General features: G+C 34.8%; 1 protein-coding gene across 1 annotated transcript; it reads left to right on the top strand.

Annotated features, from left to right (window-relative positions):
* Window positions 1-36873: 36873 nt before the first annotated feature.
* ST8SIA4 (ST8 alpha-N-acetyl-neuraminide alpha-2,8-sialyltransferase 4) lies at window positions 36874-134934 on the top strand. The gene is given in 6 exon segments (XM_031011766.3): window positions 36874-37013; window positions 37015-37298; window positions 44351-44482; window positions 53555-53812; window positions 83904-84197; window positions 129982-134934. Coding segments are annotated over 6 exon segments (1365 nt in total). The 5' UTR covers window positions 36874-36899; the 3' UTR covers window positions 130265-134934.
* Window positions 134935-135739: the final 805 nt, after the last annotated feature.

Raw genomic sequence — 135739 nt, 5'->3', positions numbered from 1 at the left:
TGCTGACAGGATGGAGACTCTGGAAAGCTGATGGTACAGGTGAAGTTGAAAGGCAGTCTGCTAGAAAATTTCTTCATGCTCACAGAGGCTGGAAATTTTGTTCCATTCAGGTATTCAACAATTTGGATGAGGCTCACCAACATTGTGGATAATAATCTGCTTTACCTAAAATTAACCAATTTAAACATTAATCTCATCCAAAAATACCCTACAGGTTGACACTTAAAATTAACCATCACAATAGCATTTACGCTCTTTCCTTAGGCCTTATTAAAATGCCAACAGGAAGAGAGACAATTTGCAATTGATATAACCATAAACTAACAAAGAAATGCCAATTTTATAGGACATAATGTAGAGGTAGTATCATGAGGAGGGGAAAGAGGAGATTAAAGAAAATGCATTAGAATGGGGAACACTCAGGAAATTGAGATAATGGCAAACAGTAGTATATTTTCTGTAATCTATTATTAAATTTCTAGAGTGTCTACTGTTACCCCAAAGGCCTTACATAAAGAGAGCTGTTAAGACTCATGAGCACTAATGACTTCAGATACTTCAAAGAATAATACGTGAAAGCCGTACAATTAATGTGATAATTAGTTAGCAGTTTTAGTAACACAAGAAATAAATTTTTTCAACCATACCCTTTGGTGTGAATATTCTCAAAGAGAAAGAAATATTATACACAGTAATAATTAAATAATTAAACTTTATTAAAGGGAGTTCTTTTTTTACCTACCAACATACAGAAATCAGATTTATTTATGTATTTATATATATATATTTTTTTATATGTGGCTTTTTTTCTGCAGCTCTTTTATCAGTCTTAAAGTAAGAGTCAAAAAATGAGCGTGTTCCTTTTCTTAAGTGGGTTCCTTTTTTCCTTGTTTATTTGCTATTGAATTGCATAAATTTCTTACATATTTTGCATACTAACCTCTTATCAGATATATGGTTCACAAATATTTCCTCTCATTCTGTGGATTCTCTTTTCACATGATTGATTATTTGCTGTGCAGAAGCTTTGCAGTTTAATGAAGTTCTACTATTTTTTCTAAATTTGTCTATTTTTGCTTTTGTTGTTGTGTGTTTAGTATCATATCCAAAAAAAACTTATTGCCCAAACCAATATCAAGGAGCTTTTTCCTGTAGTTTCTTCAAGTAGTCTTATGGTTTCAGGCCTTATGTCTAAGACTTGAATAGATTTTCAGTTGATTTTTGTATATGGTGCAAGGGTTCAAAATCATTCTTCTATGTGTAGATAACTAGTTTTCCCAGTACAATTTATTGAAGATACCATCCTTTCTCCATCATATGTTCTTGGCACCCTGTCAAAGATCAGTTGACCATACGTGCATAAATTTCTGGGCCCTCTATTTTGTTCCTTTGGTTTATATATCTGTTTTTATGCTAGTACCATGCTGTTTTGGCTACTATAGTTTTGTAATGTTTTGAAGTCAAGATAGGACAAAGAACCTGAATAGACATTTTTCAAAAGAAGTCATACAAAGAACCCAAAGCTGTAGGAAAAGGTGTTCAATATCACTAATGATTGGAAAAATCCAAGTAAAAATCACAATTAGATATCACCTCACCCCAGTTAAAATGGCAATTATCAAAAAGACAAAAGGCAACACATACTGACAAGAATCTAGTGGAAAGGTAACACTTGTACCCTGCTGGTGGGAATGTAAATTGATACACTCATTATAGAAAACAGTCTAGAATTTCATCAAAAAGTTAAAGATACAGCTATCATATAATATCCAGCAATCCCGTTTCTGGTGTATATCTGAAGATAATGATATAACTATGTCAAACAAGTATTTGCACTCTCATGTTTATATTGCAGCATTATTCACCATTGCCATGATATAGAAACAATCTAAATGTCCACTGATAGATGAATGGACAAGAAAACCCAAGATATATAGATAGGTAGGTAGGTTGGTAGGTAGGTAAACACAGTGGAATATTATTCAGCTTTAAAAAATAAGATAGTCCTGATATTTATGAAAAGATGATTGAACTGGAGGACATTACACTAAATAAAGTAAGCCAGACACAAAAGGACAAATACTGTGTGATCTGACTTATATATGGAATCTAAAATAGTCAAACTCAGAAGCAGAGAGTTAGAATGGTGGTTGTCAGAGCTGAGCGAGAAAAAAATGGAGAGATGTTAAGGCTTACAAAGTTTTAGTTATGCAAAATAATATGTTCTGAAGATCTCCTGTACATCCATTAACAATAATGACTTACATACTTAAACTTTGCTAAGATGATAGATCTTAAGTATTTTCATCAAAAATAAAAATAAATTTAAATGTGTGAGGTGACACGTATGTTAATTAGCTTGATTGTGGTGATTATTTTATAATATAACACATGTATCAAAACATCAAGTTATACTCCTTAAATACATACAACTTCGGCTTGTCAATTGTACCTGAATAAAGCTGAAAGAAATGAATTAGCATGTTCTTGAGTGATTTGTAAGGAATTCTTCCCAGCCACCTTGTTTTATTTTTATCTCTTCCCTCAGGATACTTAAAACGTGTAAAATTCCTATGCTTCCTTGATTCTAACCCACCACCCTCAAAGCTAAATGCTTTATTCAGTGATTATGAATATTTTGGTTTAGCTATGCAACCACACTGAGTAAAACTGGGGGAACAAAGAAGTAGAATCCTGCTCTTTTGTGTCAAACATGGCACATAACCAGCACACTCCAGGTACTGAAAGGTAATTAAGCCACATCCATTTTCACAAGCTTCTAAAACACCTCTTTGGAAAATGTCTCTCATTATATTTCTTTAAACTATGAAAAATACTAAAATGACTTCTAATTCATTTGTATTATTTCTTAATTCTTTTGGGATAACTAGTAAAATATTTCTAAAGCTCTCATATTGCATTTTGTTATTTTATTTGAAAACAATACCAAGAACTATATAAACATTAGAGAGAGTAGATGAGGCTAGAACAATATTAAGTAGATCTATTTTCATCAATCATACATTCAAATGTGTGCTTTCAGGCTTTGTATATGAATGTATCTCAGCAATATGAAAACATTCAGGTAAGTGTTGCTGAACATTAAGTGCAACCGTGTGATTATTCATGAACAGTTGTATAAATTTTTCATTGCCCATCCAAATACATGCCACATTGAGTATTCAATATGTTTGAATGTGAAATCTCTCACAAAAATACTCTTTCTTCAAACCATAATGTTATATATTAACTTACTACAGGGCTTTTAAATATTATGTTAGAGTATAATTCTCTGCGTATCTTATTTGGGATTCTGTGCTATGAGCCATGTGATGCTCTTACACAGTCGTTCCTGGATCAGTGGACCTAAGCTTTATTATCCCACTGCAAAGAGATAGTAGAGCAGAGGTGTTTGCCACTTACATGACTGTTTCTTATTTTGATTGTTTCATTTAGATAGTAAATCTCAGTGGCATTAAAAGTGATCCAAAAGTAAATATTGTAAAAGATTTCCAAAATTAACAATGGCTGCTTCAAACAGCAAGATGAACAAAATTTACTTAAAACTGAAGGTGGCATTTATTGTTTTCTTTACTTCTTTTTATTTTCCTTTAGGCCTCCTAGAATTTCTTAAACAGCTCTATTTTACTAGTCTACAGAGATATTGGGGACATTCTTGCCTTTATTAGGAAGGAATGGACATCTTCCTTTTGCTGAAGTTAGCTTTTGGAAAATGTGTCAGGAATGAGCTGTCTTTTTGCTATAAAATCCTGGGTTTCATGAAAAAAAAGTATTCTAATTTGCAAATATATATTAAATAGCAAAACTATAACAAGTATCACTTAAAATAGCCATCATATGTGTCAACATTAACAGTAGAAAATAAACATAAGGAGGGGAAGTTCCAAGATGGCCAAATAGGAACAGCTACAGTTTACAGCTCCCAGCATGAGTGAGGCAGAAGACTGGTGATTTCTGCATTTCCAACTGAGGTACCAGGTTCATCTCACTGGGGCTTGTCAGACAGTGGGTGCAGGACAGTGGGTGCAGCCCACAGACCATAAGCAAAGCAGGGCGAGGCAACACCTCACCCAGGAAGTGCAAGGGGTCAGGGAATTCCCTTTCCTAGCCAAAGGAAGCCATGACAGATGACACCTGGAAAATCGGGTCACTCCCACCCTAATACTGCACTTTTCCAACAGTCTTAGCAAACAGCACACCAGGAGATTATATCCTGCGCATGGCTCAGAGGGTCCCATGGCCATGGAGCCTTCCTCACTGCTAGCACAGCAGTCTGAGATCGAACTGCAAGGCTGCAGCGAGGCTGGGGGAGGGGCACCCAACATTGCTGAGGCTTGAGTAGGTAAACAAAGCAGCCAGGAAGCTTGAACTGGGTGGAGCCCACCACTGCTCAAGGAGGCCTGCCTGCCTCTGTAGACTCCACCTCTGGGGGCAGGGCATAGCTGAACAAAAGGCAGCAGAAACTTCTGCAGACTTAAACGTCCCCGTCTGACAGCTTTGAATAAAGTAGTGGTTCTCCCAGCATGGAGTTTGAGATCTGAGAAAGGACAGACCGCCTCCTCACGTGGGTCCCTGATCCCCGAGTAGCCTAACTGGGAGGCACCTCCCAGTAGGGGCCAACTGACACCTCATACAGCCATGTGCCCCTCTGAGACTAAGCTTCCAAAGGAACGATAAGGCAGCAACATTTGCCGTTCTGCAATATTTGCAGTTCTACAGCCTCCACTGGGAATACCCAGGCAAACAGGGTCTGGAGTGAACCTCCAGCAAACTCCAACAGACCTATAGCTGAGGGACCTGACAGTTAGAAGGAAAACTAACAAACAGAAAGGACATCCACACAGAAACCCCATCTGTATGTCACCATCATCAAAGACCAAAGGTAGATAAAACCACAAAGATTGGGAGAAACCGGAGCAGAAAAGCTGAAAATTCTAAAAATCAGAGCGCCTCTTCTCCTCCAAAGGAACACGGCTCCTCGCCAGCAACGGAACAAAGCTGGACAGAGAATGACTTTGATGAGTTGACAGAAGAAGTCTTCAGAAGATCAGTAATAACAAATTTCTCTGAGCTAAAGGAGGATGTTTGAACCCATGGCAAAGAAGCTAAAAACCTTGAAAAAAGATTGGACAAATGGCTAACTAGAATAAGCAGCATAGAGAAGACCTTAAATGACCTGAAGGAGCTGAAAACTATGGCACAAGAACTATGTGACGCATGCACAAGCTTCGGTAGCCAATTCTGGAAGAAAGGGTATCAGTGATTGAAGATCAAACCAATGAAATGAAGGGAGAAGAGAAGTTCAGAGAAGAAAGAGTAAAAAGAAATGAACAAAGCCTCCAAGAAATATAAGACTATGTGAAAAGACCAAATTTACATCTGATTGGTGTACCTGAAAGTTATGGGGAGAATGTAACCAAGTTGGAAAACACTCTTCAGGATATTATCCAGGAGAACTTCCCCAATCTAGCAAGGCAGACCAACATTCAAATTCAGGAAACACAGAGAACGCCACAAAGATACTCCTCGAGAAGAGCAACTCTAAGACACATAATTGTCAGATTCACCAAAGTTGAAATGAAGGAAAAAATGTTAAGGGCAGCCAGAGATAAAGGTCAGGTTACCCACAAAGGGAAATCCATCAGACTACCAGCTAATCTCTCAGCAGAAACTCTACAAACCAGAAGAGAGTGGGGGCCAATATTCAACATTCTTAAAGAAAAGAATTTTGAACCTAGAATTTCATATCCAGCCAAACTAAGCTTCATAAGTGAAGGAGAAATAAAATCCTTTACAGACAAGCAGATGCTGAGAGATTTTGTTACCATCAGGCCTGCCTCAGTAGAGCTCCTGAAGGAAGCACTAAACATGGAAAGGAACAACCGGTACCAGCCACTGCAAAAACATGCCAAATTGTAAAGACCATCAAGGCTAGGAAGAAACTGCATCAACTAACAAGCAAAATAACCAGCTAACATCATAATGACAGGATCAAATTCACACATAACAATATTAACCTTAAATGTAAATGGGCTAAATGCTCCAATGAAAAGACACAGACTGGCAAATTGGATAAAGAGTCAAGACCCATCAGTGTGCTGTATTCAGGAGACCCATCTCATGTGCAGAGACACACATAGGCTCAAAATAAAGGGATGGAGGAAGATCTACCAAGCAAATGGAAAACAAAAAAAAGCAGGGGTTGCAATCTTAGTCTCTGATAAAACAGACTTTAAACCAACAAAGATCAAAAGAGACAAGGCCATTACATAATGGTAAATGGACCAATTCAACAAGAAGAGCTAAGTATCCTAAATATATATGCACCCAATACAGGAGCACCCAGATTCATAAAGCAAGTCCTTAGAGACCTACAAAGAGGCTTAGACTCCCACACAATAATAATGGGAGACTTTAACACCCAACTGTCAACATTAGACAGATCAACGAGACAGAAAGTTAACAAGGATATCCAGGAATTGAACTCACCTCTGCACCAACCAGACCTAATAGACATCTACAGAACTCTCCACCCCAAATCAACAGAATATACATTCTTCTCAGCACCACATCACACTTATTCCAAAATTGACCATATAGTTGAAAGGAAAGTACTCCTCAGCAAATGTAAAAGAACAGAAATTATAAGAAACTCTCTCTCAGACCACAGTGCAATCAAACTAGAACTCAGGATTAAGAAACTCACTCAAAACCGCTCAACTACATGGAAACTGAACGACCTGCTCCTGAATGACTACTGGGTACATAAAGAAATGAAGTCAGAGATTCAGATGTTCTTTGAAACCAATGAGAACAAAAAAAGACACAACATACCAGAATTTCTGGGACACATTTAAAGCAGTGTGTAGAGGGAAATTTATAGCACTAAATGCCCACAAGAGAAAGCAGGAAAAATCTAAAATTGACACCCTAACATCACAGTTAAAAGAACTAGAGAAGCAAGAGCAAACACATTCAAAACCTAGCAGAAGGCAAGAAATAACTAAGATCAGAGCAGAACTGAAGGAGATACAAACACAAAAAACCCTTCAACAAATCAATGAATCTGGGAGCAGGTTTTTTGAAAAGATCAACAGAATTGATAGACCACTAGGAAGACTAATAAAGATGAAAAGAGAGGAATCAAATAGACACAATAAAAAATGATAAAGGGGATATCACCACTATTCCCATAGATATACAAACTACCGTCAGAGAATACTATAAACACATCTATACAAATAAACTAGAAAATCTAGAAGAAATGGATAAATTCCTGGACACATGCACCCTCCCAAGACTAAGCCAGAAAGAAGTTGAATCCCTGAATAGACCAATAACAGGCTCTAAAATTGAGGCAATAATTAATAGCCTACCAACCAAAAAAAGTCCAGGACCAGATGGATTCACAGCCAAATTCTATCACAGGTACAAAGAGGAGCTGGTACCATTTCTTCTGTAATTATTCCAATTAATAGAAAAAGAGGGAATCCTCCCTAACTCATTTTATGAGGCCAGCATCATCCTGATACCAAAGCCTGGCAGAGACACAACAAAAAAGGAGAAATTTAGACCAATATCCCTGATGAACATCGATGCAAATATCCTCAATAAAATATTGGCAAACCAAATCCAGCAGCATATCAAAAAGCTTATCCACCATGATGAAGGGGGCTTCATCCCTGGGATGCAAGGCTGGTTCAACATATGCAAATCAATAAACTAATCCATCATATAAACAGAACAAAAGACAAAAACCACATGATTATCTCAATAGATGCAGAAAAGGCCTTCGACAAATTTCAACAGCCCTTCGTGCTAAAAACTCTCAATAAATTAGGTATTGATGCGACGTATCTGAAAATAATAAGAGCTATTTATGACAAACCCACAGCCAATATCATACTGAATGGGCAAAAACTGGAAGCATTCCTTTTGAAAACTGGCACAAGACAGAGATGCCCTCTCTAACCACTCCTGTTGAACATATTGTTGGGAGTTCTGGCCAAGGCAATCAGGCAGGAGAAAGAAATAAAGGGTATTCAATTAGGAAAAGAGGAAGTCAAACTGTCCCTGTTTGCAGATGACATGATTGTATATTTAGAAAACCCCATTGTCTCAGCCCAAAATCTCCTTAAGCTGATAAGCAGCTTCAGCAAAGTATCGGGATACAAAATCAATGTACAAAAATCACAAGCATTCCTATACACCAATAACAGACACACAGAGAGCCAAATCATGCATGAACTCCCATTCACAATTGCTTCAAAGAGAATAAAATACCTAGGAATACAACTTACAAAGGTTGTGAAGGACCTCTTCAATGAGAATTACAAACCACTGCTCAACGAAATAAAAGAGGACACAAAAAAATGGAAGAACATTCCATGCTCATGGATAGGAAGAATCAATATCATGAAAATGGCCACACTGCCCAAGGTAATTTGTAGATTCAATACCATCCCCATCAAGCTACCAATGACTTTCTCCACAGAATTGGAAAAAACTACTTTAAAGTTCATATGGAACCAAAAAAGAGCCCACACTGCCAAGTCAATCCTAAGCCAAAAGAACAAAGCTGGAGGCATCACACTACCTGACTTCAAACTATACTGCAAGGCTACAGTAACCAAAACAGCATGGTACTGGTACCAAAACAGAGATATAGACCAATGGAACAGAACAGAGGCCTCAGAAATAATACCACACATCTACAACCATCTGATCTTTGACAAACTTGACAAAAACAAGCAATGGGGAAAGATTCCCTATTTAATAAATGGTGCTGGGAAAACTGGCTAGCCATATGTAGAAAACTGAAACTGGATCCCTTCCTTACACCTTATACAAAAATTAATTCAAGATGGATTAAAGTCTTAAGTGTCAGACCTAAAACCATAAAAACCCTAGAAGAAAACCTAGGCAATACCATTCAGGACATAGGCATGGGCAAGAACTTCATGTCTAAAACAACAAAAGCCACGGCAACCAAAGCCAAAATTGAGAAATGGGATCTAATTGAAACTAAAGAGAGTCTGCACAGCAAAAGAAACTACTGTCAGAGTGAACAGGCAACCTACAGAATGGGAGAAAATTTTTGCAATCTACCCATCTGACAAAGGGCTAATATCCAGAATCTATAAAGAACTTAAACAAATTTACAAGAAAAAGTCAAACAACCCCATCAAAATGGGTGAAGGATATGAACAGACACTTCTCAAAAGAAGACATTTATGCAGCCAAAAAACACATAAAAAAATGCTCATCATCACTGGCCATCAGGGAAATGCAAATCAAAACCACAATGAGATACCATCTCACATCAGTTAGAATGGTGATCATTAAAAAGTCAGGAAACAACAGGTGCTGGAGAGGATGTGGAGAAATAGGAACACTTTTACACTGTTGGTGGGACTGTAAACTAGTTCAACCATTGTGGAAGACAGTGTGGTGATTCCTGAAGGATCTAGAACTAGAAATACCATTTGACCCAGCCATCCCATTACTGGGTATATACCCAAAGGATTATAAATCATGCTGCTATAGAGACACATGCACACGTATGTTTACTGTGGCACTATTCACAATAGCAAAGACTTGGAACCAACCCAAATGTCCATCAATGATAGACTGGATTAAGAAAATATCGCACATATACACCATGGAATACTATGCAACCATAAAAAAGGATGAGTTCATGTCCTTTGCAGGGACATGGATGAAGCTGGAAACCATCATTCTCAGCAAACTATCGCAAGGACAGAAAACCAAACACCGCAGGTTCTCACTCATAGGTGGGAGTTGAACAATGAGAACACATGGACACTGGATGGGGAACATCACACACCGGGGCCTGACGTGGGTTGAGGGGACCGGGGAGGGATAGCATTAGGAGATATACCTAATGTAAATGATGAGTTAATGGGTGCAGCACACCAACATGGCACATGTATACATATATAACAAACCTGCATGTTGTGCACATGTAACCTAGACCTTAAGGTATAATAAAAAAACAAAAAAAGAAAATAAACATAAGGAAACCTGAATCAATATCCTTACTACTCCCAGAAATTACAGTAGAAGCAGGGAGGGAAAAAGCGCCTAAAGTACTTACGAACATGAAATCAAGAAGAAGTGAGTAACACAATGTAATTTGCAATCACTTTCTGTAATGGATAATATGACGTGCCACCCAGACTCCTCCTGCAGGACTGAGAAACTCATTCCCCCACCTTCTGAAAATGTGAGCAGCTAAGTCTCTCTTTAGAACTTTCTTTTAGCTGGAAACGTGTGCTCGTGTCAGGACCCCTCCCAACATTTAAACCTATTCATTGTCAGTATAAAAGTGTAAAGTCATGGCTCCTTTGTCTCAAGGCAAGATGACTCTGAAGGGTCTTTTCGGCTCAAGCGCTTCTCCTGAAATTATTTGAGGCCATCGTTGTAACTGCATTGAAGCTTAACTTCTTCCTTTGCCAAATTCTAGTGACTTTACATGTTTAAAATGTTGATTTTGAGGATACTGCCCAACACAGTCCCCACATGCAAAATCCATCTTCATTTCTTTTCAGGGAATCCTGACTTAAGACATTGGCATCATCAAGTCTAAGTAAACATATTTTAATAGGAGATATTGAAGCCTGTTCCTCTATCAGCCAGCTGGTAAGGGTGGCATCATTATTGGGAGGAGATGGAGTACTGTAATTATAGCAGTGCAATTGTTAAAACTCCAGCCTTTGATAAATTGGGATGGTATGCTGGTATAAGTTAATGCACTCAAAATTTCAGTGTCTTGGCTTTTGAGTGGCTAAGGGAAGTGTTAGAAGGAAATTGAATTAGATGTTTTAGTTGAGTGACATTGATACATCAGAGAAGACCAATAAAATGTTGTGGGTGATTAATCACCCATGAAAGTCAATTGTAAAATTCAGAGGGCCTCCTTGGCAGGTTAAAAAGAGACTCTTATTTCCTAAAGATAGAGGGCAGGAAAAAAACCTGAGAATCAGGTCCAAGAATCAATTATAGTATTATAATTATAATAGCAGCAGAGAGCTTTCCAGAGGAGGTCGAATTCATAGCCAACAAAGGCTATGTTAATGCCAATGATAGATTCCTGGTTGGAAAAGCTTGGGACCCTGAGCCTTGAGTTGGAGACATTTTTGTTGATGGATTAAAAATCGTTAAACCCAAATCCCCTGAATACTCTGGGCTTGAAGAAGATGCACATTCCTTCCTAGTAAAGACTAGAATGCCCCCATTGTCTGAAAATGATGCAGTAATTTCCACCTCACCCAGTGTCTTGAACACTCCTCAGCATCTAAACTCAACTCCATTTTTAGCTTACACGCTGGGAAAGTGCTAGGCATGTTAAGAAAGATAAGCGACTATATCCCAAAAAGACCTGAGGACATCTCTCAACAAACTTCTAATGGGTTCAGCAAGACCTAGTCAATATACAATTAGTCCTTTGTATTCACAGGTTCCCCACCCACAGATTCAACTAACTGCAGATTGAAAATATGACAAAAATACAATAAAAATAATACTGTACAAATTTTTTAAAAAAGTATAACAACTACACAGCCTTTACATTGTGTTAGGTATTGTAAGTAATATAGAAATGATATAAAGTATACAGGATTATGTCCATAGATTATATGCCAATGCTATGCCATTTTACATAAGGGACTTGAGCATCTACAGATTTGGGTATCCAGGGGAGGTCCTGGAACCAATCCCCTGTGGATACCAGGGATGACTGTATACTGGAAGGAGTTAGGAGAATGTGATTTGGTCTGTATCCAGAGGCTCTTGTATCGAAGAAGGTAGAACATGAGAATGGATAATGGCTGGCCAGTTTATTGATAAAGGAAAACTATCCCAAAAGGATTTGACACTTTGATGAAAACCTCAGAAAACAGTGTTAACATACTGATTGAGTTCTTAGAAGTTTTGAGAAAGTGATAGTTTATAGTACGTAAAGTACAAATGCCAAAACTGCCAGACATGGCAAAGAAGAGTTTAAAATTTTACAAAAGTGGCCAACCTACTGAATATACTATGTAAGGCCAGAAAATTCGCCATTTAACCATATTCTGAAGAAGAGCCGCATTTGCCAAAGCAATATGTGATGTACTAGTGAGAGAAATACCATCCTGGAGAAACTCAATGTCACCTGCCCTCTACTGGGAGGACTTATGAGTAATAAATACTGTTACAGAACTGGGTTCCTCGATGACACAAAAGGTAATGAAATCTTGAAAAGGTGGAGGCCAAAAGCAGTATTTAATCATCAGAAACAGGATGGAACCAGTTGCCATAACTAGTGGCAAAATCACAATGGCCACCTGTAGGCCATGACTCTCAGAGAGTTATGGAGGTAGTTAATAGATAGCAGCATCCTCAGGTGGGGAGCTGATGAAAGTTTCCCCATATGCACAATCAAAAGAAATTAAGCATGGATGGTCAGTAGACTGAGGGCAGCATCTCCAATAAAATTCCATGGTTCTTGACAGTTTCTGAACTTGAGCCAGTTTTCATATATGGAGCCTATTGAGATAAGGAAAGAGAGAGGAGGGGGTGGTGGAAAAGAAAAAGAGAAGTAGCATCTCCCACACTTAAGAATATTGCCACAAGCTATTAACAAAGTGACTTGCATACCTGCCATCTTTGAGTAGGTCCAGACCAGGAAAGTATTCTGCAGTAGAGAAAAGCTAGAAAAAGTAAAAGCTGTACCAACCTGGCATATTCTTATACAGAGGTTTGGGTAATGGGTAATGATTCTTTGTTATTTATGGCATAGTGGAGAATTATGCAACATTAAAAAAAAAAACTCTGTTTCTAGCATGTTATTTGGCCCTGGTATAGAAGAAATACTTAACCATAAGAAATTAAGTGGCCATTTGCCCTGCAAATCATGAGCTGAGTTCTGTCAGACCCTTCATGTCATAAGCAAGGCAGGCCTAGTAGAAACACATTGTAACATAGAAATGATACATCTAAAATCAGGAATGTGCAGTGGTCCAGACCCTTGTAACACCCACCATTGGTGTACCAGTCCCTCTATATCTGCCTACATTTATAACAATATAGGAATTTATCTTGTCCAACTAATGGAAGTTGAGCTTAATCAGCTGCTGTACTACAACCCTAATCAGTAGTGGTCCTGAAAGGTAATAATGATAGAAAATCTACATGGTAATGCCTCAGTCTTAAGACCACTTGCAGAAGCAGGGATGATAATTTATCCCACTTCCCTTCTTTTTGTAAGTTTATCTTGAATTATAGACTAATAAGCGTCACATAAAATATGTGTGAAATTTATCATAGGGTGGAAGTGGACTAAGATAGCACAAGGGGTGAACCATAGTGGATGCTGTGGTGCACAATCCAGAGATCTCCTTCAGAACTGTCAACAGATAATGGTTCCCTGCTGAATCCCTCTCCATGAATTGCCTTAAGTCAAAGAGAGCTGCCTGCTCAGGGTAATATTTGTACCCTGAAGAAACCCAATCTATGAGTGATCAATAAAATGATATCAAGACCTGATCCCTGTGCTTCGAGGCTCTATAACACTGAAAGGCTTTCTCAGATTCAGAGTTCCTTGTGGATATGCTAAGGCTTTTGTTAAGACTGAATCACAGTTTACATTTTCTCTGCCCAAACTTCCTTCCTTCACCCCAACACAGATATTAATATCAAAGGCACTGGTAAATCAACTTTCTTCATTCAAGTCTTCATCTCACAGTCTGTTTCCTGTACCAAATATAAGGCATAATCCTTACAGAAAATCAGAGTATCTTTATCAGCTAACACATTAATATAATAATTAATTTTAGTTCATTCCAATGCCTAGGCCTTAATTGGTCAACAGGATGACTCAAACTTGTTTAAATCTAGAAAAACCTGAAGATTTTTGGTACAATATTAGTAATACAGAATTGAAGCTGGAGTTCTGATCGAGCGAAAAGCCATTGTCCCTGGCAATCTCTCCTGGATATCTGGAGTACTTCATTTATGACAGAGCATGGTGATCATAATTAAGCATAAAGGGAGATTTCTGGCACACTAAAATATTTGTTGGACACTTATATTTCTCCAGGATAATGCCATTTCCCCTCACAATATAGGATATTGTGACCTATTTCTAGTCTTTCCCCAACCCCAGCCATGCATTCATAGTTCTCTAAGAAGATGAAAATAATTTCCAGCTATCTTGATCTGTTTGTATTGCTATAGCAAAAGAACATGGATCATAGGTTGGGTAGCTTAAACAACAAACATTTATTTCTCCAGTTCTGGAGGCTGAGGATTTCAATATCAAGGCACCAGTAGATTCCATGTCTGGTGAAGGTCTACTTTCTGGTTCATATACAGCTATCTTCTTGCTGTGTTCTAACATGATAGAAAGAACTAGTGAGCTCTACGGGTCTCTTTTATAAGGGTGCTAATCCCATTCTTGTGGGCTCCACCCTTATGATCTTCCAAAGGCCCCACTTCCTAATATCATCATATTGGGGAATTAGGATTTTAGCATATGAGTTTGCGGGATGCACATGTTCAATTCATAACACCAGCTCAAAGAACTTGCCACTCTAGAATTCAGGAGGCTTTTTGTTTTGTGTAAAGTACATTGTTCATGGTGCCTATAACTTTTATACTGTTGTATTGGACTAATCTTGGTACTATTTTTGCATTATTTCATGTTGTCTAAAAGACATTAAGATTGGACACTACTACAGCTGATGCTCTCTTGAAAGCCCACCTCCTGGCAAGAGGCCAACTAGCACAAAAAATAGTGCACTAAACAACCAAAACTAAAGACCTTCACAGAGTCCATTTCACCTGCCTGTTACTTCCACCAGAGCAGATGCTGATATTCATGGCTAAGATACCTGCAGATCATTCACATCACAAGACACTGTGCAGATATCCCCCAGGACCAGACTGGGAACGGGTAGACCTGCTGGGTGGCTAGATCCAGAAGAGAGATAACAATCACTACAGCTTGGCTCTCTGGAAGCCACATCCCTAGGACAGGGGGAGCATACTACATCAAGGGAACACCTTGTGGGACAAAAGAAACTGAACAGTAGCCTTGAGCCCTAGACCTTCCTTCTGAAATAGCCTACCCAAATAAGAAGGAAACAGAAACACAATTCTGGTAATATGACAAAATAGGGTTATTTAACACCCCCAAAAAATCACACTAGCTCACCAGCAATGGATCCAAACCAAGAAGAAATCCCTGATTTACCTGAAAAAGAATTCAGGTTAGTTATTAAGCTAATCAAGGAGGTACCAGAGAAAGATGAAGTTCAATGTAAGGAAATCGAAAAAAAAAATGATAGAAGAAATGAGGGGAGAAATCTTCAGTGAAATAGATAGCATAAATAGAAAACAATCACAACTTCAGGAAATAAAGGACACACTTAGAGAAATGCAAAATGTTCTGGAAAGTCTCAGCATTAGAATTGAACAAGCAGGAGAAAGAACTTCAGAGCTTGAAGGCAAGGTTTTTGAAGTAACCCAATCCAAAGACAAAGAAAAAAGAATAAGAAAAAAATGAACAAAGCCTCCAGGAAGTTTGGGATTATGTTAAGTGACGAAACAATAATAACTGGTGTTGCTGAGGAAGAAGAGAAATCCAAATGTTTGGAAAACATATTTGGGGGAATAGCTGAGGAAAGCTTCCCCAGCCTTGCAAGAGACCTAGACATCCCAATACAAGAAGCTCAAAGAACACCTGGGAAATTTATCACAAAAAGATCATCAGCTAGGAACATTGTCATCAGGTTATCTAAAGTCAAGATGAAGGAAAGAATCTTAAGAGATGTGAGGCAAAAGCACCAGGTAACCTATAAAGGAAAACATATTAGATTAACAGTAGATTTATCAGCAGAAACCCTATGACCTAAAAGGGATTGGAGCTCCATCTGCAGTCTCCTCAAACAAAACAATTATCAGCCAAGAATTCTGTATCCAGCAAAACTAATCTTTATAAATGAAGGAAAGATACAGTCTCTTTTAGACAAACAAATGCTGAGAGAATATGCCACTACCAAGACAGCATTATAAGAACTGCTAAAAGCAGCTCTAAATCTTGAAACAAATCCTGAAAACATATCAAAACAGAATCTCTTTCAAGCCATAAATCTCACAGGACTTATAAAATAAAAATACAAAAAAAAAAAACCCACAAGGTATACAGGCAATAAATAGCACAATTAATGGAATAGTACCTCACATCTTAATAATAATGTTGAATGTAAATGGCCTAAATGCTCTGCTTAAAAAATACAGAACTGCAGAATGAAAATAATTCATAAATCAACTATCTGCTTCCTTCAAGAGACTCACCTAACACACAAGAACTCACATAAAATTAAGGTAAAGTGGTGGAAAAAGATATTCCATGCAAATGGACACCAAAAGCAAGCAGGACTACCTATTCTTATATCAAACAAAATAAACTTTAAAACAACAGCAGTTAAAAAAGACAAGAGGGACATTATATAATGATAAAAGGTCTTGTACAAAAGGAAGATTTCACAATCCTAAATACACATGCACCTAACACTGGAGCTCTCAAATTTATGAAACACTTACTACTAGACCTAAGAAATGAGATAGACAGCAACACAATAATAGTGGGGGGCTTCAATACTCCACCTACAGCACTAGACATGTCATCAAGAGAGAAAGTCAACAAAGAAACAATGAACTTCAAGTATACTCTGGAACAAATAGACTTAACAGATATTTATAGAACATTCTACCTAACAACCACAGAAAATAGATTCTTTTCATCGGTGCATGAAATTTTCTCCATGATAGACCATATGATAAGCCACAAAACAAGTCGAATAAGTTAAGAAAATTGAAGTTATATCAAGTACTCTCTCAGACCACAGTGAAATAAAACGGGAAATCAACTCCAAAAGAAACCCTCAAAACCATGCAAATACATGGACATTAAATAACCTGCTCCTGAATGATCATTGGGTCAACAATAAAATCAAGATGAAAATTAAAAAATTCTTCAAACTGAATGATAATAGTGACACAACCTATCAAAAACTCTGGGATACATCAAAAGCAGTGCTAAGAGAAAAGTTCATAGTCCTAAATGCCTATATCAGAAAGTCTGAAAGAGCACAAATAGACAATCTAAGGTCACGCCCCAAGGAAACAGAGAAACAAGAACAAACCAAACCGAAACCCAGCAGAAGAAAGGAAATAACTAACATCAGAGCAGAACTAAATGAAATTGAAACAAAGAAAAAATACAAAAGATAAATGAAACAAAAAGCTGGTTCTTTGAAAAGATAAATAAAAATGATGGACCATTAGCAAGATTAACCAAGAAAAAAGAGAGAAAATCCAAATAAGATCAATTAGAAATGAAACAGGAGATATTAAAACTAACACCATAGAAATACAAAAGATAATTCAAGGCTACTATGAACATATTTGCACACATAAACTAGAAAACCTACAAGAGATGAATAAATTCCTGGAAAGATACAACCCTCCTAACTTATATCAGGAAGAATTAGATACCCTGAACATACCAATAACAAGCAGTGAGATTGAAAAGTTAATAAAAAAAATTACCAAAAAAAAAATTTGGGGACCAGATGGATTCACAGCTGAATTCTACTGGGCATTCAAAGATGAATTGGTACCAATCCTATTGATACTATTCCACAAGATAGAGAAAGAGAGAATCCTCCCTAAATCATTCTATGAAGCTAGTATCACCCTAAGACCAAAACCAAGAAATGACGTAACCAAAAAACAAAACAAAACAAAACAAAAAAAACTACAGACCAGTATCCCTGATGAATATAGATGCAAAAGTTCTTAACAAAATACTAGCTAACCGACTCCAAAAACATATCAAAAAGATAATCCACTGAGATCAAGTGGGTTTCATACCAGGGATGGTTTAACATATGGAAGTCAATAAATGTGATACACCACATATACAGAATTAAAAATCACCTGATCATCTCAATAGATGCAGAAAAGCATTTGAAAAAATCAAGCATCCCTTTATGATTAAAATCCTCAGCAAAATTGCCATAGAAGGGACATACCTCAATCTAATAAAAGCCATCTATGACAAACCCACAGCCAACACAATACTGAATGAGAAAAATGTGAAAGCATTCCCTCTGAGAACTGGAATAAGACAGGGATGCCCACTCTCACCACTTCTTTTCAACATAGTACTAGAAGTCCCAGCCAGAGCAATCAGACAAGAGAAAGAAATAAAGAGCATCCAAATCGGTAAAGAAGAAATCAAATTCTCACTGTTGGCTAATGATATGATTTTATACCTAGAAAATCCTAAAGACTCATCCAAAAAGCTCCTAGAACTCATAAATTAATTCAGCAAAGTTTCAGGATACAAAATTAATGTACACAAATTTGTAGATCTTCTGTACACTGACAACGACCAAGCAGAGAATCAAATAAAAAATTCAACCTCTTTTACAATAGCTGCAAAAAAAAAAAAATACTTAGGAATATACTTATCCAAGAAGGTGAAAGATCCCTACAAGGAAAACTACAAAACACTGCTGAAAGAAATCGTAGACAACATAAACATAGAAACACATCCTATGCTCCTGGATAGGTAGAAACCCTATTGTGCAAATGACCTTACTGCCAAAAGCAATCTACAAATTTAATGCAATTCCCATCAAAATACCACCGTCATTCCTCATAGAAATAGAAAAAAAAATCCTAAAATTCATATGAAACCAAAAAAGAGCCTGCATAGCCAAAGTAAGACTAAGCAAAAAGAACAAATCTGAAGGCATCACATTACCTGATTTCAAACTATACCATAAGGCCATAGTCACCAAAACAGCATGATACTGGTATAAAAATAGGCATAGACAAATAGAACAGAATAGAGAACCGAGAAATAAACCCAAATACTTACAGCCAGTTGATCTTTGACAAAGCAAACCATAAAGCAATGCATAAAGTGGGAAAAGAACACCCTATTCAACACATGGTGCTGGGATCATTGGCGAGCAACGTGTAGGAGAGTGAAACTGGATCCTCATCTTTCACCTTATACAAAAATCAACTCAAAGTGGATGAAACACTTAAATCTAAGGCCTGGAACTGTAAAAATTCTAGAAGATAACATCAGAAAAACCCTTCTAGACATTGGCTTAGGCAAGGGTTTCATGACCAAGCACCCAAAAGCAAATGCAATAAAAACAAAGATAAGTAGCTAGCACTTTTAAGCAGAAGAGCTTTTGCATGGCAAAAGGAATAGTCAGCAGAGTAAATGGACAACCCCCAGAGTGGGAAAAAATCTTCACAGTCTATCCATCTGACCTGGGACTTAATTAAGCAAAAGAATTTTGCATGGCAAAAGGAATAGTCAGCAGAGTACTTAGACAACCTCAGAGTGGGAGAAAATCTTCACAATATATCCATCTGACAAAAGACTAATTAATATTCAGAATCTACAATGAACTCAAACAAATTAGGAAGAAGAAGAAACAAACAATCTCATCAAAACATGGGCTAAGGACATGCATAGACAATTCTCAAAAGAAGATATACAAATGGCCAAAAAACATGAAAAAATGCTCAATATCACTAATGATTAGGGAAATGCAAATCAAAACCACAGTGCTATACCACCTTACTCCTGTAAGAATGGCCATGATCAAAAAATAATAGATGTTGGCATAGATGCAGTGAACAGGGGACACTTCTACACTGCTAGTGGGAATGTAAACTAGTAAAACCACTATGGAAAACAGTGTGGAGATTCCCTAAAGAACTAAAAGTAGAACTTCCATTTGATCCAGCAATCCCACTACTGGGTATCTATCCAGAGGAAAAGAAATCATTATGTAAAAGAGATACTTGCACACAGATGTTTATAGCAACACAATTCACAATTGTAAAAATGTGGAACCAACCCAAATGCCCATCAATCAACGAGTGGATAAAGAAACTGTGGATAAAGAAACTAATAAATAATTTTAGATTTATTATTGAATGCAAGGTTAATGCCTTTTAAAAAGTTATATTTCTATTTAATAGCAAGAAAGAATTGAAAAATAACAGCTTAAAATTACCATTCAAAGTAGTATTTAAAAAATGTTTAGAAATAAATTTAACATAAAATGTGGAAGACATCTCCATTAAAAAGTTTAAAACATAGCTGAGAAAAATTAAAACCTAAATAAATGGAAAAATATGCCATGTTTATGGATTAGAAAACTTGATGTTGTCAAGATGTCTTTTCTCCACAAATGGATTTATATATTCATTGCAATCCCAATCAAAATAATAACAGGCTTTTTGTTTGTTTTTTAAAGAAATTGACGAACTGATTCTAAAATGTGTATGGAAATGCAAAGAACCTAGGAAAACAAAATTTTTGGAGAATAAAATAAATGGAGGATACATTCTACTGATTTTAAGACTTACTATTAAGCTACATTAATCAAAATAGTATTATGCTTGTATAACAATTAACAGATATATCAATAAAATAAAATACAAATTCTGGAAATAGTTTTACTCATGGCCAAGTGGGTTTTAATGAAAATGTCAAAACAATTAAAGGAGAATAGAATGTATTTTGCATAAATAGTGCTGAAACAACTCAATGTTTATATGGACAAAATATATCTTAACCAATAATATATAACATACAAACATTAATTTGAAAAGGATAACAGGCCTTGATATTGAACCTAAAATTCTGAAGTAGAATATGTGTGCATATATGTATATATGTATATATATATACACACACACACACACACACACACACAACTCTGTGGAGAGCAAAGGGGTTTTTAGACGACATAAAAAACACAAACCATAGAAGAAAAGCTGATAAATTGCACTTTACCAAATTTAAAACATCTGCTCATTCTTATGCTGCTCTAAGGAAATGAAAAGGGAAGCTTTAGATTAGGGAAAAATACTTAGAATAGGTATATGTGATGAAGTATTAAATTGGTGCAAGTTACTGCAGTTTTTGCCATTAGAAGTAATGTCATTAAAATCACATTGCTTTTACAATCTTATATTTTGTCCGGATTGTATAAAGAGCTCCTATAACTCAATAATAAAAAGAAAACAGACACAATAAAAATAGGTACATTTTTTTACAGAAATTTCAAAGATGAATATACACAAACGGCCAAGAACATAATGAGATAATACTTCACATTCAATAGAAGGTACAAAATTGGGAAAAAGACTGAAAATATCAAATGTTGGTGATAATGTGGAATAGCTAGAACTTTCATACAATGATAGGGGGAGTAAAACACACAAACACACACACGTATTAAATGACCAAACATTATCACCCTGGAAAATAAAAATATTTTCCAAGAGAAATGAATATCTTTTTTCCACAAAAGACTTGCAAAGTTCTAAGTTTATCTATAAAAGCCTCAAACTGAAAATAACCCCAACTATCCATCAGCAAGAAAATAAATGATCAAGCTGAGGTATATTTTTTCAATAGAATACCAAACAATATTTTTTTGGCAAATGAACTGCTAACAAACACAACATTGAGAACTCTCAAAACATGGATATCAAACAACAGATACTGCATACATCAATTTTTATGGAGCTCAAGAACAGGTAAACATTTATGGTGAGATAAATAATAGAGAATGATCGTTTATGATAGATGGGGTTTACTAGGGAGAGGGAAAAAGGGATATTCTGGGATGATGAAAATAGTCTACGCTTTGATCAAAGCATTAGTTATTGCTTACAGATTTTACCAAAATTATTACATTGAACACTTAAGAATGGTACACTTCACTGATTGCAAATTATTACCCAAAAGTAAAAATGATTCTGGCAATGGCAGAGACACAACAAAAAAAGATAATTTTAGACCAATATCCCTGATGATGTATCTCAAAATAATAAGAGCTATTTATGACAAACCCACAGCCAATATCATACTGAATGGGCAAAACTGGAAGCATTCCCTTGGAAAACTGGCACAAGACAGGGACTCCCTCTCTCACCACTCCTGTTCAACATAATGTTGGAAGTTCTGGCCAGGGCAATCAGGCAGGAGAAAGAAATAAAGGGTATTCAATTAGGAAAAGAGGAAGCCAAATTGTCCCTGTTTGCAGATGACATGATTGTATATTTAGAAAACCCCATCGTCTCAGCCCAAAATCTCCTTAAGCTGATAAGCAGCTTCAGCAAAGTCTCAGGATACAAAATCAATGTGCAAAAATCACGAGCATTGCTATACACCAATAACAGACAAACAGAGAGCCAAATCATGAGTGAACTCCCATTCACAATTGCTTCAAAGAGAATAAAATACCTAGGAATACAACTTACAAGGGAGGTGAATGACCTCTTCAAGGAGAACTACAAAACACTGCTCAATAAAATAAAAGAGGACAGAAGCAAATGGAAGAACATCCCATGCTCATGGATAGGAAGAATCAATGTCGTGAAAATGGCCATACTGCCCAAGGTAATTTATAGATTCAATGCCATCCCTATCAAGCTACCAATGACTTTCTCCACAGAATTGGAAAAGATTACTTTAAAGTTCATATGGAATGAAAAAGATCCTGCATTGCCAAGACAATCCTAAGCCAAAAGAACAAAGCTGGAGGCATCACGCTACCTGACTTCAAACTATACTACAAGGCTACAGTAACCAAAACAGTATGGTACTGGTACCAACACAGAGATATAGACCAATGGAACAGAACAGAGGCCTCAGAAATAATACCACACATTTACAACCATCTGATCTTTGACAAACCTGGCAAAAAGAAGAAATGGGGAAAGGATTCCCTATTTAATAAATGGTGCTGGGAAAAAATGGCTAGCCATATGTAGAAAGCTGAAACTGGATCCCTTCCTAACACCTTATACAAAAATTAAATCAGGATGGATTAATGTCTTAAATGTCAGACCTAAAACCATAAAAACCCTAGAAGAAAACATAGGCAATACCATTCAGGACATAGGCATGGGCAAGGACTTCATGTCTAAAACACCAAAAGCAATGGCAACAAAAGCCAAAATAGACAAATGGAATCTAATTAAACTAAAGAGCTTCTGCACAGCAAAAGAATCTACCATCAGAAACAGTCAACCTACAGAATGGGAGAAAATTTTTGTAATCTACCCATCTGACAAAGGGCTTATATCCAGAATTGACAAAGAACTTAAACAAATTTACAAGAAAAAAATCAAACAACCCCATCAAAAAGTGGGCGAAGGATATGAACAGACGCTTTTCAAAAGAAGGTATTTATGCAGCCAACACACACATGAAAAAATGCTCATCATTACTGGCTATCATAGAAATGCAAATCAAAACCACAATGAGATACCATCTCACACCAGTTAGAATGGCAATCATTAAAAAGTCAGGAAACAACAGGTGCTGAAGAGGATGTGGAGAAATAGGAACACTTTTACACTGTTGGTGGGATTGTAAACTAGTTCAACCATTGTGGAAGACAGTGTCGCAATTCCTCAGGGATCTAGAACTAGAAATACCATTTGACCCAGCCATCCCATTATTGGGTATATATCCAAAGGATTATAAATCATGCTACTATAAAGACACATGCACATGTATGTTTAATGCACGTATGTTTAATGCAGCACTATTCACAATAGCAAAGACTTGGAACCAACCCAAATGTCCATCAGTGATAGACTGGATTAAGAAAATATGGCACATATACACCATGGAATACCATGCAACCATAAAAAAGGATGAGTTCATGTCCTTTGCAGGGATGTGGATGAAGCTGTAAACCATCATTTTTAGCAAACTATCACAAGGACAGAAAACCAAACACCGCATGTTCTCACTCATAAGTGGGAGTTGAACATTGAGAACACTTGGACACAGGTTGGGGAACATCACACACCAGGGCCTGTTGTGGGGTGGGGGGAGCAGGGAGGGATAGCATTAGGAGATATACCTAATGCTAAATGACGAGTTAATAGGTGCAGCACACCAACATGGCACATGTATACATATGTAACAAACCTGCACGTTGTGCACATGTACCCTAGAACTTAAAGTGTAATTTTAAAAAAAGAGAAAAAAATGATTCTGGCTAAAGTCTAGAGTGGACAATGAGAAAGGATAACCAAACTCATTATCATACCTTTGTGAACACCTTTATGCTCATAGCTCATTGCTCTCTAAGTCTTTCTGCCTTGATCATTGAGACATTTTGGATTGTTAATGTGATATCCAAGATTTCTTGAAGTCTATCTCTCAAATATAAACATTATTAATTAATTGAGGTGTTATAACTAAGGGGAAGTTTTCTCTAAATTTAAGATTTGGGAATATGTAAATAAGATATCAGTTCTCTGGAAGGCGAACCCTCTAAATTTTAGGAAAGGAGTGGGAATATTGGTTGCTTTTTTTTTTTTTTTTTTTTTGATACGGAGTCTCACTCTGTCACCAGGCTGGAGTGCAGTGGCGCGATCTCAGCTCACTGCAGCCTCTGCCTCCCAGGTTCAAGTGATTCCCCTGCCTCAGCCTCCCAAGTAGCTGGGACTACAGGCATGTTCCACCACGCCTGGCTAATTCTTGTTTTGTTTTGTTTTTTTGTGTTTTTGTATTTTAGTAGAGATGGGGTTTTACCATATTGGTCAGGATGGCCTCGATCTTCTGACCTAGTGATCTGCCTGCCTCGGCCTCCCAAACTGCTGGGATTACAGGCTTGGGATTATAGGCATGAACCACACTGTGCCAGGCGATAATGGTTGCTTTTGGGGGGAGAAATTTTAAAATTAAAGATCAGAGATACAATGTTATATGAGACAGGATAGCTTCATGCTGTGAATACATAAATGTAACTTGATTATATGGATTAAGAAAGCTAAACAATAAATGGGTCAATCAGAAAGTATTAAGATTAAACCAGTAATCCTATAGAAAAGAAACTTGAAGATACAGGTTTTGGCAGCTGCTAGTTCACCACTTTTTTTGTGGAAAGAGAGCTTTGGCCATCAGCCTTCAAATACACTTAGACATCTGGCAGAACTATCTCCATCCTGAGATGAATAAAACATGCTCTTTGCTTCGTGGGTTTAATAATACCTGTCTGCCCTTTGATATATGGAACATTTGTGGAGTGATAATAGAATCATGTACCTTAGTCAGTAAATTTGGTGGCCAGACATCCGATCACGAAAATTTTACCATAAAAGAATTGTCACTTATGAGAATTTTAGAGATATTAATTAACTACCTTCTTTTTACAACAGTATTATTCTCGTTGTTTCATTTGTTTTTATTTTCTAGACTTTTTCAGAAAAAAAGTATTCCTGACATTTATTCTTTTCTTAAATCCTCTATCCTCTTGGACCCTGAAGACATCATCAGCATTTGCATTTTATTCATGACAGATACATGTCTCTTTAAAAAGTGTGGATTTATCTCCTGAATATTAGTCTCTCAATGATTTATCCACCACATTTTCATAACTTGTGTGAGAGATCGGTACCACCTTCCAGTGGTAGATCTTATTTTTGCCGCTCAATTTTTGTTCTGTTCTCTTTCTAGTAAGGGCTTTATCCTGAATCATTTATTGACATGCGGCATATAGAGACCTCCTTAAAGAGGTACTACATTATTGTCCCATTGATTTAGGGCCTGGCCATATTTCAAGCTTTAGCCAATGGAATGTGAGGGAATATAGCATATAGAAACATCTGAGAAGAAAAAGAAAAACTTCAGAAGGCATCAAGTGTTTCTGACAGGTCTGTCTTGCTAGATGTCCCAAATAAGGACCACTTCTTGAAGAGGCTGGAATCTGGTGTGAGAAGACAAGGGGAACAGAGCCACAGAAGTTGATCCACAGCCATGGATATCTGTCTGGAACAATAAATCAATGTCAGTTGTAGCCACTGTCATTTGGGGGGTTGTTTGTTATTAATAAAGCCAACTAATAAAATTCATAACTAGATTAGAAAACAATCAAGATGAAACATTTTAACAAAAAATTTGAATTGCAAATTTGAATGCATCTTAAATGACGTCGAGTAAAAAAGTTTGCCGCTTGAACAAAAATAAAAATTTTAAATTTATTAAAATTCACATTAATAAAAAATAAGAATACTCTGCAATCTCGAGTTACTAAAAAGTATGATTTGTTTGCCTTTTGGTTTTAATAATGTATGATTAAATAAACTAGTAGTCTCATCACTTAATATCACTGCTGAGCATTTGAGGAGACATCTCTCCTACTTCAGCATGACCTTACAAAGTGAAGGCTGCTTTTCTTTGACATGTCATCTAAGTCATGGCCAGGAATAGGAAAGGTATCTTTTTTGGTTCTCCATTGCATACACAAAACATCTCTTCATGTCCTTTGGAGATTATACCACCGGTTGTATTTTTCTCTGCTACTCCTCATGCTGTCATCTACAGATCACCTGTTATTCCCCAGAAATTAAAGTCATGCACAGCTCATGTAATCCATACTTATTATCGTTCTTACTGAGTTAAATAATTGTATTGATGAGCTCTTCAAAACCTTAGTCTCTCTCTCTCTTTTACTCCCTCATATCTAGCAAAATCTGGTTTCACCTTGATTTAGTCTTCTGTTCCCATGGAAACACTCTTGTACATCGGTGACTTATTTTCCCCCAGAAATCCAAGTTGTAACCATCTCACTTTCTCAGTATTACTAAATATCTTTCATCTTTTCAGCTCAACTTCTCTGGTAGTACCTCAAAATTGAGATTTCATCCCAAGGAGCTTTAGATTTTATCTTTATGCATGATTCCCTTTCTGTTTTCACTCTCCTTGTTACCCTCTTATATTTGGTGGTTCATATTTATTATCATGAGTTTTTAAGCACTTACAACTCTTGTTTTCTCTTCACTGCTTGAACTCAAGTACATACATTTTCTATGTCTAAACTCCGTACAACTGAACTCAACTGAAAACAGTCATATAACTGTATTGACAGGACTCTATTTAAATTCATCACTGCCTAAAAATAATATTACATGTCCTAAATCGGTTTGCTTTTTTAGAATTTGGTATAGTTATTTCAGAAATTTGCTTTCAATAAATCCATCCCTATATACTATTCTATCTTTCTTAATTTATTGTGCTCAGTATAATGGCTTCCATTGTATTCTTTATTTCCTGACATTTCTGCCTAGACAATTTCCACTTCCTGATCTTTGCACTTTCTATTCTTTCAGACTATAAGGCTCTTTCCCCATTCTGTTATTATTCTGCAGGTTTCAATTCAAATGTCACCTCCTCAGAAAGCCCTTGGATGGAAATCCTATTCAAAGAAAAGCTCCTTTATTACTCTCAGTTACATTGCCCTGTTGGTTCCTTCATAGCACTAATCACAATAATTACCTCCATTTTTTTCCTTTTATTATACCTTTCTACATCTAAAAATGATAGCCCTCAAGAGGAGGATGTTTTTCTGTTTTGTATTCTGCTATATCCTTAGTGTCTAGTTTAATGCCTGGCAAAGAGCATGTGCACAGGAAATATGTTTTGATTAATGAATGAATGAATACCACATGCAAATCACTTGCTAACACTAATTCAGTTTTTTCTATGTAAAGAGAGCAGGTAAACATACATCATTTCCAAAGTCTTCTTTGGGGTTTTAGTCTCATCTTTAACCCCTTGACTACATACAGATTGTGAATAACTATGCCAACTGATTAGGTGGGTAGTTGAATCAACTGTTAGTTTGAAGTGTCTATTTGGGTTGGTGCTACCGTTTGTCATAGAGATTTCCTGATATGAGGCTACTTTTGATGCTTCCTATAGGTGACTACATCTTCAAAGAGATCTCAGCATCCATAAACAAGAATCATCGGCCAGGCGCGGTGGCTCAAGCCTGTAATCTCAGCACTTTGGGAGGCCGAGGTGGGCAGATCACGAGGTCAGGAGATAGAGACCATCCTAGCTAATACGGCGAAACCCCGTCTCTATTAAAAATACAAAAAATTAGCCGGCCTTGGTGGCGGGTGCCTGTAGTCCTAGCTACTCAGGAGGCCGAGGCAGGAGAATGGCGTGAGCCTGGGAGGTGGAGCTTTCAGTGAGCCAAGATCACGCCACTGCACTCCAGCCTGGGCGACAGAGCAAGACTCCGTCTCAAAAATAAATAAATAAATAAATAAATAAAATAAAAATAAAAATAAAACAAGAATCATCAATTGTCCAAACCTCTCTGCTCACCTTAGTAGAGATATGGTAGCTGTCTGTAATATTAGCTACACACTTTCAAAATCTCTATAGGTTCTAGGTTAGTGTTCACAAGAATTTTACACTTTAAAAAAAGTTACAATAATCAATTCATTCCTGAAAACTCACTTTAAATTTATTCATCTGCCAAAAACATATGTGGAAAAATCCACTCTGCTACCTTCTTCATGTTCCCATGTAAGACATGTAGTCACAAAGCATATAACTTTACATGTAGGTCATACAAAAGTTATTAAAAATCCTGATAGTTTGGATCTTTTGGTAGAGTTTAATATGTATTTGTTTTTTTCTATTGATGGGATTACAATCAGGCAGCAACTAACATAAGCTGTCACAATTTGCATAAACTTTGATATTTGTAAGCATCATGTGCTTAACCACAATATCTATGCTATCCATAGGTATTGACATAAAGTTTTCTGGTGAAATGTAGGCAATTATAATTGTGGAAATACAGAGGAGAGATCAATTATTTATATTATGTTGGGTAGGCCCAGGTCAGATGTGAATAAGATTCATTATTTTTCTTGTATTCCCATAGGCTCCCTCCAATAAGTATCTATTGATTCATTCTCCCAGAGCAACTTTCTTCTGCTGACTGATTAGGCATCTCTAGAGTTGGCATCAAACTTTAGTTCATACGAGTTTTATTTGGTTATTTCCTCAACTATTCACTTTACAAATGCTAAGATTATTGAAATTTTAATCTATTAAGCAGGTCAGTTATGAAATTTGTATGTTGTAATAGAATTATTCACTTTAAGGATTGCAAACTCAAATTCATGCAGGGTCCAAGTAAATTAAGTCACTGAATAAAATTTTTGGAATAAACAAAAATTTAAGATAAAGTAAGATGACACAACTGTTACTCAACTCCATCTAACTGATACTCTTAGAGTAGGTAAGTCTGGCATTAACAAATCGCATGATATTTCTGAAAAGCAATTTGAAGTACTGGCACTGTGTGTGTGTGGGGGGGGTGTTTTATTTCAACCCAATTTACAAAGAAACAAAAGTCTTCTACAGGCTATGTCCATCACTTAGTCTGTCATTAATGATTTCAGTATTGTTATTTTTATAACATTCAAACAATAAATATTAAAAGAATATTTAAAATGTCATTTCCTTTACAAAATTCAATGTACATAGAACTGCTCCATGTAATAATATGTATTTTGATGCAATATTTTTCCGTGATACTCACTGTTTTTATTAGAACTCTAAAAGCAGTTATGTAGGTGTGTAGATCTCAAAAGACATGGACTTATACAAATAAATTTTTAGCCTTGCACAATATGTAACATTATTTCTCCTTTTGCTTTTAATATGAAGGGTTAAAAATAGAATAAAAGGAAGATGAGTTACTCAAATGAAGAAATTAAGTGGGTGATTGGATTGGACAGTATGAGAGACAAAAGATCCTATGACAGGTGAAATAAGTTGGCTAAACCACATACAAGTGAGAATGTTTAAAAAGCCCACAAATATGAAGAAATTACAACTCCAAACAATAAACTTCCTAGAGATAGTGACATAGAAAATTGCCTAGTAAATGATGACTTTTCAATAGGAGAGCAGGTTGGAGGGATATTTTGTTTACTGATTACTCTGTTCCTACTAGACAGTTCCTCTTATCACATTTGATCAGAAAAACAGCAAAAAGAAAACAAAGAAAAGGAAATATATTGCTAGGTATTAAAACAGGACATCTGTGATTTCCCAAAACATGTGTGCGATAGTCTATTTGTTTGTTTACAACATTTTAGGGGTCTATACAGTAGAAAATAAAACAATACTAACCTGGACTATATAACTAAAGGAGATAAATGTAGATAAACAATTAAAATGTGGACTGTGAGCAACTGAAGCACTTATTACAAATTGGATCTATTTGACCAAAAGTAGTTAAAAGATGTCTTTCAAAGGACATTCTAAATGGATATTACAAATTGAAGACTATTTGACTAATGTTACCTAAGAATTGCCTCTTGCAAGGACATTCATGTTTAAAGAGAGATCAGAGTACTAAATGCAAAGGATAATGCTATAAGTTACACAGGTCAAACATGAGGAAGAATTGATAAGGACAATGATGGAATTTTTCTGTTCTTTCAGAAATTATACTAGATTCATGATTGTGTCTTTTCCCTAATGTCAAGGTCATCTTTCTATCATAAGCTTATTATATCTGGTTATTATGGATGAAAAAATGTAACAGAAGAAGAAGGTATGTGAATACACATACAGAAAAATATTAATATTTCATAGGAATTCATGTGGGTAAAAATTAATTTAGAAAAAATACTTAAACTAGATGTCTTGTCCAGAAAGAAATGAAAGAGAAATAATTGCCCAGTGGTTAACAGCAGTTTTCTCATTTATATGCTTTTCCTCATTCATAGGTAAAAAGCTAAGCATGAATAATCCTCACTATATTGTATAACCACAAAAAAAATTTCAACTTTTTAATTTTCTGTGTCAACTTAGCTAGGCCATGGTACTCAGATATGTGGTCAAACACCAGGCCGGATGTTGCTGTGAAAGTATTCTTTAAATAAAATTAACTTTTAAATCAGTTAAAACTATCAGTAAAGTAGATTTACCGCCATAATGTGGGTGGGCCTAAATCAATCGGTTGATGGTCTTAGTTAAAAACAGATGGATGTTCCCTAAGTAAGAGGGAATTCTGCCTCTAGACTGTCTTCAGACATGGAAGATAGCTCTTCCCTAGGTCTCCAGCCTGTCAGCCTACTCTGCAGGTTTTGGAATTGCAAGCCCACGCATCATGAGGTCTACGCCTTAAAATAAATCTCATTTTCACTATCCATACAAATGTTATTGGTTCTTTTTCTCTGAAGAAAAAACTCTGAAGTATACACTATTTAACATTTCCATTATTAAAAAAAAAATGCCATGAGTTCCTGCAAAGGGCAATTGGAATTTGAAATGAAACACAGTGTCAGTTACATTAACTCCCCAAACAATAAAATATTCAGGTATAAAACTAATTAAATATGTATAAGATCCACATGAGGAAAGGTAAAAAAAAATGTAATGAAATAAATTAAAGAACAGCTAAATAAATGGAGAGATAGTCCATATTCATGGCTAGAAATATTCAAACTGTCCAGATGACATTCCTTCCCAACATGATACATAGATTCAGTGCAAGCTCAATCAAAATCCCAATAAGATTTTTTTGGATATCAAGAAACTCATTCCAAGCCATAAAAAATGATGAGTTCATGTCCTTTGTAGGGACATGGATGAAGCTGGAAACCATCATTCTCAGCAAACTATCGCAAGGACAAAAAAACAAACACCGCATGTTCTCACTCACTCATAGGTGGGTATTGAGCAATGAGAACACATGGACACAGGAAGGGGAACATCACACACCAGGGCCTGTTGTGGGGTGGGGGGAGGGGGGAGGGATAGCATTAGGAGATATACCTAATGTTAAATGAGGAGTTAATGGGTGCAGCACACCAACATGGCACATGTATGCATATGTAACAAACCTGCACGTTGTGCACATGTACCCTAAAACTTAAAGTATAATAAATAAATAAAGAAAAAAGAAACTCATTCCAAAGATTACACAGAGAGGCAAAAGACCCAGAATAGCTAACACAATATTAAAGGAAAAGAATAAAGTTGGAAGACTGATGCTACCCTATTTCAAGACTTACTATAAAGCTTCAGCAGTCAAGAGAGTGTGGTATTGGTGAAAGAATAGACAAATAGATCAATGGAAGACAATAGAAAGCACAGGATAGCCCACCCAAATATATTTAACCTTTTGTTTCTTTGACAAAGAAGCAAAGTCAATACAGTGGAGAGAAGACAGCTTTTTCAACAAATGGTGCTGAAACAATTAGACATCGACATGACAAAAAAATAATAATCCAGACACAAACTTTGCATGATTCACAAAACTTAACTCAAAATAGATTATAGACCTAAACAGAAAATAATAAAATGCCTAAAAGGTAACATATATTAAAAATCTAGTTTATCTTAGGTTTAGATTTTAAATACAACATCAAAGGAATCATCAATAAAATAAATAATTAATATGTTGGACTTCATTAAAATTAAAACCCTCTGCTCTGTGAAAGAAACTGTCAAGAGAATGAAAAGACAAGCCACAAACTGAGAGAAAATATTTTCAAAAAGAGATGTGATAAAGAACTGTTATCCACAATATAGAAAGAACTCTTAAAACTCAAGAGTAAGAAAATGAACCTGATTAAAAACCTGAGCAAAAGTTCTGAACAGACACATTACCATAGAAGATAAACATGTGTAAATTGCTCAACATCATATAATATCAGGGAATTGCAAATTAAAACAACAGTAAGATACAACTACTACACGTCTGATATAATGGTCAAAATCTAAACCAATACAACAGCAAATGTTGGCAAGGGTATGAAACAACAAGGACTCTCATTCATTGCTGATGGGAATGCAAAATGGTACAGCCACCTTGGAAGTCACTTTGGCAGTGTCTTTCAAAACTAGACATATTCTTACCATATAATCCAACAATCTTATTTCTTTCTATTTACCCAACTGGGATGAAAGCTTTACGTCTGCACAGAAAACTGTACACAGATGTTTACAGCAGCCTTGTTCATAATTGCCCAAACTTGAAAGCAATGGAGATGTCCTTCGGTAAGTGAGTGGATAAACTTTGATATATCCATATAATGAATTTTATTTAGTGCTAAAATAAAATGGACTTTCAAGCCATGAAAAAAAAATTGTTTTTCAAGCCATGAAAATAATGGAGCATATTATTAAGTCAAAGAATCCAATCAGAAAAAGCTACATACTCTATGATTCCAACTATATGACACTTGAAAAGGCAACACTGTGGAGACAGTAAAAACGTTAGGGAAGTCAGAGCCTGGGGTGACCGGGAGTGAGAAAGAAGCATGAATAATCAGATCACAGAGGATGTTTAGGGCAGTGACACTGATTTGTATTATACTATAATGGTGAATATATGTTCAGTATATATTTGGCAAAACCCGTAAAATGTGCAACACCAAGAATGAATCCTAATATGACCTATGTACTGTAGGTGATAATGATATGTACATGTAGTTTCATTGAATGTAAAAAAAGAAATGTACTGCTCTGATGAGGAATGTTGATAGGGAGACTGAGTATGGGGAGAAGGTAGAGTTATATGGGAACTCTCTATTTTCTGTTCAATTTTGCCATAAACCTAAATGTTTTCTAAAAAAAAAAATAGTCTATTAAAAATGTCATGGGTCGTTAAAAACTCCACCATGAGACTGCAAGTATCTATTCATTTCTTGCCAGCTAGATTTGAGAGTACAGCCAGCAATGAAAACATGAATTTACATTAAGTCAAAGGATAAAGTATCATTTTAAAACCAGCTGCCATTACTCACATTATTTATTTATAGGCTATTGTATAATTGTAGAATTGTGCTGAATAAAGACAAATATATTCTCTTTATTGAAGAACTTACAATCCAAAGATCAAATGAAAATTTAGAAACAATCTTATTTGCTCAGGAGCATCAAACTAAGCATTCTAATAGAAGAAGTTAATTCCAAAAGACTTCTTTATAGTCTTTTGGTGCTCAGGAACATCAAACTAAGCATTCTAATAGAAGTTAATTCCAAAAGACTTTTTATCCAATATTTATAGTTCTTGCACCTATTTACATATTGAGAAAAAACCATGCTGTCCTCACTTTTGTCTAAGTATTGGCCTGTATGGCTTCTTTTTAATTGGCAAATTATAATGGCTATATATTTAACGAATCTAACAATATTAACAAATGGCATTCAATTACACTCCAGACACTAAATTGCTTTAATTTGGGAAGAAGAATTCCTGGAGTCTCGCTGAACAGTTATCAGTCATTCAGAATTGCTCACCTTAATATAAAAAGTTCTGTACTTAAAAAATTCAGAAACAGCAGCATTATACAATTGGAGAGTTCACTTATTTTTCTTCTGGACATTTAAATTTGTCTTATGTGTTCCTATAACTAGTTCTTGGTTGCTTTCGTTTCGCTCTTGTTTTTTTTTTTCTTTTTTGTTTGTTTGTTTGTTTGTTTTTTCCTGTTTGGGCTAGGTAAGTAGTTTCCCCTAATGTAATTTAAAGCTTAATATAGATTATACTCACTTTCCTCTTGAAGATTTTCTTGTGGCTTTCTCATTACAGAAGACTGTTCCACACTCTGGAGCCATAGAATATTATGAGTACACCGAAACTTTTGGACCAGCAATCTCCCTTACCACTTTCCCTTCTAACAGTACTGAGCCACTTCAAAGTTGCCCCAAAGCACCAGCGTTTTATTACTCTCTGGAGTTGCGCATACTCCTTTTTCCACCTGCAATGTTCTATCCTCCCTCTGCTTGGCTTACTTCCTTGTCAGCTTTGAAAACAGGAGTCTGTGTGTCCCCTTCACCCGGAAACTCATCTTCCGGGCTTCAAAAGGCTTAAACACCCCATCTGCTTCAACCCAGGAGCTTACTCAGATACCATATATATTTTAAATGATGTTTCTGATTCATGTTGCCATACCGTAAATTATTATTTTTAAAAGATGCCCCCTTTGAGTGAGTAGGATTTGTGACTGACTAGATGCTAAGTTTTATTCATCTTTGTGTTCCCATCCCCGCACACATTGCCTGCCCCATAACCATTGCTTAAGAAATAATGAGTTTAATGAAATGATGCATTTACTCTATCCCTGACAGAGAGTGATGTTTTACCTATAATCTAAAATATAGTTGTCTACTGTTTAAAAATCAAAGTTTATCCTTGAGAATTTAGCATCCTAACCATGCATCCCTATCCCACCCGACCCCTGCCCTCAGCCCCGGATCCCTTTTAACTTAAATAAGAAGCTGTTTTATTCTGGCAGTTTTTGCCAGAAGAAAAGTGAGTCTAACAGAAGTCAATCTAACAGAAATGCATTAATGCAGGCTGGATTTGCCTAGACATCAATAAACTCGAAAGGCTCCCTGTGGGCCACTTGTAGTGTCAATAAACGTTCGTAATTACTTGCTCCTTGGAGCATTTTTATACCCGACCCCGTTCGCTGTGCTGCAAAGAGGAAATTCAAGATCTCGGAAGTTCTTAACTTCCTAAACTCTAGAGGAAGTATGGTAAACACTGGCGGGAACCTTGGGTTTTTAAGCAAAGATGCTGGCTGTTTTCGTTGCTATTTTAAGCTGTCAGGCGACAAGCAACTCAGAATTCCCCTTCTTACTTCCGGCGGGAGGGAAGATTGGAATTGGGCCTCATCATTTCTGAGCGTGAAAAACCGCTGAAGCTACTGTTCAACCTGAAGGAACACGGAATTCAACTGGAGAGAAACTCTGGCGACCAGGGAGCTGGGGACCGGCGCATATAGATGAGGGAAATCCTGGCTTCCAGACACTGTCTCATGCTAGAGGTGCCTCCCGACCTACCAGCCAACAGTAAAGACCGGAACCAAGGCGTGGTACTAGCAGAGTAGCAAGCATCTCTCCCAATGAGGGCAACGACCGGAAGATGGTAGAGAGGTACTCAGAGTGAACAATCGAACACAGAACTCTTGAAAAGTGTCCCTGCCACCCAATACAAGTACGAAAAATGGTGGGACGGAGGAGAGGTGACAATCAGAAGCTATATATATAATTGAGACTTTTAGAGAGGACTTTGCTCTTCCTTCCTCCCCTCCCTTTTCTTTCCTTTCTTTCTTTCCTTCCTTCCTTGGTATCCGAATGTGTGTGGGTGTACTTGCGTTTAAAAGAGAGGTCCATGGTAGCTGCTTTTTTTTCAGAACCCTGTTTCTCCGCAATGAAGTTTAAGTGGGATTGGAGTTTCCTTGACTTCTGCGTGAGGAGTTTCCAAATGGCAATGAAAGAGAGGCGCATAAATATCCATAAAGTTCCTAATGACACCTCTATCATCACTTGTTTCCTGCAGAATCCTGAGTCAGGGTCGTCGTCCACCACCCATGCAGAGTGGGCCGATCGGCTAACAGGTTCATGTGTGTATTTGCACTTTCCAGATTGAGTAATAAAAGTCTTCTTCCTTCCACCGCCGTCCCCACCCCCGCACCCCGTTTCACTCCACCTTGGAGGGCGTGTTTTTGCGTGTGAGGGTGTGTGTTTAGCAAAAGCGATTGAAAGAAGGTACTCCTCTTGCAATCCACCCCTAGCTCTACCTGAAGCATTCCTCCGGCGGGACGCTTTTGTAATCTGTCCCCAGGCGAGGTGCCCTCTCACCTAGATGCGGATAGACTATCTTGGAGCTCCCAGGTCCAGAGAGCTGATGCTTTGATGTCCCAGGAGAGTGTGTGTGATTCTGCGTGTACGTGTGTGTGCATATGTATGTATGTGTGTATGTATGTATATGTGTATGTGCGCGAGCTCGCAGGCGCGTAGCACTGTGAGCTTCCTCTCCCGGCACAGAGCAGGCAGAGCCGGGGACGTTACTCTCCAAGCAGCCTCCGCCCCCTCAGCCCGGTGATTGGCTTTGCGCAGCGTTTATCTCCTAGCAAGAGGGAAGGGCCAGTGACGCCCCCGAACCCAGCTGCAGAAGCTGCCGCCACCTCCAATGCACAAGGTATCTCATCTGAAAAGAAACCTGAGCCCCAGGGAGGCGGCGCGGAGCGACCCTGGCAGAGCTGGCGCAAACAGGGCGAGAGGTCGCTGGGCAGCGTTCGAGGACCAGAGGGAGCTCGGCCACAGAAGACCCCAGCGATCTGATCCCGGGATCCCGGCTCCAAGCTCTCCTCGCATTTTACAGATTTCACCCCCGCGACTATCTCCCCAAAACGGAGCCTTTATATCAAGAGAAGGTGCGGGAGCTGGGGCAACCAGGACTTTCCCGGGCACCCAAGATGCGCTCCATTAGGAAGAGGTGGACGATCTGCACAATAAGTCTGCTCCTGATCTTTTATAAGACAAAAGAAATAGCAAGAACTGAGGAGCACCAGGAGACGCAACTCATCGGGTAAATGCAAAGCTTCATTTCAGGATATGACAAAAAGTCAAGCCATAAATGAAATGTGAATATAGAGGGTAGAGTGATGGTTAGGATAGCATGTGTGTTTGTTTGAGCTTGCGCGTGGTTAGTGTCATGAATTAAATAACAAAGGCTGTTGTTGAGATGTGCGTGCTTCTCTAAGCTGTTCCCAGTATGAGTTCAACTTGCTCTGTGTGGTTGTGGTGACAGTTGTGTTGGCCCTGGGTGCTCTCTCGCCAAAGGAGAAGTCACTGCAGAAGTGTCAACAAAGAACGTGTGCCCTTGTCCTTTTAATCTGTGGGCAGAACTCAAGAGAAATGTCTTTATTCACCAAACGGTTGCCTGTTTTCAATGTCCTATCACCTAAGGAGATACTGGAGATAGATGGTTTCTCGAAGGGCTGAAGTTAAAGCTTAGAAAGCAGGAAATAGGTATACTCTGTTTCTCTATTTTTTTCTATTTGACGTTGGATAGATTAATGTATTATAATTTGAATTAGAAACTCCAGTACCACTAAGGATACTTCCTTATTTGTTCTTCTACGGCTAAAACGCATGGGCGTCATGGTTACAGTTTTAGAAAGAAACTGGGTACTGTAGCTTCACACAGACTATATTTCTGCTATTTTTTTTTTAGTTTGTCTAGATGAGTTCAGACTCTCCCCCGCCCCACTAAGTTCTCTAAATATCACACTTCCTTCCACCCGCTGGCCTCTGTGTCTTTGAAGTTTACCCAGGAGGTGGTGCAACTTTGTGTTGCTGACATAGCTTGGAAGGCTTTTTCTGAGGATGTGAACCTGATTGTCAACTCTATTCAAAGTCCTGTTTCGGAAATCCTCCCTGTTCCGGTTTGGAGGCGTCCTCTATCAGAAACTACACACCAGCAGAGATGCCTGCCCAGTTTATATTTTTCTCTGACATTGATTAAAACAAAGAAAACAGCCCTTGCGTGTGTATGTGTGTGTGTGTGAGAGAGAGATGGGACTGCTAACACACACACATGCTCTTAAACTTCCTGCACTCCATTTCTTAATATTCCTGCTCCCTAGGTAATAAGCATTTATTTAAGCGAGCAAGATGCAGGTTGATCCTTACAGAAGGACTTGCTATTCTGTAGAAAACCAGGATAACAGTAGCACAGTCAAAGGGGACTGGAAGAGAATGAAAAAGCTAGCAAGGAATGGGCTGGAATGGTCGTCATGCATCAACGAATCTATACATGGTCTATTCTGAGGGGGTAAAAAGACCGGTATGAGGTCGTTTACACAAGACTGGGTGGCTTGAAAATCCAATCTAGCTCAATTGTTAGAAAAGCAGGACTTTGGGCAGGGGCGTGGGCATCCCTTGCAGACCTGTGCTTGCCAGGCAGACAAAGGGGTCTTTAGAAAGGTGATGAATGGGCGCGTGGGGCTCCGATGAGAGGCAGAGGCTAGAGCGTGAGGGTCGAGGCTCTTTGTTCCCTCCCGGGCCGTGGGCTAGGAGGATAAGCCTGATCCCAGACAAAGCGGCCAAGGCTCACTAGGACTCCGAGGGTTCGGGCCCTTGGCTGGGACCCTGGAGAGCAGGAGTGGGCGGAGCGAGTGAGGAGAGGGTCGCCAGATACTGCCGAGGTGTCTATCTCCGAGCCTCCCTAAACCGTGGCCAGGAAAAAGAGCGCGCCTCGAGTCCCTGCGGGGGAAGTGGAGCCGGGACACTCCGCATTGCATGGTTGTCATTTCTCCTGTGGCCCTTTCCTGGACGTTGCCGGCTGGTGGGCGCAGCCCTAGGCGTTAAGGAAGAGGAGGCGGGCACGGGCGAGGCGGTCGAGCTAGTCGGGCTGGGCTTTTGCCCGCATCCTTTTCAAGCTGAAGCAGTTTCCTCCCAGCTTGACTGAGAAGGCGTTGGGGCAGGCGCTTGAGTAAACCAAACAGGAAGAGAGGCGCGCACCGGGGCTATCCCCTGCTCCCAGAGCGCCGGCGGCGAGGGGGAAAGAATGAGTGAGAAGATAGGGGGAAGCCTTTATTGCAGGACTCAGGCTCCTTTGGTCCCTCCCCTCCTTCCACCCCCCCCCCCCACCCCCCACCCAAAGTCACTTTCAAAGCTCAGTCGGCAACTGGCTCCTCCTTCTTAATCAAAACCCGCAATTACAGTGGGGCAAGGCAGAGGGCTGGCCGCGAACGTCGCGCTTACACCCGTGCCCTGTAGCGTCCTGACTGCCTTGGTCTCCTGAGAGACCAAGACTGTGCAAAGAGTTGGAGCTGCCAGGAACAATGCGAGGGCAGCTAGGCTCCCTGAGCACTTTCCTTTTTCTCCAGGATGAAAGGTTCGTGGAAAAGCTTGTGACCTGAGCTCGTTATTTCGTTTCAACTCCCAAATAGCGCTTCTGGTGGAGGAGTTGACTCATAAAACCATCTAATCATCTCATTGACTCTCTTTCTACCCAAGCCACGTGGAGAGGCCAGTTTTGAGTTTTGAGTAAACTGGAATGGAGGTTCGGCTCCAGATCCCGGTCCAGTATTCAAGTGAGGTAACCAAGGCAGTCTCTGGCCTTTGGGGGGCACTGCGAGCCTTGTGGCTTGGCAGCATTTTCAAAGAAGGGCCTTCCATAGTCCTTGAATCTTGCATCACTACCACAGATTCATATTTAGCTTTTCTGCTACCAATTTTGCAATACAAGGCAGTTCCTTTATCCCTTCGACCCTTCCCCCCCAAATGGAGGTCCCATCTATAGTTACTCTTACAGTATGCCACAATACTAAGCAGTCATACCAAGCAGATGGAAAAATAGAAAACCAGCACAACCTTCTCACCAACCATCCACATTCTCATATCTCCAAAGGAATACCTGCGACATGTTTTTTTAAATACATAAGGAATTGTTCCAGCATAGGTCAAGTAATGATTATTGAACATCTAAAATTCATATTTCCTTCCATAAAAGCCTATTAGTTAATAAAGTTTAAGTCGAAGAGCAGTGAAGGCATTAAGTGGTGTGTTCTTGACTAACTTTACTTTCTTAGTAGAGCTCACAGTTGGCTTATGACTTAATTAGCTCTTTGTGCACTTTTGGGTATAACTGGAAATGTGTTAATGTAAGGCTCCCACAAGTAAAATATGTAAGCATCCTCATTTAATGAGATAATATATTTGAAAGTGTAACATAAACTTTAATGTCATATAAATATTTGTTTTTTTAGTCCTTAAATCTTGCTACACACTATTTTTCTGGTTGACTACAAATGAGACTAACTTACTTTTCTTATTATCCAACGATCTCTCTTATAATTTGACTATGTACTTTAGGTTGTATTACTAAATAATCAACAATATTAGTTCTAAAACCTATGATAAAATTGAAAGTGGAAATAAATATTTTTACTTAGAGTATTACCATTGACAGCAAAGTTAGTCCCAGTTTGTTCTAGGATGAAACAAAACCTCGTGAGTGCAGAAATCTAGAATTTGCACTTTACTTCACATTTCACATTTCACAATTCTACTAAAACTCATAAGCAATAAATTAAGGTAGAAACTATCATCTTTATTTTTAGTTGTTTGACACTTAGGTAATGAAAATACAAAATGGCCTGCTGTGTGTATTCAGGCTTAGTTTCATGCAAGTTCTTTATTTAAATTTTTATATTAAAGAGGAAGTTTAACCTAGTTAAAAGGGAACAAATACATTCAAAAGCCAAGTCATGAAGAGTTTCAGTAGGGTGGAATACGGGGCTTTTGAGACCTAATACCATGAAGTGAAATTAATCATATGTCTTACGTACTGCAAAACTAATGAAGTAAATTGTGGTGAAGCCTGGAAATATTTGTAGACACTAGGTTACCTAAAAAATGATTAATTCCTGCCACTGGTGTCACATAGATGACCATCTTAGTGAATTTTTCTTTGATCCAAATAAGCAGGGATCCTTTGTATTATATTGATTTAGGTGGAGTGATTTCGTTGATGTGTTTCGCTATTTTCCTTTTAAAAGTACATATTGAATCTTCTTGTAGATGATCCTATGCAATAAATGTTTTCAGTGCAGCTGTTCAAAAGTCATGTCTGATCTGGAATGAGAGATAAGTAGGGGGGTGGCAACATCCTTCAAGCTTCGCATTCATGGGAAGGAAGAGCCTTTTCTGAGACAGAATGCTACCAAGGTCATGAGTGAAACATCCCATGGGACCCATTTAACTTTATACAGAGAAATTTACTCTAGAGCTTCAGATTGTACTAAGTTTGACCTTCTCCCACACTGACTATGAAAAGTGTGACTAGTTGTAGATATTTTCATTCAAAATTCTTCCCAGTGATAAAAGTCTGAAATTTGGCTTATCACCAGCTCAATGAAAGCAATTCAAACAGCGGAGTAAAATGGTAGCATTTTATTCATAGAACACTGATTTAAACTTTTTAAATCTTGGATATTCTGAAAAGGCTTGGCACAACTGAAAACATCATATCAAACATTCTGCCATGTAAAAATGTATCTGTATTTCCAGGTCAATGAAGCAATCATCTATAGATTATTTATGTAATTATTTAGTTTTTAGAGACAGGGACTTGTGATGTTACCCAGGCTGGTCTCTAACTCCTAGGATCAAGTAATCCCCCCACCTCAGCCTCCTGAGTAGGCACTGCCAACCATACCCAGCTCTTCCACACATTTTAAAGAGTGCAAGCCCATGCATATTTTTATTTCTCCTATTAAAGTTTATTGGTGGTGAAAATAATTATTATAATGATATCAATCTGTGGTTAGAAAAAGATGACACTGATACATCAATTAATAAGGTGATGATTAGAAATATACCTTATCCACAGAAATAGTGATAGTTTGCACCTGAAACCATGTAGTCATATCTCCCAAAGTGTGAACGTTAGCTTCTGTGTATAACCACATTTTTATTCATAAGTAGCTATTATCATTATAAATATAATATAAAAATTGACTTCTGGGCCGATGGTCAGTAAAGCACACCCCGTGTTTTCTGGCATCCTAAATGCTCCCTGTAAGGCAATCATTATTTGCCATGCATAGGCATGCAAACGTATCATTTTCATCAGTAGGATAGTTTAAGATATTAATTTTTATAGAATTCTGAATTTCACAGGGAGTAGCAGCCTATGATGCTTTGAGCTGCTTCAAATTTAAACTAACATGTTTAAAAAAGAATGCAAACCAAAATACCAAACTATAAGGCTTCAATTACAGAATTCATCCAATAGCTGTTACACAGGCAATGTTTCCATTGATACTAGGAGAGGATTGCCTGCATTAAAAAAACACAGATTTAGACTTTGTTATGGAGCAAATAGTCATATTATTTTTTAACTATATTTTTGACTTTCTAAGAAGTAAAAGGCAATGTAAAGAAATAAATACAAATATTCAAAGGCCTATGGTTACTATTCGTATACCATAAGAAGTAGCTTTTTGATTTTCTGAGTCTGGGTTTACATTTATAAAGTACAAGAAAATGGTCTATTGAATAATGAATATATTCAGCTATAAATGTTTTAATGGCATGCATGCTATTACAGATATCTGCCAGCATCATCACTCCCACCAGCACCTCAGCTAGTACCATGCCACATGATATACTAGCTTGACACTATTGGTGGCAGGGAGGTAGTTTTTTTAATGTAAGAGAAAATACTAATAATAATGACTACTTAATGAGTTTTCTCTCTACTATAATCTCTGTCTCTCCACCGACTGTCAGGGAAGTGACTCATTGTTGAGATGTTTTGAAATCAATGCAATTTTTGAAAAATTACTTTTACATGCAGAGACTTACTTGATCCTCACAAAGCCATTGTATATTACATAAAGTTATTGTAATTTTCAAGGTAAGGTAAGACTACTGTGGCTTAGAAAGAGAATAGAGTCTAGGAACTCAAGCAAGTCATAGAATCACAAACATGCCCAGATCACCTGATATTCCAAGTTATTCTTGCTTCAAAACAGAAGCCCCTTCTATTATGCATATATGCCTTCTGTAAAAAATGAAATTACAATCTTAGGAATCACAATTATACAGATGGAGGAGCACTGACAAAACATTCTGTCTCTGTTGTCTAAACAGTGCTAGTGAGGAAACAGAGCTTATTTGTTTTATCTTATTTTAGTTGCCAAACAATAATTGTATATATTTACGGGATACAATGTGAAGTTTCTACACAAGTATACACTTTGTAATGAGAAGATCAGGCTAATTACCATATCCATCACCTCAAAAGCATGTCACTTCTTTGTAGGGTGAACATTTAAAATCTCTTGGAGCTACTTAAAAATATACAATACAATATTATTAACTATAGTCACTGTGTTGTGCAACAGAACTTATTCCTCCCGTCTAAGTGTGAAATTTTGTACCTATTGACCAATTTCTCCCCATTCCCCATTCACTCCTTCTTCCCAATATTCTGTTCTCTACTTCTATGATTTCCACTGTTTTAGAATCAATATATAAGTGCGATTATAAGGTATTTATCTCTATGTTTTAGACTTATTCATTTACCTTAAGGTCCTCTAGGTTCATTCATGTTAGCACAAATGGCAGGATTTTGTTCTTTTGAAGGGCTGAATAGTACTCCATTGGTATATATACCACATTTTCGTTATTTATTCCTCTGTTAATGGACAGTTAAATTATTTCTATGTCTTGGCTATTGTGAATAATGGTGCAATGAACTTGGGACTGCAAGCATCTCTTTGACATACTGATTTCAATTCCTTTGGGTATATGCCCAGAGGAGAGATTGCTGAATTATGTAATTCTGTCTTTATATTTGGTGATTTTTTTCTTTAAGTACCATAGATATCTTTTTTTATTCAGAAATTGTTTAATTTCAAAAATATTACGTGTAGATTCTTGTCCTGATAGTCATATTCACTTAATCCTCATAACACCTTTCATCATGCTTGCATATTTCCTTCTAACTTGTAGGGGAAAAAGTATCTAAAATTCATCACCAGTAATTAATTCAAATTATGTACTGTGCTGTATACACAAAATGTTTCTTACTTTCACAAAGCTGGCAATTTTGTTTTGTTTCAGAGATGGTGAATTGTCTTTGAGTCGGTCACTTGTCAATAGCTCTGATAAAATCATTCGAAAGGCTGGCTCTTCAATCTTCCAGCACAATGTAGAAGGTTGGAAAATCAATTCCTCTTTGGTCCTAGAGATAAGGTGAGTTTCTTTACTAAGGCATAATAAATTTCACATCATGTTCTCAAATACGTTGGGCTTGGCAAACTTGTATTCAACAGCTGATTTATGATTTAAGTATGAATACTTAAATAAAAGAATGAACCAGCTCTATTTAATGTTGCTCACTGAAGAATATGAAACCATAAAACTGAAATCATTATATAGTCAGAGATTTAAGGATGAATATGTGAGTTTTGAATATAGTGTCTTTAAACTAATGGAATAAAATATTCAGCAGAATACTAATATTTAACATACTTCACTCAATTACTCAGGATGGACATATATTTTAAGAATTATCTTTAACTTCCCTATTGAGTCTTCATTCTGCTTTTGGGTTTTCTCAACTAGCTGAAAATTAGAGCCTGTTACACTCTATTGTGCTGACGATTATAAATAAATTAGTCTTATCCTGTGAATGAGTATTTCTGTGTGGGCTCATGTTTTAAAAATTGGATAAAAATCAGAAAATAAGCTTTCTAGATTACTGACTTCTTCTTTGTAAGACTAGTCATTTTAGCTGAAACCCATTCTTGAAATCATACTCCATGCCTACGTTTATCCAGTATGTCATTTTCTTCTGATATAAACCTGTTACTAATAAGAAAGCTAGGGTCATACCTTCTTAATTATGGAGGAAACAGGAAGATTGTTTTTTCTTTATAGTTACATTGCATTACTGTATTGGTTGGTATATTTGAATCACAGCATTTCAGTAAACAAGAACTCACTAAAAGTGTGAAAGAATACATTCGTTATATAATAAAGTAATCCAAAAGTCAATTAATAGTTAGCATTAACACACAGATTTTATAGGTGTAGCTTAGTGACTAAGATATAAGGGGCTAATTAATTTTCTTGGGTTTCTACCTAGTCACTTCTTGGATTATACCTACCTTTAATGTAGATTATAAGAAATTTGAAGGAAGAGTCTATTGGTCTATTACACTCATCTTTAGAATATGCACAGAAATTTCACACAATGTTTTGGAGCAAAGATAATTACAGCATGTTGAAATTTACTTGAACGAATGTCTGGAAATTTTAAAAATACGGGCATCAGGGCGATGTAGGAATAGTATTACTACTTTGGTTTAAAGGTTTGAAATTGACTGGAAAGGGAAACAGGAATCAAATCATGGCAATGTCAAGTGGTGTGTGTTTGTTTGCTTTTAGTTTGGTGGGAGCTTTCTATATTCATGTGCCTCCTACAAGAATGAATAGATGAGTAGAGTCTGATGACAGAGCTCATAAATCAATGACTTCTGGGTAGAATATGGCCAGCAAGCAAAATTTATTTCCACTGGATAAATAAAAAAGAAACCTTAAAGCCAATATTAAAAACCAGGAGGCTTTTAAATAAAAGTACAGATTTCCATAAACTCTTGAGAAATTGAATGATTTGACAACTCTGAATCTGTACTCTTCCTAAGATTTAGCTGGTTAAAGCTGACCCTAGTCATGGTCTCTCAAGTTTGACATTTTCATACTGGAGCTCACATCTTTCATGATACCTGTCAAGTGCATTCTTCTCTGTCGCATATCCCCATCCTTATATTTGAATTTAGAAACCCTGTGAGAGATGAGATAATTATGAGGAAAAAGTCACAAGATGTGAGATGATGTGGGGTTATAAACACAGATATACTTTGGTTTAGAATGGAGTAAAGATTCATATTTCTTGAAGGTATATTGGAAAGAGAGAGAGATAGGTGATTAAATAGCGAAAATTTGATCTGTAAGCAGAAAAATAACTTTCAAATTGGATGGCTTAGCAAGAAAGGAGCCAATTAAGGCTATAGAGATCTGGTAAAGAAACCTGATGGAAGAAAGTAAAATAAAATATTGTAATAGTTTAACTAGTATATCTAGCCATGCTAAATAATGTGTCAGATAGCAAAAAATCTAATAAGTAAATTAAATAAGTAATTGACACTAGTTCAAGTATTATATCTGGTCATGCCTTTCCTAATAGCTATATAAAAATCAAATACTATAAATATGCATGAGGCTATATACATTTTGCTATTAATAACATATTCAAGTGAAGGGTAGTAAACCTAAGTTGACCCAAAAGATTCATATTACAATTTCACAAATCAATGAGCATTATATTAATGTATTTGAGGGTGATCTATTTTCAATTATAATAGCTGATAGTATGAATGAAATGTTAGTACTATTTTTGTATGGTTCTCCTTAACAGATTAAAGAAATAAACAATAAAACAATGAACAAATGTTGAATAATACATACAAAGTTGTCACTTCCTTGAAAAGAAAGGATAATTTGTAAAACCATTATTTTACAATGTGCAAAGAGTTCATAAAAATTAGAATTGGCTATAGCAGAAATGACTAGTGAGTATTAATCAGTTGGATACCTGTAATAAAAAAATTTAGAATATGAAAATATCTGACTGTTGGCTTAGCTTTTGCAAATATTTTTGAAAAGACATATTGGAAACTAATTATGGATCATTTATTATTATTGTTATTATTTTCTTTCTTCCTCACTTTTCTGGCATTTAAGAATTTCCATATCATTTTGGGTCAGTGATTGGGTGTGGGTAAATTTTAAAAGTGTTTTCAAAATTCTAATTTTAAGTTTTTTGTTTATTTTTGTTTTTATTTATTTTTTATTTTACTTTAAGTTCCAGGATGTGTGCAGAGCATGCAGGTTTGTTACACAGGTACATATGTGCCATGGTGGTTTGCTGCACCTATCAACCCCTCATCTGGGTTTTAAGCCCTGCATGCATAAAGTATTTGTCCTAATGCTCTCCCTCCCCTTGTCCATCACCTCCCGACAGGCGCGGGTGTATGATGGTCCCCTCCCTGTGTCCATGTGTTCTCATTGTTCAACTCTCACTTGTGATTGAGAACATTAAGACATTATTTCCAACCATTTTTTTATCTTACTGATTCAACTATGATTATAAAATCTTTGAAATTTAAAAATCTTATTAAACGTATAATGTTCTTATTATATTCCTAATAATTGTCCACATAATAAAATGTGAAAACAGTTTCTGAGATAATTTTTTTTTACATTTGTGGATATTATTTTCAACCCTATTACTAATCCCTTCGTTCCCATATGCCTTATTTTATTTTCATAAGCACACCAAGAATCGGTTCATACGTATTCATCAAACAACTGTACTTCTATGCAGTTGTCTATGAGAGATGGTTCCGTTACTTCACTGTACTTTGAGGATTCACGATATATGGAGTTTATGCATTCTACAGCTAACTTTGCACTCAAAATAATTATCTTAGTTTTAAGCCTTGATATTGTTGATAAAAGTTTGTTCTTTATTATTATAAGCTAAAAAATAACACATTTAAGATGCATTAGATGTTGTGAATAAATCTGTGAACATCGTACGAGAGATTATGTAGTTATGTCCAATACTTGCAACTTGACTTTTTTTCCATATTTGGATTATTTATTTTCTTTTTTTGTTATTGTTTTTTACATGTTGACTAGAAACCCCGAAAAGTGCAAACATCAATTATAGATGTATAGAAATGTACAAATGTACACATCAGGATAGCTTTATCACATCATAATTAGAAAAAATATTTCAGCTCTTAGTGTCATGATATATCAATAATCTGAAATACATAAAACCTGCAGGTTAACTAAACATAATTGCAAAGTTATATATGCTTAACTGACAAGAAAAATTTCCTATTGCATACATAGATTTACTTTACAAAAACTTCTACATACAATGTTTATACTATCTTCTGCTTGCTTTGATCAATAAGTTACCGGTAGAGCTAATCTTGGGTCACAAAGCTTATTAGTGGCAGTGTCAAGACTCAAACCCAGACCTCCTGACTGAGGAACCAGGACCTTATAAAATAATTTTGTTAAGAATATATTTTAGTACCCAAATGTATATTATTAAAATTTATCATTATGGAATAAATGATTCTCTTTGCTCTAAAATAACAAAAGACATTTTTCATTCAACATTACCAAATTCTGGACCAAATATCAAATGGCACTCTAGGGTGTAAATTAAACTAAAAATGCTCTTCATCAAGTATTGTGGGACAATTTTGCCTTTTCATTTGTTGTGTTTAAGATTTTTTTTTGACACTAAGATGTCTTTCCCATAACTGCTAGGACTTAGAAATCCTAAACGAGGTACAGTTAAATGTTTTATTCTTCCAGAGCTTTAAGACAAGTTGCCTTGCAAAAATAATCTTTCAAAACAAACAAATAAAAAATGTGTGTTCTCTCTGTTTTTTTGTAGGGATAATGAAACACTGGGCATTTTTTAGTTTTACTTTTTATTTTCTTTTAGTGAACTGGGTCAGTACTAACTTAATTTACAGTAATTTTTTTGTAGTCAGTGTCTAAAGTTTGCAAAAACTGATTCCTAAGATGTGTATCATAGCCTAATTTGCTTCTCAACTTGTGATACATTCCACCTATAAGATTTGTCACACAGTATTTTCTGATGGAGTTAACAATGTCATTTAGATTAAATTTTAGTTGCAATTGTGTGCTTATTATTGCCAAGAAACCTACAGAGAAGAGTGGCACTTGGTGATAACTTAGTTATATTTAACATTTCACAAGTGAAAACTTGTTACTAAACAATGTGTAGTAAATTAATTTTCTGGGATTCTGCAGTTGCTATTTCAAGTGATAGGTGACGTTGAAAGGGAAGTTCTAGTTGAAAATTCAGTTAAAAGTTTCTGGGTAGAACTCTACTTGTTGTCAGTTCAACAGTCCAAACCAACCTTTCAGTTTAAGGCTGATATTGCCTAACAAAAAATAGTTTTTATGACTAAGATATTTAGTTTCACTGAAAATGAAACAGATTTTCAGATTCCTTCAGTTATCTTTAACGTTAAAATAGTTGCTCAATTTAGGTGTTTGCTTATCTAATGAGGATTCAAAAGTTGAATTATGATCACAAAATGACAGTTAAAGACCTGTGGAGGGTCTTTTTTTGTTTGTTTGTTCTTTTGAGTCATGCACAGAAAACACAACCCCTTGCTTTGAATATCGGGTAATAACTTGACCACGTACTAGGAAAACTTGTACTGGTAAAGCATGCATATTAAGCATTAGCTTTTGTTGATTCATGTGTCTCTAGGTAGAGAGCAGATATTAAAGCCAGTTTTCTTTCTACCTCTCTCATTTCTGAAATAATTTTGTTTGACCTGCTGTTAAACAAAAATTTCTATCAATTGTCTTCTTAGCAAAAGCGTGTATGTTCTCCTTGGTGACATGGTGTTGTTTCAGTTCAGTTTAAGTACAGGAGTTTTCTATGCTTCCAATGACATTTAGCTAATTATATTTGAATTTTTTTTCATATTTATAGTCTGAACAACAACTAGACTTAGCAAATTCACAAAGCTTTTAATTCACCATTACATCTACAATCTAAAAACTGTTTGCACTAGGGGATAAAAAACTAACCTTTTCTTACTGTTTCCAAAAATTATTAAGCACTTAAGTCATAATATTATTCACTCATAGTAATTACTTTCAGTCTTTCTTGGATCCTATAAATGGAATCTTAACTCAGATAGTTTTCCATACGTAGAAGACCTAAAACAGAAACTAAAAGTTTGGTTCAGGAATAAGAAAAAACAAACAAACAAACAAACAAACAAACCCAGAGTCACTCAAGTTTACCTCTTTTTCTTTTTACTTTGTAAAATATCGAATTCCAAGTTTTGCCTAAGTTTTTGTGTTTTTATATTTTGATTAGTCTATGTGAGTTGGTAGTCTTTTCTGTTTTGAAATCACTTTTACTATTTTCACTGCTTCAGTTGAAAAAATACTGCTGAGCCTATAACAACATTGGAAAAACACATAATTACAATCTGCATTTAGTAATTATTTATCTTATTAAGCATTAGTTTCTCCTAAGGGTTAGACAATATGATGTCTTTTAAAACTGTGCTTAACTCTTATAGTTCCCTTTTTAAATCATTTTTCCTTAAGAGTAAATAAAATAAAGAGGTTTAATTATAATCAGGAACTTAAAAGACATGTTTTACATTATTTTTGCAACTAACTGTCTATAACACAGCAAAGGTGCTGTTATTGGAAACTCCCTTTTGACGTTAGTTGACTAGCATGTGTTAACGTTTTTGACCAAATAAAATAGATTTTCCCTTTTGGATTTCCAAGCTACAGAGTCTTTTTTCAAATCAGGACCACTAATCTACTCACTGCAGCTTGCAAACATGCCACTTCTTGGGAGTGTACATCCTCAAACAGATCTACAGCAACCCATTTAAATTATATTCAAAGAAAAACGATAACACCATCTAGCTTGATGATTTAACCACATCCGTGTAGTCTCTATTTTAGAGCCAGCCTTGTCGTTTTCACAGGAAATGAGAAATTTCTGTTGAAGTACAGGTGTCAGATACTAATTATTCACCAGACAAATAAGTGGTACTCAATAAATATATACAAAAAAATTCTGTATATTGACACTTTTGGTGCTAGTTGTTAACTTTTGTGAAAAATCATTAAGTGCTTGACATAAACACTTTTCCAGTTTCTATAATGCATAAGCCCTAGGGTTGCTTATTTCAAATATAATTATCTTCTTATATAACCTGGACTTTGTTAAGATAAACTGTTATTGTGTGTCAGTGGTATTTCTATCAATTTTTGTGATTTCATTTGTAGAGCATTTGTATAGGATTTTCTGTACAGATTCTACTGTTTTTTGAACCTGATATTCAGAATATTTGGGGAAAAAGATCATAACATTATTTTTTCAACTAGCTGGTGGACATATTTCTTGTTTATAAAATTAGAGCAGAGTTTTTCAATCACTTGGTTTTCTAATTAGAACAAATATTAAACTGGAAAATATTTAGAGCAAATCAAAATAAAGACAACAAAAGAAAAGATATGAGTTACTTTCCTCCCTTCTTTGCTAATCATGCTTATGCCTTCTGAGTTAGAGAATTACTCTTTTCGTGGAGTCAAGGGATGAGGTTATATTCTGCTCTCACTAATAAAATTTAGCAATTGTGATGAACTTAAAAAATAAGAGCACTAGAGGAAAAATGTTTCCATCATATCTTAAATGTTATAATAATGACATTGTTTTTATTACTTTGAAAATACAAGCTTGCACTAAGAGCACTTTGGTAAATAATATCCAATTTCCAAACTAGGTTTAGCGTTTTCTCAAATTGCTTTTTGCTGGTATTATGTTGTATATCCCCTATTATGTTGGATACCCCTAGAATCAAACAATTCCAGACTTTTATAGGCCAGGTTCATAGTTTGAGTCAAACACAACCCCCTGCTTTGAATATCAGGTAATAACTTGACCACATACTAGGAAAACTTGTACTGGTAAAGCATGCATATTAAGCATTAGATTTTGTTGATTCATGTTTCTCTAGAGTTCAGATATTAAAGCCATATATACATATGTATTTTTTTTTCCTTAAAACCTACTAGGGTCCCGGACTCTTCCCTTCTTGTTAGTTCCAGGTGTAAATAACCTCATCCAGTGATTTCTTCTGCTCACTGTTCTTAACCCTTCAAACTCTCCTCTAATTACTCTGACCTATCCTTTCCTCCTCTCAATTTAATGGCAGCTACCCTTAAGTCATTTTAATCTATGGACTTATATGGGAAGGCAATATCCCTTTTGCTGCCTGGATGGCTCCAATTTATAGTGGTATCTCTTGCTGATTGGGGTTACAGGAACATTTAAAAGGTCCCAATCAATAGACTCTCACACAGTTTAGATTACAGGCACTGCCAGATATGTATTCCCTTTTATCTCAGCATGCAAGTTAGTTGGCTATTTTATGCCTGACTTCACCTCTTCTAGTGCCTTACTAAAAGGAGAAACTAACATAAACGAACATACAGACACATTTTAAACAATTATTCAAGAACAACATATTTATTAGATGCATGGCACCACTTCCAAATTATTGAAGACAGCAACTGTATCAGGTGCTTCTCTATATCATGCCAAGGATCATCAGTTTTCCAGCCAGCTATATATACATATTATAATCATTTTCCATCATCTACCTACTTAGCATATGCATATATTTACGTTCATGTAGCCTCTCAATCTGTTATCAATTTATATATTAGGTATGGGCTAGGCTAAGTATTGACCGAAAAAGTAACCTTAAAATTTAGTGGCCAAACAAGTAGGAAATTTCTTTATTTCTCACTTAAACTCACATGATCCACTCATATCCTATTTAATTAAGAAAACTAACTTGCATGACCCAACTGAGCTCTACTTGGGTTTCGAGACTTGCAAATATTCTAGCTGAGCATCCATGTGCCCAAGTAAAACTTAGAAGGTTCAAATATTAGAAGGAAGAAGAGAAGAAAGGAAACTAAGGAACAATTAGCTACCTCTGCCACACAGAGTCCAATGTTCTATCTATTCATTTTGTCTTTGGTGTATCCATCTTACTTCCAGGACTCTTGATCTTAGAGAAAAAGTTGCATATACATCTATTGCTATAGTTTTAATTCTTCTTTAGATAATTATAATATACATATCATATGTATAAATGTATATAAGTTTGAGAAGTTCATTCCTTTTAATAGCATTAACTATGATACAATCAAAAACAATCTCAAATTATTTCTCTCCACCTTAACTAGATGATATTAAACAACATTTATGACTATCAAAATAGGCTGAAGCTAGCAGAATAACTATTCAAAGTCAAGTCATGGCCACTGTGTTTTACTTAATAAACCAATTTTTCTATATATTTTGATAATTGGAGTGCTTTTTATAACTCCACAAATAGATGTTTATACTATATCTATGTATACAGTCATTAAGAATCTGTGCAAATGATTTTTAAAATTTTATTTCTTATAGAATCGACTTAATTCATTGGTTTAATCACCACCTAAGATTCATAGCTTACCAATTTGGTAATCTAAGATTAATAGTTTGCCAATTTGTATTTTGTCTTATGTTACTTTGTAAATGACACCATCAGTTATTGGATATGCTGATGGTAATGTAAAACTTTGCTTGTATTTCAAATACAGGAAGAACATACTTCGTTTCTTAGATGCAGAACGAGATGTGTCAGTGGTCAAGAGCAGTTTTAAGCCTGGTGATGTCATACACTATGTGCTTGACAGGCGCCGGACACTAAACATTTCTCATGATCTACATAGCCTCCTACCTGAAGTTTCACCAATGAAGAATCGCAGGTTTAAGACCTGTGCAGTTGTTGGAAATTCTGGCATTCTGTTAGACAGTGAATGTGGAAAGGAGATTGACAGTCACAATTTTGTAATAAGGTGAGCTTTCTTCTGTTTTTTGAGATTGTAAGTTTTTCAAAGATATTTTACTTGGGGATGGAAAACTGTTAGAAAATTTTAAAGTATTACTAAAACCTCAAACAAATATTTGTCTATGATATCCTTTTCTGTGCAACATTTAAATTACATTTACCCTGGAATAGAATATTATAATTATTGCGTAGTTGAAAGAAAAAGCGATCTTGTCATAGCAACAAGATTCACACAGCTTTTTTTGGTGAGGTGAGGGGGGAGGCAAATGGCAATTTTATTAAATTTAATATTCCGCACAAACTTTTTTCTTAGTGTCTCTTCTTCATACTCATTAGTTTTGTGTGATTTTATTTGTTGTATAAAGATTATGAATATTACTATGGAATGATGTAATAGATTTATGTTAATGTTACTTTTTATTAATAATTATCTAGGAGATAGTAAGAACATAGTTTAGCAAGTTTATATTTGATATCCTGAGCCATATTTCTTTAATTTCTCTTTATATGTGGTATTTGTGTATGTTAGTATATTCGAATTTTATGTTTTTTTAACATAATTAAGCATGCATGTTTGTTTTTCATTAACGGTTAAAAGATATTTGATGAATTATGTGTTTGATTAACCTATTAACTGAAAAAACTCAACAGTAGAAATGGAATTATAATCACATCATAAATATAAGCAGTTTTTTATGATCAATTTTTATATCTGTACAGTTTTTTTGGATTGTTTTAGTTCCTTAGAAAAATTAGCTAAATGACAGAAACATGGATATTGAAATATGAAATAGTACAATATAAAGATGGATAGAAAAGTATACTGAGTTGGCATGTTGAAAAACACAGTCTCTTGAAGATATGCTGGAATACATTATTTCTGAATATTTTGAATATTTTTTGAATATTTTTTAAATAAAGTCTTAAAAGCATAAATAGGTAACTACTTTTTAAAAAAAAGTCATGAGAAATCACACTCAAGCATTATCAAGTGAAGAAAATTCATAATAGCAAATAAAACTGCAAACATTTTACCTTATTATCTTTCCTTTTCTCTCTTGGGTGAAGGGTCAGAGATTAATGTGAAATCAATTTAGCTTTTTAAAACTTGAACTGTTAAACTAATTAGACTATAAGAGAAACCTTGTGAACAAGTGGATACAAACAAAGACAATTGTATAGAAAGAAGATGTAAAAAATTTGATGAGGGAATGGCAATGGAAGTGGAAATCAGGAGCTTCAAATGTTGAAGTCTATGCGAAGTATAGCTGTGAAAAAATGTAAGGCCTCTAGAATTTCTGATGTGACTAAATCATAAGGCAGGTAAAATAAAGAAGTAACGATGTCAAGGCATAATCAAAATTGTTGCAATGTAAGGATTTCAACAATCGCAACAGGGAATTTTAAAAGGTGATAATACTGGAGGAAAATAGAGTCTAAATGACTTCTTATTTCTGTGTCCCTCTAAACTTTGACACTGGGGGCCAAGTTGTTAGATTTAGCCCCACCTGTGACTCTGAAATGAAGACTGCTTTTACATGTGGGTAATGAGAGAGGCCTGATGGCTGTAGTCCTCAAAGTTTCTATCATTTCCTTATTGCTTCCTGATCTGGCTTTGTTACTCCAGTTTCTATTGACTGGGATTTTGCATTATTTCAATTCCTAAACTACTGAGTTCTTATCTCACATGGAATTGTGTGTCCAATAAGTAGGTTCCTACACTCTTTCTCTGTCTTAAGAGTGGCTGGTGGCCAACCTTGCTTCATACTACCACCTCTCACTTTCACTTTTCCTGCCTTCAATTTCTAGAGGTTATATAGCCTGCATATATCTCACTTCCCTGCAATTGGCTATGGCAAGCCTATAGGTTTCCAGATTTCTGGGATGTAGTCAACCTGTGAATAAAATTCTGATCCCAAAAAATCTTTCTGTCCACCTCTCTTATTCTAAAATTGAAGCCTATTTTCTCTTTCACTGGCCAGGCAGCAACTGGCCACTTGATAGTATTGCCTTCACAGCTCTACTATGGACTGCTGGGCATTTAGACCACTACTAACCTACTCTGGTGCTACTCCAGCAAAATGCCTAGAAGTTGATATTGTACATATACTTTCTCTTCCTTTTATGTTTTAGGCACCTAATTTCATGCCTACTTTTTAGATTTAAAACCCTATAATCTGCTGTATATTAATGCACTCCAATTTCAATTTGGAATATTCTTTGATCATTCCTATAGTAACCCAACTCCAGTGATGTTCAGTAAACTGGTTTAACTGTTTTTACTCCATATTTTGTGGCTCCTAGATTCTTTATCTACCTTATTGCTAACTATCAGATGGATTTGAATGTCTATTCTTAGTTTCTTGTCCACTATTGTCAATCAACAGATCTAATTTTTTAGCAGAATAGCCTTAGCACTTCGTTAAGTGGTGTATTAGTCCATTTTCATGCTGCTGATAAGGGCGTACCTGAGACTGGGAAGAAAAAGAGGTTTAATTGGACTTACAGTTCCACATGGCTGGGAGGTTACACAATTATGGTGGGAGGCGAAAAGCACTTCTTACATGGCAGCAGCTAGAGAAAATGAGGGAGATGCAAAAGCAGAAACCCCTGATAAAACCATCAGATCTCATAAGATTTATTCACTACCACGAGAACAGTATAGGGGAAACTGCTCCCATGATTCAAATTATCTCCCACTGGTCCCTCCCACAACACATGGGAATTATAAGAGTACAATTTGAGACGAGATTTAGGTGAGGACACAGCCAAACCATCTCATTCCACCCTGGCCCCTCCAAATATCATGTCCTCACATTTCAAAACCAGTCATGCCTTCCCAACAGTCCCCCAAAGTCTTGACTCATTTCAGAATTAACCCAAAAGTCCACAGTCCAAAGTTCCGTCTGAGACAAGGCAAGTCCCTTCCGCCTATGAGCCTGTAAAATCAAAAGCAAGCTAGTTACTGCTTAGATACAATGGGAGTACAGTTATTGGGTAAATACAGCCGTTCTAAATGGGAGAAATTGGCCAAAACAAAAAGGTTACAGGGCCTGTGCTAGTCTAAAATCCAGTGAGGCAGTCAAATTTTAAAGCTCCAAAGTGATCTCCTTTGATGCCAGGTCTCAAGTGTAGGTCACGCTGATGCAAGAGGTGGGTTCCCATGGTCTTGGGCAGCTCCGCCTCTGTGGCTTTGCAGGATACAGTCTTCCATCCAGTTGCTTTCACGCGCTAGCATTGAGTGCGGCTTTTCCAGGCAAACGGTGCAAGCTGTCTGTGCATCTACCATTCTGGGGTCTGAAGGATGGTGGCCCTCTTCTCACAGCTCTGCTAGGCGGTGCCCTAGTAGGGATTGTAGGGGGGTGGGGGGCTCCAATCTCACATTTCCCTTCCACACTGCCCTTGCAGAGGTTATCCGTGAGCACCCCGCCCCTGCAGCGAACTTCTGCCTAGGCATCCAGGCATTTCCATACATCTTCAGAAGTCTAGGCAGAGGTTCCCAAACCCCATTTCTTGAGTTCTGTGCACTCACAGGCTCAGTACCTTATGGGAGCTGCAAAGGCTTCGGGCTTACACCCTCTGAAGCCACAGCCTGAGTTCTACATTGGCCCCTTTCAGCCATGGCTGGAACAGCTGGGATGCAGTGCACCAAGTCCGTAGGCTGCACACAGGGATCTTGGGCCCAGCCCGTGAAACCATTTTCTCCTAGGTCTCCAGGTCTGTGATGGGAGGGGCTGCCATAAAGACCTCTGACATGCCTTGGAGACATTTTCCCCATTGTCTTAGGGATTAACATTCTGCTCCTTGTTACTTATGAAAAATTCTGCAGCCAGCTTGAATTTCTCCCCAGAAAATAGGTTTTTATTTTCTATCACATTGTCAGGCTGCAAATTTTCCAAACTTTTATTTTATTCAGTTTCTCTTCTAAAACTGAGTGCCTTTAACAGCCTTTAAATCTCAGAGGTGACTGAGTGCACCCAAGTCACCTCTTGAATGCTTTACTGCTTAGAAATTTCTTCTGCCAGATGCCCTAAATCATCTCTCTCAAGTTCAAAGTTCCACCAATCTCTAGGGCAGGGGCAAAATGCCACTAGTCTTTTTGCTAAAACATAAAAAGAGTCACCTTTGCTCCAGTTCCCAACAAGTTCCTCATCTCCATCTGAGACCACCTCAGCCTGAACCTTATTATCCATATTGCGATCAGGCTTTTGGTCAATGCCATTCAACAAGTCTCTAGGAAGTTCCAAACTTTCCCACATTTTCCTGTCTTGTTCTGAGCCCTCCAAACTGTTGCAACCTCTGCCTGTTACACGGTTCCAAAGTCGCTTTCACATTTTTGAGTATCTTTTCAGCAACACCCCACTCTACGGGTACTAATTTACTGTATTAGTTTGTATTCAGCTGCTGATAAAGACATGCCTGAGACTGGGAAGAAAAAGAGGTTTAATTGGACTTACAATTCCACATGGCTGGAGAGGCCTCAGAATTATGGTGGGAGGCGAAAGGCCCTTCTTACATGGCGGTGGCAAGAGAAACTGGGGAAGATGCAAAAGCGGAAACCCTAGATAAAACCATCAGATCTCATGAGACTTATTCACTACCGTGAGAACACTATGGGTGAAACCACCCCCATGATTCAAATTCTCTACCACCAGGGCCCTCCAACAATACGTGGGAATTATGGGAATACAATTCAAGATGAGATTTGGGTGGGGACCCAGCTAAACTATATCAAGTGAGAACCTCATTGAGTCTACAGTTGTATTTTGACCTTATACTTTTTCTGTGTGCAATGTGTGCTTTACTTTCTTTAAGATTTCATGAGTGTTCTATAATATATATATTTACATCCAAACTTTAAAAGATAAAATTCCTTGCCTAGATAACTAGTAATATTAAGTAGTGTGAAAAAAATACTTTTACAGCTTTGAGAATAATGTTGACATAGTTAACAAACTAGAATTTTCTCTCATTGGTATTTCCCAGGCGCTTTCTCTTCTCAGAGAACGGATGACCTCAGATGAACTAAAATGAGAGTTATTATATAAGAATATATGCCACACAAAATACTAACTTTCTCAATTCAAAATAGACTTATCTCTATACTTTGTAATACAAGAGTTCTTTGACAATTCAAACAGAGTTTATAAACTTAAAAACAAGATAGGCTTGCTGGAGTTTTAATTTATATTTTTGACTTTGGAACATCACCGTGGATTTTTCAAACACATTTCTGTAAATCTACAACCTACTTCAGTCTACCTCCCACTGTTGGTGAATTTCCTACATGAGTCTTACCTGCATACACAATCAGAAATTTTAGAGTGGAGAAAGAATCTGCATCTTTGAAAAGCACATATATGGGGAGTTGACACTTAATTCACTATAATGTAGAAATTTAGTGAATGTAGATATATGTGTTTTATGTATATCTAACTCAGATAACTATGTCTTAGAGTGTCAGATTCATATACACACCCACAGGCACATACAAATATCTTATTTAATTATTTTATGGTAAATATGAATGAGAAAAATTGAAATTGCCATAAAAGTGCCTTGACCCCTTTTTCTTCTTAGCATTATATCACCAATTAATCAGCAAATTCTATAGATATTACCTTCAAAAAATATCAGGAGTCAAATGATTTCTCATGACATCCACTGCTGTCACCCTGGTAAAAGCCAACATCATCTCTTGATTAGAACTCTACGATAGTTCCTTAACTGATGTGCCGGGTTGCATTCTTGCTCCCTGTTCCCAAAGCCAAAGTCTCTCTTCATCATAAAGCAGCTTCTTACCACACTCTATAAAATACTAATATCTTGCCAGTAACAATAAATGAGGTAATCTGAAGCTTCAGGGACAGACGATGTGCCTGCCAGTCATTTTCCCTGAAACCCTCTTACCCACATACCTATGGGTGGTTTTACCCCTTATTTGGGGGAAAGGATGAGGGTCTATGCTTGTAGAGAATATCCTCTGCAAGTCTTCTCTGACTGTAATATCAGAAACACCCCCTACCACTGTCACCATCTGTCACTATCTCTTTACCCTTCCATTTATGTATTTATTTTTGCATTGTATGTTTATTTCTTTATTGTTTATCTTTACAACTAGAATATGCAAGGCAAGCTTTGCCTGCATTTATCCCTTTTTTAATCTCAGACCCTAGTAAAGAGTCTGACATATTTATATATTCTATAAATATTTGCTAGAGGTAAGCAAGAAGGCATGTAGTAAGAAAGAAAAGAAGAAAGGGAGGGAAAGAGGAAGGAAGTAAAGGAGAGAGGGAGGGAGAGGAGGGAGAAAAGTGTTCTATCATGGTCTTCCGTCATCCATCCCACCTTGCATGAATGATAATCCCTTATACAAACTTCAATATTACCATAATAATGTACTTGGTTGTCTGGGTTGAGTGGCTGTCACATCATCTCCTCCAAAACTACAGCTCATCTAGTCATCATCTCCTCTAAAACCTTAGGTGACCAAGTTTCAGAGCAGGATGCAAATTCTTCCTATAGTAAATGCAGAAGCTATCTTACTCTGTCTTTCATGGAGAAACATATATTTGGCATCTGTTGTTTGCCTTTTAGCCCACCATCTCACCAAGCAAAACATGAGGATCTCTGCTTTGCGTGCCTCTTTGTTTTCTCGTATTAACATATTTTTAAACTTACAGTATATAGTCTATAATTCCAAATTTATAGAATGTATCTTATGAAATAATCTGCATGAAGTTGAATTTACATAAACTCAGTGTCTTACAACCTAGAGAAATGTTGTAAGGTAGAGGCTACTTTACACGTGCACATCTGAAATCTTTTGGTAACTAGATATTTTTTCTAAACTATCGTCATCTCTATTATATTATTCATTTAAAGACACAACATCTCTATTATTTCTTTAGAGGTAAAACATTCCTTTATATTATATTTAAAGATGATAAAATTAAAAGCAAATATATTGGGCTCTACAAATTCAAATTTTTATGAGCTTAACTTTCAAGAAAAATTTCTAAACCTTTCTCTATAAATTTGCAATGTAGAAATGAGTTGAATAGCCACAGAATTTACTGATTTGTGCTTGAAAATTTGTAAATGGCAGAGTACACTTAGGACTAGGAGTTTAGGAGTCTCTTGATATTTTAGCAGCTATGATTATTTAAAAAGATTACTTAATAAGAACTAAATAGTGACCAATTGAAGTTCATAATTGTATTCTGGACTTACCAAGAAGTATAGAAAGGTAAAGATAAGCATCTTAGTGAAGGCAAAAAAATTATCACCATGATCATTTTTGATTTGTTCTATATTTTTACTACTTTCCAAAAATAGAAGTTAGAATGTTGTAGATTAGATTATTTGCTAGGGCTCTACTGTCTTTCATGCGGTAAGGGATTATAGATTTGGCATCTGTTGTTTGCATTTTGTCTCACCCTCTCACCAAGCAAAACATGTGGTACTGCATACCACATAATATAATCTACAACATTCTACAACAAAATTTCTGATTTACCACAAAAAATCAGATTTTCTAATGAACACTTTAGAAAGTATCTACATTTTAGAAACAATATCTACACAAAAATCATCTTTTGTTACTTAATAGCTAGTTGAGAAATTCATTCCTTTGAGTTTAATTTTATCATTTTATTATGAAATTGTACGTGATCACTTACTGTATTATACAGTGTTTAATTGTGGAGATACTTGAAAACTTTTCTCAGTACCTATGAGCTGAAAAATATACTCTTTTATTGTAGGAAGCAATAAGCAAAACACTGATAGTTGGTTATTATTAAGTAGTTGGTGGTTGTATCAAGGTTCAGTTAGCACTTAAGAGTCATCATTACAAACAAAAAAATGAGCAAAAGTAATGCCTGGGAATAAAAACTTTGCAGCCCAGCACAGTGGCTCATGCTTATAATCCCAGCACTTTGATAGGCTGAGGCAGGTGGATCACCTGAGGTCGGGAGTTCGAGACCAGCCTGACCAACATGGAGAAACCCCATCTCTACTGAAAATACAAAATTAGCCAGGCGTGGTGGTGCATGCCTGTAATCCTAGCTACTCAGGAAGCTGAGGCAGGAGAATCTCTTGAACCTGGGAGGCCGAGGTTGCAGTGATCAGAGATCGCTCCATTGCACTCCAGCCTAGGCAACAAGAGCGAAACTCCATTAAAAAAAAATCTTTGTCACTTCTGAATAAAGACTGTCACTTCTTGTGAAGAGGCATGTGACCTCATTCTTCTCATTTGATTAATTAGGCCACTCCTAAGAATATATCCTTCAAACCATCAAGCCGAAAAATGAGGTGCTATGTCTGGCAATATTAATGATGAACCAAACTCTCACAGTGCCTAAACTCCCTATAAGTTAGATCCTTTTCAAAGGTTAATTAATAGCCATTTGAATTTCTGAAATCAAATCATTATTTGAGGGGTAGTAAAGACGGAGGAGTAAAACAGAATCCAATGCCAACCCATTTTCCCAAAGACAAAAGTTAATTTCAGCTCACAAATACCAATTTGTAATTGATAGGTGGAGAGTGTCACCATAAGTAATTTAAATATAGAGTATATGAAACAAAAATCAAAGACAATTTTGATAATAATTTTAATAATAGAAGCTCTCCATAATCACGTGTAAGTGTTCAACCAATAGACTTTGGATTATTTCTTCTGGTACTACATTTTCCCTTAGGATGATATCTATTTTCTATTTTGAGGGTCATATTGTGCTACCTCTTAACATTCTTAGATTTGTAACAACCCTTGAAAATACAAAATTCTAATCTGAATTATGAACATAAACAAACCAGTCACTTCACTGTGGACACGAGATCTTCAATGACCTATTGTCATACCAGACTTTCATTCTTCCTTACAACTCTTGTTCTTCTTGTTGCCTTCTGACTCATTATTTGTGTAACAAATACATTTCCTTCCTCAAGTGTATGTGTAGCCCTTTGTTATTGCAAATGTGTCTCCTCTACTTTAGAAGGTCCAGAGAATTTTTGCTTCAGATTTAATCAATCCTCATTATTCTTTCTTGAAATAGTTTCCTAGCCACATTGAACTGGTTAAAATTATTACAAAATTTCAGTAATAATTTTTAGAATCCCTAGAATTTTTTATTATCCTGGAGATGTGTATATATCTGCATAGCTGTAGATATGATTGATTTGTTGGATGGTTGGTTTTACAGTCTGTGTTTCCAGTTTTTTGTTTCTCACTTTTCATTTAACACAGTAAATTTGTTGAGAGAGAGAGGGAGAGATAAATTATACCTGGTTTACTTGCAGTGGGCACTAATTAGTACAGTAACTCCTTAAAGATAAGATTTACCCAGGTATTATACTCAAGTTGACCTCTAACTTTATAAACCAAGATACTCTCTTAGTGGCTGTTTGTATCATTCATTAATCAATTACGTTAAATAATGCTTTTAGTGGGGTATTTCAAAAAATGAGAGTCCTGGTCAATATCATTACATGATGGTTAAAGTTAAAAAAAGAAACAGAAAAAAATAGGAAAATAAATTAAAGCTCAATTTTCATTTCCTACCGAGTGACTCAATATCGAACTGATTTCTAAAATTTAGGTCTCATGTACATATATCCCTAAATAACAGAAAAATAATCATAAGAGTAAAATTCTTATTTCTTAACAAAAATGTCTAAAACTCTAATTTAAGTAAGAATTTTAGATACACTGTGATCAATGTTTTTATATGTGGAACTCTAAAAATACCTAGTATTTTTACGAGATTCCTTAAATAGCAAATGTCATGTTTCAAAGAAAGAAGACTGGCTAAGATAGAAAAACAAAGGAAGCCAGTCATTGACTAGGTTAAAGATATCTTACTTCTTGTCCTGCAGTACCCTCTGATAAGAAAGGTTTATAAAAAAAGATAATGTCCTTGTAATATTAAGATTTTGTCATATGATTACAGACAAGCAAAATTTTGACGAATTTGGTTAGGCATTGATGTGCCATTTATATACCATTTCTCACCTGCTTGAGGAAAAAAAGCAAATGGGAGCATAAAAGAAAATATTGTTTTGGTATTATTCCTTAGACGTATCTCTTCAAAGATTGATAGGAATTCTGAATACTCTCAATGCACTACCTTAAAACTGCAGAAAATGATGATTTTCCCCTATGAAATTCTGTATGAAGGAATGTTCAGTTACACATATAATTCGATCTCTCATATTCTCTTTTTCATCTCTGGGATAATTTCTTTTATCCTTCAGATAACATCTGTATTTCTGGTATTGTTAAATACAGAGGAGTATAGTTTTAGGCTTTACGTCTTTGTTTTATTAACTAATAAAAGAGAAATTCCAAATATTCAGTTGACTAATGCTACACTTCTAACATCAATAGTAATATTGTGTGCAGAAGAAGGTAAAATATATGTGATTTTAAAATTGTAAAACACTAAAACACTACTTGATACCACTACTTTTAACATTAGTAAATTTGGGAACCTCTAGAACTAGTTCCCTAAAATTTGTCTCAACAAGAGTCCACATTAATGAAAATTCTATCAACTGAAATACATTGGTTTTATATTTTTCTTGTAAACATTTAAAGAGAAAATTAGCTGTTAAAAGATAAACATCAAGTTTATTTTATCAAAAACACTAACACTTGTTACATTATTTTATTTATACAATAAACTTTCATGAGGACCAACCAAGAGCCAGTCATGAACAGTGCCCAATTACAGAAATGAACATCTACATTCATTCTTAAAGGACAACTGGTACTGTGTGGGGTGAGGAATAATCACTACAATTCAGAGTCTCCAAAGACACATAGCACATTTAAAATATTTGTCTACGGCCAGGTTTATTATTTCCAATAATGCAGAGGGACTAATAGAATGTTTGAAAGAGAAATTAAGGTATGCTTCCAATGCTGAATGAGGTGTTCCCACTAAGAACTTTATCTGAAGTCTTTGAGATATGTCAGGATAACTAATTAGGTTACTAATCTTTAGATATCACACACAATAAATTTTAAGAAGATATCATTGGTCACTTTAAAGTTTTATTTAAGTGCCATAATCTATCAACATTCTGCTCTACACCAACCAGAACACCGCCAACATCTACACACCTTATATAATTAACTATTAACAGATTCAGTCACCATCATAAAGGGCTGAAAAATATTCAACTGACTAAAACCCTGGCGGTCTCTACCATACCTGTATTGTAGAATACTTTGACCCACTTTTAGACTTTACATACAGTTCAGGCGATTGTCTAGTACCATATCTGAGCTGAATTTAACTTACATAACACTTCTTTAATGCCACATAAAATGGAATAATGATAAGAGTAGAATATTAAGTTAAATAAAAGCTAGTAAGCATTAGAAAAATTGTCCAATTAATATTATTTTTTAAATTTTGCACCTGGATTGTTTGATGTGCTAAATATCATGTAAACATAGAGATTGATAGATGATAATAAACAGAGATGACAGATAGAAGCTGAGCACAGTGGCTCATACCTGTTATCCCAGCACTTTGTCAGGCCTAGGTGGGAAGATTGCTTGATTCCAGGAGTTTGAGACCAGCCTGGGCAACATGATGAAACTCCTTCTCTACAAAAATTAAAAAATTAGCCAGGTTTAGTGATGTGTGCCTGTAGTCCCAGCTACTCAGGAGACTGAGGTGAGAGGATCACTTGACCCCGGGAGGTTGAGGCTGCAGTGAGCCATGATGGTATCACTAGACTCGAGCCTGCATAAAAGAGCAAGAACAAGAGCAAGACCCTGCCTCTAAAAAAGGAAGAAAAAAGAGATGACAGGCAGAGAAATATAGAGAGGGGAGAGGGGAAAAGGAGAGGGAGAGAGAGGAAAAGGCACAGAGAGAGGACATAAAAATATGAATCAAATTGATGCTGTGCTGCACTGAAAAGCATCACTTCAGATATAGTCCAAGAGTCCAATCAGAGTTTATTGTAGGTGATATTGGATGAAGTTTTTAGCTTTTCTCTATTTAGTTTTCTAATTTACAAACTGAGATTAATATATGTACTCTTTCTCTCTACCTGGAGTTTTACAACTTACCTATTATAGAGACCACAGAGTGATAGAATTGCTCCTACAAAATCCTTGCCTCAAGTTTACCCCCACCATGTATGCTTATTTGTCAAAAAGTGTGCTGTAAAATTTCAAGAATTGAGAGTTTGAAAGATTGCATATATCATTTATGTATCACCATAGGTAAAGGAAAACAGGTTTAGAAAGATTCCCTCATACAATCTGTATAAAGTGTCTTTCAAAACCTTTCTTAGGTTCTTTCTCTTTGAGTACTTTTGAAATTAATGTAATAGTGTATATATTACTTTAAGGAATTTAATTTGTTGGTTGTGAAAATTGTTTTGAATTTTGCAAAGCAATGCTTAAAGTGCTTTTAAATTTTTTCTGTAGTTATCTTTCGAGTTTTTACATAATCTACTCTCATAAGTATCTACATAAAAGCATATTCTAATATTTGTGCTAGCTATACTCAATAATTTCACAACAGTGGTTTCCAATAAAAAATATTCATATATTTCCTAATAGTGATTTTGAGTGATGGCAGAGAGCAAAGTCTCATTCCATCGCTCCTAGTCTCCTCTCCCCCCCCCCCCCTTTGTTGGAAAAGTGGTGGTAAATTCTTTCCTTTCTCTGGGCTGGCTGGAGATTGTAGAAACTCTCAAGCAGCACTTAAGTACTGGTTCCTCATAGAAAAGAAACCTTGTTTCCCCTTGGTAACAAGAAAATCTGGCCCTGCACTGTCTTTGGTGTTATATGGTGGACTCTGAGGGAGGCAATGATTAACAATTACAATTGGCACCTAATATTCTTTAACCATCAAATACCACTCCTTACTTTGTTTAAACAAAGCTACTAGAGATAGTGAGTCTTCTAGAGATAGTGAGTCAGAAATCAACTAAGAGCTACACAACACTTTCTTTTGTCACTTTTGGCTAACTAGTTGGAATTTCTAACTTAAGTTTGTTTATTTACTTATTTCTCTCTACTTACCTTTTCTCCATTCTATCTTCTCATCTTCCCTCTAGCTTAAATCACTATCTTCTATTTACTCCTTTTTAATTTCTTAACCAACATCTTCATTCCCTGCCCTGCAGCTTTTTCTCTTCTTGACTATTTTCCTCCTAATTTCCTCTTGGTGCATAGTTTTTTCCTTATAAATCAAAAACAGCAATAAGATATCAATTAAGAGGGCCACTTAAATGTGTACTTGTTTATGTAAGTAAATCCTTGCTACTCAAAGTGTGGTCTTAGATGACCAGCATTAACACCTGGAAGCTTGTTAGAACTACAGAATGTCAGAACTTGCACCTGGTCTGCTGAGTCAGAATGTTCATTTGATTACAGTGTCCAGGTGATTCTTATGTGCATTAAGGCTTGAGATGTGCTGGCCTAGACAATATGCCCTAGGCTCCCACGATGTTTGATTTTTTTTTTTTTTAGCCCATATCTTTAGGACCTAGCACCAGGATTGGTACACTGAGGTTGGTCAATAGGTACAAAATTACAGTTAGACAGTTTAGTCAATTCTCACATTGCTAATAAATAAATATCCAAGACTGGATAATTTATAAAGAAAAGAGGCTTGACTCACAATTCCATATGGCTGGGTAGGCCTCAGGAAACTTACAATAATGGTGGAAAGCACCTCTTCACAGGGTGGCAGGAAAGAGAATGAGTGCCCAGCAAAGGGGAAGCCCCTTATGAAACCATCAGCTCTCTTGAGAAGTCACTCACTATCACAAGAATAGGATGGAGGAAACTCCCTCCATGAATCAATTATCTCTATCTGGTCCCTCTCATGACACTTGAGGGTTATGAGAACTACAATTCAAGATGAGATTTGGGTTGGGACACAGCTAAATCCTATCAGACAAAAAGGATAAATTCTGGTGTCTATGACACAATAGGCTGACCATAGAAAGTTACAATGTATTGTATATTTCAAGATACGTACAAGAAAAAATTTTCAATGTTATCACCAGAAAGAAATGAAAAAAATGTTAAAGTGATGAATATGGTAATTACCTTGATTTGATCATTATATAATCTATACATGCTGTACCCCATAAATATATAGGATTATTATGTGTCAATTATAAACACAAAATAATAAAGAGTGAATAAGATTTTTTAAAAAGAATATAACTTCCAAGAAAAACCTGATACATTGAGGTATATATAATTTATTTATTGAATGGATAAATGAATGAGAAAATTAATGTAGGAGTTGAGAAAATTTTGGTTTGTATTCATGTATCTGCTGTCAGAATTTTTAAAACACTGAATTTCAAAATTAGTACATAAGAGAAGTCATATATAAAGAGAATTTAAACCTTTACAAGAAAATACAGAACTAAGAAGAGTGATACAGGGAAATGTTCTAAAGATTAGGGATCAGAAAATCTGGGTTCCTATTAATTACTATAAATGTAATATTAGACAACCATCACTATTTTCACTGTTCAGTGAGGTCAATAATAATAGGCCTATTAACAGCAGAATGATTTTCTCACTTATCAGATGAGAACATAGTAAAGAAAAGCACAAATTGTAAAACAAAACTCATAATGAGTGATGCTAAAGGACATCTTGTTTGAGTTCATTGTCATAGGTAAAACTTAAAATTGGCACTGCATTTTCTAACAGCCATGGCTAAAAGGAAAGCCTGTTGACTACAGACACAAATTATTATTGTCTGATATGAATAAGAAGATGAACTTTCCCCAAATTTATCAAACATATGTAAAGTTGACACTCAATAACTGGATAAAACTGACACTGAATAATATGTTAGACGATGTGATATAAAAAACAAAGCAATATCACTCAGATAGGAGTGTCTACAAAATCTGAGTATGTAAAATTAGATATAAATGTAGTGAAGATATATATGTCTTCAGAAAACTAAGGTAATATGGTAAAGATATATTATTTAATGATAATCTATATTCCTAAAAGTAGGGATGATATTTTTCCCAAAGAAAAAGGATGGAGGAATTGACTGGCTGGTACAATGCATTTTTATAACTCAATCAATTTTTTATTCTCCACTGGTAGATAATTTACAGCAAGCTTTAAATCACCTTCTTGACCTCTTTGAATGCTAACTCTTTTATGACAAAATAGACTTTTCTGGAACAGAAAAAAAAATCTTATTTTTCTACATGTTCACAATGAATGGCCTTAAGACTTTATCCTTCTACTCTCACAGAGGATATGTATTCCCTTAACTCAAACAGCAAATAGCAAACAACTAAGTTCATGATAGACAGCCAAGTCTAGGGCACTAGAATGATTTTTTTTAAATTACTACTAAAACGAATAACCACTTATAGTTTAGGAATAGTAACATTGCTTATCTAATATTTGCTACACACATTTTCTCCAGTAATTTTGCTTAATACCTTATTCATGATTTTGATCTATGAAATTTTATAATTTGTATAAAACTAATTAAATTATGATTTTTGTTTATTGATTTTAAATGCAAAATTTATGTTATATGTAGAAATATGATTTATATGTTGTACTAATTATGAGGTTTAAAATTTAACTTAAAACTACACATGAAATATGAAATATAAGTTGTGATGAGAGGTACAGCTCTTTATTTCTAATTATGTCACTCCTCACACAGAAATTATTTTATCTACAAGTAAAAATTTTAAAAAATGGAAATGATGACAATATCTAAAATTTTTAAATGTTTTAAATGTTTTCACCCATTTTCTGAAACAAAGATTGTAAACAATTTTTCATATATCAGTCTAACAAAGATTTTTAAAATGTTTACTAGTCAGTAAAAAGTTACATTGATGTTGGCACTCTCGTAAAATGCATTTGGAAATGTAAACTGATAACAGCTTTTCCAAAAATCAAGTTAATGATGTCTTCCAAAGCCTTACAAATTAAATTAAATCATTGTACATCTGAATGATTATTCAACATGTGAAGAAGAGGAATCTGAAGCAATGGGACCAGTAAGCACACAGACAAATACTTTCCATGATCTTAAGATAAGACTATTCACAATAGCAAAGACTTGGAACCAACCCAAATGTCCATCAATGATAGACTGGATTAAGAAAATGTGGCATATATACACCATGGAATACTATGCAGCCATAAAAAAGGATGAGTTCCTGTCCTTTGTAGGGATGTGGATGAAGCTGGAAACCATCATTCTGAGTAAACTATCGCAAGGACAGAAAACCAAACTCCGCATGTTCTCACTCATACGTGGGAATTGAACAATGAGATCACTTGGACACAGGGTGGGGAATATCACACACCAGGGCCTGTCGTGGGGTGGGGGAGGTGGGAGAGATAGCATTAGGAGATATACCTAATGTAAATGATGAGTTAATGGGTGCAGCACACCAACATGGCACATGTATACATATGTAACAAACCTGCACGTTGTGCACATGTACCCTAGAACTTAAAGTATAATAATAAAAAAAAGATAAGACAGAATTTGAGACCACCCTATTGCTAGGTTCGTAATAAAGAACATTCAAGGGGAAAAGCCAAGATATGCTGAATTTAAATGATGAAGGATCATGACATCATGTTAAGAATTTGCATGGAATCTTATAGTCCAAGAAGGACCCTTGGAGTTTGTTAGCATGTTGGTCTGCTTTTTTTTTGTTTGTTTGAGTTTTGTTGTTATTGTTATAAACAGAAGAGAAACATACTGAGAAGTACAGAAACATGAGCATATTCACACTTGGAAAGACCATAATAATAAACAGATAAATAAAATATATGAAAGAGAAGGCACCCTAAATGAGGAAGATATTAGAGGAGGAAAAAAGTGATGACATTCAGATCATAGCAGAAAGTAAGATGATAACACCTAGTGTCGATAGTATGATTCATATTAATGTGAAATGTTATCGTTGTTATCCATCTTTGACATGAAATGGACATTAGCAAATGGTCGGTAGATCTATCCTTCTATGGATTTCCAAAATATGGCTACAGTTTTTGATTTAAAGTACTTGTTATTTTTCAACTATCATACTTATCTGTAAATAAGACATAGGTTAAAAATGTACTCCAAAGGCAAACACAAATACACTTGTCAGTGCCTATTGTTTCAAGTTATATGTAATTATAACTTTCATCTTTCTTATAATTGTTCTTCACTTCTTCATTCAGTGCTTTATCAGAAAGTTCAGATACAAATATAAAGAGCAAGTTTTGACTTTTGAGGTGATCACACTCTAATGAAGGAAATAAATTGATACACTAATGGTGTCCAAATTGCTTTATTAAAGGTACTCACAGAACTAGGCACTGATAATGAGGCAAAAGGAGGACATAAGCTCTCATTATTATTATGTGTAGCTTTACTAACTTATTAAAGATGTCAATCCCTATACATAACAAAATATGCCAGAGTTTAATATATAGTAGAATACAGATAAGAGTAAGTACTTTTACACCAGAGCAGTGGAAACAATTTTGCCTGGGAAATTATGTAAAGCATTGAAATGGATATTAATCATTGATTTTTAAGAACAAATATGACTTTTTCAGGTTTAGGGCTAGGGTGTCTTAGGGAGAGAGGCAGTTTCAGGTAGAGACATCAGCATAAATAAAGGAATACAGATAAACAAAGACATAGGTAGTCTGATAATATTTGAATCTAAGATAGGCAATAGGATGTATAAAACAAAAATTCTGGGTAGGGGAGGGAATAGTTATGAAAGACCCAATTAGGAATCTTGACTGAAACTACTGAAGATGTTTGGTTAGGTTCATAACATGATTAAATGTACATTTTAAACAACAAAACACCATCTCTGAAACAGAGAATTGATAAAGTTGACAGTCCTTGTGGCAAGCAACTGGTTAGAGCAGTGTCTTTTAATATCTTTTCACAAAGATGATTAGTAATAGAATAGATTTTATATCATGATTTACTCCTTGTATTATTTCCCCGGCTACTACACATGCACACAAATATGGAAGTCTTCAACAAAGTTTCTTAAAATTATGTTCAAGGAACACTGTCATTTTCTGTTATAATCCGCTCTATCCTTTTTTATTCTTTCAAAATTGGTTATCAATGAGCACACAATTAATTCATGATCTACCAATGAGTCTAGTTAATTGTTTGAAAAATAATAAGGACATTATTACAATACTAGTTCAAAGAAACATGGTGGTACCTCAGCTGAGAATGTATCAATAAGAACATACAAGAGGAAATATATTCAGGGGAAATTCTGAGAGGAATTTTTAGGGCTTTGTAATGAATCAGATACAGAGGATAAGAACATTATGGGGATCAGGCATTACAGCTAGGTCAAAGTATGAATCTGTTAAAATAGAGCTTGAGAATGATCCCCTTAGAATAAGTATGGTGTAATAAATGTGAAATTGCCTTGGCCTACCTTATGATATCAGAAATTGAAACTCATTTTTATACACTCATGATATTTTTCCCAATGCTTGATTGGTATTAGAATGCCTACATCTTTTGAGCATCAAACCAACTGTCTTTCTGGGACTCAGTATTGAATAAATAATATATACTAAGTTAAAAATCATTTTCAACCTTGGGTTATACTTTCAAAAAGGTATTTCTAAGAATGACAAGTGAATATGGTATTAAGTTTTTTTGTTTATTTAAACAAGAAAGTTAAATGTCAAAGCGACATTTCTGTGGCAATTTGATGGTATAATCACTAAGAGTTAGATATTTTTCCTACAACCCCTCTAATGTACCCATTGTACATACCTTATTAACAGCATAAATTGCAAAGGGAACAATTATAGTTTTTCTACCTTAGTTTTCTATCATGAGTGATTACAGTATCAGCCATAATAAATGTTGTTTCGTTCTTTTTAGTGCACAACATAATTTTTAAGGACTTAAGTATGATGCTGAATCAGTTCTTTCTTCTGTTAAACAGTAGTAACTGCTCAGCAACCACAGACCAATGGAGTAGTCAGTTTCCCTGATGATTTTGGCAAGAGTGTGTCAGGATACATACATCTTGAGAATTCTCACTTGGTTCCCCAATCCCTAATTTTAAATATCCCAATTACAAACTTGTACTCAAAGTTTTATTTCGCAATACACAGGGAATTTTTCAACAACTCATATTTTTTCCCTGCATTCCTCAGGCAAATAAAAATTACACTTCTTTTTAACTACAAAGGCAGAATTTTGAGGGTATACCTAGTATCGATTCTATGTGCAATTTTAAGAAACATATTTATGATTCAAATATCTATTAGTCGACTACCATAAATATATCCACATTCACTTTTGTGAAAAAAGGAAAACAATCACATGCTAATTCTTAATGGTCTGTGATAAATGGTGAAATTAATATGTCATATTTAAATTATCTTGACAATTCATGTAGTGTAACAGCAAGTTCCTAACAATGCTCATGAAGTTTAATGACGTATTTTTCACATCTATGTGTATGTTTATTTAGCCCAGGTATTAAAAAAAAGTTTGAGTGTGGAATCAGATGTAGACTGCTTGATTTTGAACCCCAGCTCTAGCACTTACAAATCAATGACCTTGGGCTGGTCACCCATCCTCTGTGTTTGTGCTTCAGTTTACTAATCTGTAAAGTATATATAATTGTAGTACTACTTCATTGTGTTGTTATGAGGCTAAATGTTAAGTTTATGTATATGTGTGTGTAAACATATATATAATATGTATTTTGTGTGTGTGTGTGTGTGTGTGTGTGTGTGTGTGTGTGTGTGAAATTTAGAACAGGTCCTGGCATTCTTGAAGTCCTTTACAAGTGTTAAAATAAAGATGTCTTCGTAACATTTCATTGAAGTAAATTTTTCACATAGTCATTATTTTTACTTATACAAACATCTTTCAGTTTACTCTTTGAGAGAAAATATGTGTGTTACATGTGAAGGAAAAATGTGATCATTAAATTAAACAATTAATCAAGATATAGCACTTTTAACTTCAAATATTTCCATTCATTTTGGCAAATATTTTACATATCTTATTTCTCCTATATTTTGGGCTTTGACTGATAGGCCCTGGAAACATAAAGAGAAAATAGATATGTTTAAGGAATCCGTAGTCTGGTAGAAGAAACTAACATAACTATGTAATTAATCCACAGTGTGATAAATTCATTGAGAGACAGACACTATGTTAACATTGTGTCAATGAATACAAGACAGCACTTAGTAAAACCAGTGTTAAAATGACATAATCTAAGGTTTGGTTCTTAATTCTGAAGGCACTGAGAATTACTATTGGCCAGGCCCATGTGTCCTCAAGCTTAAGGGGCAAGCTTATGCTTTCTAAAGCAGACTGACATTCCAGAACACTACATTTTAAATTTCATTCACAGGAAGTCTTATCAAACAGAATTCTCATAATTAGTAAATGTGCATGGATGATTGGAGGAGTATGAGACTAAAGATTGTAAGACCATTTAAATTATAACAAAAATCTAAGCAAAGCGTAACTAAAATTGGACAGTGGCAAGAAGAGTAAATAGGAAGGGTCATATTTGGGTGGTAAAAAGAGTATATATGAGGCAGAATTTGATGACCAAGAAGATATGGGGAATACAATAGGGAGTGTAAGAAGTCTCTGAGATGCTTGTATTTTGGTGACACTAGAAGTAATAGTGACATAGTATTAGAAAATAAAGAAAAAAACAAGAAGTTTATGGAAGAGAAAAGGGAACACTACAGGTAATGGTTTTCAATTTGAACATGCTGATTTGAAATATCATTGGGATAGTCACTGAGGAGTTCAGTAACTGATTGAAACTCAGGTAGGAGTTAGAGTTGAAGATAAAGATTTCCTTAACCATGCTAACTGAAGAGTTAGAGTAGTTGATCTCCTGCAAGAGGTGAGGTGTGAATTGAGAGAGAATATGTCTAGTAACAAAAATCTAGAAAACGCCAACAAGGAAAAATTAATAATAAGGAGTGATCAATTGGACTATTTTTTTGCCTTTTTTAAAAACTATTCAGTATCTGACAATTTCTTGTTATTTAAGGCTAATCTTTAAAAATGTAGAAAGGGGCCCTGTTGTCCACTACAGAAGCAAAAATTGATCAATATTTTCATTTCTCTCTGCCTAGCAGCAAGGGGACAGAAATGTGGTCAAAACTAGTTTAACCACATTTTCCTAATTATGACTTTGGCTAGTGAAATATGGGGTAAGAAAACTGGGTAAACTGGAAGTTCAGAGTTCCCTGATAGTGAGAAATGCTGAGGTATCCCTGACAGGGACATAACCATTGTTTGGGGACTATGATTTTTTTAGTGATTTTTGTGGTCCAGCCAGCTTTCCAATAAATCACTTTTTCTAAGTTAAGCCAGAGTCGGTTCCTGGGAGTTAGGTATGGACAAGATAAGAACAGAAACAAAGGAAATAGACTTCACTGAAATTTAAGAAACACTATGCAAATGTCACAAGAAGTCAAATTAAATAATAAACATTATAATAATTGGTTGTTTTGTGGGATACAATTTTGAAAATATAGTATTCAGTTATGTGTATGTTACGTCTCACTGATATTGCTATGTGCTTTGTACTGAATTCAATAAATGAGAGAACTTTACAAAATGATTACCGAACACCTACTATGAGATACTTTGGCAGTGGGAATAAGTAATGAACGAGACAAGATAGCTCCCCGCATTAGTAGAACCTGAAGTTTGTTGCCATTTCAGAATTTGCTGTTGGCTTTTTTTTTTTTTTTTTTTTTTTTTTTTTTTTTTGAGCTGGAGTCTTGCTCTGTCACCCAGGCTGGAATCCAGTGGCGTAATCTCGGCTCACTGCAAGCTCCAACTCCCAGGTTCACGCCATTCTCCTGCCTCAGCCTCCCAAGTGGCTGGGACTACAGGCGCCCGCCACCACGCCCGGCTAATTTTTTTGTGTTTTTAGTAGAGGCGGGGTTTCACCATGTTAGCCAGGATAGTCTCGATCTCCTGACCTCGTGATCCAGCCACCTCGGCCTCCCAAAGTGCTGGGATTACAGGCGTGAGCCACCGCACCCGGCCCGCTTTTATAAATATATTGTGAAGTCCCAGATAAAGAACAGCAGTTAACGCTTTACCCTCCGTATTACTTATTACAAGCAACTATGCATTGATAACCAGATACTGTTAGAGTTTCTTTTTAATTGATAAAAGTATTTACAAATTGTTGTCTTTATGATGTCTTATCATTTTAATTTATTCATTTTTTGGTTCCTTTTACAATATGCTCTATTTTTTATCCTTTCTTGAAAAAACAAGTGCTAACTTGTAATTAGTCATACCATTCAAGTCTCCAAGGAGAAAGCTGATAAATGTGAAGTTTTAGTTTGATTTAAAATGTGGATTCACAAGTAAGCACTCTGACTAAAAGCACCTTTCCTGATTTTACAGATTCTTTTCTGTTGATATGCTGAAGTGAATAAAGACAGTGTAAGACAGAGCCGTCCTTACCACTTGTCCGTAGCTGAAGTCCTGGGATAACTCTCTAATTTTATGTCTTATTTTAATCCATTGCTTTATATCAGAAAAGATAATTGTATTTTAGATTACATTTAAATAAATTAAAGATATTAATAGCATTTTAGCAACCTCATAATATTTTGAGATAACGCTTTCAGTATCCTCTTGTTATTTATTTCAAGACTTGAGTTCCAATGCTAAAGAAGATTTTTTTATTTCAGCAATAACATTTGTTTATGTGTAGTTGTTCATACGGGGCACATTTCTTATATGATATAAATCTTTTGAAGAGAAAGAAGATAAAAATTTACACATTTCAATATATTTATTTTAAAATTAAACTCCATGAGTGGATTTTACTTCTCATTTTCACCTAGAACAACTTTTTATTTTAGGAAAGAGAATATAGGCCACTGGTTTTATTGTAAAGAGTCTTGATTTGAATTCATGTGTTCTGAATTTTAGTACTGTACTTTTAAATGGCATCTCAGAAGTGGGTCATTTTTCTTCTTTCTTCCTTGCTTCCTTCTTCCCTCCCTCCTTTAGTGTGTGTGCATCTACTATTAATTACCTAACCTTTTTCCCACACTTCCATCGTAGGAAATCTCAGAATCAACCTTTTATTTTCCTTCACATTCTTTCCTATGTCTGTTTTCTTTGGTGGCTTTTCAGAGGAGCACAACCTTCTGTATATTCCTACCTGGGAGTGACTTTCTGCATGCTGGGATTATCCACCCAAGACCCTACCTTTGGGGAGGAGGATTTACAGAAGACTGAGAAAAGATGAAACCTTCACTTTAGCCAATCAGACTTTCAGACCAAACATGAGGTTCAACAAGGTGATAGAAGTCACAGCCATATCACTTGCACATATGCAACTGAACTTTTGACCAAGTTCTTTGTATTTATTTTTTGCTTCCTTTCCATTCTTAGGGATTAAGTGGTACACAATATTTAAGAGCATGAGCTTAAAATCTGCCTCTATTACTTAAAACTATGTAATCTTGGACAAATTTCTTGCAACTCAGTTTCCTCATCACTGGGAAACAGCAATAGTGACTGTCTCATTGGCTTATTGTGAGAATCACATATATTACATGCAAAGCACAGAGAATGCTCCCTGGCACATAACAAATGTTCAATAAAAGGTATTCGGCCAGGCACGGTGGCTCATGCCTGTAATCCCAGCTACTTGGGAGGCAGAGGTGGGTGGATCACCTGAAGACAGGAGTTTAAGACGAGCATGACAAACGTAGTGAAACCCCGTCTCTACTAAAAATACAAAAAAAAATGGCTGGGGTGGTGGGGGGCGCCTGTAATCCCAGCTACTTAGGAGGCTGAGGCAGGAGAATCAATTGAACCCAGGAGGCGGAGGTAGGAGTGAGCCGATATCCCGCCACTGCACTCCAGCCAGGGTGACAGTGCAAGACTCCATCTCAAAATAAATAAAGAAATAAACAAATAAATATTTTAAAAACTTAAGTATCCTTCTTAAAGCAACAATAAAATATTTTTCTTACCTTCTATGTGAATTACGTTATTATGAAATTGTAACTGGGAGGCCTTATTCTCCTGAACACTTGAGTCATATTCCTCTTTTTAATACAATTGACCATGTCTATGAGTTTTAAAGTTTCCACACTGCCTATGGAGTCAAATTTGTTTCATCTAATATTTAAAATATTTGCGATCTGGCCCCATCAGTCATTCAAGTCTCAATTCCTAGGGGATCAAAAGTAAATTTCAGCCAAAATGGCTTACTAAATGTGTTATAAATAAAGTTTGGGCTTCCTTACCCTGTTGCTCAGAGATCTTATTTGATATGCCTTTAACTTACCTGCATGTATTTCAAAAGATTTATTATCATAATAGATTGTAAAAGGAAAGAGCATGTAAAAGGAATTAGCATAATCTAATATGTTTTATCCACCCAGGGCAAGGAATTTTGAGAGGCATTCCAAATATTTTGTTTCATTTAATTTTCCCAGTACAGTTCCCATCAGTGTTAGCCTGATTTATAGAAAAATTTGAATCTCTGAAATATTTTTATTTATCACTTATACTTCAATAAAGGAAGAAGTAAAAAAAGAGTTATAAGTTTAGAGAAGTTAAGTAACTTGATTGATGTGAACTCCATTGCCCACATGGTTACTGATGATCAAATAGCTAAGAATAGAAATGAAGCTAAATATCTTTTATTTCTTAAAGTTTAAGCCAAATTTGGATAAATATGAGGTATATATTTAACATTTTTATTTAAATTAAACAATATATTTTTCCTTGGCATGCTTCCCCTTTTTCTCCCCTCCAAAATCTAAGCTATTCTCTAGAATTTGTGCAGTTATAGCAAATTTGACCGATGATTCCATTTTTCTTTTCACGGAAGTATCGGAATGACACAGTCTAACATATTTCTTGGTATTCAGATCTTTGTTTGCTAGAATGAGTTTGATTATATTTTCATTCTGTGAATTTCTCTAGAAATTATGACACTGTTCTTCCCACTCTTGCCAGTAATGTTAACGAACCTGGGTTTGTGAAAAATTTCCTCTTCTGTTTAGTCATTTCATTATTTTCATGATGTGTGTTGTTTGTATTTCTATCAAGTTGAGAATTTCATCAATTGGTATTGTTAAAAGCATAAAATGTGGTGTGTGTGTATGTATTTTGTGTGCCTATTCGTCATACTGAACATGCAAATGTTTAATGTGATATTTCAACTTTATTTCTTATATTTTGTTTACTACATTATGGTATATCACATGAAAGTCCATTTTAATCCTATGGTTAATATTTCAAAAGTCTTATCAATTAGTTATTTAATACTTTCTAGTATCATTTTGAAATCCTGTCTATCAACAGATCTGAGGTATAGATATTATGTTTATGTTTTAGATGTTTAAAACCTTTTGTTTAATAACTGCTCAAAATTTGGGAAAGGTCATGGCTGAATGGCCTTGAATAACATACCTGAGTCTTAGCAATCTGAGATGAAAAGCTAGGGATAAATGATAGAACACTCTTTCTTCTATAGGAAGGTTTGTGTGAAGGATGAATTTATAGACATTTATCACATTTCTGAATGAAATCATATGTATAATAGTGTCAGTTAAAACTCCTGTCCTGGAATGATTCCAAACTAGATGGTGCTTTTCATTTATAACCTATATGCCCTTGGACATGTTTCTCAACCACTTTAACCTTAGTTTCTCATCTAAAAGTGAAGTTGATACTACTTTTTACCTCAAAGCAAAATGAATGGTTTCAGGTCTATGTGGAGCCCACAACCTTCATGACAGGAAAGTCAAAGAGACTGGCAGGTCACATGTGCCAACTTTCCATAGAAATTTTGAGAAAGTAATCAGAAAGTCTAAGAAAAGATAGCTAACAGATTTTTTTTGTTCTATTTGCTCCTCAAGCTGAGAAACAAGATGGGAGCAAACAGGATCAACAAGCTTCCTTTAGGGGCAGAAAAGAGAAGACATTGGTTCCTATTTCACAGTGGATTGACAAAGGTGTTTCTGTAGGTAATAATGTTTTGGCTGAGAGATGTCAGTTAGCACAGGAAGCAACACAGTGGGATTGGCCAAAAAAGAAAAAGGATGATAATTATGTATTTGGAATTTGTCTGAATATTAACAAAGGTGGGGAAAATTTGGTCTATAATACACCTAGAATTGTTTTCTTCTTATTTAATCTGTTGTGTATGTGAAAGGATGTAAGTGACAACCTCCAATTATTACAGAACACTATGTTTTACACCATATTTACTCCAGTTTTGGATGATGAGTTCTATACCTAGCACAGATACATACAACACGTTGTAGAATTTAAAAATGTTTCGCTAAATGAATGAGAACTTATTGATACTACTAATAATATCTGTCAAGAATATATTTTGGATAGATTATGTCATTGTTAAATAACATAAATAACTAAATAGCTAGAAAAACAGTCTGAGCTTCTAGAGTAGTGTTTGCAAAACAAACTCTCAATAAATGCCTGTTAATAAGTGCAAGTGGGATCTCCTAGTTGCATACATTGTTGAACTATCATTTAACTGCAGAGAATAATGGCCAATCCAAGAGAGATTTTTTGCTAGGGAATTCTGTAATCTTGAGGTGCTCACACATGAAATAAACATTTATTCCCTATGAATTCTAAAATAAATATTTTATATAACTTTTAAATTAACATGAAAGTACCTTCAATTTTGCATGTAGGGATGAGAAGCCATCCTATGCAGTGTGAAATCATGGAAGAAAATTCAGAGGCTTAGAATACAGTGGAGTTAGCTGCATTCCTGTAGGTGTTTAATCAATATTGGAGAATAAACACAAATAAATTGAGAACTGGGAAGTTTAGAGTAAATAAAGAGTATTGTTAATACAGCTAATTCTGTGTATATGTTTTCAACATGTCAAATATAAAATGGGCACAAATATTTAAATTGGCTAAAGATAATATTGTTTGACTCTATTAAATATTTATATGCACTCAACAATTTTGACTCACCAAAGTCCATCATTTTAAAATTGGCTACTCCTCTATTTTATGAGATTAAGAGTAACATGAGTATCATGTATTACTCATAAATGCTTGAGACACATTCTGGCTAATTTTGAATATTATAGCCTCTAAGGAATTTTTTATAAAGAAAAATGAAAATTGTGATGGCAAATATATTCATAATCCTGCTCAATCAGCAGTTTTGCTGCTAGTAATGTTTGGATGCTCACAACAAGTCTACTGAATTGCTGGAGTGCAACACAGCTCGTTGGTTATTTTTGATTTTTTAATGCTTTCTTTTAAATAAGTGGCATTCAGCTAATTATATGACTAAAAATCTGACTCAACCACAGAGTTGTTAATTTACCAGCAACATGTGGACATTGTATTACTCTATTTTCCAGGGAAAATGTATATATATTCTTCCCCAGGAAAATGAACAAGCTGGACTCCTAAAGCCACAAAGCGTTGTATTTTATGAAGTGTCTTCTGTCTTGTTATTTTCTGTACCTCAGTTACTATCCTTGACAAAGTCTGATTGTGCTCTGCTCGGATCCTCAAGACTCTGCATGTGGATTTGTTACTCTTTGATCTCCAATTGCTCTTTTAGTTAGCACCATACTCATTTAGCATTCATTAATTAAATCAAATATGTTGGTTTGTTTCCTAAATTAATCTGTTCTCCATAAATATTCTTATTCCATTAGCTTCTTTTTGCTTTCAAAGTGGAAAGCATTTATCTTTCAGCCTTCAGCTTTAATTGATGAGCATCTTACCACCTTTTGAGAAATTCATGGCCAGAAAATCAAGAGTGGGTATTGGCAAATATGGATAGGGGGTGGGATGTTTAAAGATGTGGCAAGAAGAAGTATACAGTAATTGAGTGATTTTTTTCCTGAAGGGATAATTCAGCAGAATATATCATTTTATTCTATTTAATTGGGTTGGTTTTTACTAGTTTTACTATTATAGTGAAAATAAAGTACAAATATTGTTTTTTCTACAATTGGAATCCTCTAAAAAGAAATTACTGAGGGTTTGTTTTAGTGGAAAAATATGTCCGAAGCCACTTCCCCAACAGGAACATGTCAACTGTAATGTTACATGTATTCTCCCTATTTTACCTAAAGAAGTGTCAGTAATAATGATGTCCAGAATATACTTTTCCCCATAGTATCCAAATTCATGTGATAACTAGCTTCATTAGGAGTTTAGATTACTTTTAATATTTGTGTAGAGCACATTTTAGGACTTTAAAATGATCAAGTCCTTGATCTTCCTTGAGTTCCACAAGAAGGTGTTCACTTTGACAAGTATTCGCATGCAGCAAATCTTTTTCTGGGTAGTCCTGTTTGTAATATTCTTACCATAATGAGAATGAATAATATCTAATCATAATTAGTGGTATGAATCATGAGTAGAAACAAATACATACTCTGTCATATAATATAGTGGATGTAATTAAAGATACCTAAATTGAAAAGATAATAATCTTTATACTTTATATATTATTTTTATACTTTATATATACTTTATATATATTTATAAAAATATATATATTTTATAAATAATCTTTATACTTTATATATTATTGTGTTAATATTTTTCCCTCAGTAGCTAACCCTAAATAACATAGAATTTGAGATGAAATATATTTGTTGTTGTAGCTAAATATTGTCAGAGATCTAGGAAGTAACAAGATATATTAATTAAGAGAGATAAGGAACGATATATAAGACAGTATTTTTAGTATCAGAACACATACTTTACTTTTTAATTAAAATGTTTAATAATTCAATTAATGTGACAAAATACACAAGGAAGAGAAATGTAAGGAACTTTCATAATGTAGCCAAACATGCAAAAATGCAGAAAAAGAAAATCCCTTCCCTTGAAAGGCTGATAAAAGTATTAAAAATAGTTTCATATTTTCATGAAGGGTTTGATTGAATCGATTCAAACAACTTTTTCCCAATACAGTAAACTCTTGTTTATCAAAATCTAACTTTTCTTTTATCAACTAAAACCTACCTTTTTAAAAGCAAGTTAAAAATAGTTTTTAAAAAAAAACAAAAATGAAGCTATTTTTAAAATCAGGTATAAAAAGGTCTATGTGACCGATCAAAGAAGCATCAGAAATTGGTTAAAGGCCAAATTCAAGGTGCTTTTCAAAGCTTTCTTCTAATATAAGAATGTTATATTAGATTATATAAATATAAATAACAGGTTATATAAACAACATCAGGCCCAAGCTCTTTTCAAAACCTTATGGCTCTAGTGGAGAAAACAGTACAACATATTCTGTTCTTTCCCTACATATGCATTCCCCAGGGATGCATAAGTCCGAAAAGGGAAAACAGATATTTTGAGGATGTCCTAAAATAACAGGAAGGCTGATATTTGATCTTATAGTAAGAGCTTTTCTATATTACTTAAAACCCCGGAAAGTCATATTAAATATGACATCTCCACTTTTCTTATTTTTCTTCCCCATTTAGACCTATAGAAAGCAATTGTAAATATGTTTGTGTAAAACACTATAAGGAATTGCACTTTTCCCCTAACCTCAGCGTGTAAGTAAAGCCAACTTTATTTCCTTACACTTACAAACTTGTTGAAATGACTTAAGCTTTACAAGTGGTGCAGATTAGAATGTCAAGTCCAATGTGTTTTATTCACTTGTAGAGCAGCATGTGGTTTAAATTGACTACTGAATGGCCAAAGAACCCTTGTGAATTTACCATCATAAATTCTCTGATTACAAATTCAAATTGTGTGGTTTTATGAGGTAATGGCAAAGGATATTCTTAGACAACAGGTTGAATTCATACAAGAGGCATTTTGAGCCCTGTACTGGGACTGTATATTTTTATTGCAGGCAGTATTCCTGCACGTGCGGAGACTTATTGAAAATGTAATCTTATCAAGTAGATGATCTTTTGGTTTTCTTTTCACATGGTTAAAAAAATGCTCATTTCCCATTCTTCTTTTCATAAACACCATTTTACCAGTGAATATTTCTTTTTTTTTCATTTGTCCCATTAATTTTTTCCTCTTCAGGTGTAATCTAGCTCCTGTGGTGGAGTTTGCTGCAGATGTGGGAACTAAATCAGATTTTATTACCATGAATCCATCAGTTGTACAAAGAGCATTTGGAGGCTTTCGAAATGAGAGTGACAGAGAAAAATTTGTGCATAGACTTTCCATGCTGAATGACAGTGTCCTTTGGATTCCTGCTTTCATGGTCAAAGGAGGAGAGAAGCACGTGGAGTGGGTTAATGCATTAATCCTTAAGAATAAACTGAAAGTGCGAACTGCCTATCCATCATTGAGACTTATTCATGCTGTCAGAGGGTAAGTGACTGGAAAGGACCAGTTTGTCCTTGGCACAGTGGAACACATATAACTAAACATTTTCACTAGACAAGAATAAGCTTCAGTAAAATCTCCAAATGGATATATGTTTCCGTTATTTTATAATGGTTACTCTATTTACAAACTTGAAGTTTGTTTATGTACGATATGATTTTAACTCACCCTCTTTTTTGAAAAAGCAAATTGTTGAACCTGGCACTTATTTATGTCTGTTCATGAACAAACTACTAATTCTTATATTTTTGCACTAAAAAGTAATAAGAATTCATAGTAAAATTAATGAGTTTTGGGTAAGGAAACTACAACAGAAGTGCTGAATGGCTAGTGGGCAATATTGTGTAAGCATAAATGTTAGATATATTTAAGGAGCAATTAAGTCCCATCTGTAGCCAAGAGGCCTAGTAGTGAGACAGGAGGCTGGCTGCGATAAAATGCCTTAATGCTTCCCCCCAAAGTCACAGATGCTGTTTTAATGAATTTTAATGAATAAAACATTTCCCTTTTATTAACACAAGTTCAGAAAAAAGCATTAAAATATAAACTCTTGCTTAAAAGTGGCAAATGACCAAAAGGCCAAATTCACTCATGCACACATATAAGTATGTAAAGTAGATAAACCACAGATGAGAAAGTATGTATTTTTACTGGAAGTGTACTGAGTGTCAGATACTGTAGCTTCAAAAATGAAGAGCTGATCACTACCTTTAAAAAATGCATAGGCTTTATGGTACAGACAGAGGCATATACAATTCACTAGTGGCCTAATAGGGGAATATGTTGTCGGAGGTGTATAATTTGTCCCTCAGGTTCACAAAGACACTTGGAAAGTGGACCAAACATTTGAACTGGACTTTAAAAACAGAATAGCAATTGCCAGAGGGATAAAATAAAGAGAATAAGAAAACCAAACAGAAGGAAATGCTGTTGCATTATTAGAGGGTACCAGGTCAAGCAAATGATGAAGTGCACAGTAAACGTATGGAATAATGGAGTCTGTTGTGGAACACGGGAATACAAAGTTGGAAAAGCAACTTGGGATGTGGTTGAGAAGGGAATTGAGTTTATGCTCTATGAAGCACAGTTAGATGTCTGAATTTAAGAAGAAATCTTGTAACTGCAGACATTTATTTGACAAGGACAAGAAAAATGCCAGAGGCACAAAAACCAATTAGGCTTTTGATTAATTTACTCATAAGATAATAAGGATGTAAGACAGAAGCAGTGGACTTGGGAAGGAAGCGCAAGTTCAGGGGGCCAATTAAATACAATGGATACAAGTCCTGAAAAAAACAGGTTTCCAAGCCCAGACTTAAAAATAGTTTCTTATACTGTAATAGGAACTGGGCTAAGGTATTTTTGTTTTGTTCCTGAGATAATTTCCTGCAAGGATTTACCATTTCCTGTTTAAATCTCTAGATAGTTTCTTGTATTGTATTATTTTGCACACAATTAAATTACATTCTTTTTTTGTTTTTTGTGTTTTGTTTTGTTTTGTTTTTTGAGACGGAGTCTCGCTCTGTTGCCCAGGCTGGAGTGCAGTGGTGCGATCTCGGCTCACTACAAGCTCTGCCTCCTGGGTTCACGCCATTCTCCTGCCTCAGCCTCCCAAGTAGCTGGGACTACAGGTGCCTGCCACCACACCTGGCTAATTTTTTGTATTTTTAGTAGAGATGGGGTTTCACCGTCTTAGCCAGGATGGTCTCGATCTCCTGACTTCGTGATCCGGCCACCTCGGCCTCCCAAAGTGCTGGAATTACATGCATGAGCCACCTTGCCTGGCCTAAACTGCATTCTTATAATTAGATCATGTTTACTCAACACACATTCTCTTGGTGGTTGACAGGAAGTTTCAACAAAATAAGATAAAAATACTGCATTTGGAGAATAAGTCACTGCCTTTTTTTTTTTTTAAGTTACAAATATCCCTGGTAATTACAATTTGACTCTGAAAAAAATGTGCATCTTAAGAAACTAACATTACAGTGCATTATGTTAAGAACATGTCCGTTTTTGTTTGGGTATCATGTTACTCTGAAAAACACCTTAAAAAGATAACGTTTCCGTCTTACACACACACACACACACACACACACACACACACACATACACACAAACACATTCCAGTGATAGCAGATTAAGTTTTAGAAAGAAATAATCTGAAGTAAGTCCTCCCTGACTATGGAAAACTAATGAGAAAACTTAAGATTACTCTGAATTAGTACCTTTGTTTCCTAGATTTTGGTTTATATTTCTCAATCCACTACCAAAACCAAAGCATGAAATAAGAGGAGTGACTGCAGTAGTGCATTTCAGTAAGTTAGAATCCAGATAGTGTTACATATGATTAACAGTGAATACACATGGGTTTTTACAGATATTTTAAACATAAACTTTGCAGATTCTTTTAGTAATTTAACAAGACTCCTGTCTTTTGTCCTATTCACTTTTATAACCATTATAAATATAAACTACTTCACTAATTCCTAACCATTTTATTCCAAAGAGCAACAAGGCCAAACTTCTGACCACTGGTGAAAGGAATGGTATGCTTTTCTTGGTTACTGTGAATTAGACATATTTTCTAAACTGATTTTGAATTCTGTAGAAATAACTTCTCTCTCCACCTTTCTGTTCACAAATCTACATATACCCTCTTAAAGTGTCAAGGTATTGAGTTCTAAACTGTGGCCAAGAATAATAAAAGTAGCTCTATAGAGGCTTGTGACTTTTCAAATAGAATGGAAATTTGTACACATGGTGTACGTGTGAAAGGCAACTTCATTTATGGATTTTATTGAAACTAATACATTGATGTATGTAAGATAGCGTTTTGACCTAATGTGTGTACTTGCTGCTGGAACTGTAAATGAAAATAAGGAAGTGTGAGCGCTGATGAAACAAAAATGATTTATGTGATATGAAAGTAAAGGCAAACTCCCCAAAGAACTATTCTTTAAGTAACTGTGTTACATCTCCTTTGACTTACCTCTCTGAAACCCTGTGGTTAATACAGTTCAGCAAAATAAGAAGTTTCATATCCTCTGTTGATTACTGGAGTTGGTTGCCTCTCATGAGCAATTAAAGCACCCAAGACACAGAATTTAGGGTGTGTATAATCATAATGTTAAAATGTGAAGGCTCTTCCAAGTACTGCAATTAAAATAAAAAGTTTAAGTGATTTGTAAAACAAGATTCCTGAACACAGTGAGGATCATTTAGATAGTTTCATATGGTCAGACATCATTACTTAAACATTTTGCCCTCCAAAAACTGTGATTCCTTACTAACTTTAAAAACCTATTTAATTTTAGATTTTTCTAAAAGCTCTAAAGATGAAACCATCAGTCACAAAATTCAGATACTCTTAGGTATTGTTTTAATGTATTGTCATTCTTTTGAAACCATATTCAGTAAAACAGAAGGAAAAGATATATAGGTAGATTCATAATTTAAAAAGAATCTTGAAAAATAGTAAGAGAGTAATCTAATGGGGACAAATCAGATATATAAATTTCAAGTTTAAGAGAATGTATGAAAGCATAAAATTGGTGTGGGATTGCCACTTTTTTACTGGTATTTCTTCAGAAGCCCCACATGGGCTGCATTTTTCAAATGAACATTTTGTATTTTTTTTTTTTAATAAAGAATGGAGCAATTTTGGGCCCAGTGCAGTGGCTCATGCCTGTGATCCCAGCACTTTGGGAGGCCAAGGTGGGTGGATTACCTGAGGTCAGGAATTCGAGACGAGCCTGGCCAACATGGCGAAACCCCGCCTCTACTAAAAATACGAAAAAGAGCCAGATGTGGTAGCACACACCTGTAGTCCCCGCTGCTTGGCAGGCTGAGGCAGGAGAATCGCTTGAACCCAGGGAGGGAGAGGTTGCAGTGAGCCGAGCTCATGCTACTGCACTCCAGCCTGGATGACACAGTGATACTCCGTCTCAAAAAAAAAAAAAAAAAAAAAAAAGAAGAGTGGAGCAAATAAGATAGTAAGCATGAAGAGGGGATTTGGGGACTTCAAAGTCATTTAAAAATTTGGCTACAAAATGTAAAATAAAAGCTTCTTATTTATACAGTTCTAAGAAAATTATTAATATACAACTTAATATCTTAATAACCTGTTTAAATTAATGACAGTTTTATATAATATTTTAAATTATTATCTAAGACATAGCTCAAATACATTTTTATAAAATACTTAGAGTTAGGTAAAAATTCTTATTTTACAGTTACTTTAATTTGACTAGTAATAACCAAGTGTTGTTTTTACTTTGGTGGGATGATTATACTTAATTTTCTTACTTTTAATATGGGAAAAAAACAAACATTACAGAAAGTGTATCCTCAGTTTCAATATTGAACTATGACAGATAATTTCTTAAGAATCCTTCCAAAAAACCTATAGATAGACAGATAGATAGAGAAGCATATTTTAAAATTATGTTTTATATGCACAAACCTAAATATGTATTTATTGTAGTAGCTCTACAACTCGAATCATACGTACTCTTTTGCACTTTATTTTTTAAATTAACATGACATTTTCTCAACAACACATAAATACAGCTTTTTTTTTTAATAGGAAAGTATATTCCATTATATACTTTTCTATAATGTATTTAACCAATCTTGTTTGATGGACATTTGTATTACTTCTCATTTGTTCTTGTTGTATATAATTTTATTTTGTTATTAAAAATATTTTAAATTATAGGAAAAATGAGAGGTAGGGAAAGGAAAGTAAATATACAATTCTGGTTAGCTGATTTTATAAACTAGTAGTATATTTTAAAATATAAAATTAATATTAATGTATGCTTACAATAGGCCGGACATGGTGGCTTATACCTGTAATCCCATCACTTTGGGAGGCCGAGGCGGGTGGATCACTTGAGATCAGGAGTTTGAGATCAGGAGTTTGAGACCAGCCTGGCCAACGTGAGGAAACCCCGTCCCTAATAAAAAATACAAAAATTAGCCAGGCATGGTGGCGCATGCCTGTAATCCCAGCTACTAGGGAAGCTGAGGCAGGAGAATCGCTTAAGCCCAGGAGGCAGAGGTTGCAATGAGTTGAGATCATGCCACTGCACTCCACCCTGGGCGACAGCATGAGATTCCATCTCAAAAAAAAAAAAAAGTATGGTTACAATAATAATTCTGAACAAATAATTATATATAAACTAGTGTTATATTACCTTTTCAAATACAATATCCTGAAGTAACAACAGTTAATATTTGCTCTTATTCATCTATCCTTTTTGTCTGTTTATACATATATATACACACACATCTTATATATATATATATCATATATATATATATATACACATCTACACAATATGGATTCATTCAGAATGTGTTTTTTTCCCACAGAAAAGGGAATTTTAATAAACATAGAGGTATGGATGGGTTTAAACCTACTGAATACTGTGTAATATATTCCCTTCTGAAAATATTATCTGTATTCAGATATTTTAATTTTAAACATTAAGCTTTTGATCTGTTGATATTTGAGTCTGGGAAAAAAATGTTAAAATATTTACGTTTTAATTCTTTGGCCCCTGCTAATTATTATGAACTATTATTAAAAGATTTAAACCCAAAATGAGATATTTAACTCAATTATCTTATAAATTTTTATGGCCCCTTAGTTTTTTTTTTAATTTTTACTTTTTTAAATTCTACTATAACAAAAGTAATATATATGTACTATTTTGTCACCACATTATAAGTAGTAATTTGTTTTAATATAATGGGGGTTATGCTCTCATTAAATTTATAAGCTTCTACTTTGTATTAATCAAGATAAACATTTGGAATGAGTACTCACAGATGACATTGATAAATGTATATAATATTCTGTGATGTCACCATCATAGTAAATAATTCTAAAGTTATTTACCATTTTTAAACTTATATCTTTCTCAAAAAATTTTTAAAGATATTTCATATAGATTTTTAAAATTTTGATTCCGTGTGTAGTAATATGGTGCAAAAGTAGTTGTGGGTTTTGCCATTGAAAGTAATGGCAAAAACTATGATTACTTTTGCACCAGCCTAATACTTTTGGTTTTTGTTATTTATCTTTTAGTGGAGAATACATAAGATACCTGTATACTTAAAAAAATATAGTCTTTTGTAGTGATTGCAAAGGACGAGTATGTGTAAGATAAATGGGCTACATAAACTGCCTTAGATTTGCCTGGAATTAAGAATTTTTGTTTTTATTAGAAATACTTGGTAAACATCTCATGCCCTACAACAGTGTTTTTTTGTTTGTTTTTTGTTTATTTTTGTTTGTTGGGTTTCTTTTTTGAGACAGAGTCTCGCTCTGACGCGCAGGCTGGAGTGCGGTGGTGCAATATCGGCTCACTGAAACCTCCGCCTTCTGAGTTCGAGCGATTGATTCTTCTGCCTCAGCCTCCCCAGTAGCTACGACTACAGGAATGACGCACCACGCCCGGCTAATTTTTTTTTTTTCTCTATTTTTAGTAGGGATGGGGTTTCACCATGTTGGCCAGGCTGCTCTCGAACTGCTAACCTCGGTGATCCATCCGCCTTGGCCTCCCAAAGTGCGGGGATTACAGGCGTGAGCCACCGCGCTCAGCCAGCAGTGTTTCTTAAATTCAAGCTCACATATGTATTTTGGAGGTTCTGCGAAAATTTTCTTGATTTTAAAGAGGATTTGAACAATTCTAACTAAGAACACTGACGTAGAGAATTTTGAAGAATTACGCAGAAATTTGATTTCCAAGGAAGACGAAAACAAACCTTTCCTATTCTGACTTTAGACAAGACTGTTTAAATCCTTGAGTGTCAGATTTATAACCATTAAAATATACGTATTAATGTATATAATCGTATAGATTCCTTTGGGCTCTAAGACTCACTGGTTCTGAACTTTGTCCTTACACATGGGAATATTCAAACTGTCACAAAAACACTCTTGTCCTTAATTAAACATCCTCAGGAATGTATTCTCTGTAACTTCCTGAACAGGTTCATTAAATTTTTGGTAATTATGATAATAAAGATAGCTTTCTAAAGTATTTCTTCTTTAAAGTCATTTTCTCTTGATATTTATTCTTTACATGTTTCAACACCACAGTTAAGTTAACCCACCATCATCTAAATGTTTACTTGACAGCAGAAGAAATATATATAAGAAATATATATATTTGAAATATATAAGAAATATATATACACACATAGGCACACATAGTTACACATTCATATATATAAGCATGTATATATACCTAGGTAAATATTATATAAAAAGAATAGACAGACATGTTTGTTGCTGAATTTGCCCTTTCTTTGATTTCTGCAATTATTAGTTTTTTTAAAAATGCATAACTTTTTTGATAAATGTCAATTGTGGAAAACCTATATCTGAAGTAGTATTTATTTGTTATATATATGAAAAATAAAATTAGTATACATACATATTTACTGTTATATATACACACACACTGTACAGACTTTATATATATATGGTCTATATATACTCTCGATATACTTTCTTTGTAAACACACACAAAACATGTATATTAATATATTATATATAATTCTATGTATTCTCTTGCTATTTCTCTGTCTCTATATATACTATACAGAGTATATATACTCTGTGTGTATATATGTGTATATTCTTTGTATATATACACACATGGCACATATATATAGATACACTGTAAATAATTTACACATACTAAGTATAAAATATACAAATATGTATTTTATATAATTATATAATATGTAATAGTATACTCATAGTATATATGTTTATTATTCTATACAAGTTACTTTGTTAGACATTTTGTATGTCAAACATAGTGCCAATATATATTTATTTTCTTGTAATAATGGTACATTACTGAATCTTATTCAACTGTGGTCACTTAGGATTTTCAGAAATCAGTTTTTCCATGCTTAATGTGTAGTAAATATCCCCCCTTTTATATTTCTGTTGTTGGTGTTTGACATGCCATCTTGAATTTATTTCTAGTAATTTCATCTTTTGTTTTCAAGTAGGTATTGTTTTACATTATTACTTTAAGTGACTAAATAACTTTTGAATAATTTCCTCATTCAGAATATAAGATAATAGTCTAATTGATTTACATACTTTATATGCAGTATCTTTTTTGCTTCATTATTTTTATTAAATAAAATTACGGTGAACAAGAGGATATCACTTAATGTACCCGCCCAGGATTCCCAGAGTTTTGCTAGAACATTGATATTTTATTTTGGCATACCCTCCTAAACAACCTGTGCCCATACTTTACACCACAATGATCAATACCATAATTCCTAGCTAAATGTAAGAGGGAAAAATTACGTCTTACAGATATCAGGTGACATATCTAGCTAACTTCTCATCTGGGTAGTTTTCACTCTGTTGAAAAATATTTAATGGTTATTAAAAGAATGAAAGCACGCATTAGTTGCTTTGGTAGAATATTTTTTATGGTTTCTAACAAATAAACAGATTATATTTTCACACATCATCCATCAACCTTTTTTCAGCATTAAGACTAACAAAAATATCATTTCTCAAATGTTAGTTGCTGCACTCATCTTTCAGATGTAAAAATTCATTTTAAATGAATGTAAAGGTTAAAGTCTATATAAAATGAAGATGACCTTCTGCAGGATAACTTCATGTGAATGTCATGGGTTTGCAGAAGGATTTGAGTCAGACCAGGCTCCCAATAGTCTTTAGCAAAACTATAGGCTAAAATACATCATCAATAGACCTCAGGAAATCAAGTTTATTAGTAGTCATTCTAATGGATTGTTTTGGAGTATTCAATCAACTCAAGTCACATAAGGAAAAGCAATTTTAAAAAAACAACTTTGAAAAGAGAATATTCACTCCAAGTGCTTTCTGAAAATGGCTTACTTGTTTTAAAATTAGTCTTATGCTAAAAATATTTCCATATGGTTTCTATTTTGACCTATGAGCAACACAGCTGTAATATTTCTTTATAAAACATGTGTCCTAGTTTAATGTTTTTGAGTAGCTAGATGCTGCGTATTAGGTATTTTAAACCAAAGGAGATTTCCATGAAAGGATATTTCTTTCCTTACTGGTGGACTCTGATATGCACACTTCCGGAACTTCAGTGTTTCCTGATATTTTAATCTGGTTACCCTTCCGTCACAATGTTATTTCCTAGCAGATCCCGTTATTCATATTGCATTGTGTAATGTGGAAGTATAAATAGTTTATGTCTGAGAAGATATTCCCAAGTGTGTGGCTCAAACTGGAACCTATGGAAAACAGCTTTCATTCTGCCCCTGACCAATATGCTTCCCAGTTCTGGTTATCTCTCATTGAGACTAAAAGGCTTTGCGAAATATCTAGAATTTCTTTGGAAGAGTAGTTAAGCTTTCATAGCACCCCTGTAACATTGGCAAATTTGGACTTTCCTTTTTGGTATGTATTTTTCTCTCTTCTTCACATAGATCATTTTCTATTCCTTCAAGTCTCAATTTAAAGGTAAGTTTCAATTGGGCATCATTTCTCACTCTTTTTCCTTTTGGTGAGATTGACCTGGGTTTCTGCTCTCTGTATTCTCTTCTCAAGGGATCTATTTCCCTTTTGGAACATTCTTCAAAATGTATGACTATTGTTTATTTTCAACTCTGTAGGTTTATTTTAAATTTTTTCATAGCAAAGATTGACTTATTCATCTCTATAACTAATAAGAAGCATAAATTCCCAGTATATGTTATGGTGGAGGTTGAGGCACATGTGCAAAGGGGTGGGGAATAAAAATGGGCAAAGTTGTGCTGAAGTTAGACATTGCAATTTGGTTCAGTTAGTTCTCTAGAGCAACTCAAACAAGCAGGGAACCAAGCAGAATTGAGGAAGAGGTTTTTTTCATCAATCTGGGTAGCACTAGAAATTATTTTCACTAGGCAGTATTATGGTGAAGAAGAGGGAAACTTTCAAGAAGGAAGGCTTGAATTCTAAATAGTGAGAATGTAACCTGGATAGTTTGTTTTCCTGCAATTTATTATTAATCAAACTATGTATCAACTTGTGCCCTGAATCTACTAAATTATGAAATTAATGCTTACTAAATTTTACCTGCCTGTGGTGTTGCTAGGGTAAAAATAAAAGAGCAAGTTCTGATAAGAAAAGTAGATGAATCATAATAATGAGGCATGACACATGGGAGCATCCAGTTTGACCATCTATAAATTCATCCTGGCCACCTGAGAAAAGTACCCTAGATCTATAATTTAGTAACAGTTTTCTCTTGGGTGTTATCTTTCAAAATCTGCATAAAGAAATCAATCCATTATTTTTTAATATTAATTTATCGTGGTGCTCAATAGAGGAAAAATGGTTACTAAAAACATTTTAGCTGGGGAAATAAATCAATTGTCATTATTTTATAAATTCTAAGACTAAAATTTCATAATCAGAACAAAGCGCTATACTGCTATATTAACGAACTACAGGGAAAGCTCAATAATTTGTTCTATTACCTTTTACTTTCAAGGCTCAATCTTTTAATGAGTGATAGAAGGTGCGCAGGTAACCTCAGAAATTCCCTTGTTTATTTGACTTTTCAGGAGAAAAGAACATTGATCAATATGCAAAATATATACTGAGTTAATTTGCATTAAGTTATTCTAATTTAAGTCAAGATGACTGGTCAATTACTGCATTCAGAGATTTCTTATATATAGTAAAATAATTAATATATTTTAACTAATTATTAAATATTAAATAGTTGGGAGTTTAAAGTTAAATGCAAATATAAATTTTTAGACAGTGAACATGACTAGCTACTTCCTGAGTTTGTGGAGAAAAGTTATTTAATCAATATTCCCATAAATCTTTGAAAACGTTACAGGTCCTTATCTTCTTCAAATGATACAAGTGTACTTTAGCTTGAGTGTAATAGTTTAGATTAGGTCTTTTGTTTCTATGTGATTGATCATGGTCAGTTAACTAACTCTAGTGTCTCATGTGGTTGATCATATAATCACAGCCTCAGGCCACAACTTCCAAATTATGGCTATCGCCATTTGTTAAGCCAGCTCAACATACAAGAAGTAAGTTAGAGATTAAGGCAAAAGACTTGGGGCTTGACCACTGGAATTGCCGTGTAGGAAACAAGATACTGACACATTCTGCCAACTTTTTCAGAGACTAGTGTGCCATATCAGATTCCTATTGGTAAGAGATCAAAGAAAGAGTCATTTCTGTTTCTTTTTCTCTTTGCTCTAAAACCTTACCCCCCAAATCATTTAAAAACCTGGATGAGTAAATACATTGTAGCAGAATAAGTTTAAAGCCTTTAGCTATAAACTTATTTTTAAAGTGGCTTTAACAATCTTTTTCAGTTATTTGATTACATAAAGGCAAGTATTGGAGCCACATTCACCAGAGGCAAGCTGGAAGTTTTGTTTCTTACAGTTTCCAGTTTGAGCCTAACACCTATGACTGACTTCTTAGAAATAAGCCATTTACTTTTTCACATTCCATGGATAAAATAAATCAAAAAGAATATTCAGACCTACAAGAGAAGAATCACAAAATAGATCCCTAGTGAAGACCAGTATCCAGTGCAGGAAGTAAAATCAAAATGCAGTGGCCTGATTCTGATACCTCTGGCAGCCTCCCCTCATCAATGTGTGTCCCAAATAGCCAGGGTTATTCTATGTTCCCCACTACTCTGCTGGATGAGATTTCTTGTTTATGTGTTAGTAGGTGATTGTACTCTCCCTTCAAGATAGTACATTTATGATTGAGTATGGTTTTCTGAAGATTATATTTAAACATAATACATGGTGGTTGATATATGTGGGAAATATTGTTCAATAGTTTCTTTTGAGATCAATCAAATCACATTATATACGATGCAAATTCTTACACAACTGTTTCATCCAGATGATCTTATGCTGGGGCTGTCACCTGTGGAGAATAAGTGAAAGCAAAATTATAAAGTATTTGCTCAGTTCTTAAGGAAGGATACTTGCCATCATATCTTAGGAACTCTGGCCCTCTAGTGTAACATTGTGCCTATTTGTTGGCAAATTAGGGAGCCATCCAGATGGTACCATTTTTGTACATTCCGTGAAGAATTTCTGTTCCTCTTAAGACCTTGCTTCAATATAACTTGAAAGGCTTTACGTCTCAATGAGCACCACCTAAAGTTCAAATATTGGAGAGAGATAATAAAATGCTTAAATACCAAGTAAGGTGTAAATAACTGATAGCTAATTCATTCTTAGGGGCAAATAAGTTGTTGAGATTAAAAGAAGGGATTTATAAGGGCCCTATGAACATGTTTTGGGAATTTGCAGAGCAAGAAGTGGAAAATATGTTGGAGCAACAGTATGGCTGACTTCCATTCCTCATGATAACGCATACATTGCATCTTCATTCAGATGGATCATGGTTAGGCATCATAGTTAAGCTCAGTAACAAAAAACTGTAAGTGACAAATCATTGCCCTGTATTGTGTAAATGCCTGCTGCTTTTTTTATTTTTACATGAGTTTTCAACACCAGACTTCATTTCTTCAGCAATGATATTGTTTAGCTGTATACTCTGGTTAAGTTTTCCTGGTGAGAATACAAGTCAAATGCTAGCATCTTAAGAACTCAGTTACAAACACTCAGTTCTTACCTGCTTCCACTTTTATCCTCCAAACCATCTTCCAGTGACCATGTTGATAGTTGAATGGAATATGTTGCAGAGGGAGATTGTGCTGGCAGTTGCTACCTTATTTCTAACTAAGAATAAACTGATTTTGTTTCAGACAGTATAAACTTTTATAGTCAACATCAAATTGTTTTCATGGTGAAAGTATGGTCTATATTGCTTTTCCCATTCTCTAATTAGTCATTTAAAGTACACTCCTAAAGAAAATATTGCCTTTTGATGTCACTCTAGAGACAGTAAAATCAGTGGAAAACTATCTTTCTTTAAAAAATAAACAAAACAATAAAGTGACGATATAATAAAGTCATTAGGAATTCTTAGGTAAATAGCTTATATGGATTTCCCTTAATAAATTATTGGCCTTTATAATAGGAGCTTCCTTGGCCTTTATACAAATTTCAGCAAACTTTGCCAGTGTTCATTAAGCTATAGCATCAAGCAACTGAGTTCAACTTTAAAGCTTCCTTGTTGTAGATACTCAACAATGTTTGCACCAGTTACATACTTGGATGAAATTAAATAGCTAAAAGAATCATGTGACTGAATGTATCATAACATAATCTAGCATGACACAGATTCTACTTTACACTATTAATATATTTGATAATTTGATCTAATAGAAACTAACTTTTTTTTCTTTTCACTGGTGAATCTTAATTAAAGTAAAATCATTACTTGCAGCTAAAGTTCTGATTCTGCATTTTATTCAAATTATGATCATATTCCCCTCAATAGAATTCAGTGAGCTTTTTGCAAAAACTATTTTATAGGCACATATAAAATCTACAATATGGCAAGCTAACCTTATACCAAAATATATGTTTCTCAATACTGCTTGAAAGAATTGTACAGTCATTATAAATGTTAATAGCCCTTATCTGAGAATAATAAAAACTGGGGATAGTGTTGGGGTGGGATGTGGGCAGTTTATCAAAATTTTCAGCTTTGTTTTTGCTTCTTAATAGTCAACTTTTGTTTTTGTTTTTGTTTTAAAAAAAGGAACTTGATACTTTGTGGAATCCATCTGTGCTATAATCAAATAATCCATCAGCAGGTCTCCATTAATAAATGTCACTACCAGGAAGAATCAGTGTTGCTAAAATTTTGTTCTTTGCTCAGCTCACAATTATTTCCTCTTTCTGTTTTCTCTGGAACAGATGCATACACCAGAATTGCTGTCAGTTTCAAAATTAATAAGCTAATTATTTTATGAGAAATAACACAGAATATATAAATACAAATATTTTAGTAATGTACAAATTGCAAATTCCTATCAGACTGAATAAAAGTGAAATACAGATATTTTTCATTAAAAAATTCTATTGAAGTAGTAAAATATTTGAAATCACATAATTCCACATTTTGAAATATGAATAGAAGTGTTCCTGCTGTATCACGTTCATTCCTTCTATAAACATGTATAGATTGCTATGCTGGGCTAGGTCTGAAGCTGCAAAGAAGAAAACAAAGCAGGGGCTTCCTCAAGCAACAAAACCAGCTTGGTAGCCAACAAGATTACATAGGGAAGTGACAAGGTAGTTTTGGAATGCTAGATCAAGGGATCTGGCAAATGCATGTAATACCTCTGGTGGATGGGACATGTAATTTGTCACTGATTAGAGATTCACAGAAGAGATTCCAAACAGTATTAAAGATCAGCTAAAAGTATAGGCTAAGAATTTACAGTAATGCCTATCCACAAATTGTGTCAGAACTATGTTACCAGTGGAGGGTGTCTAGGTTTTTGGTGTCTTGAACAAATAATTGGACAAAACACACAAACAAAGCAAGGAAGGAATGAAGCAACAAAAGCAGTGAATTATTGAAAATGAAAGTGCACTCCACAGGATGGGAGGGGGCCCAAGCATATGAGCTCAATAACTGGGCTACAAAATTTTCTAGTGTTTAAATACCCTCTAGAGGTTTCCATTGGTTACTTGGTGTATGCCCTACGTAAATGGAAAGGATATTTCTTGTCACAGCTGAAGTGTTTCCATTTGATTTAGTTCTAAGAAGTCAGCGTGAATTGGCCTTATGTTCCCTGCCTCCAGACCCTATCCTCCTGCCTCAGCAATATACTGCATAATTGACCTCTTTTTAAAGAAATAAGCATAATGACTCCAATACCTATGGCTTGAATAAAAATTTGTATTGATCCCAATTTACAAAAGTCCCAGTTTACAAAAAGCATCAGGTTCCCAACCATAATTTTACATACTCAACTTTATTCTAGAAGGGCATGGAAGGCAATAAGAGTAAACAGCTATGCAACTATGGAAATCAGTAACCTGTGTAGAAATTACCAACATGACAACAAAAATACGTTCCAAATAAATTTATGAACCTCTCTTCTTTCTTTATCATGATGTACAGTAGGTTTTGCATTTCCCTTATTTTGGCTTTCTCATTTAACTTGGTGTGCACAGGAAATAAGTTTTTGGATGTCTTACTGTGACACTGAGTGTGATAATGAGGAGGCATACTGTGATTGCAAATGGATTAGGTGGGGGCCAGGGAAAGGGGTACTTACTAGAGAATAAAACACACAGAAACAATTTTTTTTGAAAAAACAAACTATCTTCATTTGTTTTTATTGTTTGGAATATATGTAATAAGAAAACTTTGGGGACTTTTTTTTTTCTTATATTCTTAAGTAACCTAGAGACAAGAATGTTATAAGAAAGAATGTAGGCTGACTGGAAAAGAGACCCTAAGGAAGACAGAAAGCTCGAAAAATGTTATGCTGCCCAAGATAATATAGGCATTCATTTTCCTCTACAGTAACTTGTGTGTTAAGAAATGACTTTGCCTTATTCAAGCATTGTGAGTCATGATGAAGTGAACTGCTTGGGGGAATTTTGCAACTCGCTCAATGTTCTGACCCTTTTCATATTTAGGTATGATTGGGGATTTTCTAACCAAGCTGATGATGATATTAGGGAACATTTTCATAGCTTGTTTTTTAGTCCATTAGAGCAACACATTGAAAACTAGTTTCATAGTATCCTTGAAAATTCCCCAACTTGTACCCTAAGAAAAACTCTAAAATTGCCATGTGCATATGTATGTATATACACACACATATATATAAATAGACACACATACACACACATAAATATTTCATCAAACAAGTGTATGTATTCTCTGCTTTGGATTTCTTTAAAATAGCACTGCAATCTTGTTAAATAAGTAGAAAATACTCTAAAATGTTAAAATAAAAGGGTGAAAGGAAATTTATAAGAACTTGGAGAAATCTAAACACATTTGAAAATTCTCATTTCAGGTATTAGACAATGTTGCTGTGTCTCACTGATAAGACCAAATAAGATATGACATGATATAAAAGTTTGGGATCAGGAACAGTTTAAAAAAGACTCCGTAAGAATTGAAAATATTAAAAGTATATATTTTTATTTAAATATATGTATATATTATATGTAGCTAATGCTTACATATGGAAAATATTTTCATGATTTTTTGACATAATCCAGTTAAATTCCTTATTTTATAAAGGAAACTGTTGCAGCCCAGAGTCTCATCTGCTCAAAAATAGACACTCAGTTAGTGGCACAGTTAGAGTTGCTGATTCCAGGAGCAGCTCTCTTTAGACCAATCTCACTATAGAACAGTGTATCTTTATAATAGCATGGCAATATTTGTGCCATTTTATCATTTCTTTTTGATGTATGATTTTTCAATATAATAAAACCTATTGATTTAGAGACCCTTGTATGTATTGCCAAAATAATATTCAGAAAGTGAGTGCTTTCTATTTATATAAGTTATCACAGATCTTGAGCTGTTTCTGTCTTGTGTTTCCTGGCCAGGGATAAAGAGAAGATTATTTTTCATAGACAAGAAGAGGAAACAACTAAATTAACTGCCTTTGTAGCTAGGGATTTATAATTCAAACTTTGGACCCAAGTTTTTAAATAATTCTAAAATGGGATTTCAATGGTTATTTTTTCAATTTAACAAAGAGAACATAAATTCTATAGCTGAGTTCTGAAGCATTTCATTAAATTTAAGTTCATTTATCTGCTCAGGCTTTCAGCTGACATCTGCAGAGCAAAATCAAGATCTTTTCTGGCAAGTTGATTGATGGTGTGCCATATTATTTATAAGGCTCAAACTATGTACATTTGAAATATTTTCGTTTAAATGAAATTTGAAACAAGATATGAAACCTTGCAATATGTATCTACCCAGAAAACAAGTGAAATTCATATCATAATTAAATATAATTTTTTTGCATATTCTAAGTTGGCAAAAGGTTATAGAAAAATTTTTAAAAGGATGGGTGTGGTGGCTCATGCCTGTAATTCCAACTTTTTGGGAGGCCAAGGTAGGAGGACTGCTTGAGGCCAGGAGTTTGAAATCAGGCTTTTCAACATAGCAAGCCCTCATCTCTACAAAAAAGAAAAAAATTATTGTTCTCTTTTAAGTGCAAGTTTTGTCACTATGGCTTAAATCATTTTGCTAGGAAGTTTATAATGTGGATGTCATAGTGTTGGAAACTGAATGCCACCATTTTATGATTTGCTGAAATTACCCAGTAGCAATTTTATTTTCTATTGTACATATTTGCTAGTCTATTCAAAGCAAATATTCATGAAGCTGTAGCAAAAGAAACTGCCAGAGAATAGCTTCTAAGCATCTACAGTGTTGATGACTTACAGTGAGTCTCTGGAATTCACAGAAACATTTTCATTATAAATTCAGATTAAATTAATTACATTCTTATAGATAAATAAATACTTGTAATACAGTGACTTTTAATTTGATATTTAATTTAACAGGTTTTTTTTTCTCTAGTGCTCCAAATTTAATCAGTTACTAATGTTTTGACTGGAATGAAAAAAATACATAATTTACATATTACTTCTGGCCAAGATGTATTTTGGTTATTTTATTTGATGTATATTCGTTAGCAGTCTAAGTAATGTAACATTGGTCTTCATTAAAATCTCTGATTTCTTTCATTTATCTTATAGAAACACCATACTGTAATTTCTGTTCCTTCTTCTGGTTGTAGAAGAGAGGTAGCAGACTCATGACTCACAGTTTGACTTGGCCTACTGACCTGCTTAATAACACAGATATTTAAAAATGAAATTAACTGTCAACATCTAAGTATCATGAGATTTTTCAACAGACATTTCAATATCTGGTGATTCTTTTAAAGATCAGAATATCTGGCAGTCCTAGATCTCTATTTCTTCATGATTATGGTGAGGCAGACCTAAATCGTGCTGTGTTCTATACTCTAGGCATTGACATCCTGTCCTTCACAGTCCCATGTACCGCTTTGTCTCATTCATCCTGATAACAAGCCTGATTCATTCATCCTACTTTCTGGTTTTATCCAGCTCTCTAACCATTTGTTTTATTATTCTGCCTTATGAGAGTAGAATGAAGTATAAACATATATGGTAATTGATTCAGACACTCTTAGAAATGGAGAATACTGCATATTTTCCAATGAATATCTCATTTAAAAATAATGACATTAAGACATTCTTGGGCAGATTAAGTGACTTACTAAGACAACATATACAATAGCTAGGTATCAAATATACATCTTTCGGCATGAGTTTAAGAAACCAAATTTGAAACAGTTGCAAAAAAGTAGGCAACATTTCACCAGTAGAGATTCCTTTCAGGCAGTGTGTGCTAGTAAATGTTTCACAACTAACTCTCTGGGAAGACAAAGTGGATTTATAGCATTTGTTGATTTTCATAATGTAAATACTACCACCATGCCCAGTTTCAAACTAATGAGGAGATGACAAGCAGCTCACAAAATTCAAAAAAAAAAAAATTCACTGTGGCTCTGTGGATCAGTAAGGGCCAGCTCTAGCACACCAGAATAAACATATGGTTCAAGGAGATTCTTGTGTAAATTGGGTGAAGAAAACTGCAGCTATTAACATTCAGGCTTAATAAATGAAATCATTTCTATCACACTGGCACCTCAATCAGAAATGTCTATCTCATGCATTAGAATATTTTCTTTAAATTTTAGCTGTCATCATAGTTTAGATTGGCCAATGCAATTGCACTGGCAACAGTGATATCTGTAAACACAAAGTCAATAGCTTTTACAGACTTCATCACTTCTGGTTTATTATACCAATCAAATATCAACATGTGTAATGGATACTTTATATAATAATCCCTAAAGTGAAGTCTCTAAATATTTTGGACAAAGAAAAAGTATTTAAATTCTTCATCCTCCTATTGAGTTTGGACTGGCTAAATGCTTTTGAATAGCATTCAGATTTTATGGTGTGTGTCAGAAATGGATATTTACTCTAAATCTATTACTATTTTTCTAAATTTTCATCCTTTGTCTAAAACGTAAAAAATTCTAATAGTAATGACATGGCACAGTATATATATTCTAATTTCTCTATTATATAAGCTTAAAAGCGTTGACATTATTTCAATGTTTTCATTTTATTCTGGAAACTTGGTAGTTATGACACTGATTCTCACAGGTAAGAAAAATGTTTACTTACATGATTGGAAAAAATTGACTTCTTAACTACTTAGCCTGAAAACGAGATGATATTAGTAAGGTGATTGCTGCTTATCTGAGAAAGTAAAATTATATAATTTCCTTTAGAATTTGTGATATAAGTTTTATACAAGAAACAGAAATAAGATTTAATTCTTGATAATACATGATTAAAATATGGCAAATATTACATATACATGTATATATATACATTTGTGTGTGCGTGTATATATATATATATATGTATGTGTATATTTGTGTGTGTATACATATTCCAGTTAGTATGTATATTCAGGTTATTATGCATTCAATTCTATTCCTAATTCCAGAACTGTAATGCAGGATTTTATTAAACTAATTATTAATACAGATTATGATTAATTCTTAAATAGAAATAAGGTATTTGGGTGTAATCTATGCTCAACTTTTTAGGGGGAAAAACTCCTTTCACCTTTGATGTTTTACTGTACCTCTCAGTGATTGACTGATAGAGCTTTTAAGTTAAGAACTGAAATAGAATTTCTCACTCATTCCATAAAAAAAGGAATCTCACCACTAAAGAGAATTACAACCGAATATTTTGCAACAGTACTTAAGAATATATAGGTTATCTTAATTTCTAGCATTTTAAATTTAATATTGAGCTTAATGGTTTTCTCAAAATACTATGATTTTGTGGCACTATACGAGCAAAATAAAATAGCAGATGTTTCATTTAAAACCTCTTAAATTCATTCTTATGGTTGAATGTCATTCTGTTGCAACCACTGCATCTAAAATATTTCACCCTTTTTGCTGGAAGGAGACTTGCCCGGTGCTACAGAACTATTAAATGTTACAGATAGAGAATCTGCATCATTTGTTTCCATTAACTGTCCTGTCTGGATGAAAAAAACAATCCATAAAATGACAGATAAATGTAACATTTGACTTAAAGAAAGCAAATAAAGATAAAATTTGCTGAAAAATATTCAAATAGTATTAAACACTAGTAAAAGATTTCTGCTGCTCACAGAACTTATGCACCCCAATGATTTTACTTACTGTCTATGAAAAGACTGGCAAAATCGATAAGTGTGTGTGTGTGTGTGTGAGTGTGTGTTGGGAAATTCACTTGGAACGGTTGTTGAAATCTGTCCTCCGCTGTTTATAGTTCCTCACCTATAATGTAAAGGAAATCATCGTTTTGCCCAACAATTTGGAGGACTTTGAATTTGAAGTGGACAGTGTATGGAAATAGAAAAGGGCATAAGAGAAAAGTAAAATAGTCTGTGCTCAAGTATTCTAGAATTATTCTTGAGAAAGAATTTGGAGTGGAAATGCTGACATGATACTGAGATTTAAAATGTCTTATTTTCTTGTATGTTCTTTCACAAATTTAATGAGAGAGTATGGGTATGGAAAATAAAGCTGCAGTAGACAATCAATTCTAGATCTCTCTATTATTTATCTATCTACCCATCTATCTACTATCTATTCTCTCTCTCTCTCTCTTTCTCTCTCTCTCTCTCTCCTCTCTCTCTCTCTCTCTCTCTCGGAAACTAGTTCAACACTGGCTCCCTAAAGCACTTGTGACACTTACTGATGACTCAGGTTTTGCAAGTGGAAAGTAGAGCTAATGATCAGAATGGTATCTTATTTCCCTCAGGTATTACGGTGTGTGTGTGTGTGTGTGTGTGTTTTAGCACTAATGAGAAAATTCCCTAGACTTCCTTTAGAGTTCCTATGTGTAAAGTCAATAGTGATAAGTGACGTGGGAGTATTTTAACCTGGAAATTGGAAAGTAAGTCTCCAAAGTATTACATTTTAACATCAGTACGGAACAGTAGCAATTTTCTCTGATGGATTTTATTTTTTTCCAAGTTTCAGTCAGTGTTTTCTACCAAATCTAAGTAAAAAATTTAATCTGGAGATAATACTTTTAGAATTTAAAAATTACGAATAATTCAAGTTGATTGTTTAAATTTCGTTTTCTTTAAAAAAAATTGTTTGTCCACCTGGGAGTTATGAAATGATATCTTTAATTTGCCAAGTTGGAGAAGTCAACGTGGGATTTAACATTTGCTGTAGAAAAGTGAAAGTTATTTATTTCTAGGTTATACTTAGTAAGGAGTACCATATATTTAGCTGAGAAAGCATGTGAACCTTCCTTTCTACATTCAATCTTAGGTTTCTTTTCTATGTATTTTTATCCATTAGTAGTCTACCGTACCTAATGACAAATCTCAGAACAATGCAAAAAAAATGAATGCAGCATTCAACCATGGCCAAATTAATAGTAATACTAGAGATCCAGCTCAACGTGGTCTTTAGGGGCACAGATTCTGGAGCCAGATTACTTTGTAATTCCCAGTTCCACATTTTACTAGCTCCATGACTTTGTGCCAGTTAGTTATTATCATCCCTCATCTGTAAAATAAGATTATTAAGAGTGTCTACTTATAGGGCTCTGAGAAATCATTTGAGTTATATGCAAAGCGTTTAGAACAGTGCCTGGCACATTATAAGTGCTAAATAAGGCTTATCTCTAATTAATACATCACTGAAAAATAGATTCAGTAAATTTTCCTTTGGGTAATTAAGCAAAGCTCATTTCTCTCTCAACGTATTTCTCTCTTTCCCGACAACTCTTCCCTTTCTGCAGGTTTATTTACATTAATCACAGTTGTTCTAATAAAGTGTCTTGAAATACATAAATGAATTTTGGTTAGAAAAACAAATAGGAGATCTAGAGATCACATCTTATTATGCCTTACCTTGATTTCAGAAAGTAATCTACTAAAAATATCTGAGTTTATCTTCCTTTTTACTTCTATATCTCTCTCAATTTAGATTGAAGTCAACTGATGGTTATCTTTCTATTCTGGTGAATATTAATAATGAATGAATATGTCCAATGTATCCCCCAAAGTGGGGATAGGTCCATTCCAAACTTGGCAGTTGAAATAGCTGTACATTAATTGTTGGTGAATATCTATGGACTTCACTATGTTATTTCCGAAACAATAATTGGCAACCACAGCATCTATAATGACGTTTTTATATTTTAAACTTCATCTTAAGCTTTTCACAGGAGTGACAAGTACAATCTCAGATGAAAAATTTGGTATGAATGAATGCGAATTAGTGGAGAACCTTGTTTTAACCACCAGTAATAGCAATACTGTAAGAAGTTAACTTTCCAGTGTTTATCTTTAATAGCATTACACATTTTCAAATTTCAAGTAGCCACATTTACTTTGGTTGAAAAAAAAAGATTTTTAAAAATTTAGTAGTTTTTCCCATGCATTTTCCTACTCATTTACCTACTTTCATGTGAGTATAACTTAATTTGTTTATGTTGGAAAAAATGACAACCTCTTTCAAAATAAGTAGAGAATCATTCCTGGCTGTCAGAATGTCTCACAATTCCATGGAAAATTGATTAACTCTCCATATGATAATTCAAGGGAGAAGTGTCACTGTATAGCTAATCATGTGCCATTTACTAGTAGATCTGAACTTACGGTAGCTTTAGCATTTGTGATTGAAAATTTTGTGTACAAACAGAAAAAGAACAAATTAATATATTTTCTGGAATATGAAAATGCTACATCTATAATAACAAGAATGTAAATTGGAAGACATCTCAGCCCTAGTTCCTTGTTTGTTTTTCATTTCACCCATGTTTTACATTTTGAAAAAAACAATAATTCAAGAAGGCCGGATGTGTTAGGCCATTTTTATGTTGCTATAAAGAGATAACTGAGGCTGGGTAATTTATAAATAAAAGGGATTTAATTGGTTCACGGTTCTGCAGGCTGTATAAGAATCATGGCACCAGCATCTGCTTGGCTTCTGGGGAGGCGTCAGCAAGCTTACAATCATGACAAAAGGCAAAGTGGGACAGGCTCTCACATGGTGAGAGCAGGGTCAAGAGAAAGAGCTGGGAGATGGTACACACTTTTAAACAATCATATCCTGTGAGAACCCACTCACTATCGCAAGGACAGCACCAAGCCATAAGGGATCCACCCACATGATCCAATCACCTCTCACAAGGCCCCACATCCAATGTTGAGGCTGACATCTCAACATGACATTTCCCAGGGACATAGATCCAGATTATTTATATCACTAAATCAATTTGATCAGTAGTGACAACTTAAGAAAGAGAAAAAGTAATAAACAATAATAAGAGAAACAGTACTAAAGCTTTAGAAACTCAAAACTGTCAACATAAAATAAATACCATAATAATACCTTTTTAGCAATTACATTTTAATGTCCCCATTCGATACCAAATTATAGGCATTTTCATAGATAAAAATATTTCTTTTTAATGTCAGTTAAATAGTTATGAGATAACTGTGCTTAATATTTAAAGTTTTACTAAATGCTAATTTCTAATTTCTAAGCATTCTGCTCTCTATGCCCTACAACTAACAATTGCTCCTTTTGTCACTAGAGCGTTCTATGTTTTATTATTCTTTTATTCTTCTACCTGTCTAATTCTATTAAAAATGGACCGCAGTAGTACATATCCATATACATTATATGTGTGTGTATATATAAATGCATGTATATTTAGATAGAATTTTGTAGAAATAATGTCTTTTGATTATTATATTAGCACTCATTTGATTAAGATGATATCCTAATCTCTTCAATATCCTTTAATTCTTTCATTCACTTATTCAACAAATATTTATTGAACATATTCTAGGTGCCAGGCATTTTGCTATATCTGGGATGCACATTTGAATTAGATACAGTTCTTACCTCACTTGGATAATTATATCGTTATTAGGAAATTATAGTACCGTATGATAAGTGCAAGATGAGTGAGGAGTGGATGCTCTTGGAGAATCCCTTCTAGCAAAACTGAGTTAGGGGACTGATTAAAAGAAAAAGGCCTGCTGATGACATTGATATTCTAGTTAATGCCAAGAACAGGGAAATACGTTTCAGACAGAGAAAATTACATGTGTAAAACCAGAGGCCTTTTTGTTGTATAATGTTAGTTAACACCCATGTAACTGTATATGCCAATCATTATTACAAGTGATTTTCACACTATGTAAACAACCCTTTTGACATAGGTTTGTTATTACTCCTATTTTCCTCTTGAGAAAACTGAGGAATGAATTAGTTAAGTAACTTGCCCAAGTTAACATAACCAGTAAAATTCAAGGCTGAGATCCAAGTAGCTTGGTTCCATCATCTGTAAGTTTCCTACTTCCTCTCAATTCCATACTGCCTTTTACAATAAAAATGCACAGAAGATTTAATTTATTATGCTAGGTATTCATTTTGCAGCCCAATCAATTGAGTAAAATAATTTTAGAAACCAACTTACAAACGTTTAAATAATGCAAAAACCCTGTGTGTCATCAATCATGAATTTCAACTCAGCAAGAAGGCTAGGAATTTACTTCACTTTAACAAAGATTTATTGTCTTCCTCTACATGCAAGACTCTGTGCTAGGTACCAGGGATGTAAAGATCAGTTAGTTTAATCTCTTCCCTGAAAGAGTTCACAATTTTTCCTGCAAAATAATATGTTAACCAATAAGAATTTATAAAACTTATGCCAAATACAACCAAGCAGACACCTACGTGTGATATGAGGGTACAGAGTTTGCCTGATTCACCTTTGAATTCATAGCATGATGTATATTACCTGACTAAAGATAGAATGAATGAATGAACACAGCAACATGCTATAAAGGGAAGAATTACTTTCCTCGGGGTAAATCATGAGATACTTCATTAAAAGGAGGCATTTAGGGCCTGTAAGAGTGGATTGGATTTTCTTAATGGAAGGTGGTAGAGTAGTAAGGTAGATGAAACTTGACACATAGAGGGAAAGAGGAGCAAAAGCAATAGAGTAGAAAAGTTAGAACTGAATAAGAACAATCAGAGAATGTCCTGAAGAGTTGGGTTGGTGTAAGTTTCTAGATGGCCTCGAATGATGTAACAGGAGCCTATAAGAACATTTTAGAGGTTAATTTGTTACCCTTTGTGCAAATTAATGGTGATCTAAGGCAGACTAATGAAAAAAAGAAGAGAAGGAAAGAGATATATGTGGAAGTTAGTTAGGGATGTATTAAGATTATGTTTTTAGAATGCTGCAATACATTTTAGTGCAGTAACCTACATTAACTGAAAAAGGGAGAGTCATACTTTGAAAATAAGAACAATCTCCTTCATTTCATTTATGGGCATAGCAAATTTCTCTTCTTATCATTGCAGTTTCTGTGGTCCAAAGCATGTTTGAAAATGAAACATCTGTGATACTGAAATATCTTCAATAACAAAACATCTGCGATACGAAAATATCTTCATTTTTTTTAGAAACTGAGAAGGCTTCCCTTAGGCATATGTCCCAGATATACAGTATCACATCTTAGTTATAATTGAAAACACTGTGGTGCCCCAATAGAGCCTCCAAAAGAAAAACTAACCCATATGGATTTAACTAAAATAAATATAAATAATTAATTAAATAAAACCTAAAGTGTGAACTGATTTGTATCAAAGCTTCTGCTTTAAGTGTCAATGAGCAGAACACACTTAATCCATCCAAATATGGAGTGTTTGTTATTGATATTTAGTATCTATGTAGAGAAAGATTAAAATAGCATTTAAACTAAACTAGATTCTCTTTAGAATTCATAGGTAAGTTCCTTCCTTCTAAATATTTCCTAGAACCAATATTTTAAATAAAGTTATGGTTCTAGATTCTGGGAGTATACTCAAGTATTTTTGACTTGCATACAATATGTAGATTCCCATCATTTCTCAATTCCTGTGTCACCTTTCCAGCCCCCCTCCCCATAACACAAACCAATTGTAGAAAAGTTAGTTCGAGTTAGATAAAGAAAATTTTTTAAATATATATATTTTTGAGCCCCCTGATCCTCAGAGATAATCAGACCCAACTCATATAGGAGCATTTTAGCTCTACGCATTGGGCCTGATGGACAATAATTTCAGTGGAGCAGAGATAGTGGAGAATGAAAGAAAAATGAATTTCATGAAACACAATGGAGATGAGAAAATATGCTGAAGAAGAGTTGTGTCTCTGCATGAAAGAAAAACAATGGTAGTAATAATAATTCCATTTATTGAACATTTATTTTATCATTGAATCATCGTAAGTAGGTTTTATAAGTCTTTTTTTAAGATGAAAAGAATTGTGCCTCAAAAAGAATAAAAAAAAAATCTTGTTAAGAATCCAGGTGGGAAGTTTTAGAATTGATAAATGTTTTATGTCTCAAGGTATAATTTTAGTATTTTTTATAGTTACATTTTGGAGATTGTCTTGATGTGGCACCTGCAAGGCATTTTATTCAGTCCTTTTGTGGTTCAGTAAACAGCTACCTGGGCCTTAGTTATGGGATAGAGACTGTCAGTCACCCCAGGGTAAGGACTATGTCTTTTCTCATCTGGGCCTGTTCACCAGCCAAGTACCTGGAGAACAGTAGTTCCTCAAAATTAAGTGGTCAATGGAGAACAGAAGCAATAATGAAAAAAGAAATCATTCAAAAAGTTAATTTAGGTAGATAAATATAATTATATAATCTAACTAATTACCTCTGGCAAGCTAGCTATTTCAATTTCAATTAATACTATTGAAGAGAGTTGTCACTGGACATTTATTATAAGTCCTATATGTATGCGTAATAGGTTTTATTTTGAGAAGCTATAGGTCTAATTTTAAGAATGCATTGGTTATACTGTGCTTTACCAATTCTAAGTAAACATAATAAAACATAATATTTATATTTGAAGTCATATGCAAGTATAGTTACATAAATAGATATGATTACTGAATCTCCTGTAGAAATTATTTGCTTGTATCCTTTAAAAATTAATTTTAGTTGTACTTACACACATATATTTCTTGCATATTTGTACATTTATGCACACACATAGACAAATATAATGCAACCATTTGAAAGAATATCTTTGTCTAAGTTATACAATAATCAGTTGCCATACCATTCTTGATGATGTGTCCTTGACTGCTTGCCTGAACTCATGAAGTTATTACAATATATTACCATCCAGAAATATTATAACACATAAAATAAGTCTGTCGAGGGTTTATAGAGGTATCTTGAATTCAGAAGAATAAAATATTTGATGTATACAGATATCTGCTGCATATGACAGTTTCTAACTTAGAAATGGATTAGGCTTTGAAAATTTGAAATCCAGATAGGAAACTACTGGCTGTTTTATTCAACAATAAATACTACAGTACTAATTATGTGCTAGGCATTACTTAAAGCACTTTACAAATTTTACTTTATTTGGTCTCCATAACAACTCTATAAGGTAAATAATATTCCCATTTTATTGACGATGAAATAAAGCACAATGAAATCAAATATCTTATACCAGCTCACATAGTAAGTGGTAGCACTAGGCTTTGAAACTCATCAGTCTGGCTCCAGAGTCTACACCCATAATTATTGCACAGAATGTCTTGTAAACTCTATTCCCTTTCACTTACTTGCCCCTTGTAACAGGTCTTCAACAGTTTTGCAAGCGATTGCTAAAGTCTTAGAGCGAGCCACACAAGTATTTTATCTTCAGTGTGGCACATTTATGACCAAAGATTGCAAAAATAACATGAGTATACTCTTAAAAATGAAACATAAATAATAAATAAAGACTTCTTATCTCTTTATGTTGTTTATGCTTTGGAAAGATCATTTTTCCTTACAGAAGAATATGTTGCTAGATAGAAATGTTGTAGTAATTCTTTTTTTTTTTTTTTTTTTTTTTTTTTTTTTTGAGACGGAGTCTCGCTCTGTCTCCCAGGCTGGAGTGCAGTGGCGCGATCTCGGCTCACTGCAAGCTCCGCCTCCCGGGTTCACGCCATTCTTCTGCTTCAGCCTCCCGAGTAGCTGGGATTACAGGCGCCCACCACCACGTCCGGCTAATTTTTGTATTTTTAGTAGAGACGGGGTTTCACCGTGTTAGCCAGGATGGTCTCGATCTCCTGACCTCGTGATCCACCCTCTTCGGCCTCCCAAAGTGCTGGGATTACAAGTGTGAGCCATCGCGCCCGGCCGAAATGTAGTGATTCTAAAGGATCTGAATGTGTTCGAGAATTTTAGAGGTTATACACAAGTACTTTATTATGTCTACTGTAACTTATGACTTTCCTTTCCCCTATTATAGATATATCACTGTCAATATCCTATTTTTTCAATCTTTATTACTCTAAAATAGAATTCAGGCAAAGGAAAAAAATTCAAGTAAATGAAAAGATTTATCAAAGCATTTAGGTAATAGTTGGGAGGAGTGAAGGGAAAAAATAGATCAAATAATATATAGGTGCTTGTCTTTGAAAAAGGTTTGAGTTTAAATTTCTAATCCATGAGAGACCAAAAGACAAAGAATCTTTAGTGATCAAACCGATAGATAACTATTTTGAGGGGAGAGACAGACAGTGCTGGGGAAGACTGCATGGCTCACACCGCTCTGTAGGGGCTCACTGGGTACTGTTCGCTGGGATTCTCTTGGCAATTAGCCCAAGAGAGCAGAGCATGGCAGTGAGGTGAGAGCAAGCGTGAATACACACTGATGCTCCTATGCGCAGAATATTCGCAGTTTATAGGTAAAGATATGTGACTTGCGAATATTCCTACACCTACAAATGACTATTCCCACACTGTTTTTATAGGTCACTGGGCTGTGTTTTGAGCTCAAATATTGCCTGCATCAGAATTCGTAGTTATTTCATAGTGAGTCATTTGACAAGTCTTTGTTCTTTTCCTGGCTGCAATAATTAAGCTAATGAAAATTCTTCTCAGTCTCAGACCTGCTGAGAAAATTTCCCAGGAATATGGGCCTTTGAAAAAAAACGGAACTCTTCCCTTGCTTACTTAAAAATAGTATTAAAAAATAGTAGTTTACCTCTTTTGACTTGAACCAATGCTTGTTCAAGACTAAGGATCTTCCACATCCCACACAGTCTTCTGATCCTCTTCTAGAATTCTAAGCCCTTTCTAACTAAATTTTCTAGAGGCGAAGTGCAGGTTTAGACAAGGGAAATAGCCCTAGAGATGTCTATGGGGTCCCATGAGTGAGGAAATCCAGGGCAAAATCAACTTTTGGCCTGAGAGGAGCCTTTTAGCAAAGACGTGATTAGAAATCTTAAATCCAACCTATGTTTCCGTCTAACAGAAAAGCTTTTGATCCATAATGAGCCACTTTGAGGGATTTTCAAAGAGGTATTGCTTTTTGAGGTCTCAGAGAAGGAAAAGTGGAGCTTGGAGCCTGCAAAAAGCACACTGACCCTAAGGAGTACCGGAAAGTTGCTTTCTCAGGGAGCTATGAGTGAATGTTTTGGAAAGCTGCTTGCCTGGCACAAAAGAGGAACTCTGAAAGGCTGACAAAAATGTTCCTTATTTCAGCACGTATCAATTTATTACTCATCAGCTCATTAGGGTTTTACACGGTAGCTGGTTTATGCAGGCCCCAGTGTGTAATGAACCCGAGAAGTGAAAACTCCCCCAGAACCCCAGGCTCTCCCAGGACAGGTAATTTACTTTCCAGTGAATGGTAGTGGACTCATGTTTTTGTAGTTGCAATCGCAGGTTTGCTCTGATTAGTGAGATGTCCTAGAACTGTAAATTAGAGTGTTTTATTTTTGCTTCAGTATATACATTCTGTATATGCATAGCTAAGTGGATATAGAAATAGATTTCAGTTTGAAATTTGAATTACTTAACCAGTGTTTATCAACAGTGTACAGTACTGATGTTGCACATGGCATCAGGGCAAAGTGCTACAATAAAACATAGGAAATCTGTGATCTTAAAATGCACTTTGCCCTGTTCTTGTAGAGCCGTAGATTGTTGCTGTGAATGTCAGTGCTATTTAGGGAGCAACTAGAGTGACAAAGATACATCCTGGATTTCTTAGAGTTGCCTGTGACCACACGTGCAGTTTGTCTCTGAAGCCAGGGAGTGCCTGATTAAATACAGGGCCCACCCACTGTGAGAAAACACTCTGGCATCCCAGCTGCCATTCAGAATGTGAAATCCAGGATATGACCTGTCAAGATGAGCCACTTCAGCATATTGTGGCAATGCAGCTGTCACTGAGATACATAAGTTTCCAGAGAAAAGCATTCAAACTGTTTCCATGGTGGAATGAATACAAATGCACAGCAGCTCTAGTCATATTTGAGTGTGAGTTTTTTCAGCAGGAAGGTCCATATTAAATATGCAGATGTGTGCAAGTGACCCCAGTACCTCTTCTCATCTCTGATTGCTGAGCATTTTCTGAAGGCATAATTTTCTTAGTTTGTATCTGAGAGGGGCAGGGAACATTTGTAAGCCATACAGAGTTAAGATATCCAGTTGTTGTCCTTTTTCCTTAATGAAGACAAAATTGTTATAGATTATCCATGACACATCTGAAAAAGAGATGTTTTCACAACGTAGATTTAAGTTATTTTATATTTATTTCTTGATATTGAACTTATTCTCTTCAACACTCTGACAAATGTATAGTGCTAGCAACACATTTATAATAGAACTTCAAAACTTCTGACTTGTACCATTAGTGTCAGGAGAAGCCCAGTGAATATAATTAGTGATTTTATAAGTGTTTTTCTAATAAGGAATTAACATGTATCACCCCACAAGTGTGCCCAAATAAGTGGTAACAAAAACTTGGGGAGGAAATTTCCTTCCTATGGGATGTGTGTGTGTGTGTGTGTGTGTGTGTATACACACACATATATCTGAATAGAAAACAATATATATATTTACATATGTGTTATATACATTTACAGATAGGATTCGATGTATTAATGTATTATATATAATTGTTTATGTAAATATAATATACAACATATAACTATTACATGTTATATAACTATTCTGAATAGGACACTCATATAGATATTTACTTTATTAATTAGAATGAAATGATAGATTACCTAATGATACCCTGTAACAATTTGTTTCACTTGTTTTTCTCAGAAACTCTTGATTTTAATAATTCATTAATTTAACAAGTATATTCAGGCTTGTTATGTGAAAATGTTAAGTATATAAGTGTTTCTACTTTGTTCACGTATAAATTTAGAACTTGCATATCCCCAAATACCTGAAAGCCATAACTGAACTACAGAATAACCTTCAGACCTTCACACTTGTCACTTCTTCATTGCACTGTGATTTTTGTTTTCGTATTTTTTTTTTTGGCCCCAAGTACCTATCATATTCCCCAGATGGCTTAGCCATCATCACTGGCAGATTATGAATAATGTTTTACATTGAACAGATGTAAGCAATTTGTAATTTTTCCCCTTTCTGAACCAGCTTTGTTTTGATGAATCAACTGGAAATTGAAACTTAAGTAGAACTTCTGTTTGAAAAGGAGCAATGTTTTCCCACATTGGCATATGTAGTCAGCTCTTAAATATAGAGAAGAAACAACGAATAGGGGAACTGGCCAGGGTGTGTGGCAAGAAATACTGGAAGATCATTATTTAGCATTGCCATATAGTTCCAATTTCTTTATTCTATAGAACCACATAATAAAAAAAAAATTAAGTTGCTCCAAACCAACCAAAAGTTCATCAGGTTGCCTGTGTTTCTATCCAGTAAGAATATTCTTCAAAAGAACTAGAATTCTGGAAATACAGTAAGAGCTGGTGAAATGTTAAAAGAGAAAGAAATGAGCTATCCCCTTGACAAGGATGTGTTTGCTCTGCTGAATTGTATTTTATGTAATTATATAAATTATAATTGTATTTTTTGACCCTAATATAGGCAAGTCAAATTAAGTATTACTGACAATTCGGTGTTAGGATAAGCTCTCTACAAGCTACAAATTAGGTGAATAATCTCTCTACAAGCTACAGGTTAGGTAAATAATGACAAAAATATCTACTTAAGACAGACCTTAATTATATGGCTAGAAAAGCTACATTTATTTATATATCGATATCCTATTCATAAATAATATATATTTTCCTTACAATAGCCAGTGGCCAGACCTAAAACGCCACTTAATGTCCAGAGTTCAGTCATGGTCCTGCACTTTCAGAGCCTGTTTCTGACCTGATAATTCTTGCAATGGAAAGAGCAATCAAACTGAGTATCCTTCGCTTTCTTTAAAGTCTATGAGAACAATCTAATTGGCAGTTGGTCTGGAATAAATCTTAATTATTGAACACTTGCAAATTTGAAAACTTCATGTGCTACAGACAGAATTTTATAACAAAAATGTCAACTATCCTAGGCAGACACTAATGCACTTCTTATTTCTGTGCTCATTACTTAATTTCAACATCACTGATATAGGAAGTTTAATGTTAATATATAAAATATAATTCAGTAGAATCATAGACCATCCTCAAAGTTTCTTTAACCCTTGCTTCCAAAAAATAAATAAATAAATAAATAAATAAATACACATGAAATCTCATGTCTATCTTTAGCAATATTTAGAATTGCAAAATAAATTAAATAATATGATTTGAACCCAATCAAAACAACTGTATTTATTATACTTCTCCTACTTATATCCCACTCTAGGAATCTGTATGTTTCTCTGACAGTGAATAATCATTGGTTCTAACAATCTGGTAAAATCTCTTATTTTTATTACTTTTTTAGAGACAGTCTCATACTGTCACCCAGGCTGGAGTGCAGTGGCATGATAATAGCTCACTGTAACCCCAAACTCCTGGGCTCAAGTTATCCTCCCACCTCTGCCTCTCCAATAACTAAGACTACAGGTGTATGCCACTACTGCTGGCTATTTTTTTTTTTTTTTTTTTTTTGTCAAGACAGGGTCTTGCTATGTTGCCCAGGCTGATCTCACACCTTTGGCCTCCAGGACCTTCCCACCTCAACCTCCCAAAGTGATGGGATTGCAGGCATGAGCCACTGTGCCTGACCTAAGGATCTTATTAACTAAATCTTTTGTGTAGGCAGCCATTGGAGGAACTCATTAGGTGTATTTTCTTATTTGATTAAGGAACTGAATGGGATGGCTTACCTTGCCCCCCCCACCTTTTTTTTCAGATGCTGTAATTTAAAATTCCTTAGATATATAACAGAGTTCCTTAGTTCCTGAGTTTGCTTTGATACACAATTGTTAGACCAAAAATAAAAAGCCTTTTTTTTTCATGAATGTTCAAAATGTAGGATCCTCTGGATATCCCTTAAAGAGTTCCCATAAATTTTATGGATTCATAGCCTTCTTCCAAAGAATGAATTAAGATAGCAACTGAGCTATTTCAGTTGTCTTTTAGTTAAGTAACCCCATTAGAGATACAATGTGAGGTTTCTTAATATTTTAAACTTAATATTTCCCCAATATTTTAATGCAGTTTATACTTTAGCACTCTATAGTTTCTTTTTGAACCTGTATATACCCTAGATTCTTCTCTTGCCTTCTGCACTCTACAGGTATTACATGCATTTTAGCAGTTTATACATGAAATTTGACTCATCATACAAAACAATATTACATGAATGTACTAAAAGAGAAACAGATGGTCAAGAATACTGTACATTTCTTCGTAAACCAACTCCCACAGATTGCCTTTCTTCAGATTTTTTGCCCAAATAGAACCAATCATCAAACAAGTGATTAGAGGGCTTTATTATGGAAATATTCCTCTTGAACAATAACAACAACAAAAAGCCATTTCAATCACATTTCCATTTTAAAGAAAGTTATATTTCACCCTCTTTAAGTTTATTGTTATAAAGTCTGAGTTAATTATCTCTATCAACTTATATTCTTATTCAAAGTGTCAGTAAAAAAGTTTGTGACTCTCATTCTTGAATTTCTATTACACCAGTGTAACAGAAAAAAACAAATTGTATGGAATAAATGTTTGTCTTAGGCAGTGCCTCTAAATTTAAGTGAATTTCATGATTGCTATATTGAGTTGAATTGTATAGTCCACATTCTAGATTGATACCACATGATCAGTTTTCACTGCTTTCTAAAATGTATCAAGTCCAAAAAAAGTAACTATTGGAGTTTTTTGTTTCTTCATTTGTTTTGTTTTGTTTTACCGGATAATTTTCAATTCCTGGTTGTATAATTCAGGCACTAGTTCGTTAAATTATTTAAACAAAAATAAGAGTTAAATGAAACTGAACTGAAATTTGTTAGTTGAGTTGAGTGTTATATGAGCAGGTATTACTGGAAAGGAGACCCCATCTAGACCCCAAGAGTGGGTTCTTGGATCTCACATAAGAAAGAATTCCCGGCAAGTCCGTAAAGGGAAAGAAAGTTTATTAAGAAAGTAAAGGAATATAAGAATGGCTACTTCATAGACAGAGCAGCCCCAAGGGCTGCTGGTTGGCCTTTTTTATGTTTATTTCTTGATTATATGTTAAACAAGGGGTGGATTATTCATACCTTCCCTTTTTAGACCATATAGGGTAACTTCCTGACATCACCATGGCATTTGTAAACTGCCATGGCCCTTGTGGGAGTGTAGCAGTGAGAATGACCAGAGGTCACTCTCATCACCGTCTTGGTTTTGGTGGGGTTTTTTTGTTTGTTTCTTTGTTTGTTTGTTTATGAGACGGAGTCTCACTCTGTCTCCCAGGCTGGAGTGCAGTGGCGCCATCTTAGCTCAGTGCAACCTCTGCCTCCGGGGTTCACACCATTCTCCCGCCTCAGCCCCCCGGGTAGCTGGGACTACAGGCACCCGCCACCACGCCCGGCTACTTTTTTGTATTTTTAGTAGAGACGAGGTTTCACCGTGTTAGCCAGGATGATCTCAATCTCCTGACCTCGTGATCCGCCCGCCTCGGCCTCCCAAAGTGCTGGGATTACAGGTTTTGGTGAGTTTTGCCTGGTTTCTTTATTGCAAACTGTTTTATCAGCAAGGTCTTTATGATCTGTGTCTTGTGTTGACTTTCTGTCTCATCCTGTGACTTAGAATGCCTAATCGTCTGGAATGTAGCCCAGTAGGTCTCAGTCTTATTTTACCCAGCCCCTATTCAAGATGGAGTTGCTCTGTTTCAAATGCCTCTGACACATGTACATAGGTATTGTGACCTGACTTTGTTAATGTGATTTCTTTGACATAATATATTAAATTTCATTTACATATTGATTCGTAATTTCCAGTGAACTATTATTTGTATGGTATCATTCAATTCTTTTAGCATTCCTAAAGGGAAAATGTTTTTACCCAAATTTAGAGATCAGGAATCTGAAACACAGACATTGCAAGGACTAGCCAAGGCTTAGAGCTTACACTCTGAGGGCTGACTCCATTCTAAGTCCTAGGATTTTTCACTGTACCGAAGTTGTTCAATAGGAACATTAACATTATTTTAGAAACTTTCTCTATATTAATGTTCTTGATTCGGCAACCATTTTATAAATGCAGTTTATAAATTAAGTGATTCTGCCTAAAATGTGTTGAAGGTATCACCGTTGATTCAAACAAAAAATAAAGGGAGGAAAATTAGCAATGGTTTGAACAGACTGACATTTCACCAAATAGAGATTGACATGTGGAGGGAAAAAACAATCCAGGTATTTATTAATATTTGACTAATGAAAAATATTTCATAGCGTCTTATAGCCCTTTAAAGTTTCAGGGCTAAAAGTTGAAAGTTTTTCTCCAATTTTGTGGAGCAGAATTAAAACAGTGGCTTTGTAATATAATTCAAAACCCAAAGCCTGCCACCTTGTCATTGTCTTAACATTATTCCTTCATGGAGGTTTTCCTCAGCTGGGAAGTTCCGTTTCTTATATGCTCATGGAAAGCCCTTGTCTGAGTGTTCAATTTATGCCAGGGACAAGGCAATTGTCTAAATGGGCAGTTCCTACAGTATCTGCCCTTTATGGCAGGAATAAAAATAGAGAATAAAGATTTATATTTGACTAACCCCCAAATGCTATTAGTTTGATACTTGCTGGGAATGCTTTTAGGAACCACTTAGAATTTGCTTATGGCTATCTTAATTCTATTCATTTTCTGGGATTTGAGAACTCTGATCTTTGACTGATGTTTAGTTAGTGTACTTTGATAGCAAGAATGTTACATTATTCAATGGAATATAGATCACATTTGTTGGTCCTTACTTTTCTTGAAATTGATTTTAGCACAACTATCTGGGAGGTTAATGTAAACTGACTTATTGATGTAAACTGAGCATATCCATTTGTAAATAGTCCAGATCAAGCTAAAATAAGATCATCGGACCATTAGAAGAGTTGTTTATATTTTGTTGTCATAGTAAAATTAACTTTTATTGGGAAACTAACCTCATATAGGCTGGGGAATATGAAAGTATATTCTCTAAGTGCCTCCTTGGACTCCTTGTTAATGTAAAGAAAAAATTTGCATGGATAAACACCTAGATCATTATCGTCTTCCCTATCTAACCCATTTTTACTGAGCTTTAGGATTACCTACACCACTACCACCCCTTGTATTTTAATGCTTTTTTTTCTTTATAGGACTCCATGTCCTGTGATAAATGATTGCACTGTTTCCTTTCAATCTTAGTAAGAAAAATGTAGTTTCCATGGTTTTTGATTTTCAAAAAGTAATCTGATCTCATAAGAGCACTTAAATGTTAACCTAATTTAACTCCTTCATCATGCTTCAGAAGACCATCCCTTTCTATTTTTCTAGTATTTCACTTTTTGTATATCACCACTTCTTCATTCTGCAAGTTTAGATTACGAGTTTCAGTTTTTTCTCAGAAGGATTAAAAGTGAAGGTCATTAAAATAGTAATGGATTAAAAGAAAAGGCCATTAACATCTGTGGTTTGACATCTGTTTCATATTTTACTCTACCTCCAATTTGCCAGCTCAAGATTTTAAGCATTATCTTTGACAACTCCCAAAAGATATTTTACTAAATGCAGTTATAATCCATCTATTATATGATGCTTATTTTTAAAATTCTTCTTCACCAAAATCTAGCCCACATACGATTATTTAAATCACTCATGTAGTTTGGGAGTCATCTATTTTAGTTCCATTCAACAATCTGACATGGTAAATAAAGTCTAGAGTATTCTCTCTGGTTATTTTTGTTTAATTTTTCTCAGTTTTCAGCAAGATTCCATTTTCCTGTGACTTCATTCTCTTACATTAGCTTTAGCTTTGAAATTGTAAGGGGTCATTTTATAACTTTCAGATTATCAAGCATTATCAAAACATCATGTTTGATATAATAAATATATACAATTTTATATGTCAATTAAAATGAATAAATAAATTTGAAAAAATACATTAATTATGAATTTATTAGGAGAAAAGATTATATGACCCCTAGTTACAAGTATTACAGGAAAGTGGAAATTATACTGTAAGTTTTTCAGTAGGGATGATCTTATCAAATAGCTCTATAATGCGATTGAAGAGAAATGCTGCATGTTATGTCAGATAAAGTAGGGGTAGTTAGTATCTGCCAGCAAGATGTAAAGATTAGACTACGGCTATAGTTGGATGAACTCCCGTGTTCCTTATTGTGAATTCATACTGCTTTTGACCATATAGAAGTGAATGTTTTAGACATAGTGAAACCATATTAAGATCCTCATTTTGTTGGTGGGTAAACTGGGTCCTAATATGTTTAAATGGTTTGACCAAGATCACATCATTAACAAAGGTAAATCAAGGCTGGGCTTCAGTTTTTCCAATACTTTCCCACTATTGAATATTGTAACTCAGGGATTAGCAAGTCATGAGAATGCTCTGTTTTATTAACACTACAAATCTCTAAAATACCAGCAAGAATAAATTAAATAAGTATGCATTAAGTACCTACTGTGTATCCAGCATTGTGTTGAATATGAGTTAAAAATAAAAACATCATTTATCTCCTCTGTTTCTATTTTTATTAGATAATGTTAAACATTTATATTAATATGTAATGAAGCTATCTTTACAAAGACAGCTTCCTTACTCCACTTTCTCTCTTTATAAATGGTTTACTCCATTTTCTCTCTTCACAAATGGAATAAACAACTAATACCTGGATATGTTTCTAAGTAATTTTTTAAATTGATTTTCTTGATCAAAACTCACGAAGCTACAGGCCAGGAGGAATATTTTCTGTCTCTTCTGCATCTGCAGCATACTGGAGCTTGCTTGTACTGGCTTGCAAGATCTCATTGCACCATCTCTGCCCAATTCAGTGTTCACTGATGTCAGGTTGGTAGCTTGAAATCAGCCATGATGGTAATATTTACCTTTTTTTGAGTGTTCAATTTATACCAGGGACAAGGCAATTGTCTAAATGGGTAGTTCCTACAGTATCTGCCCTTTATGGCAGGAATAAAAATAGAGAATAAAGATTTATATTTGACTAACCTTCCCAAATGCTATTAGTATGATACTTGCTGGGAATGCTTTTAGGAACCACTTAGAATTTCCACAGAAATTGACAAATGCTAATATATCATTGAACTGTCTCCCGACACCCAGTGTCTGCTTTAAACATTCACCAATGTACCAATGTACAGCTTGTTGGCTGAGCAAAACTGGATAAGCTATTTTACTTCTTGAGCCACAACTGCATCCTCTATGAAGTAGGGATGATAAGATATTCTATTGCGTATATTGTAATATTTTATGAGGATCATGTGAAAGTGGTTTGAAACTATATGGAGTAAAATTATTAATATCACAATAATGAGAGTTACGTATTCACTAAATATGAGACAGTTGGCAAAACCAACATAATATAGGTAGATCTAGAATTTCTTAACTTTGTTTCCATACTTGATGTGACAATGTGCATAGACAGATAAAAAGAAGAGGGGTGAAATTCAGAGCTAACGGCAAAGGCTTGTTTCTCTGATAGACGTCAGATAACATACATCGGTACTGAATAGAATTTAGTGATCATTGAGCATAAAGTAGTATCTCCATTCCTTTCTTCATGCCATGAGTCCTTTATGCCTCTGATGAATTAAGCTTATAAAGTTTGATAAAGTATTGTCTGTATGTATACTATGAAGAGCTTCTGTAGAAAAGATGTTCTACTTTCTTTTTCTCAGCTACTTGACACAGACCTCTGAATACAAAGGGCACATAGAAAAAAAAATTAACAATTGACCTCTTAAAGTTACAGACTTCTGCTTTCATTTTAATGATACTTCAAAATACCTTCAGAGGCATCATGCAATTCTGCATGGAAATTCTTACCCTTTGGTACAATGTCATTGCCTTTGTCATTTGCAATGTGGTTAAGTAAAATATATAGTGAAAGTACAAAATTGTCTTCTGACTTCAAGCACTTTTGAGAGTGTACATGAGAAAAGTGGGTCCTTTATACTAGTCCTCTCTTATTTACCTTTGAAAAAAATTCCCAAAAATCTTCACACATAGAAAAAAAACGACTATTGATACTGGCCTGTTAATCACCATAACACCATACAGATCATTATTTATTTTTTCCACCAATTAACTCCATGTTGGAAATGATCCTAAGGACTTGCTATTCCAAGCTGAATGTTCTTAAGTAGCTAAAGAATACAATTTTTTAAAGTTAAAATTAAAATAGTTATAGCCAGATATATGTGAGCTTAAATCTTGGTCCTGTCACCTACAATTTCTGTGACCTTCAACTGATTATTTATCCTTTCTTTCCCATCACCACCAAGCCTCAGTGTCCTCAGCTATGACATAACATCTACTCACAGGTTTTTGGTGAGGACTAAATGAAAAAGCACCATATACAGAGCTCTTTACACTGTCTCTGGCCCATTATATACTCTCAATAAATTATTCTTATTGCTACCTCTTAGTAATCGCTTATCTTTTTATCCCTAGGTTTACTCTTAGCTTGCCAAATCATGTTAAATATGTCTGTCTGTCCCTTTATTTACACGCATTAGAAGAAGATTTAAGATCTATCACTTATTGTCTGTCTGGCATACTATAAGGATTACTTCATGGCAGAGTGAATTATTCTCAGCAAGTTCATTGCTGGAAGTTCCACTTTTATTTAAGAAATTTACTATCATCCCTGCTTTATCTGACAAACACAAGCCATCTCATAATCTTAAAAGGTATCATGAACTGTACCAAAATAATTTCAAAACAGAATTAACTTGTTTGAGCTTTATGTAATATACTGCAGACTAGAATACAATGAAAGGACTATTTTAACAGTAGGGAAGAAAACAGCAGATATTTCATTTCAATATGTCCACGGATGACTGCTTTAAGTTTCATGTTATGTAGCTGACACACATATACTCCTCATAAGAATGAATGGACATATTGACAAATGTGAATGATGGAATCTCAAAAAACATACATTTATTTATTGCTCCATACTGTGATTTTTGATGGGAAAAATAATGTCAACCTATTAGGTTTCTGGGGTGACTCTAGAGTTGAGAATGTGCAGATATGTCCTGCAAAGATTACTAATAGAAAGCCAATTATTTGGCCGGGCACAGTGGCTCATGCCTGTAATCCTAGCACTTTGGGATGCAGAGGCAGGCAGATCACGAGATCAGGAGTTTGAGACCAGCCTGGCCAACATGGTGAAACCCAGTCTCTACCAAAAATACAAAAAAAAAAAAAAAAAAAAAAAATTAGCTGGGCGTTGTAGTAGGCGCCTGTAATCCCAGCTACTTGGGAGGCTTAAGCAGGAGAATAGTTTCAACCCGGGAGGCAGAGATTGCAGTGAGCCAAGATTGCGCCATTGCACTCCAGCCTGGGTGACACAGCGACAGAGCGAGACGCTGTCTCAAAAAAAAAAAAAAAAGAAAGCCAATTATTTTATAATATCTCAAATTACTGCAGACTGGAAGAACCAAAAGACATTTTTTTAACCCTTGACATAGTCTTCCAGTGGAATGAAGCACAAATTTCAGTTACTGGAAGATAAATATGAGAGGAGAAATAGAGGAGACTCCTTAATTAAGAATATAAAGGTATATTTTGTTATACACTTCATCTCACATTCCAGATAGAAGAATTTCTGGGCTCATTAATGGAAACTTTGCTTATAATATAACATTAAATTACAGCTGTTGGCACAGTGAGATTCGATCCTTGATATTCAAATTCTTCTAGAAATTGTCACATTTGATTTTTGGAAGAAGAATAACATTTTAAGAGAAAAAACTATCATTATTAGGTTGGTATAAAATTAATTGCAGTTTTTGTCATTACTTTCAATAGCAAAAACTGCAGTTACTTTTGCACCAATGTAATACTTCTAAACTTTTAGACTTCTTTATTTAAATATAAACACAAACCAATATTCCTTGTTTGTCAATATATTGAATGTGAGCTCTCCTTAGTATCAACGTTGTTAAATATAACATTTTTGTTCCTAAAACTGTGGTTGCTTGAAATAATCAGGTATTTTGACTCATCGGGTGATTATTATCTGCTTTTATTATGAGATAAAATCTAAAATATTACAGGATTTAAAATCAATAAGCATTTATTAGGTACCTTCTTTTCTTCACAATGTGTTACAACCTGAAGGAAGGAAAGGGAACAAAATGGTGAGGAGGAAGGAGACAAGGAATAAGAGTGTTTCACACAATTTCATGGAGAGAGAAGATTTGAAACTGCAATCGAATTTTATAGAGGAAACCCCAAAGCCATAGAATTAAATGTTTGTTTCAGAATTAAGGAAACATGTCCATTGAGGTTAAACGACGTTACCACAATTGTCCAGCCAATAAGTAGTCACAGAAGGTTCCAAGAGAGAAGTCGGATTTGTGAGTGGGACTGAAGAATGATTGTTTTGGGATATGTTGAGAGCCAAGTAGTATTGCTTATTATATGTCAAGCTTTATGTTCTTTTACCTTTACTGTCTCTTTTACAGCATTACAACCTTTCATGTTAAATATTGTTAACTGGGCTCCAAGGAAGTGAAGCAGCTTTCTCAAGTACTTATAAACATATCACAGATTCAAAGCTGTGTCTTCTGACTATAAATATAGCCTTCTATAGCACACTGATTTGGTGGGTAGAGACATTCCAAATTTTCAGTTTGTTTGAAGTAAGAAATTGAACTAATATGTTGGAGCAAGAGTATATAAGACACCTCACTTAGCCAAAACAGAGCTTTCATGCTCTGTTTTGTATGTGAGAGAGTAGTGAGATCTATAGAGGCTATCAAATTTATTAAAAAGTTATAAATGTTCTATTTACACATAAAGTCCAGAGTGAATGTTTCATACAACAGAAGAAAGTATAATAATAAAACAAAAGGGAAGGAAAGAAGGAAGAAAGGAGGGAAGGAAGGAAAGAAGGAAGAAAGGAAGGATGAAAGGAAATTAATAATATTAAAAATAAAACATAGCCTCTCTGATGAAAAATAATTTGTATATGTCTATGTGTGAATGTAATATATATTAAGATCCAAATCAGCCAGAGAAGCAAAAGGATGTTGCATGTTATAGCAGTAATTATCCTTATGTGGATGGATTATAGGTAATGTTTTTCTTAGATTTTTTTCCTTCAAATTTTCTACAAGGAGCTTACATGGATTTGGTAACTCAAAAAAATCAATTTACATAGAAAGAAATACATGTATACAAACTAAATTATTGTTTGAATTTAAAATTTTGCTAAATTTTAAACCATAACATGTACAGTTGGGATAAAAGCTGGAACATGTTATACTGAAACAGTGTGAATATTCCATTATTTTATCAATGCATTATTTTCAATTTAATATTTTTCCTAATGAGGATGAAACACAAGTTAATATTCTATTTTTGATAGACTCCATAAAAATTTGCAGTTTTCAAATATCAAATTGTGTATAGGTAGATATATTCAGGTATGGATTTCAAAATTGTAGTCTGGGCTCTAGCTTTTGATGCTGATAAATATTATCTAACCAATTATGCCAACAGAATTAAAAAGAAGATCTATTCTTGTCCTTTTCACATGTGGAATTTGTTACTGGTTTAATACTGAATTGCAATAATTTAGATTGGCCTATACAATTTCAAACACAACATTAGGTTGATAATAAACACAAAATACAGTCTTATTGACTGTATTTGATCAGTTCTGTGTTTTTAAATTTTTAGAAAGTTATTACTTATTGCCTGACTTAGTGACCTGATTTAAGGTATTTTTCAACTTATCTGTTACATATTGATGCCATTTATTAAGGTGTATCTTTCTGTGACACTTTTTAGAAATCAATAGGATAAGTGGCATTTATTTTGTGTTGTTTCTTCAAAAATGTCCTGAAATATTGACGGTATATTTTTCTTTGAAATTATTCAAACTGTTGCAAATCAAATATCACAAAATTTATTTTTCTGTTAGCATTTCTAAAGCTAAATTAATTCAGTATTTTAACTGCATAGATTAATTTATTTAGAACAAGACCACAAAAAGTTTTTAAAGTCACTCTACTCATTATTTTCAAATAAGATGCTTTGCAATCACAGTTTCATTTTCAAGACACTTCAGTGATATTCTATTTGTGGTGTCTCATAAGATGTCCTGTATCAAAAAAGTTGGAGTGATTTCACGTCTCTGACACCATTTTAAAGCCAATAATTTTGCCTTCAGCATTTCTAACGTTGTAGTTACTTATTTGTATTGCATGTAGAAATTGCTTTGGTATTTGTCAATGAGCAACCATAGTTACATGAACCTCGAGGAAACCTCTCCAGAATTAGGAAATGGAAAGCATTTGTTGATAGTAAGAAGTTTGGAGTTTCATACAAGTAATATAGCAGCATTTTTCTCACTTTAGAAATAATTCAGCATGACCTTCATACTGCCAAATTGTTCCTAATCATTGACTTTGCCTAATGGAAATATTCTTTTCTTTTTGACTGATTTTGAATTTGCTTGGCTTACTTTAAAAATTTATAAATAGATAGATTTTTTTTTAACTAACCAACTCTATCACTTAACCTCTGCAACCATACATATTCACAATACTTTCACATAAATCACATTCACAATACTTTCTTATATTCATTATTTCATGTTAAAAAACACTTGTTTTCTCAGAGCCCAGAGAGCTTCAGGCCACATCATAGTTTCTTCAAAGCCTTCAAAGAAGTTTGACTATGCTCCTTGCATAGAATCACTGTCTATGGTTTCTTCATTGTGTTTATAGTGTATAAGTTATGGTTTTGCTCATTCAGTTACTTTGAGTTATGAGAAAATTCCTAGATGTTCTTCTCTGAAAATTTCTTATAAAATCTTCTTTACTGAGAACAGATGTTCTCAAAACAATTGTGATAATAAAGGGTTCATAACACATTTCATACAGCTCAAAATATTTAGCCCATGGCCTTCACTAAATGAGAAAAAATAGAATATGTGTGAGGCCAATCCTGATTCAGAGAAGGGAGAAAATGAAAGACAAAATATAGAATTGTGATGGCCAGGTATATTTTCCCTGTTTTGGATGTTTCCAGTGAAGTTTGAAAGTATAAATTTATTTAAGGAAATGAAGTAACATATCACTTTAAGTTTTTTTCATACTCAGTACTCTAGATGTATTTTATCTCCCCTGGAAAGTTTTATAGAAGTTTTAGAGAAAAAGAAAATAATATGTGAAATCTAAAGCAAGCTTATTAAATACAGCAACAAACAGGATCTAACATAATATTCCCCTTACGTTTGGATGGCAGAGCACATATCTCTCCAAATAGAAGACGATAGCAAAAACAAAATAATTTTTAAACTTATTAAGTTTTTGTGTTTATCATTGGACAACTTTGAAAGTAAGAGAAAAATCCACACTCTTTCAGCTGTTTTCAAAAAAGATCATTGTCCTTAAGGAAATGAATATGCCAAGAAATATTGGAAGTCTCCTTACTTCCAGAGATGTGAGTTTGTGTGCTTTTCACACCAATGTTTGACAGCAGTGATGGATTTAAACATTTTGAAGCACTTTATTGCCTATAAAGTACTTATCAGCACTGAAATATATTTTATCTATCTAACAAAATGTTAAATTGCATAACTGGAAAACTATCAATTATTCTACAACTTTTTTTTATTGTTGTTCTTATGTGAGTGGAAGTGAGGCTTCTAATTTGTTTTAGTAAATTGTGACTTGGAAAATTGGAGCTGAATAAATCAGTTGATATAACGTAGATAAAGCATTTATTTCTTTGGATTTTTAATTGCAATATCTTACATTTTGAAAATCTATAGGCGTAGTTTCAAACTTTTTTTTCTAGGAGGATTACTTAATCTCTACCCAATTACCATGACTTCTGCAGTCGTATTTAATCCTTTTTGAGAAGATTTTACTCTGCATGTTATATAAATGTTTGCTATTATTCATTTCAAAGGTGAGATTCTAGAGTAATATTCACCTACATTCCAGGTCCCTTGGGTATTTATATGACCTCAAGAATAAGAAAGAAAATAAAGGATAAAGAAGAAATAAAATAAAAGCATCAAATTTTCTAAATGCTTAAAAATATTTCTTCAGTAATTCTTTAAAATATTATTCATAAAGATACCTTTTAAGTTTTCTGCATTATATACTTGCTATAGGATATGCTCCATGTTTCTCTAAATTCTTCTCTTCTTGATTTTGTTTTTTGTTTTTCCAGTTACTGGCTGACCAACAAAGTTCCTATCAAAAGACCCAGCACAGGTCTTCTCATGTATACACTTGCCACAAGATTCTGTGATGAAATTCACCTGTATGGATTCTGGCCATTCCCTAAGGATTTAAATGGAAAAGCGGTCAAATATCATTATTACGATGACTTAAAATATAGGTACTTTTCCAATGCAAGCCCTCACAGAATGCCATTAGAATTCAAAACATTAAATGTGCTACATAATAGAGGAGCTCTAAAACTGACAACAGGAAAGTGTGTAAAGCAATAAAGCACATTTTGAAACAAACAATATGCACTTCTTTTCTGAAGATGCTTCCGAAGATTTGAAAATAGGATCCAAAACACAGCTGGGTTTCAGCATCCACCAATGAACTGAAAGGTGAATAAAGGACGTTCATGAGAAATCGACTACCAGCTGATGAAATACCTGCAAAGTGCTCTAAAAATTAAATATTTTGACTTTAAGGGTCCTAGTAAGTGCCACTTCCACTAAGAATACAGTTTGAATGTATAATCAGTAGTGTTTACAAGATCCAACAGTGCACTCATCATTAGTTAACAAAGCAAATATGTTCATCACTGTCAGGCTGCCCACAGCAACACCAAGCACATTAGAAGAGGAACCCCAGGAACGCAACTCAGACCTTGGGAAATTAAACCATCCTTGTCAGCAGAAGCCAAGATGGAAGCAGTTTGAGCAATGAAATCCGTAAGATTAAACAACTCAAGTAAATGCCTTCAGTCAGGACTCTGAGTCTGATCATGAATTTTATGTTTTAATTTATGTTTTTTTTGTCTTCTGGAATCTCTTTTGGTTTGGATATTGGGATGCTTAGAAATCCTTTCTGAGATGCATATGAGTGAGGAAATAAACTTTAAGTAATTATTTTTAAAGTTCTTATACTTTTTAAAAGCTATCACACAAAGACTTTTTTTTTTTTTTTTTTGTCTCGCTCTGTTGCCCAGGCTGGAGTGCAGCGGCGCGATCTCAGCTCACTGCAAGCTCCGCCTTCCAAGTTCACTTTATTTTCCTGCCTCAGCCTCCGGAGTAGCTGGGACTGCAGGCGCCTGCCACCACGCCTGGCTAATTTTTTGTATTTTTAGTGGAGACGGAGTTTCACCGTGTTAGCCAGGATGGTCTCAATCTCCTGACCTCGTGATCCACCCGCCTCGGCCTCCCAAAGTGCTGGGATTACAGCCGTGAGCCACCGTGCCTGGCCGACATTTTTAAAAAAAGTTTTATTTTGCACGGCTCTAAACCTCCATGTTATTTTCCAGTGGTGTAGAAGGTACCAGCTAAAGTGAACCACTATGTAATATTAGGCCATTCTAAAGGAAAGATGTTCCATGTCATCAGAGATGGTAAAATAGGCAGGGAAAAAAAAATCTTTGGTACCAAAGATTACACTTGTGTTTCTACACAGCAAACCATTTTTCTTTCATGAAAATAATATATTATTAACATGAATATATTATTTTGCTATTAATGTGAAAGTTGTCTCTAAATATTTTTTAATTTTCAAACTCATACTTTATTTTCATTTGAAATGTTTTTCACACCTTTTGCATTACATAATAATTTTGTGGAAGCATTTTGCCCTTTAGAATAAATATTAGATTGATATAGCTGAAATGTGACTTCCAGTTCTTTGATATTCCCCTTGTTATTCAAATAGAAATATGGAAATGCTTTATATATTACTGTTAAATTTCTTAGTGCAGAAATAACATTATTAATAGAGTATTGTTTTCAAAATAGAGATGATTAATTTCAAGAGGTTTAACAGTGAAATTGTGTCAATATTTTGCATTTAAAATGAATTTAATTGACCAATATTTTCTGTAGTTAAATTTAGTCACAATATCACATGTGTTCTTCAAGAAACACATGAAATTATTAATAAAGTAATTAAAAAATTTTTAATGTATAACAGAATTGACCAATAGGCCAGTTTTCTGGTAACTTATGATAGTAGATTGTTTCTTTAGAAACTGGGCAGAAGCACTGCATTCTCACTTGTACTTTGATTTCTTATTTCTTGGGCAGGCAATTTGAGGAAAGAAGAAATGACATGGGGAATATATATGTTTTGTTTCTTAGGGAAAACAGTCTGAGAAATGAATAAAAAGCATGAAGTACGTGTGTGTGTGTGTGTGTGTGTGTGTGTGTGTTACCATGGAAAAGGATATTCACAGTAGTACAGTTCTCAATATTTTTAATTAGATGTCATTTTTTTAATATAGTAAAACCTTGGGATATAGAATATTACATCTTTTGAGAATGTATGTGTCTCTAAGTAAGTAAAATCTAATGCGTATAGGAGACTGATAGCTAAAAATGAATGGAACATTAATGTACTTTTATAATTAAACCTCTCATCTATCAGAAATTGTAAGAGAATAGATACATGTTTTGAATGTAAAGTTGAAAAGTCTGGTTTACTTAACAAATTGAAAGTGATTTATAAAATCTAAATTTGGACTACTTGCAAATGATAAGCTATTCTAGTAGCCTTTAGTTTAAATCCAACAGAAATCTAGAAGTCACAAGCAAATATCTTAAAGGTAAAATCCATCTGGGCACTCATTTAAAGTATATCTTAAAAAAGCAGCAGCAAGGTACCTTGCCATTTTTAGCATATTTTCTTCCTTTTTCTTTTTTCTTTTTTTTTTTTTTTTTGAGATGGAGTCTCACTCTGTCACACAGGCTGGAATGCAGTGATGCTATCTGAGCTCACTGCAACCTCCACCTCCTGGGTTCAAGTGATTCTCGTGCCTCGGCCTCCCAAGTAGCTGGGGTTACAGGCGCCCACCACCACACTCGGCTAATTTTGTGTTTTTAGTAGAGACAAAGTTTCACCATGTTGGCCAGGCTGGTCTTGAACTTCCTGACCTCAGGTTATCCACCCACCTCAGCCTCCCAAAGTGCTGGGATTACAGGTGTGGGCCACCGCAGCCGGACCATTTTTAGTATATTTTCAATAAATACATTTAAACAATGTTAAGGCCACAGCACACATATCTCAGCCATTCATTGTTCTGTGCATTGATGTTTATCTCATAGATGCATTGAGTAGTGCCTTTTTAGCTTTTTCACATTACTTTGTCACCATATCCTTTGTGTTCTCTAAATACATTGCCCACTTCCAAAAATGTTCAGCATGAAAAAAAGGGCTTCAGTGTCGATTGAGATTGCTTTTGTTCATCTCAGGGATTTCAATAGTCAAGAATGAATTCAGTTAAAGGTATTTAGGGTTCAAAGAAGACAAACTGTACAAGCCCATTTCATTCCTTGTTGTATACCTTTCCATCTGCCCTCCCATTTTAACTGTCTACTGTGGCCTTTTTATGGGAACAGAGCAAGATCAATGAAGGCTAATGGCAAGAATGAGAAAAAGAGTTGAGATTTAACCAATAGCGGAACATAAAGGATCATGACAAAATCAAATTATAAAAGCATACTTGAAATAGGTGGAGCTTTTTCTTTTGAAAATATATGTTCACAATTTTAATATTTTAATTTATTTTTTACTATTTAACCCTGTACTTGGCAATGCTCAGGCAGCTGATTGTGAAATATTCTTGTCCTTTACAGAACATGGTTGTTATTGTGCTGTTGACGTGAATAGACCATGGAAACATTTTCATCATTATTATTCAGCCTGTGCTGTAGTTTATGTTAAGTTGCTGAAATAAAAAGTGAGCAAGTAATAGATTTTCTGGGCAAATCTAATGATTCAGCCCACAGGACTGTTGAAACTACTGCGGAAGTTTTTCTATCTGAAAGAAGGTGCTGGGCATTCAAATGTCTTCATGTATTGTATATCATATGAATTGTATATCAATTACTAATGGGAATTTCTACATATATGCTTACAAAAGCAATTTATTTAAGTAATGCTAGGGGTAGTGTACATACCAATTAGTTATTCAGCTACTATACAGAAAAAAGATGAACAAATTAATTTATTTCTAATTGAGCCAGTTAGACATAATGCATATAACGTGATATTTGGTTCATGAAAGAGTTGTTTTCATGTGGTTATTGTAGGGAGTATATATAATTGTGGAAGGGGTATGGGAAGAGTTGTGTATAGTTAGTTGTTATCTCTACAAGTTTGAAAGTTTTCCCATCAAACATTATCAATATACCAATGTTTTAAAAATTGAGTGAGGGTTATTATTTGTATTTGATGAAAGAAAATCCAAATAAAGCCCACCTAGAAATAGATATTTTATTATATATGTGCTATAGATATACCTATATAGTACAAATAGACATGTGTGATGCATATATACAATGTTATATATGTGTATATGTGTGTATACACACTGAGTCTGTAATATGTATACACTAGATTTGTGTTATGCTAACATCTTCAGGGTCTGCACTGTGAACTCCCCTGGAGATAAGTAAGTCCACTTTAGAATAAAGAAGTTCTTTTGAGACTTCAGTTACTAACGTGCTTTAAGAGGTATCTACTTTATAACTGAATTCTATGTCGTTCATACGTAGAGTTACAGTAAGGGTCTAGTATGTCCAAATCTTAAAAATAATAATAAAGAAGAAAAGTAAAGCCTTCAAGCTAGCAATGTATTCGAATTACAGTTTTCAGATTGTGGCTCCAGGCCTTGTGTTTCTCATTTAAGTAGCACCTTTTAATAAAAACCATTTCTTTGTGTAGGCAAAAGCACAAGTGTTTCAAATGTAAATAGCAGGAAAAGAAAAGAGTTTACAGAGATAGCATTGCTGCACAGAATAATTGCTACTGAGTATTTCTTATAGAATTTGTGGAATTGAAAGATGAGGTTTATTCTGTCAAGTTCAAGTTCATTCTGTTCAACACTGTTTTCTTATTGTTTGTGTATAGCAACCGGGTATTATTGTTTTATCATTTGTAAAATTGTAAAATAAATTAATCCCTTTTTTTCACTGTTTCTCTTATCTCATATATCCAAGCCCTTGGTTATACTTTGTATGTCAATGTTAGGTGATCGTTTTTAACAAGCTTTGGCTTGTGCTTTGCTTTTCCACTCCCCTTAGCCCTAGTGGTTGGCAATTAGGCAAACCATTTATTTTTAAGTGTATACATGGGAATATGAACAATGTCAAAAACCCCATGAATATTAGGAAATCCTTAACTATATTTTGTGTAGTACATTCTGTTTGCGGTTGAGGGAATAAAGTATTTCACAAGTGACAGTCATTTATATCCATTTTATACTCCCACTGACTAATGTTAGTGGGTTGTTTTAGCTACAATGACTTCATACACACTGCACATTCTATGGCAGATTTTTGATTTAGTATTTTGACTGCTATTTGATCCACTTAATACTGTTTGTGATTTGCCTTCCAGAGATGATTCTGAAAAACTACATGCTTAAATCTTCTTCCATGGCTTTCTATAACTTGCAAGTCTGTTTTCAGACTCTGTATTGATTTCTGCAGAAATGTTTAACTGTAATTTTAAGAAGCCACTGTAGCATTCTGCAATTTTGAAACATTTACTGGAGACCAACAATGAAGCACTGACAATAACTAATACATATAGATGTTATTTATATTTGCATAATTACCTTTTTTTCAAAGATTCATATACAACAGGTTATTCTTAGCTACTTTGGGGGGTATAATCAGATCTCATCATGTGGAACTCCATTTTTGATGTTATGGAAGAGCTTTCAGGATTGTAATACGAGTTTTGATGCCTGAAGCAATTTTTTAAAAGGCAGTATTTAC

This window comes from Gorilla gorilla, chromosome 4, assembly GCF_029281585.2.
Source record: "Gorilla gorilla gorilla isolate KB3781 chromosome 4, NHGRI_mGorGor1-v2.1_pri, whole genome shotgun sequence".
Taxonomy (NCBI): domain Eukaryota; kingdom Metazoa; phylum Chordata; class Mammalia; order Primates; family Hominidae; genus Gorilla; species Gorilla gorilla.
The sequence above is the reverse complement of the archived record's forward strand: the minus strand, read 5'-3'. Positions and strand labels throughout refer to the sequence as shown.